The sequence below is a fragment of the Microplitis demolitor genome, chromosome 10 (assembly GCF_026212275.2).
Source record: "Microplitis demolitor isolate Queensland-Clemson2020A chromosome 10, iyMicDemo2.1a, whole genome shotgun sequence".
Lineage (NCBI taxonomy): Eukaryota > Metazoa > Arthropoda > Insecta > Hymenoptera > Braconidae > Microplitis > Microplitis demolitor.
Window position 1 is genome coordinate 3,463,554 of NC_068554.1, and position 121,337 is coordinate 3,584,890.

The 121,337-nt window shown below is 30.9% G+C and overlaps 22 protein-coding genes, 2 long non-coding RNA genes and 1 other non-coding gene across 36 annotated transcripts; 11 read left to right on the forward strand and 14 right to left on the reverse strand.

Annotated features, from left to right (window-relative positions):
* The first annotated feature begins 3,726 nt into the window (after positions 1 to 3,726).
* LOC103569925 (uncharacterized) lies at positions 3,727 to 6,825 on the forward strand. 2 transcript variants are annotated; one of them, XR_548949.2, is made up of 2 exons: positions 3,727 to 3,815; positions 4,758 to 4,843. XR_548949.2 is itself a non-coding variant. In XM_008547478.2 (2 exons), exons 1-2 carry the CDS (start codon positions 3,911 to 3,913, stop codon positions 6,676 to 6,678), a joined length of 2,283 nt encoding a protein of 760 aa, XP_008545700.1. In that variant the 5' UTR covers positions 3,760 to 3,910; the 3' UTR covers positions 6,679 to 6,825. The 2 variants fall into 2 exon arrangements, 1 of the variants encoding a protein (XP_008545700.1); XM_008547478.2 differs by having other exon boundaries at positions 3,760 to 4,272; positions 4,758 to 6,825.
* A 269-nt stretch (positions 6,826 to 7,094) lies between these two features.
* On the reverse strand, positions 7,095 to 8,436 carry LOC103569924 (zinc finger matrin-type protein 2). Its single transcript, XM_008547477.3, has 5 exons — positions 8,149 to 8,436; positions 7,774 to 7,997; positions 7,636 to 7,709; positions 7,407 to 7,552; positions 7,095 to 7,337 (listed from the first exon to the last, which is right to left on the reverse strand). The coding sequence occupies exons 1-5, from the start codon at positions 8,152 to 8,154 to the stop codon at positions 7,188 to 7,190; spliced, it is 600 nt and encodes a 199-aa protein (XP_008545699.1). The 5' UTR covers positions 8,155 to 8,436; the 3' UTR covers positions 7,095 to 7,187.
* Positions 8,437 to 8,967: 531 nt separating this feature from the next.
* Positions 8,968 to 18,390, forward strand: LOC103569923 (phosphatidylinositol 4-phosphate 3-kinase C2 domain-containing subunit beta). 2 transcript variants are annotated; one of them, XM_008547476.3, is made up of 11 exons: positions 8,968 to 9,122; positions 9,227 to 9,396; positions 9,751 to 10,001; positions 10,083 to 10,524; positions 10,844 to 13,396; positions 13,468 to 14,300; positions 15,062 to 15,218; positions 15,669 to 15,904; positions 15,984 to 16,184; positions 17,056 to 17,252; positions 17,450 to 18,390. In XM_008547476.3, the coding sequence occupies exons 3-11, from the start codon at positions 9,751 to 9,753 to the stop codon at positions 17,869 to 17,871; spliced, it is 5,292 nt and encodes a 1,763-aa protein (XP_008545698.1). In that variant the 5' UTR covers positions 8,968 to 9,122; positions 9,227 to 9,396; the 3' UTR covers positions 17,872 to 18,390. The 2 variants fall into 2 exon arrangements, with proteins under 2 accessions (XP_008545698.1, XP_053598159.1); XM_053742184.1 differs by having other exon boundaries at positions 8,968 to 9,396.
* Positions 18,391 to 18,913: 523 nt separating this feature from the next.
* Positions 18,914 to 21,058, forward strand: LOC103569922 (homocysteine S-methyltransferase). The gene is made up of 2 exons (XM_008547474.3): positions 18,914 to 20,317; positions 20,992 to 21,058. The coding sequence occupies exon 1, from the start codon at positions 19,307 to 19,309 to the stop codon at positions 20,279 to 20,281; it is 975 nt and encodes a 324-aa protein (XP_008545696.1). The 5' UTR covers positions 18,914 to 19,306; the 3' UTR covers positions 20,282 to 20,317; positions 20,992 to 21,058.
* On the forward strand, positions 21,057 to 22,293 carry LOC103569921 (homocysteine S-methyltransferase-like). The gene has a single exon (XM_008547473.3). It carries the CDS (start codon positions 21,204 to 21,206, stop codon positions 22,185 to 22,187), a length of 984 nt encoding a protein of 327 aa, XP_008545695.1. The 5' UTR covers positions 21,057 to 21,203; the 3' UTR covers positions 22,188 to 22,293.
* An 87-nt stretch (positions 22,294 to 22,380) lies between these two features.
* On the reverse strand, positions 22,381 to 27,797 carry LOC103569920 (leucine--tRNA ligase, cytoplasmic). The gene is made up of 4 exons (XM_008547472.3): positions 27,645 to 27,797; positions 27,249 to 27,458; positions 23,036 to 26,147; positions 22,381 to 22,624 (listed from the first exon to the last, which is right to left on the reverse strand). The coding sequence occupies exons 1-4, from the start codon at positions 27,645 to 27,647 to the stop codon at positions 22,419 to 22,421; spliced, it is 3,531 nt and encodes a 1,176-aa protein (XP_008545694.1). The 5' UTR covers positions 27,648 to 27,797; the 3' UTR covers positions 22,381 to 22,418.
* Positions 27,798 to 30,015: 2,218 nt separating this feature from the next.
* Positions 30,016 to 31,421, forward strand: LOC103569919 (uncharacterized). The gene is made up of 3 exons (XM_008547470.2): positions 30,016 to 30,398; positions 30,632 to 30,919; positions 30,998 to 31,421. Exons 1-3 carry the CDS (start codon positions 30,099 to 30,101, stop codon positions 31,337 to 31,339), a joined length of 930 nt encoding a protein of 309 aa, XP_008545692.1. The 5' UTR covers positions 30,016 to 30,098; the 3' UTR covers positions 31,340 to 31,421.
* A 415-nt stretch (positions 31,422 to 31,836) lies between these two features.
* Positions 31,837 to 42,882, reverse strand: LOC103569917 (tyrosine-protein phosphatase 69D). 6 transcript variants are annotated; one of them, XM_053742276.1, is made up of 9 exons: positions 42,623 to 42,882; positions 42,145 to 42,472; positions 41,538 to 41,843; positions 38,907 to 40,883; positions 38,075 to 38,321; positions 36,963 to 37,974; positions 36,583 to 36,891; positions 35,883 to 36,311; positions 31,837 to 35,535 (listed from the first exon to the last, which is right to left on the reverse strand). In XM_053742276.1, exons 2-9 carry the CDS (start codon positions 42,239 to 42,241, stop codon positions 35,455 to 35,457), a joined length of 4,458 nt encoding a protein of 1,485 aa, XP_053598251.1. In that variant the 5' UTR covers positions 42,242 to 42,472; positions 42,623 to 42,882; the 3' UTR covers positions 31,837 to 35,454. The 6 variants fall into 6 exon arrangements, with proteins under 6 accessions (XP_053598251.1, XP_053598250.1, XP_053598248.1 ...); XM_053742275.1 differs by having other exon boundaries at positions 42,145 to 42,467; positions 42,612 to 42,882; XM_053742273.1 differs by having other exon boundaries at positions 42,612 to 42,882.
* A 2,280-nt stretch (positions 42,883 to 45,162) lies between these two features.
* Positions 45,163 to 50,771, reverse strand: LOC103569916 (uncharacterized). The gene is made up of 10 exons (XM_053742456.1): positions 50,527 to 50,771; positions 49,387 to 49,582; positions 48,868 to 49,312; positions 48,492 to 48,803; positions 48,047 to 48,427; positions 47,801 to 47,825; positions 46,898 to 47,093; positions 46,242 to 46,710; positions 45,855 to 46,166; positions 45,163 to 45,786 (listed from the first exon to the last, which is right to left on the reverse strand). Exons 1-10 carry the CDS (start codon positions 50,576 to 50,578, stop codon positions 45,394 to 45,396), a joined length of 2,781 nt encoding a protein of 926 aa, XP_053598431.1. The 5' UTR covers positions 50,579 to 50,771; the 3' UTR covers positions 45,163 to 45,393.
* Positions 46,653 to 48,029, reverse strand: LOC103570051 (uncharacterized). Its single transcript, XM_014441976.2, has 2 exons — positions 47,287 to 48,029; positions 46,653 to 47,093 (listed from the first exon to the last, which is right to left on the reverse strand). The coding sequence occupies exons 1-2, from the start codon at positions 47,408 to 47,410 to the stop codon at positions 46,894 to 46,896; spliced, it is 324 nt and encodes a 107-aa protein (XP_014297462.1). The 5' UTR covers positions 47,411 to 48,029; the 3' UTR covers positions 46,653 to 46,893.
* Positions 50,772 to 50,849: 78 nt separating the features above from the next.
* Positions 50,850 to 59,459, reverse strand: LOC103569915 (uncharacterized). Its single transcript, XM_014441975.2, has 10 exons — positions 58,571 to 59,459; positions 57,677 to 57,872; positions 57,108 to 57,552; positions 56,724 to 57,035; positions 56,271 to 56,653; positions 53,971 to 54,071; positions 53,348 to 53,543; positions 52,001 to 52,445; positions 51,620 to 51,931; positions 50,850 to 51,558 (listed from the first exon to the last, which is right to left on the reverse strand). The coding sequence occupies exons 1-10, from the start codon at positions 58,827 to 58,829 to the stop codon at positions 51,166 to 51,168; spliced, it is 3,042 nt and encodes a 1,013-aa protein (XP_014297461.2). The 5' UTR covers positions 58,830 to 59,459; the 3' UTR covers positions 50,850 to 51,165.
* A 487-nt stretch (positions 59,460 to 59,946) lies between these two features.
* On the reverse strand, positions 59,947 to 62,400 carry LOC103570050 (facilitated trehalose transporter Tret1). The gene is made up of 5 exons (XM_008547651.2): positions 62,316 to 62,400; positions 61,724 to 62,253; positions 61,346 to 61,651; positions 61,080 to 61,282; positions 59,947 to 60,238 (listed from the first exon to the last, which is right to left on the reverse strand). The coding sequence occupies exons 1-5, from the start codon at positions 62,398 to 62,400 to the stop codon at positions 59,947 to 59,949; spliced, it is 1,416 nt and encodes a 471-aa protein (XP_008545873.2).
* Positions 62,401 to 63,271: 871 nt separating this feature from the next.
* On the reverse strand, positions 63,272 to 67,487 carry LOC103569914 (protein Star). 2 transcript variants are annotated; one of them, XM_053742441.1, is made up of 6 exons: positions 67,166 to 67,487; positions 66,430 to 66,609; positions 66,157 to 66,348; positions 65,612 to 65,990; positions 63,973 to 64,164; positions 63,272 to 63,904 (listed from the first exon to the last, which is right to left on the reverse strand). In XM_053742441.1, the coding sequence occupies exons 3-6, from the start codon at positions 66,345 to 66,347 to the stop codon at positions 63,722 to 63,724; spliced, it is 945 nt and encodes a 314-aa protein (XP_053598416.1). In that variant the 5' UTR covers position 66,348; positions 66,430 to 66,609; positions 67,166 to 67,487; the 3' UTR covers positions 63,272 to 63,721. The 2 variants fall into 2 exon arrangements, with proteins under 2 accessions (XP_053598416.1, XP_053598417.1); XM_053742442.1 differs by lacking the exon at positions 67,166 to 67,487 and adding an exon at positions 66,746 to 66,993.
* Positions 64,236 to 64,308, reverse strand: Trnav-uac (transfer RNA valine (anticodon UAC)). The gene has a single exon. It is a non-coding gene; the product is annotated as a tRNA-Val (tRNA).
* A 1,836-nt stretch (positions 67,488 to 69,323) lies between the features above and the next one.
* Positions 69,324 to 72,628, forward strand: LOC103569913 (serine/threonine-protein kinase 32A). Its single transcript, XM_008547457.2, has 9 exons — positions 69,324 to 69,384; positions 69,468 to 69,713; positions 69,803 to 70,083; positions 70,652 to 70,876; positions 70,946 to 71,143; positions 71,237 to 71,326; positions 71,423 to 71,595; positions 71,675 to 72,192; positions 72,300 to 72,628. The coding sequence occupies exons 3-9, from the start codon at positions 70,038 to 70,040 to the stop codon at positions 72,493 to 72,495; spliced, it is 1,446 nt and encodes a 481-aa protein (XP_008545679.1). The 5' UTR covers positions 69,324 to 69,384; positions 69,468 to 69,713; positions 69,803 to 70,037; the 3' UTR covers positions 72,496 to 72,628.
* A 465-nt stretch (positions 72,629 to 73,093) lies between these two features.
* LOC103569912 (methenyltetrahydrofolate synthase domain-containing protein) lies at positions 73,094 to 76,461 on the reverse strand. The gene is made up of 4 exons (XM_014441974.2): positions 76,314 to 76,461; positions 75,466 to 76,213; positions 74,172 to 74,460; positions 73,094 to 73,922 (listed from the first exon to the last, which is right to left on the reverse strand). The coding sequence occupies exons 1-4, from the start codon at positions 76,327 to 76,329 to the stop codon at positions 73,503 to 73,505; spliced, it is 1,473 nt and encodes a 490-aa protein (XP_014297460.1). The 5' UTR covers positions 76,330 to 76,461; the 3' UTR covers positions 73,094 to 73,502.
* A 171-nt stretch (positions 76,462 to 76,632) lies between these two features.
* On the forward strand, positions 76,633 to 79,997 carry LOC103569911 (isocitrate dehydrogenase [NAD] subunit beta, mitochondrial). Its single transcript, XM_008547455.3, has 6 exons — positions 76,633 to 76,783; positions 76,965 to 77,024; positions 77,903 to 78,112; positions 78,187 to 78,578; positions 78,653 to 78,842; positions 79,379 to 79,997. Exons 1-6 carry the CDS (start codon positions 76,742 to 76,744, stop codon positions 79,607 to 79,609), a joined length of 1,125 nt encoding a protein of 374 aa, XP_008545677.1. The 5' UTR covers positions 76,633 to 76,741; the 3' UTR covers positions 79,610 to 79,997.
* A 92-nt stretch (positions 79,998 to 80,089) lies between these two features.
* Positions 80,090 to 84,891, forward strand: LOC103569909 (vesicle transport protein SEC20). Of its 2 annotated transcripts, XM_008547453.2 has the most exons (4): positions 80,090 to 80,364; positions 81,115 to 81,529; positions 81,624 to 81,807; positions 84,413 to 84,891. In XM_008547453.2, the coding sequence occupies exons 1-4, from the start codon at positions 80,284 to 80,286 to the stop codon at positions 84,414 to 84,416; spliced, it is 684 nt and encodes a 227-aa protein (XP_008545675.1). In that variant the 5' UTR covers positions 80,090 to 80,283; the 3' UTR covers positions 84,417 to 84,891. The 2 variants fall into 2 exon arrangements, with proteins under 2 accessions (XP_008545675.1, XP_053598295.1); XM_053742320.1 differs by lacking the exon at positions 84,413 to 84,891 and having other exon boundaries at positions 81,624 to 81,811.
* A 342-nt stretch (positions 84,892 to 85,233) lies between these two features.
* On the reverse strand, positions 85,234 to 91,080 carry LOC103569908 (phosphoinositide 3-kinase regulatory subunit 4). 2 transcript variants are annotated; one of them, XM_008547450.3, is made up of 5 exons: positions 90,831 to 91,080; positions 90,563 to 90,743; positions 90,335 to 90,478; positions 89,290 to 89,444; positions 85,234 to 89,218 (listed from the first exon to the last, which is right to left on the reverse strand). In XM_008547450.3, exons 1-5 carry the CDS (start codon positions 90,920 to 90,922, stop codon positions 85,477 to 85,479), a joined length of 4,314 nt encoding a protein of 1,437 aa, XP_008545672.1. In that variant the 5' UTR covers positions 90,923 to 91,080; the 3' UTR covers positions 85,234 to 85,476. The 2 variants fall into 2 exon arrangements, with proteins under 2 accessions (XP_008545672.1, XP_008545673.1); XM_008547451.3 differs by lacking the exon at positions 90,831 to 91,080 and having other exon boundaries at positions 90,559 to 90,649.
* A 2,129-nt stretch (positions 91,081 to 93,209) lies between these two features.
* On the reverse strand, positions 93,210 to 95,671 carry LOC103569906 (chondroadherin). Its single transcript, XM_008547449.3, has 3 exons — positions 95,592 to 95,671; positions 95,383 to 95,511; positions 93,210 to 95,308 (listed from the first exon to the last, which is right to left on the reverse strand). The coding sequence occupies exons 1-3, from the start codon at positions 95,607 to 95,609 to the stop codon at positions 94,259 to 94,261; spliced, it is 1,197 nt and encodes a 398-aa protein (XP_008545671.1). The 5' UTR covers positions 95,610 to 95,671; the 3' UTR covers positions 93,210 to 94,258.
* On the forward strand, positions 95,188 to 95,713 carry LOC103569907 (uncharacterized). The gene is made up of 3 exons (XR_548948.2): positions 95,188 to 95,266; positions 95,372 to 95,564; positions 95,628 to 95,713. It is a non-coding gene; the product is annotated as an uncharacterized LOC103569907 (long non-coding RNA).
* Positions 95,714 to 98,118: 2,405 nt separating this feature from the next.
* On the reverse strand, positions 98,119 to 102,836 carry LOC103573939 (sex determination protein fruitless). Of its 2 annotated transcripts, none has more exons than XM_014442033.2 (4): positions 102,584 to 102,836; positions 101,936 to 102,006; positions 100,352 to 101,472; positions 98,119 to 100,261 (listed from the first exon to the last, which is right to left on the reverse strand). In XM_014442033.2, the coding sequence occupies exons 3-4, from the start codon at positions 101,439 to 101,441 to the stop codon at positions 99,675 to 99,677; spliced, it is 1,677 nt and encodes a 558-aa protein (XP_014297519.1). In that variant the 5' UTR covers positions 101,442 to 101,472; positions 101,936 to 102,006; positions 102,584 to 102,836; the 3' UTR covers positions 98,119 to 99,674. The 2 variants fall into 2 exon arrangements, with proteins under 2 accessions (XP_014297519.1, XP_014297520.1); XM_014442034.2 differs by having other exon boundaries at positions 100,352 to 100,534; positions 100,604 to 101,472; positions 101,936 to 102,835.
* An 8,205-nt stretch (positions 102,837 to 111,041) lies between these two features.
* On the reverse strand, positions 111,042 to 114,176 carry LOC103569905 (uncharacterized). The gene is made up of 2 exons (XM_008547448.2): positions 114,073 to 114,176; positions 111,042 to 113,332 (listed from the first exon to the last, which is right to left on the reverse strand). The coding sequence occupies exon 2, from the start codon at positions 113,328 to 113,330 to the stop codon at positions 111,114 to 111,116; it is 2,217 nt and encodes a 738-aa protein (XP_008545670.1). The 5' UTR covers positions 113,331 to 113,332; positions 114,073 to 114,176; the 3' UTR covers positions 111,042 to 111,113.
* A 127-nt stretch (positions 114,177 to 114,303) lies between these two features.
* On the forward strand, positions 114,304 to 118,550 carry LOC103569904 (vacuolar protein sorting-associated protein 51 homolog). Its single transcript, XM_008547447.2, has 7 exons — positions 114,304 to 114,522; positions 114,584 to 114,718; positions 114,981 to 115,202; positions 115,604 to 116,976; positions 117,781 to 117,958; positions 118,181 to 118,293; positions 118,376 to 118,550. The coding sequence occupies exons 1-7, from the start codon at positions 114,442 to 114,444 to the stop codon at positions 118,482 to 118,484; spliced, it is 2,211 nt and encodes a 736-aa protein (XP_008545669.1). The 5' UTR covers positions 114,304 to 114,441; the 3' UTR covers positions 118,485 to 118,550.
* Positions 118,551 to 119,916: 1,366 nt separating this feature from the next.
* Positions 119,917 to 121,065, forward strand: LOC103569903 (uncharacterized). Its single transcript, XR_548947.2, has 2 exons — positions 119,917 to 120,703; positions 120,850 to 121,065. It is a non-coding gene; the product is annotated as an uncharacterized LOC103569903 (long non-coding RNA).
* Positions 121,066 to 121,337: the final 272 nt, after the last annotated feature.

Sequence of the window (121,337 nt, forward strand, 5' to 3'; positions counted from 1 at the left end):
CAACAGCTGGATTGCGAGAGGACCTGAAAGTTCTCATGATCACTCAAGCTGGGGTATAATTTACCTTTACATGTTTATCTTTACAAGTAATAATCACAAATAATGATATTTATATTATGCTATTAGTGATGATGAGTTGATGACTGCGATGAGCTCTCAGTAATAATTATCTGATATCGATGGACACCATATTTATATATATACATATTTATCTATCATGATATGCACTTTATATGTAATTATTATTATTTTTATAAAAATTTCAAGCGTAATTAATAATTATAAAATTTTTATATCAACAGCAGGCAGAAATTAATGAAAATAATTTTTACAAATTGCAGAAGAAGCAGAGTCTGTCAGAGTGCGATATGCGACTTGACTAATTTACAAGAAAGTCGATTGGAAATCAAATATAACCGGTCGTTATATTAATTTACTGCACATATATACAAGTAGTGTGAAATATATAATTAATAGAAAAAGAAGAAGATTATGATTAACGCTGGATTCATTTTATAATTTTGAAATTTGCGATGCAATGAAAAGTTATATGTTGTAACAAAAAAAAATATTGAGATTTCCTGCGATAAATAAATTTTTTTGCATACTAAATTACAGTTTGATGGTAAGATATGAGAAGAATCATTAAAATGAATTTTAATTGAAAGTAAAAAAAGTAAATTATTGATTTAGAATTAATAAGTTTTGCAAAGTAGGCTAGTAAATTATATATATTACAATGAATTAATATTCTGAAATGGAAACACAGCATTTAAATTATTATAGACACGCCTCGAAAGATTTTATGATGAAAAATAATTTGAATTAATTTTTACAGCGAACTAGAAATTACAAATTAATTATAAATTATTCAAATGTCATCAAGTTACCGGAGAATTTGATGGATTAAAAAGTAATTATAGATCGAGATCGTGCAATTATATTCGAGTGCAGTTCGCACGTGTTTAAATAAACGTTATTGCTGGAATATTCTCGTGTCTATGAAGATGATTCGCAATAATCTTAGACTATTGAGAAAGTCTTGTGTATTAACGGAACATGGCATCGTTTTCACTGGCCAGTTGGACCAATCATTACGTCCATTATTTTATTTATTCAGACTTTGATACGTGTGTGCGTATGACAAAGAATCAGTAACCGATCGGTGGTGAAATTTCTAATTTAATTTGCATAGTAAATAAGTAGAAATAAAAATATAAAAGATGGTAATATTTTTCTTATCTTTATGTAAGTTTCAATGTCGACTTTGATGGATTAACGGTAAAATAAACTCTTAGGTTTAAATACGGAAATTGTTGGCCCTCAGTTTCTATTAATTACTTAAGATTCATTATTTTTATTTATATGTAAATTTTTATAACTTTCTTCAATAGTTTCCATTATTGTAAATAAATGAATTTCATATTTTACTTTCAAACAAATTATATTTATTATTATTATTATTATTATTATTTTTTTTTGTTGATAATAAAAATCAAAGATGTTGAAAGTATTAAGAAAAATTATTTAGTTTATAGGGCAATTGTTTTTTATTGTCTTTTATTTAAAATGATTGAGGAATCGATAAGATTCGCACGAGTTCACATGATAGAAGAGAGTTAAAGTATTTATAAATAATAGTAATAATAATTTAAAATAAGATAGTGATAAATAAAAACAATAAACTTCCGTGAAAACAAAAAGAGAAAGTAAACAGTAAATAATATGTATACTAAGATAATAATTAGTGCAAGATATCAAAACCCGGAGGTAATTAGTATTTAATTTTGTAATGAGATAATAGATTGCATATATAAAAAAAAGTAAAATTTTACATTAAACATCAAAATTTTTAATTTTTTGATTAATTGTTTTTTTTTTTTTATTTTTTTTAGGAAGTGAAAGAATGTGAAGAAATGATTAAATGGGTATTAATGTTAATTATCTAAGAGAGTAGTAAAATTTTTTAAACTCACTCGACTTTGCCGAGTTGGACTCCTCGATTGGCTGGAGAGATCTTGAAGTCCGCGGCATTCTTAAATTTTTTTTTAAAAAAACTTATTCACTGAAGTATGTTTAAAGGGTGTAATAAAAAATGGAAACTGGTATGTCAACCTGCTTCCCGTTCACTGGCTCTTTTTAATACCTCGCACGTGTCTCATCTCTCGTGTTCTTTTTATTTTATTTATTTTAACAATATTTTTTATCCTTATTATTTTAATAACAGCTTTAACTAAAAAAAAATATACCAAGCTACAGATTAATTTTTTACTCAAGTCTCTTTCTATCAAAATCCAAGTCATGATTTTCAATAGCTTTATTTTTTACCACTCGACACTCTTTTTGAATCACCGACACACTAATTGAGATATGACACTCACATTATAATAATATTTAAATTTTAAAATTCATTTTAATTTATGATAATTATTTAATTTATAAACTTTATTGATAACTAATCATCTTTACTAAAATTACAATTTTTTGAAATTTAAAACGTTCATCAAATTACTTTCGTACAATCACTTTCACTTTGTTTATACTTTGATAACAAATCAATAAATATCTGTGATAAAATAATTTAAGTCGGCTTTGATTTAAATAATTTAAAAAATTCATAGATAATTTAAATAAATAATAAAAAATTTAAAAAAATTTAGGATTTAGAACTAACGTGTCGACACGCAGATCTGGGAGTAATGAAATAACTCCTGGATCTCCAACTACCAGCTTCTTTTCTCAAACTTAGAAGGGAAAAAGTATGAAAGGTGGGGATCTATATAATGATCTTGACTGGGGGTTCTACATCCTCTTTAAATTTTTTACCTCTATATAAAATACCACAGGGTAGATAAATTTATTTAAATAAACTTTTAGAATCATCTTTAAATTTATTTTACCCTTTTATTCGCAGAAAGCAGATGGAACGATAAATAGAATGAAGAAATAAATAAAATAAAATTTCACGGATTTATAATCATTTAATATCTTCTTCAGAACTCTTGATTCCTTATAACTTTACACTCATTACATGATCTTTGTGTAAGATAGTCACGCTAACTGGCTTAGATTTATCTATCTAAGGATCTTTTATTACAAATACAAGTAAATAAGTTCTTAGAATTATAAATTTATTTATTTGAAAGTTTAAATATTTTATTTCAAAAATGACAATTAAAAATCTTTATGTTTTACTTTTATCTAAATAATTTACTGTACTTTTTTCAAATTTATTACATTTTCTTATTTTAGTTTATTGCAGTTTAGTTTTTTTATATGATCCTGAAGTTAGCCGACAGTTTAGAGTTTTTTTATTTTTACCAACAATTCAATTTAAAAACGAAGAAACTAAATATATGCACATGTTGAAAATTAAAAAAACTACAAGTGTAATTTTTTAAAATATTTTTTTTTTTTTTAATAATTCATCCTTTTTCAAAAATTTAAAAATTATTAAACGTGATCTAATTTATGTGTGAAGATAGTTGACAATTTAAAATTTAAAAAATTTAAAAATGAGTGAATTAAATGTAAATAGAATAAAATTCAAAAATGCACATTTATAAAATTTGAAAATCGGTGGATTTTTTTAATTTTCATATTTTTTATTGTTTTCTTCGTTTACTTGTAATTTAAAATTTGTCTCACATCTGCTATATTCACACTCATGCTATTTTTTTATTGTAATATTTAAAAATATTTTTCCCGCTAACCGTAAGATGGCCACGAGAATTCAAAACACTCAACTGTTTTTTCGTCAATGCGTATTTTGTTACAAGACAAAGGACTAGTGAACTATAAAATTAATCTACGACGTAAGTAAAAGATTTTTAGAGACAATCGTTGGATTATTTGTAACAATATTAATCTGCATGATTTATTATAATTAATAAACTAATATTAATAAATAATGAATGGTGATTATTTAAATTGTGATAACAAAATGATGGCTGTTAAAGTTGAGCACGATGCATGCTGTTCTAATGACAATAATAATGATATCAATGTTATTAATAATAATGAAGTTGATGAGATAAAATCAAAATTTAAATTTGAAAATAATGTTAAGTGTAAAAATAAGTGTTTCAATCTTGTTGACAAGTGGATTAATAAAGCTATTGTTCGAGTTCCAACTGGTGATAATTGGCACAATATCATACAAAGGGAAATTGCGCTGCTGAAAGTGAGATACCCGTTTTTGACAAAAAAACAGCTCAAAGGAAAAGCTCTTGTTAAATTTGGAATCCCATGTTTTATGGGAAATATTGTTAGGTATTTAAATATATTATATTTTCTATTTTGATACGGAAAGTAGCACAGATTGAAAATTGCAAATGAAAAATTCAAAAAATTCTGTTTATTTTTAAAAATTTTTCTGATGTCAGTATTACATATTTATTATATTTGTCAATCATATATTCTATATCAATTGGGATAAATTATTGTGTCCAAACCCCGTAAAATCTAGCCTTCATATAAATTATGTTTTATACATTTATGTGATGCAAAAACTGTTAAAAATTCTGTCTCGTCTTCTCATTTTCCTTTTTTAGCTGTACGATAAATTTCAAAAATATTTTTACGCAAAATATATAAGGAAGCTACAAGTAAGTAAAGGGCGGGAACTCGGGTATTTTATCCCTTGTCACTGATTTCCTGTCTTGTTATTTAGTAGAATATAAAGTTGACAGTAGGGACAGTAGATTGATATACTGAGAGTAATTAAATTTATTTTTATTTTTATTTTTATGTAATAGGACAGGCGACAAGAAAGTCACAGGTGCACTTGCCAAGGAATTATTAAGAACTCAAGTAAAAAAATCAAGAGTTCCAGCGGCATTTAAAGTTTCTCATAAAATTTTACCTTCTGTTAAAAAACTTGATGTCTCTCACAATCAAGTATCAACTATAGAAAATTATCTCGAGTCAAACTCACATGTTATAAAAGATTTGAAAACTGAAAACAAAATGTTTCAACAACTGAAGAGTGTTGATGATAATTTCAAATTACGAAATCCATATCATTCAAATGAGAAAGAAAATGATTGTCCAAATACACCGAGGAAGAAAAGAATTCACGGTTCTATCCACGTTTCATTGAAGACTTGCTATGATTGCGATGACCCGCAAACACCGACTAAGAAATTGAAATTAGAACCGACAAAACGAGAAGACAGAAGATTACTAAAATTTGTTACACAAGCTGCAGATAAAGTAATGGTCGAATCAGATACTGAGTCTGATAAAAGTTTAATGAAACCGGATTGTTCACCCTCGCCATTAACCAAAGATTTGATGCAGAGAATCAAAAATAATCCTTTGGTTTATATATGGGACAGAGATGCAGATAAATGTGATTTGGATGACGTTCCTTTGTCACAAGCAGATAAAAATTATGTCGAGTCTAATTCTCATGGTAAAAAAAATTTGAAAATTGACAACAAAATGTTTCAGCAACTGAAGAGTGTCGATGATAATTTAAAATTACAAAACCCATATCATTCAAATCAGAAAGAAAATGATTGTCCAGATACACCGAGAAAGAAAAGAATTCACGGTTCTATCCACGTTCCATTGAGGACTTGCTATGATTGCAATGACCCACAAACACCGACTAAGAAATTTAAATTAGAACCGACAAAACGAGAAGACAGAAGATTACTAAAATTTGTTACTCAAGCTGCAGATGAAGTAATGGTCGAATCAGATATTGAGTCTGATAAAAGTTTAATGAAACCGGATTGTTCACCTTCGCCATTGACAAAAGATTTGATGCAGAGAATAAAACATAATCCTTTGGTTTATATATGGGATAGAGATGCAGATAAATGTGATTTGGATGACGCTCCCTTGTCACAAGCAGATGAAAATTTGAAAGCTAAGAAGAATGACAGAAATGAAGAAATATTGACAGTTGATTTAGAGTCTTCTTCATTAACGGAATCACTCAACTCGTCAGAATATCATTGGCCAGCTGGCCAACGTTTGCGCGAGTCTCTGTCCCTTGAAAAATTAGACTCAACTCACAAGTCATTTGAAAAACTCAGTCTCGAAGATGACTCTGATTTGATAACAATCTCACCCATTCGTAAAAATACTCAAGATTTTTTGAGAACGAATTTAAATAATAATATTGTGAGTCCTCTTACTCAAGATACTTTGTCAATAAAATTATCCGCAAGTCTTGATCACGACTACGCTAAAGATGATGCCACTCAATTTGTGTCTTCTAGTTCTTTAAATTCATTATTTCCTTTTGACTCTCGAATTTTTTCTATTAGATCTGATGACGTTAGCAGTGACAATGAAAGACAATTACCGTTGGACTTGAGTGGAAGTTTAAAAAACATGGATAATATCTTCACACCACCTTCGCTTCCGATCCAAGATATTAATTCAATACCGTCACAACTACTGCAAGATTCATTTATGAGAAACAATTTCAATGAGAATGAGTTTAGTGAAAATGAATTCAGTGAATATCCAGCTGATTCTTCAAATCAATTTACGTTATCTGATTTATGTGATGAATTCAACGAAGGCTGGAAAAAAGTTCCCTACAATCGATCAGTTCCTCCAAGTACTGACATCTGTGAAGAAATGAATAGGATATCGATCGAAGAGATCAAACAGAACGTCATCCATATTATTGATTATCTTTATTACGATAACGATTAAAATAATTTATTTTTTTTTTTATTATTTTATTTTTTGAGTTTAAAATTTCTATATTGTTGTTTTTATTTATGAACTTGCTTATGCGTATAAATAATACGCAGTCGGTATTTATCTTAATTTTAACTTTTGAAAAGCAAGACAAAAAATTGCTTTGATTTACGATAAAAAAATAGTAATTGATGTTTGTTATGCATTTAGAATGGTCTTTATTTATTTACTTTAAAATATTTTTAAAAATATCAAATACTTTTTTTTATAAAACAAATCCGATACTTGGTAGTAGACTTGGAGTTTAGTAAATCATTTTTTTTTTTTTTTTGTATAATTTTCATTTCAAAATAAATCCTACATAATTATTTAAATTAATAGTCAATAAGAGTAAATTTTAAGTGCGTTACATTAAACCCACAATAAATTTTGTGATATTGACGTTTAAAAAAATGTAAAACATTATTAATAGAATAATAAATTTGTCATAATATTTAAAACATTATAATTAAACTAATAAATTATTTTTTTTTCTTTGATCCAAATCCTGAGAATCCCATAATTGCTGCCATTTCATCACCACCACTACCAGTTTCTTCTTCATTAGCTTCTTCTATCTTACGTTTTTTGTCTTTTCTTTTTTCTTTTCTGTACTCTTTTATTTTTTCTTCCTGAAAATATTCAATAAATAATTACAATAAATAAATTTACAAGTAATTGATTCATACAATAATTAATACCTCTTCTTTTAATTCTTTAACTCGTTGCTCAAGATCATAATCTTTCTTCTTTTCTTCCAATTTCTTTTTATTTACATTAAAACGTGCCTTCACTTGTTCCAATGTCGATCTTTCGACTTTCATAGACATTCCCAAATTTCTTTGATCTATTTCAAAATTAAAATTTAAATACATTAATTAATAAGTATATAATTAATATTAATAGAGTAATTGACATAAAAGAACTTACGTTTGGTTCCATTAATATGATCCAAGAAATTAATGGAATCTTTGACGACACAATCGCAGACATTACAGTAATATCTGTAATTAATTTACAAATAAAATTTGAATATTTAATTTTTCAAATTTAAAATTAAATACTTACCCGCCAGTTTGAGACGAAGGTGTATTTTTATTAATGACAACACTTTTGCCAAGCTTAGATTCCAAATCAACTTTATAATCTCTCTGCTTAAGTAATTCTCGTTTTACAGCTGGTTGTTTAGGAATACCCAGTTCTTCTTCGGCAATCTCCTCTTGTAGACGTTGGAGAGCCATCCTCTCGTACTCCTCCCGATTCCATTTTCTCCGATGATCGTCTGGTCTTTGCTATTTAAAAAAAAATTAATTTTTAATTCATTCAAATACTTTAAATAAATAATCGATTTTTTGTTTTCAAAAATTTTAAATTCTTGACAACAAAAGTTTTGAAGATAACCTGAAAAATAAGTATGTTACAACAAATAAAAAATTTAATTACCGTCATTTTGTTGTTTCTTTCAATGCTTTATTGAATGTCAATTTTAATAATAATTTATTGTCACAATAAAATATATAAGTAATTTGACAAGTAAGCAAATTATTTTATCAGATGTCAGATATCTATTTTTTTTTTATTTTTCAAGTATAATTAGTGATATTTTTTTTTTAAAATAAATTTATTTTGTCCGATCGAAATTTAATTTAAACTCCGATTTTATTTTTAAAATTTCTAATAGTCAACGCAAAACAACAAAACAATTTTATACCACACATATGTAAATAGAATATTAATGTGACATATTTACAATTTATGAAGTATCGATACTCGAACGAGCGCGAATATTTAAAATATCATTTTTTTTTTGTTTTTTTTTTTTTTTTTTTTTTTTTTTCAAATTTGAAACTTAGAAAATTAATTTACATAAATAATTAAAATTAATATTTATATATTATATTATATTTATATTGATAATAATGAATGATCGATAAAAAAAAAGTAGTCCAACATATATGTAAATACTCTCCTATGGTCAGTCTCCATAAATGGAAGCTGAGCGCTTAACATCAGACAAATTTAAAATTATTAATAAATAAAGTAAATAATTAATAAAATAAAATTAAAAAAAACCGCGTATTCGAAAAATTTTGAAAAGTGTATTTTTTAAATTATTTACTTTGTTAAAAAAATTTTAAATTCGTCTGATGCTGCTGGACTCACGTTAATTTTTTAATTTTTTTAAACGATAAATTAAAAAAAAAAAATATTTGAAAAAATTGCGCCTGTATTTTTTAAAATTTTCTACAGATGCATATTTTTCTTTTTAATTGTTTTGTAATTGATTTGTTGGAAAAGTTGTCGATTGTTTGCTGACTTCGGATCATGTGTTGGTACACATGTAGTTCAAGAAGAAACTGCTGCCATCTAGAGCACAAGTATTTGCAGACAACTTCAGGCTGTTTTAAATTAAATTGGTTAGTTTATAATACTCTCAGTAGAATATTCCATACTTACATGTGTTCAATACATTTATATTTATATATATGTTCACATGTATTTTAATTTTTTAACTCCAAAGTTTCAGTACACATATAAAACGCATATCCATTGAGGATGTCACCGTGATGACACGGTCGCTAGTTCAGAAGCCTCGGAAATAACGGAGTTGATCCATTAATTTTATGTCCATATTATAATATAATGCAATGTTAGTCAACACTGAATTAATACGGTAGCAATAATGCCAGGGTGAGTGATTTTTAATTTATACTAATAAATAATTTAAAAAAAAAAAATCGTTGCTCCAAAAATGGGCAGTCGTGTGTTTACTCCATTAACATTTAAATAAGTTTGTAACTTAAATATATTACTTAAGATCTTTAAATACTTAATCTATTTAAATGGATAATAATAATGTGCTTAATAAAAATTTAAAATTGTATTCGTGGCGTCATCGTTCAGTTTACTCTACTAAATAGTTTGTAACAATGAAAAGTATCTACAAGTGCATTGTTATCTGGTTTAAATTTTTAAAACTTTTTTTCTTGAGTGGTTGATATTTTTTATAAGATATTTATTATTGTTATTATTGTTTTTATATAGATGTCAAACCACGCTAAGAACGACAGTGTCCAACGGGGGAATGCGATTGATTATGATAAGCAATTTCAGGAAGACTTGGAAAGAGCACAAGCTCTCAGTTTGGAGAGTTTGGCTCTGGAGAAATTTAAAATGCAAAGACAGTTAGAATGCTCTAATAATTTTTTACAAAATAAATTTACTACGCAACAATGTAGTTTTACGAATAGCGGTAATAATATTTCTGAAGTAGACAGCTCAGGTTCATCGGATAAGTAAATATTATTATTATTTTAAATATATTATAGATATATTAGATATGATAATTGATAAATGATAATAATTTAAATCAATAGATTACAATTAAGAAGTCGACCAAGGCCGGGTGGAACGCAATCAAAAAATTCTCCGATAATAGCACCGCCACCAGTACCCTGTCGTCGCAATTCAACGACAACAGTTGGCCCGACATCATCCAATACAACTGACCTTATTAATTTTACCAGTCCCGTTAAATCAGAGTCTAGTTTAGACGAATATTGTAGTGGGACATCGACTGTCCCGTCAGTATCGCAGCCGTCAATTGAACCCAAGTGGGATACTCATCCTTCGCTTCTTAAAAGAACGACAAGAGTGTCGAGGAGCAACAGTTCTGCAGCAGCATATCAAACTCATGACTTTCGTTATCACTCACCTTCCCCAGGACCCCGGGCTTCTACGGCGCCTTGCACGCCTGGTACTCCGGGAATAAGTCCAGTTATAACTCAGACAGAGAGTGTCGGTGATGGTATACCTCAGGTAAATTTATGTTTATACTATTTATGATTACTAATTATTATTATTTTATTATACTAATATTATATTCCAGCTGGCTTGGAATTTTTTTAATTTTAAAAATTATTTCTTCGCTCAGGTATCTCTGATCTAAAGCTTTTAATTATCACTCACGAGCCTCCAATTTATTTTTATCTTTTTACACTCACTTATCACTGATTCTCATCGTAGAATATAATTATTTAGGTTTAGTTTTATAAAACACACCCACATCTAGTTTAAAATTTTCAAAAGTCATTGTATTTATTTAAAATATTTTTTAATATCTATTTTTTTTTTATAGATCCCACCATTGCCTATGAATTATCGCCCACCAGTAGGTGGTCCAGCGTGCGCGTCAACAAAACCAATATTCCCAATAGATGACGGACAGCTAAAAGTATTAAAAGTAATTGAAAAAAAACCAAATAATAATTTGATAGATCTGAGCGTATTCGAGAGTATAGAAGACAAGACAAATGTACGAGTGAGTGTACTTGAAGCATTTGATCCTCTACTTATAAAGACTGAAGAACCCAACAAAGAACTAAAACCATCAAAAGATGAATCCGTCAGTAAAGTTGATGGATCTCTTTACGACCCGTTCGATCCCTTTGACTACATGTACAGCACAAATGAAAGTGTTAATTCCGATCCGGTTTATGCTGCGGTAGAAAAAACGGCAATGTCACCAACTGTGTCACCAGCGGCACCCCCACTGCCTCCAAGAAATTCATCTGCCTGGAATACGATAGAAAAACGACGGACTTCACTAGACCGACGACGAAAACGTCAGACTCGTTTGTATGAAAATATATCAGTTGTAAAAGCGCGCGGTTCGTTACAGGATTGTGATCTGAAAGCATTTCATCGTATGATTAAAGCCGTGAGGAGTGAATTTCCTTTTAACGATCCGGGTACAAATATTGGTCATGTCATCAGTCCTATGATGGAGAATCTTTATCCAGACGGAACCAGTATAAAGTTAGTCGTCCATCCGCAATTGTCAGACAATTCAGTTGATTCAGTACCGTCCATAACTTTTACTTGCAACGTTAGTTGTAGCGTCGAACACGTTATTCTTAATGTCGCTTGTTCATTAGAAGATAATAATATCGTTAGTGTTGAAAAATATTGTCTGAGAGTGTGGGGTCTAGCTGAATATTTAGCTCCCAACACGACATTAGCGCAGTATGAATACATTCATCAGTGTATTAAACTTGAAAAGGACATTGAATTGGCAATTATAACACGGGCGCAGATAAAAAGATCAATAGCACGATCACTACAAGATGACAATAGAGATCAAGATTTAAAACTTGAAGATATTCTTCCCAATGAGCCTTTGGAGCCTATTTCTTATGACACTTTAATTATTTTATTGGAGACTGTTGAAAAAGAAATGGAACGTGTAGAAACAGCGGCAATTCAACTTGCGTCACCTAATCACAGCTCTAGTCTTTTACCGCAATTGCAGCCCAGAGGTGTTGTACAGGCTGTCAAAGCTGTGTGTGCGCTGATGGGTAACATCGAGACCTATGAAATAACGGAAGCTGTTGATAATTTCGTCAACGCATGCTGTCAATTTTTACCCCAAATGCATACGACCAACATTGAATGCAAGAAACCTGAAATTCTTCACGAAGACGGCGATTACTCGGTCGTAACACTCAGGACAAAGTTTCCCGAAGTTCTGGGTTCTCATTGTCACAAAATACGCGACGCTATTCAAGACCTCGTTGAGACGTACTGTCATGCATTCCGTGTTGACTTTCAATTGAAATTACGTGGCGAGTATCTGACCAGCACTTTGGTATCATCGGAAGTACTGGACACTGTGCTAGTGCGCGTTGGATCTTTGCATCGACTACCAAACTCTTGGAAACACGACGATTATATTGTAGCTGCTCAAATATTCCATGGAACTCGACCTGTTGGTAATCCCGTGCTCTCTGAGCCTATGACTCTTAATGTTAATTTTTACTCAAGAATACTCTTCAATACCTGGTTAGAATTCCGTGGTATCAGCGTTTGTCAAGTACCTCGTGAAGCGAGACTAGTACTGGTTATTTACGGTCGCACTTTACAGCCAACTGAGCACGAAGCTAATTCGTCGACTGAAGGATCGATGCAAAAAGAAGAGTTAGGATGGGGCGCGATACAGTTTTTTGACTACGATGGAGTTATGAGTCAGGGTAATTTTTTCTTGTCACTGTGGCCAGCTGCTGCTGACAAACGACTTGGTCCTGCACCAGCACCTGGTATTCATCCTTACGGTGAAACTAATCCTATTATTGGATTAGAACTTCCTGATTACGGAGGACGAGTATTATTTCCTACCGAATTACGTGATCATGATGTTGAATCACTGGACATTAATTTACTGGATCAAAATACTAAAGAGTTGCTGCTGGATATTTGTCAGCAAGACACTTTTTCTCGACCGCCAGTCGATGAACGAGAAATTCTATGGGAAAAACGTCACTATTTGCATGATATACCCGAAGCATTGCCGAAAGTTTTGCTGGCTGCTCATAGCTGGGACTGGGCATGTCTTCCAGATCTTCATGCTTCACTCAGAGTTTGGAGCCCACTGCCGCCTGTTCAAGCTCTCCAGTTACTTCTGCCTTGCTTTCCAGATATCAAAGTACGAGAAATGGCAGTCGGTTGGATTCGCGAGCTCAGTAATGACGAACTTGTTGATTATCTTCCTCAATTACTTCAAGCATTAAAACATGAAACATACGAGGCATCTCCTCTTGCTAGATTTTTACTAGAACGAGCCTTATTGTCACCACGTGTCGCCCATCATATTTACTGGCTTTTGACTCAGTCACTTCCAGGACAAAGTCCTCAGGTACCAGTGGAATATTTTATTAATAATTATCTTTTTTGTTTTTATAAAATTAATAAATTTATTTTTGACAGAACTCTGGTGAGACATCGCAAGAAGATGATAAATGTATTAGTTTTACTCGGTACCAAAGAAGACTACAATTGATGCTTCGCGCACTGCTGGCAGTAATCGGGGAAGCTTTGAGAAATAGTTTTCTAACTCAACAATTATTAGTTAAAAATTTAAATGAAATCGCTGAGAATATCAAGACAACTAAAGAGTCATTGCGAATGGAAGCATTAAAATTGGGGTTGCAAAATATTCATTGTCAGTTAGCTGAAGATGAGGGCACTTGCTTACCATTGTCGCCAAGTAGACAAGTCTTTGGTATAAATATTCAAACTTGTTCATATTTTCCATCGTTTACATTACCGTTAAAAATAAGTTTCATCAGTTGTGACAACGTCATTAGTCCGGCTATTTTTAAAGTCGGAGATGACTTGCAACAAGATATGCTTACTCTCCAGATGGTAAGAATAATGGATAAATTATGGCTCAAAGAAGGTTTGGATTTAAAAATGGTCACCTTTGCTTGCGTGCCAACTGGTAATAAACGCGGTATGATTGAAATGGTAACGAATGCCGAAACACTGAGAAAAATTCAAGTTGAATTTGGTCTCACGGGTTCATTTAAAGACAGACCTATTGCTGAATGGCTCGCAAAACATAATCCGTCTGAATTAGAGTACGAGAGAGCTGTTGAAAATTTTACAGCTTCATGTGCGGGTTATAGTGTTGCTACTTACATTCTAGGAATTTGCGATCGTCACAATGATAACATTATGCTTAAAACATCTGGCCACTTGTTTCATATTGACTTTGGAAAGTTTTTAGGCGACGCTCAGATGTTTGGTAATTTTAAAAGGTAATTTTTTTATTTTTTAAACCAAATTACGCACCGGGGTATGTTCAGAAAAACTTAAAACTAGAGGAACGAAAGAATATCTGGTACTGCTGGTTTGCTTTCGCAGTTAATGAACGCATTATAGTGGTCAAATTATTCCTCTAGGTCACCCAGATAATATTCGTGGACGTAGAAGTTGTATCTTGCTCTTCCAGAGTTAATTTCTGGACATGCCCTGGTTTTGCGACATCCTAAGTAACACAGAAACTAAAGTGATTAGAAATTTTTCACCGAAAAAGTACTTGGCACAAATGATGACAAAAAGGAAATTACAAATAAGTCTTTTAAGCAGATATTTTATCGCTGACATAAATTTCTAATTGATTTGTCAACATTTTGATGCTTAATAGATCAAAAAATAGCTTCAAAACTCCTGTCTAATAGATGTCACAAAGCCCTGTGCTACTTGGGATCTATAATTATCAATAAGACACAAAAATGTTGACAAAATAACGAGAAATTTGTGATAAAAAAAATCTGATCAAAAGTCTTGACACAAATGGCGGCAAAAATTTAATTGTAAATAAATATCAAGTGTCATCTGGACGACGTCAATTGCATGACTTTTTTAAGGCGGGAAAAAAAATAGAAATTTTCTATCTCCTAAGTTAAAAATAAAATTTGTCTTGTCTTTTGACATCTTAAAGTTGTCTCTGTGCTACTTGGGAATTTGAATTAAAAAAAGAAAAAAAAATGATTTCTTGTTTATTTTTATTTTATAGGGATCGAACTCCATTCGTATTGACTTCAGATATGGCGTACGTGATCAACGGAGGCGATAAACCGTCGGCGAAATTTCATAACTTCGTCGATTTGTGCTGTCAAGCTTTCAATATTGTACGGAAACATGGGAATCTTATTCTTCATTTATTTGGTTTGGTAAATAATTAACTTATATTATTTTATTTAATAAGTAATTGGCTTTTAAAAAATATTATTGATAACTTTGTGTTAGTTGAGTATTTATTAACTACTAAAGTACTATGAAAACATATAAAAACACCAGAACGGAAGAGCTCATCCTGTTTTGTTATCAGAAGGTGTTTTATTATCGCGTCAGTAACTTTAGTATATTATGTTAATTAGTCTCTCGTCCGGAACTCGACCATAATATCTCAGTTATTATTACGCCAGTTGTTCAGTTGTAACCAAAACAACTTTTTAAATAATAGTATAAAAATTTTTAAATTTTTAAAAATGGAAAATTTATTACAAGAAAAATTACAAGAGATATCGCGAAATAAAAAAATAATTGACCGAAAATTAAGTGATATTGAGATAAAAGAGACGTTAAATAAATTTAAAATGAATGAATACACTAATCCACAGATGACGTCCTCTGGTATTCCTGGAGTTACAATGGATGCTGTGAGTTATGTACAAAAAGCTCTTCTACCAGGACAAACAAATCCTGAGGCTGCTGCAACGTTCGCACGAATGATTGAAAGCTCTCTGAAAAATTGGTTCACTCAATTTAATTTTTTCCTCCACAATTTGGCGCAATTGAGGTTCACTGGTGATCACAACGACGGTGAACTTTTATCATTTATTCCCCGTACCTACACGTAAGTCATCATAAAAAATTAATATTTTTTTATCACTATCACTATCACTAAATTTATTATATTTTTATTTTTTCCACAGGATGCAGCAAGAAGGACAACTAACAAGTGTCCAAGTTCATGGCTACCAAAAACGCTACGATCCAGAAAAATATTACATGTACATTTTAAGAATACAAAGAAAGGGTCAACCAGATCCAACTTATTTATTCCGCTCGTACAAAGAATTTTGCGAATTCTATCAAAAATTATGCATTCACTTTCCTCTTGCCAAAGTTGCCAGGTAAATTATATCTTCTATATTTCAGTTTCGCTTTCTTTATAATCTTTCTGAACTTTAACTTGTAATTTTACATCATTTTTATTTTCACTTGATACTGCTTGTGGTATCGGAGCTCGATCCTTTATCTTCTTACTTTTTAATTTATTTATTTTATTTCCCGTTTCTCGGGAATTATTTACGTCCGCTGTATTTTGCAAATAATGGATTCTATTGTAGTCATCAAAGTCTTTGTCTTGTTGCTCTGTACCATTTTGCATATTCTTACCATCACTATTTTTCGTCAATGATGCCATGGGATTTTGTGGTGGCAATAAATTCGGTACAACTGGAGGAGAGACAGGAATTATTTTTTGTTTTTTAAAACTTATTGATTCTGATGGACTCGGTTTGTTATCAGATTCACAATCAAACTGAGAAAACTGTCGATAGAATCCAACACTTTCCGTTTCATTAACATTTTTTTTATCCATTTTTATTCTTGCTCTGAACCACTTCAACCCCATTTTTATTTTTATTTTTAACTTGTAAATATATTTAACTGATTAATTATTTTCTCAGAGCAATTTTATTGAGTTTGATACGTTCTAGTTACCGTCTATCTATTCTTATCTCAAATATACGTTAATTATAGGTGATTCATCGTAAATTATCAGTTTATACCGCACTATCTAATTCACTTTAACGTTCTTTGAGATTATTTTTATATAAAAAAAAATTTAGCACACGTGGAATCATAAAGATCTAAACTATATTATTTTATTGATGCATAAAATAATAATCTTTTAATGTCATATAGTTTAAGTATCCACTGACATAATATTAGAAAAAAAAATATTTGTTTTACTTAAGCTTTGATTATTTATTTTTTTAGCTTACCGAGTGGTATGAGCGTGGGCCGATCAAACATAAAGCAAGTGGCAGACAAACGTCGAGCAGATATCGAGAAATTTTTACTTAGTCTATTTAAAATGGCACCTGAAATATCACAAAGTGACCTTGTTTATACATTTTTTCATCCATTATTACGAGATCAACAGAATGCTGATATTCATCTTCGTAAAGTAAAAGGTAAAAATATATTATTTTTTTGCCGCGCTATCAGTCAGAAATAAGTCTGTTTTGGCTGGCTCCAGGCATCAAAATTCGATAAAAACACTTCAGACCGAGTGATGTCAATCCTCGGAGTCAATACCCTCATCTGAAATCTTGTTTAATTCCACTCTGCGCAATGCACTATTAATTATGAACTTTATTTTATTTTTCAGTCGGTAATTGGTGGGCTGAAAAAAGAGTCAGAGATAATATCCAATGTGGACAAATAAAATTATCATTGCATTACAGCCGTGGTACATTATCAGTCATGATTCATCATGCTCGAGGTTTGCCAAAGGTTGCAAATGCCCAAGAGCCAAATACTTATGTAAAAGTATATTTGAAACCAGACCCTACAAAAGCCACCAAACGTAAAACAAAAGTTGTCAAAAAAAATTGTCATCCATCATTTATGGAAATGTTAGAATATAGAATGCCGCTAGAAGTTATTAAAGAACGTACACTAGAAGCGACTATTTGGAATCATGATACTCTACAAGAAAATGAATTTCTCGGTGGTATTCGTTTACCACTTGGTCATTTTGATTTAAATAATGAAACTATTGAATGGTTTCCTCTCGGTAGTATTCGATAGTTATTTTAATATTTTTTTTTTTTTTTTTTTTTTTTTTTTTTGACGCACAACATTTTAAAATTATCAAAATTGATTCACTAAAAAATTACGGTTGGTCCAGTGATTTCTTATCAATGATTCTAAGAATTTTTATTACGAGTTTTATATCAACTTTTGATAAATAATTCTATTGCCAGGGAATATATTTATGAACCAAAGGAGGACCTAAACTAAACTCTTTTTACACTTTAAATACTATTTAATATATTTTTACATTAACGTTTTTTTTTTTTAACTTAATTTAAATATTAATATTAATAATAATTAATAAAATATCGTGCACTTCTAATCACTAAGCGAATAATAAATAATCATATTGATAAAGATTTATAAAAATTTCCGATAGAATTGGCTTCGTCGAATGAATTTGTGATAAAATTATTTATATTTAAATGATATCTTTATACATATATATCAACTTTATTATTGATAACTAATTGTACATATTATATAATCAATTTTAATATTTTTTTTGTCCGTCTAATTATTAAATATGTAAATTTGACTTACTAAAAAAAACAATATTGATAAATTTTTATTAGTATTTTATAAATAATAATTTTTAAAAATTTCTTTTACAAAAATGTACGAAAAAAATTATACATATAAATATATAATAAATTGCTAATACAATCGTAATACAAAATATGTACTTTATATTTATGGAAAAATTTTTAAAAAATAATTGGAGACTTTTTTTTCGAAAACTACATTTGAAAACAATTTTCAGAAAAAAAACGTCTTGATAAGTCAATTTTTGGAAAAAGTTAGAGCTTATTAAAAAAAAGAAGCTTTTTTTCAATACTTTTTGCGTGATGGGCTAAAAAAAAACTTATCATTTTATAATTATAGATTAAAAATAAATTAAAAAATTTATAATTACAATATTTACAAACAAATTAAAAAAAATAAAAAAAAAAAAGAAAGTTTATCAAATAATTTAAACTGAAAGATTAATGACTGAGATAAAAATTCGTAAATATAAATAATAACACAATAAATCTGGTTTTATTAAAAATTTTCTTATCATTATCAATTTAAATAAAAAGTCTGGTCAAATGTAATAACAAATTATTATAAATTTAATAATTAATCACTGTTTTGACGTTTTAACCTGCGATTAAATATTATTGTTTAATAAAAATATTATCAGCATAATGAAAAAATGTCTCGTACAGATAAGCGCTCTGTTATAAATTAAAAATATTCTGATAAACTTTAGTTTTTATTAACATCAGTAAAGTGAGCCTAGTGGTATAAATTTTGAACTTTGGAATCACGTCATTTTATTTATTATTATTTAAGGTCAGCCATCAAGTTGGTTAATAAAATACCAGGGTAATCATTTAATTTGTAGTGAAACACCGACACCCGAGGTGATTGGAGTTACAACAAAATGTCATCAGTAGTTATTTTAGACGGTGGGTTTTCTACTCAACTTTCTGTTCACGTGGGTGAGGAAGTTGACGGGCATCCACTTTGGACAGCAAGATTTCTCGCGACAAATCCAACCGCGGTTTTTCAAACTCATCTTGATTTTTTACGCGCTGGTGCTGACGTTATTATCACCAATACTTATCAAGCTTCAATTGACGGATTTGTTCAACATCTTGGACTGACTAAAGTCGAAAGTTTTGATTTAATTACCAAAGCTGTTGATTTGGCGAAGCAAGCGCTGGAAGTTTATTTGGAAGAAATAAAAGACAAAGAAGTTTCAAATAAAAAACCATTGATTGCTGGCTCTTGTGGACCTTACGGAGCTTCTCTTCATGACGGATCTGAATACACGGGTGAATATGCCTCAAATATATCAAAAGAATTTTTAAAAAAATGGCACCGTCCTCGTATCCAAACTCTTATTAACTCGGGTGTTGACTTACTGGCACTGGAGACTATTCCCTGTCGAATAGAAGCTGAAGCATTAGTCGAACTGGTAAAAGAATTTCCTGATATGAAGGCATGGCTGTCATTTTCCTGTAAGACAGACGGAAAATCAATCGTCGACGGTAGTGATTTCCGCAGTGTCGCTAGTTCTTGTTACAATAATTCTCTTTCCAAGCAATTAGTTGCCGTTGGTATTAATTGTCTTGCTCCTACAGCTGTCACTCCGTTAATAAAAGGTATTCAAAATAATAATAAATTTATTCCACTGGTTGTTTATCCCAATAGCGGGGAAATTTATACTGTGTCTGATGGATGGAAAAAGATTGGAACAGAGCCGCCGCTGGAAACTTTTATTGATGAATGGTTGGATCTTGGAGTAAGATATGTTGGTGGTTGCTGTAGAACTTACGCTCTTGATATTTCAAAAATAATTATTCAAGTTAAGAAATGGCAGAAAAAAAAGGCACAGTCTTGTTGCTCTAAATGACAGTGAAAAAAAATACTCAATATTTAAAAATCTTAAGTAATTATTTTAAATATTTTTTATTTGCTAATAATAAAATAAATGATAATGAAGTTGCCAGACAATTAACAATTTTTTTATTTTTATCGACAATTAAATTTGAAAAAAGAAAACTAGACATGCGCATGTAGAAAATTTAAATTTAAGGGCTAGTTTTTCAAACCGGATTCAAACTAATATTGCCGGTATATATTATTTATTTTTAAATTTTCTAAATGCGTATTTTTTAAAAATTTAATTTCATTGATTATTTAATCTATTAATTAATAATTTTAAATTTGTCTGCTACATTCACACTCATTTAAATTTTTATGATCCTGAAGTTAACAGACAATTAATTTTCGGATCTTTTTCAAACAAATCAATTAAAAAAAAAAATGAGCATGTAGAAAACTAAAAAAACTACAGGCGCAATTTTTAAAAATATTTTTTTTTTTATAATTTATCTTTATTAAAAAAATTCAAAAATTTAGACGTCGGCTAACTTCAGGATTATAAATTCCACATGCGCATGTTTACTTTTTTTTATAAGTTATCATTTTAAAAAAATTCAAAAATTATCATACGTCAGCAAATTTCAGTATCATTAAAATAATTAAAATTTGTTTACTTACAAATTAATTATTTTAATTTATAAATTTTATTTTATTTAAATAATTTAAAATATCTTCCAGTAGGTAGCGTTGGAACTGCAGTTTGTTTCTCATTTTTTTTTTTTTATTAATGATAGTAAAATAAAATAATACGTATATAGTTGCGTCCATTGTCTAACTTGCTTTAGTACAACTGCATAACATCTAATAATTACAAACTAACAATTAACTACAATAATTAAAAAATTACTATCAATAATTTGAAATAATTAGTTGAATGAAAAATTCAAAAAATGACAAAAGTCACAGTATTGGATGGTAGTTTTTCATCTCAAATATCAAAACACGTGAACAAAAGTCCTGATGGAGATCCTCTGTGGACAGCACGTTTTCTGGTGACGAATCCCGATGCCGTTCGTAATGCGCACCTGGATTTTCTGCGAGCAGGAAGTGACATTATAGAGACCAATACCTACCAGGCATCAATTGATGGATTTTGTAAATACCTTGGGGTAACAGAAGCTGATAGTCTTGATATTATTGTGAAAGCCGTCGACCTGGCGAAGCAAGCTGTAAAAATATACAAAGAAGAAATAGTAAACAATGAAGATGCTGTCAATGTCAACCCGATGATCGCTGGGTCTTGTGGACCCTATGGAGCCGTGCTTCATGACGCTTCAGAATATACTGGTTCGTATGGCAAAAGAGTGTCACGTGAATTTCTGAAAGATTGGCACAGACCTAAAATGGAGACTCTGATAAAAGCTGGAGTTGACTTGCTGGCAATCGAGACGATTCCTTGTGCTGAAGAAGCTGAAGCTCTTGTTGAATTACTAAAAGAATTTCCTGATACCAAAGCTTGGCTGTCATTTTCCTGCTCGACTGACGGGTCTACGATTGTTGATGGAAGTGATTATCAAGAAATAGCATTGCGTTGCTACAATAATTCCCTCAAAGATCAGCTAGTTGCTGTTGGTGTAAATTGTCTGTCTCCTCATAATGTCACGTCATATTTGTCGAAGATAAATAAAAATAATGGAGGAAATAAATCAGTGCCTTTAATTGCTTATCCTAACAGTGGTGAAGTTTTTGTTCCTGGTCAAGGCTGGAAAAAAGAAGATGGCAAAACTTGTGATGTCAAGAAGTATACTCATGAGTGGCTGGAATTGGGGGTTCAGTACATCGGCGGCTGCTGCAGAATGACTGCTGTTGATATCGCGAAAATCCGCGCTGAAGTTGACTCATGGAAGTCGCAGGAGAGAGAGACAACTGTTTAGTTTTATAAACTTTTTTACAAGAGTTACTTTATCGTTTATTGAAAAAAGTTTATGGCCATTAAAATACAACTTTAACCTCTGTTATCGCTGAATATAAAATTTATTATGATTGTAATTTTTTACTGCATAAGTTATAAATTTTCCATCGTTTAATAATTTTATAGTAAAAATAAATAATAAAAGTATAACTATGTCAAGTTTTTTTATTAAATATTTAATTTAATAATTTATCTATTTGATAAAGTACAAAATTTCATCTCCTATAAGATGACTGTCTTTTCCTACTTGGACTTTAATTACTTTAGTTTCAAGATCGACTTTAAATACTCCGTCAGAAGGTATCAGTACTTTTCCATTTAAAATGTTTTCCACAGTTGGGACTGTTCTGGGTCCAAGCACTGGGTCTTCATACCGATAAAGAAGCACCAATGATGGATCTAAAAATATTTAAAATTATAAATAATAATTAAGTTTATAATTGCAAGAGGATTCTCAGTCTACAATTTTTTAAATTTTTCGCGACAACTCAAGTGTCAAAATTTTATCAATTAAAAAAAAATCAATTCGGAATAAAATTTGGTAAATAAGTTCTAGTAAAATTTTCATGTCAATTTCATTATTCAAATTTTGGCGGCTAAAATTTATGCGAATTCGTTTGACTCCTAATTGATGTCAATTGTATATTATTTTTTAAAAATTAAAATCTCAGTGACATTGACCTTCTTTTAATCAATGCTTTAATTTCTTTTAATTAAATGATAAAATTTTGATAAACTTCTGACAGTTGTCATTGAAAATTAAAAAAAAATGAGAGGCTGAGAATGGCCTTAATTAATATTGAGATTAACCTTTTATGCGTTTATTTTCCTTAGCAATTTTTGATGCAACATCAGCACCAGTACAACCATCAGTAATTTTAATTGTCGTAGAAAAAAGGCCGCTGCACTTTTGTGGGTTCAAAACCTTGACAATGACTCCTGGTGTTGCGAAAAAATTCATGTATGGATAACCAGGGCAACATTCTTCCTTAGTTTTCTCAGGTGCATCATCAGTATAACGAATCTCAATGTCCTCTAGGTCAAGAGTACTCATCAAATAATCCTTACTACCATTAAGAACACTAGTTTCATCAAACTCCAGTGTCAAATTAAGTGCAGCGATACCAACAACTTGCATTTTCTCTTTAGTTACTTGAACAAATGGCATCACACGTTTCATATATTTTTTTAATTCATTTTTCTTGTTCAGTTCTACAGAAATGACTTTATTGTCTGGTAGAGATTTGTTATTTTTGTTATAAAGTTCTTTCATTGTCGTTAGAACGATGCTCTGCCAAGGCGGGAATGTCTTAGCGACCCATATTATACCACGATCAGGTTTTTCTACAGGAGTTGAATCATTTTTACCTTTACCACCTTTTTTAACAGTGCAATAATTTTTCAGTAGGATTCTAAATGAGTGAGCAGCATCCATGAGATACTGAGATGATTTGATAAGGATTTTATCAATGGGTCCAACCTCCGGCCAACGAACTTTCAAAATACTTTCTTTGCCAAGAATACTTCTGACATGTTCAGCAACATGAGGACAAATTGGTGACAGTAAAATAGTCTGTAGGTCAATGTACTGCATTATCAAGTTCCAATTGACCCCGTCCAGGGCACTCAGCTGAAGATATTTGTCTCTGGCTGTTTGCAACTCAAAGAAACCAGTTCTCAGAGCTTCTTTGTACAGCATTTTAGAATAATTTTCATTAGTTTCCTTTATTTTCAAATTCATTTCACTTTGGAATACTCTATCGTTAAAAGTTGTCGGGTTTCCTTTTCTGAAAGTATTTTCAGTCGCCAGAACTTCGCGCACCCATTCAATGAATGTGTAAAGCCGTAAAATACCAGCGTCTGCCATTGATTCAACAAAGTTGGCATCTTCGATAGAATCACCAGCGTCAGCGAGACACAAACGCATCCCGTCAGCTGAAAATTTACTCACTGCCTCTGTAAGAGTAAGGAAGTTACCATCGGACTTGGACATCTTGGCTGAGTTTAACATCAAATGACCGTTGGCACGGATACCGCGCGGCCAATTTTCCGGTTGGTCTGACCAGATCGCAACGTGATTGTAAATATAAAACGTAAGGTGATTTTGAATCAAATCTTTTCCAGAAACTCTCAGATCCACTGGGTACCAATACTGGAACTCACGGCGCATTGTCTCAAGTGCGTCTTTTTTAATCGAGGTCTTCGGGAACTTTGCATTCTTAAAAAATATATAATCCCATACTTCCGGTGTCATTTGCTCTGGTTTTATTCCAAATACATTGGGCTTGTCACCTTTGAAAGTTCCTCCCTGAATTAAATGAGCGACTGTGTAATACGCGCTGTAAATTGTAGAGTCGGATAATGATTCAATCAGCCAACTTTCATCCCAGGGTAATTTAGTACCAAGACCGTAGGTTCTCGAACAAGCGTGCTCGTGTAGCCAATCAAGACATGCCAAGAAATTCTTCCTCACTTCATCGTGGAAAGTTTCCATGTTGTCTAATGCCTTCAAGGCCTCTTTCTTCCAAGATTCTTCACCGTAATCCAGGTACCACTGATTGCAGTGAGCAACAACACACTCGTCATTAGACCTGGAGATTATAGTCTTCTCAGGCTCGTAATAAATAACAGCAGATTTATCATCGATCATTTGTTTCTGAATGAGTTTCTTAACATCTTGAATCTTTTTCCCTTTGTAATCACCTACCAGTAACACGCCCTCGTAAAATCCTTTCAAATAAACCATCTCTTTGGCCTGTTGAAGCTTGTCTTTATCATTCTGCGACTGGATCTTCAGTTGGTCATAAAGAGTCACTGCAGCGAGACTACCAAACTCTGGGATTTCCAGAATTGAAATTGGGTCGTAAGGCAGCACCATCTCGTCTTTGATTGAATATTTTTCTCTGAACGCTGGTTTCTTCTTCAAGTCTACCAGAGCCGCGTAATCATCAGGAGAGTCACTGGGAACTGATGTGACGACACCAGTACCTTTGTCTTCCTTAATTGTCAGCATAGGAAGAGTATAAATAACTTTGTGGCTCGTTAATGGAGCACTCAGTCCTAGTCCCATGAGATCTTGACCAACGAATTCAGCGACAATTTGAATTTTACCCTCGGCTTTCATGAATCCTTGATAGGACATATTCCTAGCAGATCTTTCTGTTGAAATAAAGACTTCGCCATTGGCTAGAGTGTAAGCAATGTAACGGATGTCGGGATGAATCCAACAATTTGTTTGCCCGTACATTGTCTCGGGTCTTAGAGTCGCAGCTACCAAGAAAACCGGTTTGTTTTTAACTGACTTAAGTTTTTCTGGGTAAGGTTCAAGTAATTTCATTTTTACTAAAGTGTATTCTTGAGGACCGACACCTTCTCCTGATGAACGATCATGATCCATGCAAGGTTGATTGTCTCTAGGAGAAAAAATAGTATACCTTTTTCCATATTTGATTTTATTTCTTGCTTTTAAATGATGAAATTGCCACCTGATAAATGAATCAAAGAAAGGATTTGCGTCGGTAGTGATAAAAGCACGACGCCAATCAACATGTAAACCAATTGCTTTTAAATCTTTGACAGCAAGTGGTGGAAAATAGTCCAGCCAATATGATGCGTCGGCAAATTTCTTAATTTCTTCGTCTTCAATACCAAGACTCTGCATTATTTGCCATTGATATTTAGCATCACTCGCTTTAGCAACGGCTTTACTTTTTTTCCCTTTACTTTTGTCCTTGACAATGGCATCAGTGGCATCTTCAATCACTGACTCTTCTTGTTGCTGAGGAAATTTAGGTGGGTATCCAAACGATTCGATTTCTCTCATCAATTTATCAGCGCAAGCTTTAATTGGCATACCAGTGCAATGAAAACCAAAAGGAAAAAGTACTTTTTTTCCTAGCAGTCGGTTGTATCTCACAGCAAACTTGACAACAAAAATTATTTAGCAGATAAATTTTAATTATTTAAAAAAAAATCATGAGTGTAGATGTAGCGGACATGAGACAATTTTTGAATTTTTAATAAATTGATTAATTAAAATAAAGAAATTTTTAAAAACACGCGCGCTAATTTTTGAAATATTTAAATATACCCAAGTAACACTTGACTTCGACATCTATAAGATGGCAATTTTGAGACTGTTTTTCGATCTATCGAGGAATCAAAATGGTGATAAAATAATCAGAAACTTGTCATCGAATATCTGTTTAAAAGACTTGACACAAACGGCGGCAAAAAGTAAATTTCAAATAGAGATTTTTTTGGGACAAAAACAAGAAGACAAATTTCCCATCTCTTAGAACCAACTGTACGTCTTGATTATATAAAAAAAAACTTGGCTTTGACAAAATAAAATTTGTCTTGTCATTTTAAAGGATATCTTTTTGACATCTTAAAGTTGTTCGGTGCTACTTGCCAGGAAACCAGAGTTTCCGCTCAGAAATTAAAATGAATTATTGACATCTCGTTGACGTACAGTAAATATTGAAATCTCAGTTCAACTTATTCACTCCCTCATACGTAAAATAGCGTATAAATTTGACATCGAGATGTCAAATGTTTCATTTCCATTTTTTTTGTTAAAATGATCGTCTACAAAGTTCTCAAGGATGTCAATTTTTGCTACCTTAATTTTCAAGGCTGCCTTTTGATCTATCAAGGCATCAAAATGATGACAACAAAACTTGTCTGAAAAATTTTTCTGATTAAAAAAAAAACGACAAAAGTGGCGGGAAAATGTAAATTACAAATAAACATCCAATAGAGATGACTTTTTTGGGACAGAAAAAAAAGACAAATGTCCTATGACTCCTAGACCACAATCTGTGCATCTTATTTAAATAAAACTAAAAAAACTTGGCCTTGAGAAAAAATTTATCTTGTCTTTTTAAAAGACATTTTTATGACAGCTTAAAGTTGTCTCTGTTTGGGTGGATTTTATGTATACATTAAAAAAATTTTTTAAATTGCCAATTGTCAGCTACAAACTCTCAAGAAATAAAAGTTTAATTTATGGGACAATTACCTCACATTTCGATAGAGAAAACGTGTGACCCAAATGCAGTCGTCCGTTCATGTATGGAAATGGAAAAGTAGCAAGGAATTTTTCATCTTTAGATTTTTGTTTTTTTGGAGCATCTTCTTCGTGGGCTTTGGAAGCTTCCCATTTAGCTTGGACATCTTTTTCTATTTTCTGAAGGTACTCTACTTTGAAAGTACCCTTCCGTTCATTCGCCTAAAATTTATTTAAATAATAAAGTTATTTAAATATTTATATATAATAAATAACGGAGTTTATAACAGCTGCTAAATATTTAAGTAGGTTAGGAACATTTATTTAAATTATATATATTTAACTTTGATATTTTGTATAAAATAAATAAATTATCAGCACTTGTTACTGATTTTTACCAATACATACCATCGCTCTTATTTGTATTATCAATTATATTTCAAAATTTATATTTTAATAAATATACACGTGAACGTGAGCATCCGGCTTATTTTATATATAAATACATACACGATTCAAGCTGATGATTTATGAAATACCCCGCTGACAGTGTAGAAAACGATCACCATTTTTATGCGCGACATTTTGAAAAATGTAGAGGTAGGCTAGATGACTGAGTTACTGATAAAATTTCATCATTTTGGGTAACATAAAGTATTTACTGGCGACAATTTAATAACTTTATATAAATATCAATAAATATTCATTGAAAAGTCTAGTTTTTTGAATAATTATATCATAATATTTAAAATAAACTTTCATTTCTACGAAATGAATTCATTATTTATGATACTGAACTCAATTGACGTCTATTTAATTTTTGGAATTCATTCGAAATGATAAATTATGAGAAAAAAATATTCAAAAAAATTGCACATGTAGTTTTTTAAATTTTCTACATGTGCATATTTTTAGTTGATTTATTAATTGCATTAAATAAATAATTACTGACGACAAATGTTACTTTTACCCTGCATATTTTGAAATTTGTTAATTCATTATTATTTTATTTTGAAATTTTTATATTACGGGAAAAATATTGGTCTTTTAAAAAAAGTTTTCAAACAAAAGCTATAGGAAATTTAATTTTCTAAAAAAAATGTCTCTTATAATTTTTCCTCAATAATAATAAGTAAGTCGTCATTTCAAAATAAAGATTTGAATAATTAACAAAAATTTGAATCTTTCATTATGAGTTTTAATTTTTAAATTACGGTGAAAATATTGGTCTTATTAAAAAAGTTTTCCAACAAAAGTTGTAGGGAATTTAATTTTCTAAAGAAAATATCTCTTATAATTTTTTCTTATTACTAATAAGAAAGTCGTAATTTCAAAATTAAGATTTGAATAATTAACAAAAATTTGAATCTTTCATTATGAATTTTAATTTTTAAATTACGGCGAAAATATTGATCGTACACGAAAATCATAAAAGACATTTTTTTTCGGAAATTAAATTTCCTACAACTTTTGTTCGAAAATTTTTTTAATAAGATCAATATTTTCGCCGTAAAATCAAAAATTTGAACCATTCATTTCAAAAATAAGGCAAAAATCATTCCTAGTAATTACCATATTTTTATATTAATGACTTTGAATATTCACATATAAATCAAGTCATACTCCAATCCTAAATATTTTGTCATGGATATTTAGTCTCACTAAAATTACTACGATACAAACTAGAGTTGAATTTATCAACCAAAAAATTGATCAATTATTTAAATTTAATAAATTACAAATAATACATATCATTCCGCAATAACAAAATAGTTTACAAAAATAAAAAGACGATGATAAAAAAAATATATTATGCCATTAGTGCATAAATAATTAGTAGCCAATAGATGACAGATCTATCATTTAAATGTTCTAACGGATCATCTTTGCGGTCAACTTATACCAGTAAACTATCCACCGAACCGCGAATCTTCAACCAATCATTTATACTCAATCACTAAATTACAAATGACAACAATCTATATTACGGTGTTTTCCCGATAAGATGTACAAATAAAAAATATGACCTTATTTTTAAACGTACTGATGATTGACATATCAAGAACTGCAATTATATTTTTTAAATCGCCGTTTATTTTAAATTTTTTAAAAATTACCGCGTATTTTTAAGTAGGATATATATATTTTACACGCAAATGTTTCAAATTTGAATATTTTATTGCATCAATTTGAGTCTTTGGTATTACCGTTAAAAATTTTCCATAAAAAAAGTCAAATAATTTTAAATTTAACTTCATTCCACTTTATCAATACGGTCCAGGTAAAACGTGATTGAACTTGATACACATTTAAATTATTATTATTATTACTATCGTAGTTACTTATATGTAAGTACATAAGACCCTTCACTTTAAAGTCAATTACATTCTCAGCACATCTGCTAAATGAATTTATGGATGGGGAAATAATGATAATAAAAGTAATATAAACTTTTGTGACCTCAAAGACCGGTATGCTGTTGCTTCTTTTTCTTTTTATTATACTTCATTAACATTTTTTTATTTTATTTCTATAATAAGGAACGATGTGTGTAACATACGTCGATTCAGGGATGAGTTTTTTCTTTTTTATCCTCCAGGTAGTGGGAACTGGATTGAGTGAAGCAAAGCAACCAGTTTACCGCGCGCAGTCCTTTCATCTACCTCGTATGTGCGATTCCTTATATCGCAAGTGAATTTAATTTGAATTCAAATTAAAATCAGATCGTCCCAGCCATTGGATAAGTGAAAAAAAAAATAAATTACAATTAAATAAATAAACTTATAAATTTTTATGATGCTGGATAAAAAAAAATATAATTTCAAATATTTAAATTTTATTATTTAATTAAAATTGTACGCGATGACGGTCAGGTGGATGGGAGTGATGCAATTAGTTCTAGTATCATCAGTTTGTGCGATAGAAGTACTGAGCACTGAATCTAGTGAAGAATATCTGCGTAAAGCGATGAGTGAACTTCAAGGATTAAAAACACCGATTGCTGGCTATCATAATTTTAATCCACATTTTTTCGCGGGCAAAAGATACTCGAGGACTAATGCCAATATTTTGACAGTTCATCAGGATGATTCCAGGCACAATGGATACCCTCCGAAAAAAAGTGAACAAATTATTGTTGAAGCTAATCAATATTATCCACAAGTAATTCAAAAATATATATTTATTTAGATAAATATGAGACTGAAGTTAGCCGACTGATTTTTTGAATTTATTCAAAATGATGAATTATAAAAAATATTTGAAAAAATTGCACTTGTGAATTTTTAAATTTTCTACATGTGCATAATTTTAGTTTTTTTTGCAGTCGATTTGTTAAAACTTCAGAATTGTAAATAAATTTTAAAAAAATAAAAATTTTGTTAACTTATGTTTAGATGCCACGGCCAGTAGTAGTTCCAGATCAGGCTAAAATTCAAAATCCACCTCTGGGTTTTACTAAAAGTGAATTAGCGATGATGTATAACCAGGCGTTGCAATCAGGTAATGCAATATCTTTACCTGGATTAAAAAATTCATTAGAATCTGGACAAATACCTTCAGTTGTTGGTAATTATTTACATCTTCCCAATGCTGATAATCAGCAGCAAACATTTGCGTACTATTTTTATCCATTGAAATCATTCATGGACAATCTTCAAAATAATAATGGATATAAAACGATAGTATGATTTTTTTTGTCTAAAAGTACTTGAGTAATTTAATGAGATTCAGTAAGTAATATTTAAAAAATTTTTTTGTAGAATGACTTGACGCCAATGCAGACGGGACATCAAGAATCCCAGAAACAGATAATAATAAACCCGCTTTTTATGGCAATCAGCAGCTTTGTCGGCATGGCATTGGTATTTATGTTCGGTGTTATCGTTCTGCCGCGGATTTTAGGTGAATTTAGATCTCGGATAGTGCATGATGAGCTTCTGAATCTTACGACGACTGTCAACGAGGCGATTGACAAGTTCAACTACACAACAACGAGGCCGAAGACACCATTCAGTGAAGCTATGGTGGGAATTAAAACTAGACCGGTGCAACGCGTCAAGCGAAAAAAAATTCATCGCAATAGGAATGTAAAGACTGTATAAAAAAAATATATATACGTACATGTATGTGTTACTTGCTTGATGCAAGTTCCGTATTTATAATACTTAATATTCAAAGTTATACACTGAAAAAAAATCTCTTCGAATTGTATATATTAAATAATTTTTAATCTGACATATTTTTGGCGAAAAATTTTGAGATTTTATTCAAAATAATTTTCTTAATCGAAACTTATCTTTACTTCAAGATATTTTGATACTTTTTTTTTGCAGTAGTGTAAATAAATTTCGATTTTCTTCAGTCAAGAAAATTATTCTTCGCACTAGATACTTTGGCGGATTCAAATTACGGTATTTTACGACAGTAGTATGGTATCTTTACCGTAAATTCGCAGCAAGGGGACGGAAATTTACCATAAAATTGCTACAAAATTGAAAAAATATTATTTTCATAAGTTATTTTTTTTCTCAGTGTAAAACTCAATCTTAATTTATTACAGAAAAATAATTAAAGTAATAAACGACTGATTTTTTTTGTCTTATAATTAATATTTATTTATTTTTTAAATTGTTTTAAAAACGTTACTTTACAAAACTCTCCAGCGTTCACGCACACGTGACAACAATATGTGAAATAATTATTTTAGTTAATTAACTTTTTTTTCATAAGTCCACTGTATTGATTAATCACGTAAACAAACAAAAAAAAAATACAAGCAATGAAAATTGCTCAGTCTATTTTTTATTCTTTTGTCCTTTCGTTATTTTTTCTCTTTACATTTACAATTATTATTTCAATCGGTGTTACTATCATTTGTATATTTTATTTATTTATTTATTCATAGCAAATAATGCCACTTAATTCTTCATTTGTTAAGTACAAGAAAATATATTCTGAATATAAAAAGAAAAGAGAAAATTTATAAAAAATTATTGAGTTACTTTCGAGTTGATCGAAAAATCTGATTACTGATCGCTAAGATGAGGTAGAGATTCACCATTTTATTTAAATTTATTATTTATAAATAATTGTACGCACAAATGAAGAATCTCGCAATAGTTAATGCGTGAACTAGTTGCATTTTTAGTTTCATTATTTCATTTCTGCCATTTCTTGATCATATTAATACTGCTAAATAAAATTTTAATGACTTTTTATTATAAAAAGACGATCTAGTCTCCGTAATAACCATTTTTTTTTTCAATTGGTAATTTATTTAATATTCCTTGGGGCTCATAAATTTGCGGTTAACAAAATATTCACAAGCATAAATACTGATTATTGTACATTCGTTTTAGAGCCTTTAGATTTTTTTCTACTCTTTTAGAATCAGACAGGAATATTACATTCCAAATAACTTATTAATTTTACAGTAAAAAAACATTCCATTTACAATAATTTATGAATATATCAGACTGTGCCATATAAAATTGATATTTTTTTCTGTCATACGAAAATTACGTTGTCTATATAAAGAAAATTTTCTACCAAGTTTGGCCCTCCTCAATTTTAAAACGCGCGTTTATAAGATTTCCCATTTTAAAAACAGGAAACATTTTTTTTCAACTTTCAAATTTTATAACTCATTAATGGATCAATAAATTGAAATGACCATAAGATATTTTTGCAGAAAATTGAACGCGTTACAAAAAAGATCTCTTATAATTTTTTGATAAATCTAACCATTCAAAAGTTATTTCAACTTAAATTCAAATTTATCATTTTTTTAAATTTTCCCGCCAAATTATCAGTCTTATCGCAGTGTCACAAGAGCTGTCTTATAGATAATTTTTTTTGCAATCAGGATATAGTAGTAAATCATTATTTCACATTTCAAAAATTACAGATTTTACAATTTAATTATTCAAGTAAAAAACGGAAATTTTTGTAAAAAAGTAAATTTTGAATGATTAGATTTTTTAAAAAATGATAAGAGATCTTTGTCGTACAGCCTTCGATTTTGTAAAAAATTTTATAGTCGTGTCAATAAAATTTCTAAGTTAAAAAAAATTTTTCCCATATTCTTTAAATGGGAAATTTTATTTAAACGAGCGCGCGTTTTTTAATTGGATTGAATGACTCCAACTTGGTACGCAATTTTTTTCATTGCACTCAACAAAATTTTCATATGGGACTGAAAAAAAAAATGTCGATTATTTGGCAGTCTAATATCCATGTTTATATATAAATATATATATAAATTAATTACCAGCAGTTGAATGATAGCACATATGGCAACACATAAAGCAGATCTATAGTTTTTTGTATTTATTTTTATAAAAAGGCTGTATGTATATTAACGAGGTAATTTATTCAGGCATGCATTAAAATTAAACATAAATGTTAATATAATTATTTTATACAATTAATCACCTTCGTCGGTGACTTAAAAAAAATCAAACAAAATAAAGTAAAACAAAACCTAGTGAATTAAACAATAAATTAGCAACTTTCTGGTGTAAAAAGCATAACAGTATGAAAATACAACTGTTTACCTCAAATATTATATATATCATTTACATATATATGTTTTGTGTAATTGAGATAACATTATAAATATGAGCTAATTATATTAGGTATTGATACATACAAAGTGTTAAAAAAAAATGATCGCGTTTATTTGCCGCGCAACAGACGAAATAAATGGAATGAAAAGCATAAAATAATAATATTAAATGATATAATTTATAAGCGAGAAAAATATTATCGATGCTCGGTAGTGAAAATGATATTACGATTGTCTCTCATTTAAAAAAGACCAATTACTATATATATATATAAATATTTTTAGCAGCGCGCGTGCTGGAGTTATTTAATTGACTAGAAAACAATGAACAAATAAAAAACAAAAACATTTATAGCAAATATACAATTGTGATAATTAACAATAGACGCAAAAAAGTGATAGTAATAATAATAATAATAATAATAATAATAATAATAATGACAAAATGTCTAATTAATATTATATTCGAAATACATGTCGTTGTTTTTAAATTTCATATAATTTTAGCCATATAAAAATGTGACCATTTTTTTTTTATTGTATATAATTTAAAAAAAAAAATAAAGCTCTCATTTGTGCTTCGTAATTGAGCTCTTGTAAAAAGGGGCTCGATGGGAGACTCCGTAAAAAATGGCTGTGTAATTAACATTCGAAAATTATTCGAATTTTAAATTACACTATCAGTCTTTCCCTATTATTTCTATTTTTTTCTTATTAAAAAAACATTTAAAAAAAAATATATACTAATACATGAATAATCCGTCGCACGCACGCACACTCAATATTTTCATGTAATCAGACACATTATATTTATATATATATTTATATAATATTAATGTATAAATCTGACAATCACGAAATTTATATTGTATATTTTTTAATATGTATAATTATTTACAATTTACGATGAATGTTTTATTTTATGGCAATAATAAAAATTACGATTTTTTAATGACAGTCATTTAACAACATATTGTTATTGTTATTGTTATTGTTACTTAAACTTTACTCCCAGTGTCAGTATGAAAATTTTAGCTAACAAAATAATGCCGAAGCTTTTTAATTACATTTTCCATCACGAAAACGCACAATTGCACTCATTAAAAAAATTATGTATACAAAAACATACATTCACATTTATCTTTCATACATTTATTATAATTATTATTATTAGTAATTATTATATTAATTTATTTGTAACAGCACAGCTGAAATAATAAATTTTCTGATGATATTTTTGTCAAATATTTTTACCTTTTATAATTTTTCATTACCCGTTTGGTCATTCGATGTACGCATGCTCATGAATACGTACTCTGGGTAAGTGTAACTTGGGTAAAAAATATGAGTGGGTCGTAAAAGACTGACGTAATTAATAATAAATATAAAAAGACTGATTAAATTATGTATCATTGATACAATGGAACACAAAAATTAATCACATGTAATTTTTAGGCACGAAAAAATTTCAGATGCTCGATATTTGGTTGTTCCATTAATGATACATTTAATAATGACTTTTAGTTTCTTTATAATTACTATAATAATGATTAAAAATTCCGTTTATTGTAAATCGAATAATGACTTACGTAAACAAGAAAATGATGAGATCAGTCTTTTGGAATATCAATAAATGTCACCGTTACATTATTATGAATTAGATAAATCTTCAGTTAAATTATGTAGATCCGCGTAATTCATAATTGCTCTATGAAGAAAATCATACTGCGCCTGTAATTTTAAAATCAATTTTAATAAGTCTAATTTCTAGTTTTAATAAAAAAAAAAATTTCTTGAGCCAAGAAATTTTTTTTCTGTATGGAAAACCCAAAAGTTCACACCTCAATCGCTCATAATAATTATTAATATTTTTTTTTACATTATTATCAATTATTAATTAACTTTTAAATCAATGGAATAATTAATCGACTTAACATGGGATCAAAATTATTTCTTAATAATGTAATTTTGTACTAGAATACAACTAAACCCTTTTTATTATAATAAAAAAAGTGTAGAAATGTATTGGCGCTTGGGGTGTGAAAAAAATTATAAATAAATATATATAAATAACATACATAGCTGCTAATCATGCCATGTCTTTGTGACCTGAGTTTTTTCGTTGTCGTAAAAACATCAACACGTTTCTCTGTTTTTAATTGTTGTACTAATATACTAAGGGCAACAAACATAGAACTTCTATCCGACCCAAAACTACAATGGACGACAATTGGTACTGTGGTTTCAATATCTGTTGAAGTTGTTTGATCAACAAGTTCAATAAGCCCACGAGTTACTTCCGGTACTTCACCTTCAACCGTCGGCCAACCGTGGTACTGATATTGCGTTACTACTGTTGTCTCATCAGTTTTAGTATTTGCTACACAAAGCTCACGCCGAGTGTAGTATGGACAACTTTCACTCTGAATGTAAGACACTCTTATATGTTCATACACTGCCTCGTCTTCTGGCCAATATCTCGGACATTTTCTTGCTCCTTCATTTAACTGAAAAAAATTTCAGTATTTATAAAGTAAAGTAAATTAAATTTATTATTTTTTTAACTTTCCGCTATGAAAATTTCAAAAAAAAAAAAAAGGAAAAGAAATCAACCGATTTGAAAAGACTCACTAAGACTTAAAACTGATTAGATTTTGGTCAAAGAGTTTACAAGTTATACGAAAAATAAAAATTAAAAAAAGTTTCTGTAGCAAATCGGTTGACTTGTTCCGAAGATCGGACAAAAGTATCAAGATTTGCGAGCTCAAAAATACTTACGTCAGACAACATTACAATTGTTGAAATACATTGTTCCGAAATCATGCGCCAAAAGTCGGCAATTGTTGACTCTAGAGGATCTTGGGTTATAATAAACGATTCAAAATTATCATATCCTTCAATAAATGATGCGTTAATATATGTTGAGTGTTCACGACCTGGTATAGGAGTTAATATTACGCGATTACGGTCATAAGGTATAACTAATTCACTTCTATTTTTAATTCTATTTTCGTCACCACTGCCAACTGAAAATGATTTACGTTCTTCTAAAACAGAACTTATTTTTTGCGTTTGTGTAACAAGATCCTGAAAATAAATATTTGTCATAAATAATTAATCATTTCTATACATTATAATATGTTAATAATAAAACTTACATCATATTCCTCCTCCATTCGAGATTTATCTTTTCCATTTTCTTTCTGTCTTAATTTTTCCACAGTCGCTTTTAATTGTCCGAGTGGAATTTCCGTATCACCATAAGTAGCCATTTCCATTAAAGAACGATAAATAAATATATATTGCTTCAAAGATTGTACCAAAAAATTACGTTGATGCCGAAGATCACAAACAGTATTGAAAATAGAAACTTGACCTTCATCAGCAAGCTGTTGAAGTAAAGAATCTAGAGCAACAAGTGTACCAGTTCTACCTACACCAGCACTACAGTGAACAAGTATAGGCCCTTTTTCCAGTGAATAGGCTTCATTAATACGTTTTATAAATTTAAGAATAGCATGGGGGTGTTCAGGTGCCATAAAATCTTTCCAAACTAAAAAGTGATACTGGACAATTGTTCTAGAATCGCGTTCGCCGACTTTAGTCATTTTTAACTCACGTACAACATAATCTGAAAATGGTCTTTGTCTAACATGCTCAACGGTAATATCACCAAAGTTTTTAGTTTCATCCTTATCTGGCCAATATTTAGCACATTTTGTTTTAGAATATTCTTCTAGATTTGTCAACATTAATATCAACTCAAGATGCTGCTCCCATATCATTCTCCAATAATCACAAACTGTATTATCCATAGGCCCTTGTGCGCAAATAAATTTCTTTCTCTCTTTATAACCAAGAACGAAGTTTGCATTTATGTAATCCGAGCCAATTATTCCATCAATTAACGATAGTCGCACCCGAGTTTGATCATAAGATTTGATATCCGGGTAGCGATTTTTGTAAAGATTTTCACGGGCCTCGGAACCTCGAGTAGTACGATCGGTAAATCTGTCGGGTAATAATTCAAACTCATGTTGAAATCCATAGTCAGAGTCACGATGACGTTCAACGTAAGCTTGGAGCAATTCATTTTTAGGTATAGGCGGCATATCCGGTGGACTGGCTGCTACAAGCTGATGTCTTCCTCTCAAGCTCCTGCAGAGATGCCTGCCAAAAAAGGGCATCCATTAGAAAACCTGTTGTTCGATTTTTTTTCTTCTTTTATGTATTTTACAAAACATAAATATCGAGATTCACGATTACTCACCTGATGCTGTTCCTCAAATTTATGTTTTCCTCACCGTTTTGTTCTGCACGTTTGGTATACCTGTGAAGGGCACACAGCGCGACTAGGAGAATTATGACAATAAGTATCAGTGCAACGGATACTTGAAGTATTACTCCAAGTGGTCCTCCTTGCTCAGTTACCATGGCACGAGGTTCTAAGCCTCCGAATAATGTATTTAAATATCCGCTATACGCTGGTATCACTTGCCCGTCTTGGCCACCATAAACTGAAATATATGAATGTATTTTAAAATAAATGCGCAAAAAAAACTAAGCCAAGTTTTAAAGGAGGAAAAGGGTGAGATACAAAAAAAAAGAACCGATTTTTGTGATTTTTTTTTTCAGAGTATGTTCGTTATTAAAATTTTAAAAATTTGTGACATTATCAAGCATCAGTTCAAGAATATTCTGCTAAATTTTCATAAAAAAATATTGAAAAATAAGCCAGTGGTAGTGGGGAGAGACAAGTCACCTCAAAAGAAAATTCTCTATGCCGTAGGCAGGATAACTCATGACTGTCTCATCTGAAATCAAAAAACGAAGCAGACATCAGTTATCCTGCTTACAACATGGAAACTTTTTTTTAAAGTGACTCGTCTCTCCCCACTAACACTGACTTATTTTTCAATATTTTTTTATGAAAATTTAGCACAATATTATTGATATGATGCTTAATAATGTCACTAATTTTCCGAATTTTAATAACGAACGTACTCTGAAAAAAAAAAAACTCACAAAAATATCCTTTTTTTTTTCTTTTTGTATCTCACCCCTTTCCCCCTCAAAAATCTATTTACGAAATGATAACCCACCAGTAACTTCAATAAATGCCGTATAATTAGATTGTTCATCAAGAAAACCATCAATCGGAAAAGATTGTCCCGAATCTTGAGTATTTTCAATCAGCATATTATCACCAACAGAATTATCACGCTTACGTCTAGTAGCAACTGTCGTCAAACTTTCCAATTGATTAGTAATTGTATTTAAATTTAAATCACTATTTGTTGATAGAGTTGTCTGAGTTAACATAGTCGTCGTCTCAGCTTTAGCAGTCGTCGTAGTGGTGATCTTAGTTGTTGTCGTTGTCGTTGCTGGTGTTGTAGAAGTCGACGTAGAAGTAGTCATCGTCGTTGTGGTGGTAGTGGTTGCAGGCAAACTGGTTATATTTATAAGTATTGGCACTTCAGGAATAAGTCGTAATGATGGCGAAGGTTTGGGACGTAATCCAATACAATTATTGCAAGCAGAGCTTCCATTATAATTAGTATGACCGTCACCAAGAAAAATTTCCGATATCAAATGATCAGTGTCAAACATCTCGGCAACATACGCACCCCCCGCCGGCGACATGTGAGCATAATGATATGAGTTTATTTCCAGTTCTTCTGGCGGCGGAAGATCTGCCCAAGTTTTATAAGGCGCGAGTTTAACTAAAAATATACGGTAACAACAAATCGGACCGTTTCTTTCAGATATACGAGGAAGATTTATTTTAAATAAATGTCTCCCTTCATTCTCAATTTTACGCCAACTACGTGCATTCAAATCATCACGGTCTGGTATCGTTCCTGGCATCGTACAGTTACCAACAGCTTCTTTACCCGGTGTTTTAACTCTAGTCACTCCGGAAATACGTGCAGTATAATTTGTATTAGATGGTACACTTCGAAATTCCCAGCTGTGATCATTCTCTCGGGTGTTGTGACTAAATGGACCCCAACGATCTACTTGAAATCTCGAACGATCATCACGATAGTGTGAAACTCCCGATAAATCTAATTGATAACGAGTGATAACTCCATTTAAAATAGCCGGTGGAGCCCAAGTTAGTGAGACAAAACTTGTGCGGGTTAATTTGTCATAGTGACAGGATACTGTAAAATTTTGCGGCGCACTACAAACACCATCCATAGTAGTCCCATTTATTTCGGCGCTCCAATTACCACATTGCTGAGTGTAATAACTGCAAGCTGCTATTTTAAATTGATATGTCGTTGCCGGTCTGAGATCTGTGAACGCATGTTCTTTAAATCCCGACTGCGTGTGATGTACAGCTTCTTTTTTTTCATTCTCGTGGATGATCATGAGATTGTAATAATGGACGTGTTCTTTCAGCGCCGGTGGTGGCGGAGTCCAACCCAGGGTTATTGAGCCTTCAGTGATACCTTTGACAATACCAGTGGGCACAAACACTGGATCCTCTGTCAAGGTCGTTATCAATCGTTGATCAGTATAGACTTGAGACACACCTACTTCATTAGTAGCTTCAATACTTATTTGATAAGTCGTTGCTTTATCAAAACCTTTAAGTACATAACTCTTATTAATACCGTCAATTCTTTCACGATAATAAACAATATCATTTGTTACATTATTTCTAAACTTAACATTGTAGTGTAGTATCGGCTTATTGCCATCATTAACTGTCCAATTAAGATATATTTTATCAGCACCAACAGCTTTTATAAAGTCAATGTTTACTTGAGGCACGTCAACGACAAAAAGATTTCTCAGACCTACTACTAAACTATTAAAATCGTAAGCCAGACACGAGTACGTTCCGTTGTCATTTCTGTACACGCGGGTAAAATTCAACATCGAAACATAGTAAGTTTCATTGACTTTCGTCACGTGTGTCTGCTCCTTCAGGTCTTCGATACTCTCGGAATTGTTTCCTTTTATCCAAGTGAAGTTACGCAGAGGAAAACCGTAAATATGACAGGTTAAAATTACTGGGGCAGTTGCATTTACCCAAATATCCTGAGTTGCTTCAGTTCTACCAGGTTCTAAAAATTTTAAAAATAATAATTATTACTGTCATATATTATTTATCATAATTTAATTATGAAATACTAGTTTCATGATATCAGTATTGAAACTTGAAGTTTCAGTGTCTCTTCAACCAGTCAAAAGAAGCGAATTTCAGTCCAATTTCGTAATTTAAACTCTAATACTTGTCATTTGTTTAGTAGTAATTCCAAATCATTAAGGGCGTGTTCAGAAATATACTCTGGAGGTTAAAAATTACCTATCCAGGTGTGATTAGTACCTTTGTAATATTAAATCTCATCTCTGGTTCGACCAGAGGATACTTCTGAACGCAGGAGTTGAATATTTCTCTTCCAGAGTGTGTTTCTGAACATGTCCTAATTCTATTTCCTTAAATGACAGTTCTGACTGTCAGTTTTATAAAAATTAATATGAATAATAAATAGCATTTAGTTTGTGCTTAATTATAAATTGTAAATGACAATTTAATAATTGATGACACCATTGGTCTTAAACTAACTTGTTTCTGACTGACTGCTGACACTGAAACTTCCAATGCAGGTAGTCATAAAAATATTGAGTGTAAATGGATGAAACAGGAGTTCACTGACACCCTGGTCTGAAATCGTTGTTTCATCCCTCACCCAATTTACTACTTATGCTCAACTTACCTACAACTCTAATAGAAATTGTTTTTTCTAAAAATTCTCCACCATAAGTCTTAGCTTTACAAGTATAATTACCCGAGTCTTTTCTACTTGCAATTTTCAAATCAAACCTCGCTCTGTAGTCAGACTCATTAATTGTCGTAACATTTTTATCACTAAACGTCCACCAAATATGACTAGGTTCACTAAGCTTACAAATAAAAGAAGGTGTACTACCAGCTTCAATACCGTCCAATTGTTGTGATGCTTCTATTTCTATGCTAGCAAATGGTACATTTTGCGTTTCAACAACTTCCGTTATCTTAGTGGCTGTAAATAAAAATAAATATATATTTATAATAAAGATTTATCGTAATAAAAAAACACGACGTGACCTTGTTGTCATGATGTGCTAAATTTATTAATACATCTTAATACAACTTAACCAAGATATTGTTTATTATTAACGTGCAATAACAAATAACATTTAGTTTAAAAAATAATAAATAAATCACCACTCATAGTTTTACAATTAATCACACAGTCGCCGGTATGAGTAATCGTCATATCAGAGAGCGATGATTATAAATAAAAGTGATTAAAAAAAATAAATAACCAGTTAAATACTTACTGGTTTCATTGAGCTCATTTGTGGAAACAATTCTGATGACATAACAGAAGAATAAAAACACAGAAACACTCGCCATCGACACGCGAATCCGTAACATGGCGTCTACGTTAGGACACCGCGTTTATGACAGCCGGGCGTGTACAGTTTGCCCTTCGGCCCTTGTATCCTTACTCCTTTTTTATTTATTTATTTTAAAAATACAATTCCACTGTTAGTTAGGTTTAGCCCTCGACAAACCATCACCTGGAGTATTCTAGCTCCTGCTCCGTAGCATGTCCCACCTTCTTAGACGCCTTCCTCAAGCGTCTCTCGTTAAACCCTGACTGTACTAAAAAAAATTAATCATTTACTTTAAATAAATTCACAAACTCGTACACTGGGATTACGAACCTCATTAATTTAAAATAATAATAAACATTATTTAAATATTATAAAATATAAATTAACTAGTATATTAATAAACGTACACTTGTATTACTTGTAAACTAAAAGTTGCACTACTTAAGTTGCCAAGTGCCTACGAAGCAATCAACTGTTATATCCTCAGTTCAGGATGCTGTACACTGTGTACTGTGTGTATGCACAATCAAACAATCTGCTGCCGGTGTGTGTCCCAGTGTGTTGGTTCGCGAATTATCTTGCTCTCTCTCTTCGACTTAATTGTGTCTCTATCTCGGTCCTTATTTATCCCCGTTTGTCGTCGGTCATATCAGCGCCAGAGCCCAGAGCCCAGCGAAAAGCAAACCAACCAAAGCGACACCAAGAAAACATTTTTGGAACACCGAAGTTAGCCATGAGTGTGAATGTACCAAACGTCAGACAATTTATTAATTTTTAAAAATGCGCGCGCTGATTTTTAAATTATTTAAATAGGTTTTTTTATTTTATATGCTACTCACATTTTATTTATTTATTCAAATATTTAAAAAATTCATAATTGTCACTTATATTAACACTCACAAGTTAACTGACGTCTAATAGTTTTTGATTTTTTTTTAAAACGATAAATTATAAAAAAAAATACACCTGCATTTCTTAAAAGTATCTAAGCTAAATTTTTCAAAAAAGAGACAATTCACATCACGTCGAACAAAAACTCAACCGTCGGTAAAGTAAATCTTGATAGGTAACTGACTAACTAGGAAATCAAGTCTTAAGCTATAATGGAATTTAAAAAATTTTTTTATATTTTTAAATTATTATAAAATGCTTAAATGTTATAAAGTAATTAATAATAAATTAGTCTAAAGAAAACCATGTAAAAAATTTTGCAAATATATAAATTTTTTACTTTTACTCTTTATATAAAAATATAATTACATAATTAGTTATAAGATAATTTAAATGATTGTATGGTTTCTGAAATAAAAAAAAAATTAATAAAAAATGTAATTAAAAAATTTATGTATTTGCAAAATTTTTTGCATGGTTTTCTTTAGACTAATTTATTATTTATTACTTTATAACATTTAAGCATTTTATACTCCCTGATAGCCAAGTTGGCGAGAAACTGACGAGAAACTTGCAGCCGCAACTCGACACTAAGTTGACCACCAACAATTGGTACTTCCAATAGTTGATAGACATTTTCTGAGAAAGTTGGTGGCAAAAGTTGCTTGCAATAGTTGGTGATCATAAGTTGACGGTAAGTTTACTTTCAATTTCCTCAAAAACTTGCATTCCAGTTGCAGCTCCATACTGGCGCCATCTTTCTGAGAAAGTTGGCGGTAACTTGTAGCCAAAAGTTGCAAAATCTAAAGTTGTTGACAAATTGTCGTCAAGTTGGTCGGAAACTAATGAATGACCAACTTTTTCACAATCAACTCGTGCTATCAGGGGCTAATTTAAAAATATAAAAAAATTTTTTAAATTCCCCCTGATAGCCAAGTTGGCGAGAAACTGACGAGAAACTTGCAGCCGCAACTGGAACCAAGTTGATCGCCAACAGTTGGTACCTCCAATAGTTGATGGACATTTTCTGAGAAAGTTGGTGGCAAAAGTTGTAAATCCAAAAAGTTGACGATCACTTTCTGAGAAAGTTGGTGGCAAAAGTTGCTTGCAAAAGTTGGTGATCATAAGTTGACGGTAAGTTTACTTTCAATTTCCTCAGAAACTTGCATTCCAGTTGCGGCTCCATACTGCCGCCAACTTTCTGAGAAAGTTGGCGGTAACTTGTAGCCAAAAGTTGCAAAAGCTGAAGTTGTCGATAACTTGTCGTCAAGTTGGTCGGAAACTAATGAATGACCAACTTTTTCTCGATCAACTCGTGTTATCAGGGCCATTATAGCTTAAGACTTGATTACCTACTTAGTCAGTTACCTATCGAGATTTACTTTACCGACGGTTGAGTTTGTGTTCGACGTGATGTGAATTGTCTCTTTTTTGAAAAATTTAGCTTAGATATACTTTTACAGAGTTTGTTATTCATACTATTTGTTTTTTTCATGTTGGTAACTGGATTTTTGTTCAATTATCACATTTTACGATTAAAGTATAAGTGTCATATCAATTTAGAGTTTTTCTTTGATTTGTACTTCATTTAGTGTAATATATAAGCTGTGGAATGTATATATTTTGATATTGACCAATTTTGCTTTTAAATTTTCTTGCGTTTGTTGCGTTGGCTACATTTTCGTTCGGATCTCTCTTGGGCACCCCGCCCTGCACGCGCCCACAAAATAGTACAGACCTGATGTTTACATCTGTCAAAATAAAAAGTTACTAAACGGCAAATATAATGCTGAATTTTATTAAAGAAACTACGCTCAACTGGGTATTTATAATTACTGTAAGTAATTTTTTTAATATTCTATGTGTCTTTAAAATTACTTGTACGTTGGCCTTTTTTAGATAAATATTAAAATTATTTTTTAATTACTCATATAAAATAAATATGATATTGACAGTTCAAGGTCAATGAAAATATTATTTTCCAATCTCAGGTTTTAAATTTTTCTTAAACTAACTAATGATTTTAAAAAATAATTTTAATTTAATTATAAACTTTTTCAGCTCAAGTACTTTTTAGTGCGGCTGCCAGCTACCAGGTAGCGCCACATTTTTTGGAAAAAACTTGGGGGCACCCTTGGAGAATGGCCTTAAATAAAACAAAAGTTTATCAAGTCTAATTTATCGCAACTAATAATAAAAGTTACCATGCACATGATACTGATTAATGACGACAGTTGAAGGTCAAAAAAAGAAAACAATGACATTTAAATTTTAGTTTATAACTTTTAAAATAATTATTTATTTACGAGATTTCCCGCCAAGTTCGTCTTGAATTTCTTGCAGTGATTTTCCTTTTGTTTCGGGCATCACAAATACAGTAAACAAGACACTTAGAATGCAACAAAAACTGAAGAACATAAAGGCAGGGTATTGGCCAAACGACGTTGCAATATTTATAAAATATTTACTAATAACAAATGCTAAAAAACAACTAAGGAATACAGTTATTGCTGTTGACCTGGACTTTACTTCCGGTGCGAAAATTTCCCCCATAATTGTCCAAGGAAGAGGACCTAATCCAACGCTATAGGTCGCCATATACATAATCAGCGAAGATATTGGCAGCCAACCAACACCGCTGACATCACATCTAATTGCATCCTTGAGGTAAAAGAAGATTCCAAGTGCTCCCTAAAAAAAAACGTTTCATTTCTTCAAAGTGTAATGACGGAATTGAATAAATTGAACTGTTGACTTACGAGACTTAAGCTTGTGCCTATGCCGGAAATGATCAGCAGTATATTACGCCCAAGTCGGTCAACAACCAGTGGATTAGCACAGGTACTGATCAGCTTGACCAGTCCTACAATAATGGTTTCAAGTGCTGAGCTGATGCCGCTGTCTCCTGCACTTGCAAGTATAAGTTCTGAGTAAAGAAGAACGACAATGATGCCACTCATCTGTTGAAAAGACACCAGTAAGCATGTTATAACCAGAGCTTTAAAGTTTGCCTTGACCTTAAACAAGTCCATGATCGTCGCTTTCTGATAATAAGATTTTTGAACATATGCCTAGTGGAATATACAATAAATATATATGATACTAATCATTGCTATTGAAACTGATAATATGAATTGATTTAAAACCTCGATTTCACTCGCTTCGCATCTAACAGCATCTTCACTCTTTCCGCGCAGCCTTGCCAGCACTTTGACGACTTCCTCTGTCTGACCTTTTGCTGCCAGGTAGTAAGGGGACTCTGGCATGGGTAAGAAGAGAACGAAGAAGACAATCGGCAAAACAGCACAAGCGATGCAGTAATTTGTGTAAGAAACGTACGGACCGATACAGTATGCCCATAATTGACCTAGGGTAACAGATACTTGAAAAAATGAACCAAGCATCCCGCGAATTGATGTCTCTGCAATTTCACCCGAGTACATAGGAATCACAGCGAATCCAATAGCAACGGCTACTCCTGAAATGAACCTTGCAATGTACAGGACTGGTATACTTTTTCCGATGCCTATCAGCATCCAAGTTAAGATTGACGGTATCACGCTAGCCAATAAAATTGTACGTCTTCCAAATCTGTAATTGACGATATCGATATTTAGTAAGACCCATTAATAAGGGGCCAATTTTAAAATACGTTCGCACTTAGGGGGGAGAATATATCATTTGTGATGCGATATTGATAGGGGGGCCGCAGAAAATGTGACAGCGTGACAAAGAGGGGAGAGGTCTAAAAAGGTAAAATTTATCGTGACGAATTTTATGAACGGGCTCTTAATTTTATTACCTTTCAGCAAAATATCCTGGAAAAAGACTTCCGATCATTGAACCCATCACATTCAATGATCCAATCCAAGATTCTTCTTCTGCGCTGATAGACCGACCCAGAGGATTTTCTTTATTCACAGGATCTTCTCCAAGCATCAGAAGAATTGGATTTGACCAGACAACCATCGCGCCACCAGCCATCACACATATGTTCGCTGAAATCCAAACCAAAGTATGACATGGTCGTATGATTTAATAAAATAACAACTTATCATCTCGCTGATAAATATCGTACTCTATCATGAAGTAATCGAGCTATTGAACTTAATTTTTTTTTGTTACGACGTAATAATTTTCTTTTTAAAAAAAATGGTGCTCAATTTAAATTATAAATAAAAAAATAATTACCAGCAATAGCTGCAATAAATTGTGGTGCCTTGGAGCCCTTTTCGACGTTAATTATCTTGACTTTATTGCTGTTTGCGAGAGAATTTTTTTTATCCCAAAAGCCTTGTTTGACAAAGTTACTCATTGTAGAATTATTGTTGTTCAAAGTAAAGAAGAAATCACGAATTAATACTCAAAAACTTTATGGATGCCATGGAATTAATTAGCGACGCGATACCACGGACGAAAAATAATTTAAATAAAACCTCTGACACACATTCAGTTACGATATGAATATCATTAATAAGTAATATCTGATAAATTACCTTTCGATTGCTCTGCCGAATTTTTACATTATCATTACACTTGATGACGCGGTTGTTTTGCTTTTAATCAGAATCGATCTATTGATTATCATCTTCAACAATTCAATAAAATATTAATTTATTAAAATTATTTAATAAGAAATTTTTTTTTTCTGTGTACATTTTGTACGACCTCTTGTCTTTAAGAAGCTTCTCAAAATTGAAAAAACCTAAAGGGCGCAGGACTTTAATGCCCTTTAAAAAATTAAAAAAAAATTTGAGCTTTATATTAAGCCTCCAAAACGATTTGTAAAAAAAAAAATTATTAACAATTGTAACTAATAAAAAAAGTTATCAAAATCGGGTTTTAATGACAGATTTGTTGTTTACAAATAAAATTGTAATGTAATTTTTTGATATTTAAATTTAAAGCTTTATTAAAAAATAATTGATAAAACAATAAATTATTAATGAGCTTTTCCTGCAAGTTCGTTTTGAATTTCTTGAAGTGATTTTCCTTTTGTTTCTGGTAAAATGAAAACAGTGAAAAAAACACTCAACATACTAAAACTTCCAAAAAACCAAAATGCGGTGTAATGACCATATGCTGTCGCAATACCAATAAAATATTTATTCATCATAACTGCGAAAAATAGACAAGTGAAGACGGTTATTGTTGACGCTTTAATCTTAATTTCTGGGGAAAAAATTTCCCCTATAATTGTCCAAGGAAGGGGACCCAATCCAACACTGTAGGTAATGATGTATAAAATCAACGAAGATAATGGCAGCCAACCAATGCCACTGACATCACTTTCTGCTGCATCCTTGAGATAAAAGAAGAGTCCGAGCGCTCCCTGAAAAAAAAAAACCAATCATCTTCATTGCTATGGAATTCAATTAATTGAGTGATCGACTTACAAGACTTAGAGCGGATCCTGTACCAGAGATGATCAAAAGTATCCTGCGTCCCAATCGTTCGACAAGTAGTGGATTGATACACGAACTCAATAACTGAACTACTCCCACGATGATGGCTTCCAGCGCTGAACTCATACCAGTTTTTCCAGCACTTGCAAATATGACTTCTAAGTAACCAACAACCACCGCGATGCCACTGATCTGTTGAAAAGATACTAAAGCACATGAAATAAATAGCGCTTTCAAGTTTGCCTTGACCTTAAACAAGTCCATGATTGTAGCTTTTTGATGACAATTTACCCGTACCGTTATCTAATGAAACATAAAATTTATTCATAAGATTATTAACATTGGAATTGAATGTATAAATTAGAACCTCGATTTCATCAGCTTCAATTTGAACGTCATCTTCACTCTTTCCTCGCAGATTTGCCAGCACTCTGACAACATCCTCATTGCGATTTTTTGCCGCCAAATAATATGGAGATTCAGGCATTATGTAGAAGGAAATAAAAAATGCGATCGGCAGTGCAGCACAAGCGATACATAAACTTATATACGAAACGTACGGACCAATACAAAATGCCCATAGTTCACCAAGAGTAATAGATACTTGAAATAGTGCGCCGAGTATCCCTCGGATTGATGGGTCAGCAATTTCGCCACAGTAGATCGAAATTACAGCGAATGCGACTGAAATTGCAAGACCTAAAATAAATCTCCCTGCATACAGAACTTCTATACTTCTTGCTGCACCAACCAATGACCAGCCTATAAGATATGGTACAACGCTGGATAACAGAGTTGCGCGTCTCCCCCATCTGCAATAAACGTTATGTTACTTATCATCTCCGGATATGACGATAGAGTTAATGCGTCGATGATTCATATTTACTTTCCAGCCAGATATCCTGGCAATAAACAACCAGCCAATACACCCATTGACGCCAGTGATTCAACCCAAGATGCTTCTTCTGCGCTGATAGGTCGTCCTAGGGGATTTTCTTCATTTACTGGATCTTCTCTGAGTATCAACAGAGTTGGACTAGACCAAACCAAGACTGCGCCACCTGACATTGTGCAAATATTTGCTGGAATCATAAAAATTTATTATCAATGTATACATTAAATATTCAACGGGCACCATTGGTGTGACCGTCTGAAAAAAGTGATTTTTGGGAATTTTTTTAAAGAAAACTACTGTATTGAATATTTTAATGTTTTAAAGACATATTTGTGGGTATATAATAAATACATGATTAAATTTTTGGACAAAAAATTGAAAATTCAGCGAAATTCGCAATCTCCCGCTTCAAAAAAAAGTCCCCACTGCTGCAGTGACAGAGACCTTTGCAGTGGATGAAAAAAAAAACCAAAAGTTTTTTAAACTAGAAGGAATTGTCCGTAATATAAACGCCGATCGAAAAAAACTTTAAATTTAACAAAATGACGGAGTTTTTAAAAAAGTTTTAAATTTCGCGCGAAAATTTGATGATTTTTGGTTTGGCAAAATTACATTTTCTATTCGATCGGAAAACTCCAGGTTCGTGGTATGGAGAAACATTTAAAAGAAGCTGCAAAAAGAATCAAATCGAGCGGATGATTTGTCTTCGAGTTATAACTGCAGCAATTTTTAAAAATTAGTTTTGAGAACCAATTAGCGACTGCTTTTCAGATGGCTGTAACTCAAAAACTATCTAAGATAGGCATCTAAAATTGTAGTATGTTATATTTTAAGGTATAAAATTTCAAACGCGGTGCCTCTTAATATTTTTACAGTTCCTGAGTAGCAAATTTTGTATTTGTTAATTGACTACAGAATTTGATGAAAGTGAAACTACAAATAAATCTTACCGTAGGATTATTATTCTTTAATATGTTTATTATGTAACGCAATTTTTACTATCGTATATTTTTATGCGTGTTATATAAAGTATCATTTTTTTTTTTCACAATAAAAATTTAAAAAAAGATTATGTTATACAACAATTTAATTATAAAAATCTATCAAGGGTTGATAGTAACAGTAAATTACCTGCAATGGCCGCAGCAAATTGTAGTCGTTTTGAACCTCCACTGTTTTTCATTATGCTGACGTTAACTAGCACTAATTAATGTTTTACCGTAACAATAAGCTGGAACTGAGCATCAAAGTATTTAAAGAAAAAAATGATTATTATTTGACTTACTTTTAAAAAGCGTAAAACTCTAATATTTGAAACAAAAATGCGACTATTATAGCGATTTTAACTTGATAATTTTACAGTAATAAATTTTTTAATCTTAATTAATAGATAAGATATTTTTAGCAACGAGGTATAATATAAAAAAAATAAGACACTTAACAAATACGTCGGGTACATTTTTCTACTGGTTTTTATTATTAACAATACATCAACGGACACACTACTTTTGTTATTGCTTATGATCAAAATCGATTTAATAATTACTTAGTATTAGATGCTTTATTTTATATGGATTTATTAGCAAACGGAATCATAAACACCTGGGACAAAAAAAATATCTTAAATTTGATTTTTTAACTTCCCGCTAAGAAAATTGCAAATTTTCAAAAACTCTAGAACATGATGTAGTGAATTAAAAATAAAAATATGATAATCTATTTCAGAAGTTTAAAATTTTTTTTTTTTAAATAATTAACTGTGACAATTTATTATTTTCTAGCTTTTCCGGCAAGTTCCTTTTGAATTTCTTGGAGCGATTTTCCTTTTGTTTCTGGTAAAATGAAAACCGTAAAGAGAACACTTAGAATACAAAAAACTCCAAAAAACCAAAAGGCAGTGAATTGACCAAATGATACTGCAATACTTATAAAATATTTACTGACAACAAATGCCAAAAAACAAAAAATAAATACAGTTATTCCTGAGGCTTTGGTTTTTATTTCTGGGGAAAACATTTCCCCCATAATTGTCCAGGGAAGAGGACCCAATCCAACACTATACGTTGACATATAGATAATCATTGAAGTTAATGGTAACCAACCAATACCACTGACATCACTTTTTGTTGCATCTTTCAGATAAAAGAAGAGTCCAAGCGCTCCCTAAAGAATACAGTCACATCTTCATTGTTATGGAATTTAATTAATTGAGTGATTAACTTACAAGACTTAGAGCGGAGCCTGTACCAGAGATGATCAAAAGTATCCTGCGTCCCAATCGGTCGACAACCAGCGGATTGACACACGAACCAAATAACTGAACTAGTCCTACAATAATAGTTTCAACCGATGAGCTGATACCAACGTTCCCAGCACTTGCAAATATAAGTTCTGAGTAAAGAAGAACGACAATGATGCCACTCATCTGTTGAAAAGTTACTAATGCACATGTAATAAATAACGCTTTTACATTAGCCTTTACTTTAAACAAGTCCATGATTGTCGCTGTTCTATTTAAATTTTCTCGAACGGCTGCCTGATGAAACATACAATGGATTCGTAAGATTATCAACATTTAAATTGATAGTATAAATTTGTTTGAAACCTCTATTTCATTTGCTTCGTATCTAACAGCATCTTCACTCTTCCCACGCAGCCTTGCCAGCACTTTGATGACTTCCTCTGTCCGACCTTTTGCTGCCAGGTAGTGCGGAGACTCTGGCATGGGTAAGAAGAGAACGAAGAACGCTATCGGCAAAACAGCACAAGCGATCCAGTAATGGGTATAAGAAACGTACGGACCAATACAGTACGCCCATAATTGACCAAGAGTGGTAAATATTTGAAACAACGAACCAAGTATCCCTCGAATTGATGTCTCAGCAATTTCGCCGCAGTACATTGGCAATATTGCGAATGCAACAGCAATACCTAGACCTGACATAAATCTTGCTACATACAAGGCTTCGATACTTTTACCTGTGGCAAGGATTATCCAACCGAGAAGATATGGTACGACGCTAGATAACAGAGCTGCTCGTCTTCCCCACCTGAAATCACCGCTATGTATATTTATCATCTCCAAATAAGTCAGAAGTACCATTTTTAGCAACCGCTTCATTGTCGGGCATTTAAAACTTTATTTTAGTTAATGAAAGTATAAAATAAAATTTATATCGACGTTCTAATTAGCAAATTGTTTAACTAATTATTTTTCGTTGGTGATTCTGTGCAATTTTCAGATACTAATACTCAGAGAAAATATCATTTGAGTAATCTTGACAAAAATACTATACACATAATAGATATGGAATCGATTTTTAGATGAAAATAAATTTTTAACTTCTTTTTGTTCGCATAAATGGAGGATTTTTTGGAATTGAGTTGGACACTTTGCTAATTAGAATGTCGACATTGTAAAAATGTCGCGAATTCAGTAAGACGTCTTTAAAAAGAGTTCTCAAAGCGTTCATTTTTCTGACTTCGAAAATAAGACTTGAATATGAATTTACCATGACATCTTTGAGGAACTCCTCATTTTGACTTCATAAAGAAGTTCAAAGAAGAATAGATTTAGATGTTACAAAACTGACGTCTTATTTATAGAATCTGCAAGAACTCTTAATTAAGAGTTCTTAAAAATGACATCTTTAAGAAGTCATAATAAGACTTCTTGAGGACGTCTTCAAAAAGACGTCGTAAAGCAGCCATTCCGACTTGAATACTGTCTGGAAACACGACCAGTAAATGAACATCATTTAATTTTTTCTGACATCATTTCGACTTTAATCACAATTGCAACAAAAAATACTTCATTGCCGTTCAACTGACGAAATCTATTTGACTTATAATTTTTTTGGATCCTTCTATATTAGAATATTCAAAAACCCGAGCGTTCATTCACTGGTTAAGCTATCATTCACTGATTAATATTTTGATATATCGTACTTACTTTTCAGCCAAATATCCTGGAAATAAACAAATAATTAATATACCCACTGTCACCATTGATCCGATCCAAGAGGATTCTTCCTCACTAATAGGCCGACCCAGTGGGTTTTCTTCATTTACCGGATCTTCTTTGAGCATCAACAGAATCGGGTTCGACCAAGCCATTGCTGCGCTTCCCGCCATTATACAAATATTTGCTGAAACCATGTACATTTTTATCATCAATCGATATAGTATTCAATGCTCAATAATTTTAAGCTCATGACAAGTAAAATTTATTTCTAATAATGCTAATAATTAATTGTACAATTAAATGGAAGTTTAACTGCAATAATTTCTGCGTCCTACTGTCATTTTAATTTAAAAAAAAAATTCAATTTTCATAGCGGGAAGTTGAAAAATAATTTGCTAAATTAATAACCAGATCCCCACTACTCTCAAATGTCTTCATTATGCAATATAATTATTTATCTTTGTTTTTTTCATCGCATTCGTGTCAAAGTTTCAGTATTTTTTTTTCTTCTACAATAAAAATAAAAAATAAGTGTTTAAAGCAGGAAAACATTAAACGCAACAATATAATTATAAATATATACAAGATGTTTTATAATAACGATAAATTACCAGCAATACCAGCAGCAAATTGTAGTAATTTTGAGCCTTTATTGCCCTTCATTGTATTGACGTTGGATCTCGTTCTTTCGTTAAATATTTCACCGTTATATTAAACTATACACTACGTTAATAAACGAAAAACAATAAATTAAAGTAAGTAATTAATGTAAAAATAACTAGAATCTACTAGAACAATTAATATTCTAAGTTGTCAACCTTTAATTGCTAGCAGATGAAGGCTACTGCAATTTAATAATTTTACAATCATCATTTGCCTTCTTGACGAATAGATAATAATCTTTTACAACGAGTTATTACATATGAAGAAAAAAGTCCAATTGAAACGTCGGAAACATTTGTCATTAAAATAAGTTCTGTCTGATAAACTTTTAACACTCTACTGGTTTTTATTATTATTCATCTGAGCATACATATGATAATATTTATATTTTATAATACTCATAATTGAAATCGATTAATTGGTTATCCTTTTTGATAATCTAGTGAAATAAAAAAATGCAGGGATAATTTAATTATTTTATATAATTATTTGTTTAACATTAAATATTAAATTATACTTATTTTTAATACTTTATCGTGTAAATCGTTCAAATAGATAAAATATAGAATTTATTATTTCAAATGAGGCACAAGGTTAGAAATCACAGTTATTTTTTAAAAACGGCAAATACTTTCGAATCATTGTATATTTTTACCAAAAAAATTATGCTATTCAAGATTTCATTCAAATAATTTTCTCAATAGAAGAAATCCAAATTTATTAAGGTTGATTTATTAAGTTGTCGGGTGACGGACATAGTGTCAGAAGGTTATAAAATTTTTTTATACTTATTAAGGGTATTAAAATACAATTACCATTAAAATTTGAAATCGAATGACCATCTCTAATTCGAGATATTTATAATCAAAGTTTGAATAATTAACATTGCGAGCAATGAGGAGTATACGTTTTGAGTCGCGTTCTTGATTCTAATAAAAAGTCTAACAGTCAGAAATTTTTGAAAAACTAACATAAAATTAATGAATTTATCCTGAATTGAAAAAAAGAAAAAAAGGATTCACCATCTCATTGTGGAGATATAGTAATTCCAAGTTTAACAATAAATAAAAAATATACTTATGGATGCAATCGACAGAAAGAATCTGACAACGTTGCACGCGAGTATGCATTGGCTATTTGAGCGGTAAATTTAAACAGATACTCAGTAGACTATACAGCAACTGGTGAAGCATATGCGATGTTGTCGAATTATAATTTAAGAAAATGTTCAACAGTATTTGTGTATAAGTATATATGAGTAGTGTTAGGTAATGTCTCATTTTAATTACAACCTAATCTACTCTTACCACGCATATGGCTCATAACTTTTTGACAATATTGTAGCAGGACAACTACCTTAAAAGATATTTTGATTTTATTTTTTTTTTTTTTTTGCAGTACTGTAAATAAATTCTGTTTTTCTTTTCTCAAAAAAATGATTCTTCGCGATAAATATAAAATTAATAACGCAATAATTTATATCTATTTATTACTCGAAAAAATATTGTTTTCGAAAGAGTTTTTTTTCTCAGTACAGAAAGAAGTAAACTTTAAAAATTAGTTTGATATAACCCAGAACCTGGGTGTCAGTATAGGGAATTTTAACATTCCCAGCTCTAAATTTTATAAAACGTGTCAAAAAATTTTTTAAATTAAAATATTAATTTTTCTGGCATCGACAATAAATTTTAATACTTATGTTTCGCTGTAAAAAAAAATCGGGGTAAGTTAAAGTGGTGTAGGTTTTAAAATTTTCGGTGTTAAATTTCAACACCGAAAGCGGTATTAAAATAACACTGCATCGGTGTATATATTCTTTACCGGTTTAAAAATATTTTACTCGATCACTACTATTAATTAATTAAACTATTGGTGATTGAAATGGTGGCCGTAAAATTGTGTAATTTTTAAATAAATTACGTATAACAAATAATTATTTAAATAAGTACATAACAAAATTTAAATTTCCTCTTGATGATATTCATCAAACTCATAATTTTTTATGCATAATACATTTTTTTTCTAATTTCTATACGTAGAATTTTTTTTCAAACCGATATTTTAACACCGCCTACACCAGTATTATTTAACTTTAACAATGCGCAGTGCTAAATTGAGTCCATTTTTAACAACGCTTTTTTTGCAGTGTATAATTATTCATGTTTCAACTTTAAGTGAGTTTCTCATTATAGATAGTTCTTTTTTTTCGTGTCCAATTATTTATTTAAATAAAATTAATTATTTATGCCTACATCCACTGAGTTCATTTTGAATTTCTTGAAGTGATTTTCCTTTTGTTTCTGGTAAAATAAAAACAGTAAAGAGAACACTTAGTATACAAAAAACTCCAAATAACCAGAAGGCTGTGTATTGACCAAATGCCAACGCGATGTTACTGAAATATTTAGTTATCAAAAAGGCCAAAAACCAACAAGCGAAAACTACTATTCCAGATGCTTTTGATTTAACTTCCGTGCTAAACATCTCTCCCATAACTGCCCAAGGAAGCGGACCCCAGCCAATACTGTAAGTCGCTATGAAAATTATCAATGAAGCTATCGGTAACCAGCCGATATTACTAACATCACTTTTCGCAGAATCTTTGAGGAAAAAGAAGAGTCCAAGAACTCCCTAAAAATTTTAAATTTCATCAAAACCATATTAATTTAATCAAATAAAAATTAATTTAAATTAAACCTACAAGACTTAGAGCGGTGCCTATACCAGAGATTATCAAAAGTATCCTCCGTCCCAGTCGGTCGACAACCAGAGGCGTGACACAGGAAGCAATCAGCTGTACTATTCCGACAATAATTGTTTCGATGGATGAGCTGATACCAGAATTTCCAGCGCTCGCAAAAATATTCTCCGAGTAAAAAAGAACTACATTAATCCCAGTCATTTGTTGAAAAATAACAAGCAAACACGTGAAAATAAGTGCTTTGAAATTGGCTTTGACCGTGAACAAGTCCGTTATTGCCGCTTCTTTATTATAAGCTTCCTGGACGGTCGCCTAATTAAAATTCAAACAATTTACTGTAGTATACAAAGTAATTAAAAAAAAATTATCATTTATTTTACTTACCTCTATTTCATCAGCCTCAATTCGTACTGCATCTTTACTTTTTCCCCGTAATCTTGCCAGCACACTGATAACTTCCTCCTTCCGACCTTTCGCAGCCAGATAATAAGGGGACTCTGGCATAGTGAAGAAGAAAACAAAGAAAGCAATCGGCAATGCACCACAAGTGATCCAAAATGTAGTATACGAGACATAAGGACCGATACTGTACGCCCATAGTAGACCTATGGTGATAAATAATTGCAAAAAAGACCCAAGTATCCCTCGAATCGAAGTCTCTGCGATCTCGCCGCAGTACATCGGTAAAACAGTAAAAGAAATAGACAACGAAACTCCAAAAATAAACCTCGCGACGTAAAAAATTTCAACAGTTTCTCCCGTGGCGATGAGAATCCAGCCTAGGATCGAAGGAATTATGCTAGACAATAACGTCGTCCGTCTTCCCCATCTGTAATTATCAGTAAATTTAAACAATTTTCTTCATATAGGAGTGATTTTTTTCAAAAAATCCGAGACTCCGAATAACAGAGTGAATTTGGATTTAAATTATTAATAAGAAATAAATTCTTTACATTTCAGCTAAATAACCAGCAAAAAAACATCCGATCAATGCACCCACTGGAGTAAGTGATCCAATCCATGAAGCCTCTTCTTCACTGATGGCTCGACCCAAAGGATTTTCTTCATTCGGCGGGTTTTCTTTCAGCATCAACAGAATCGGACTTGTCCATCCCAGCATTGCGCCTCCAGCCACCACGGCGATGTTTGCTATCGGGATTACATACATACATATACATCATATATATTAAAATATAATAAAATCGCGGTGTTAAATAATTTTCAAATTCAAAATAAACAAATCTGCTGTTCAATAATCGAGCTTTGAATCCACGTTTTGTTTATTTTATCGCTTCACTACGCGGTAAAAAAAACATCAAGTGACTCCGCTATCAACACTGTAATTACTCGCAGTACAATTGTTAATTATTTATCGCTTTACTTTATGTTTTTTACTTGTCTACTTTACTAGTTTCAGTAACTTTTTTTCGTAGTCGTTTGGTTTAAAGACGAGTGATAAAAAGTAATCACAAGTGGGTGGGTATAAATGATCAGTATTTGATTAACAAAATGATAAACTTTGAAACAGTTGCACAAACAATATTGTAATGCAAACGTCACAGTTAATGATATTAAATTCGATTACTTATCAATTTGAAAATTATTTTCGTAGCATATAAACACTAGACACTTGAAACAAGTAATGATTTATTTCCGTTGTACGTTTCAATAGAATTATTATCATAATTGAATAAACTTCCTCGTTAGTTTTTATTACCCGTATCGTTTTATCGTCACTCATATTTGTAATTGAAAATACTTTTGCGGAATTACTTTTTTAAATTAAAAAATAAAAGAAAATTAATGAAAGTGATGAAAAAAATTACTGTTAATGTTTTAGTAATTACCAGCAGTGGCAGCAATAAATTGAAGTAATTTAGAGCCTTTTTCGTGGCTCATGGTGTTTAATTTTTTGTGACTGTTGATTGACTCTTTATCAGTTTTAAGTTTATCGTAAAAATCAGTGGTTGCAGAATAATTGTTTGGATTAGTATCGAGGGTAGTATGAAAGTCTAAACGTGACACAGGAAAACTCGTAGCCACTGCTTCGTATTGATACTCTTTATATCGCCCCTCTATCATTAACGAATCCTCCGTAGTGGTCATAGTGGGGGTCGGTGATCTACAACTTTTACGTTCTTGTAATCTCTGATTGATATTTTTATACTTTTTCTATTGAATAATAAATACTATTATTTAATTTAATAAACTATCACTCAATTACACTAAAAAAAAATCGGGAGTGATTATCACTCCAATTCGGAGTTTTAATATTAAAATAAACTCCCTGTAGAAGGGAATCGTCCACTTTGGATTTAATCCACGTTCACTCCGAAAATTTTTTCAGTGCACTATTTAATTTTAAATTAATAACGTAAATTAATTACGATGAGTTTCAGATGAAGAAGAATTTATAATTAACCACCGGGAACATCTGCGTTGGAATAAATTTTACAGACAAACCTATCACCTGGTTAGTGTAATTACAGTTCCGTCAGTTTTTAATTGTTATTAAAAAATAATAATATTTTAAATAACAATTATAAGGAGTTTAGTTTTGAAAAGCTGTGACGTAATGCCAGAAACGACAACTGGATTGAATATGAATCTTCAATGGGCTATTCTGATGCCATTTGATAATAATTAACAATTATGCTATTTCGCTTGATAACACTCCGTTTTTATCTCTTTTAATCGACATCAATTTACAAGCTATTATCTTATACATTTCGAATATTCTGAGAGTAGTCTACTTTTTAAATATTTTTTATTCAATATTCTTATTTATTGTACATAGAATATATATATATTTTTTATAAAATTATATTGTCAATAATTAATAGTAAAAATGTATTGATAATAAATCAATCAAGAAGCAATTACATTTTTTTTTTTTTTATATAAATTCTAGTAGCTTATATATGTACTTATAGATGATCGTGATTTTATTTGATTTTAATTTTTAAAATAAAATTATCAATTGATAAAGAATTTATTGATAATTAATCTCAAGTTCGTAAATTTTTTTTAGTCTTAGTACGAAAATTTCCTAGATTTAATCGGTAAAAAATGCATTGAAGTAGTCGCTTATTCCTTATCAAATATAATATCTATTGCTATCATTATTGTGATTGATGATACTCACGTAAAATTAATAAATGATAATGTGTGATATGAATAAAATGTATAAATATAAAAATAATGGACTAGAATAAAAAAAAGTTTAAGAACGTCTTTGTCTCTCGGTATTTCCATTCAATTCATTTTGAATTTCTTGTAATGTTTTTCCTTTGGTTTCAAGAACAAATAAATATTCAAAGACCGTAGCACCCGCCATTATGCCGGCGAAAACCCAAAAAGTTGCAGCAGCGCCTATTCCTTCTTTCATCGATGGAAATGTTTTAGTGACTAAAAATACTAAGAACCAATTCAACATTACAGCCAATCCTGAAGCCATAGCTTTTGTTTCTGTTGTAAATAATTCTCCCATAATCATCCAAGGAATCGGTCCCAGTCTGTCAAAAAATTTTAATTAATTGATGTTAATTAAATTTAAATTTAAATTGTTTAAGTAAAGATGAGTGAGAACATAGATGACAATTTTTTTAATTTTTAAATTAATAAATAAAATGTATATAGAAAACAAATTTTTAAATTTGTATCCTTTAAAATGAATAGTAATCGTAAAAAAAAACTCGAAAAAAATAGTCCCTGAAAAGTAGACCCTGAAAAAATAGATTCGGAAAATCTATTTTTCAAAAAATAGAACTTCATCAAATTCGAAAATTTAAAAAATTGGTTGTATAGGAAAAGGTGACAATTTAAATTTGCAAATTATTTTATTTTTGGCGGTTTTTTGGGCTCGAAATTCATTAAAAAAGTTAATTTTTAAGTCAATTTTACCTAAAAACTTCAAAAATAAGAAATAATGAGAAATCTATTTCCATTTCGGCTACCAAATGGCCTTTTTTTAAATTTAATTTAATAATTTATTTATTTAAAATTTATAAATTGTCTTTTATCTGCTGCACTGTAAAAAAAAGGGAGTTAATTCGGGAGTGATTATGGATTTTATTTAAATCCGAATTAACTCCAGCACTCGGAGTTTTACAAAAAAATCACTCGGCATGCGGAGTAAATGGGGAGTTTGTTTTTACCGCGAAGTGAACTGGATTTTATTTAAAATCCGCATTCACTCCAATTTGGAGTTTTGATATAAAAAAAACTCCGGAGTAAATTCTACTCCAAAGATTTAAAAAATACAGTCATTACTCCGAATTTGATCCACGTTCACTCTGAAAATTTTTACAGTGTACGCTCACACTCATGTAGTAAAAGTTAATAACTTATAATTACCCGACAGAAAATGCAATCATGAAGAGAGTCAAAGACACCAAAGGTAACCAGCCAAGATTAGAAACATCTTTGCCGCTATCTTTCAGATTAAAATACAATCCAAGAGCAACAAGACTAATGGACATGAAAGACGAAGAAAATATTAAAAGAGGTTTTCTTCCCGCTCGATCAACAATGAGAGCTGCGACGCCAGCCATCACCGCCTAATTAATATACAAATAAATTTAAATAAATAATTTAAATAAAAAAGTTTTTAAATAAATTACTTGGACTAGAGCGACAATGATAGCAGCGACATCAGAGTTCAAACTGCTGCCGGCAGCTTTGAAAATTGTGACTGTATAAAAAATGACAGCATTTACTCCAGATAGCTGTTGAAATGCCATAGTGCCAAAGGAAGCTAAGACAGCTTTTCTAGCACCGGAAGTCTTAATTAAATCAAACACGGAACTTTTTCTGGCGGCGTTTTCTTCAACTTCTTTCTGCATATCAGTTATTTCTTGACTGGTATCATAGCCGTCGCCTCTGAATACTCCGAGGGCTATTGAAGCTTCAGGTTTTCTTCCTTGTCCCTTAGACAATTATATTTATTATAAAATAAATATATCATTTTAGTATCTAATTAATTAGTTTTACAAAATTACCACAAGCCACATCGGCGATTCCGGCATCCAGAAGAAGGTCGCGATGAAAACAACTTCAACAAGCCCGCAAATAATTCCCAGGACAGTGTAAGAAACTGTCGAACCCAGTACAAAAGTTAAAACAATTCCAAAAGCAAGAAATAATTGAAACATTGCTCCAAGAGTACCGCGAGCTGATGGAGACGCTATTTCGGCGATGTAAGTTGGCACCAGGACACAAGACGCTCCGACAGAAATACCGCCGGTAAATCGAGCGGTATAGAGAATCCAAACATTTCTTGCAAAAGTTATCATCACCCAGGAAAGAAGAAACGGTCCCGCGAGAAGTAGGAGTGCTTTTTTACGACCAAGTTTGTCAGCTAGAGGTCCAGCAGGAAGTGCTCCAGCTATTGCACCAATAGCTAACAGAGAACTTACCCAAGAACCTTCATCCTCACTAACCGGAAACCACGAATCTTTTGCAGCGAGTTTAGGTAACACTGGCGAAGTCCATGCCAGCGAACTGCCAACGCCGATCGCTAAAATGCTAGCTGACAAAAAAGAAGCAAATAAAATTATTTATTTGATTTAAATAATTAAAGTATTTAATTACCTGAGCATGCTGCCAAATATTGCCATAATTTTTTGCTTTCTTGATTAGTAGGCGGAGATTCGATCATCATACCTGTCGTCTCCATTTCTCAGAGTCTGAGCAACTCTTTTACAAAAGTATATAAATAAAATTCAAATCTCCAGTTTCTCCAGACTTGTTTTTTTAATTTATATGATTGTTTATGTTATCATATATCGATTGATTGATTGGGTGATCAAAGAAGCAACAGAATTACCCGTATATCACGGACTTCAAATAAAGACTATCGATCTGCTATCATCGATCAAAGTTATCAGAACTGATGGCAGGAATTTTTAAAAAATTCTATACCAAGTCAACGTAATGCACACTCTTGCATCTGTGATAACTGTCAAGTGCTCTGGGTTTGTCATTCTAAAGCTAATTTGTACGGCCCTCAATCTCTTGAAAAATAGTAAATTGTAAAAATTATTAATGATATTGAGCAACGAGCCATTAGTTGGGCGTTTTATCTTCCTTATTTACAAAGTAAATCTGATAAAAAAATTTTAAGTTAATAACGTAGTGTACTTTGTAAAGTTTACTGAGTGCTCTAAAATCATGTTGACTCGATTCTTCCTTGAAGCTATTGGCTCATATATTTCCTATTAATCACTGATAATTATTGGTATTTATATACTAGGGTTTTGACAAAAATTTCTGTTTTTTTAACGTATTTATTTTTTTATTATAAAAATTGTAAACAAAAATTGCCATAAGTGTAAATATTTTATTTAAATTTCGTTTTTTTTAACGTACTCGTAATCACATTTTACTTTTTTTTTATTCTCTTCTATTGATATTGAATTTTTATTTACGGTAATTTTTTTTAGTACTTTTAATATTTTATTTATCAAAATATTAACTTATATACTAATAAGGCCCTTAAGTATTCCTTGGATTTACTTTCATTAATTAATTTTTTTTTTTTTTTTCTATTTATAATTAAACAGCTCGATGGTAACTCACAATTTTAATTTTAAAAAAAACTGTGAAAATTTTACTAAGCTCTACATTATACATATATAAATATATATATATATATATGTAAAAAATATATGAAATACTATATTACTGATTATTTAAGTAGATTTAAAAATAAAAATCATCGAAAAAAATTGACTTTTAAAGTTAAATAAAATTTACGATTATTACAGCCTGGATTTGAGAAAAAATTTTTTTTTTCAATCACCATTTTGTAATCACTAAAAAAACAATAATCTAACTTAAGACATTACTTATAAAAAGAAAAAAATTATACATTAATTGATAATTGATTGAAATTTTCTCGTACTATCGAATTACGAGGGTATGATTCTGTAATTGTATTTACTTATATTCTACCACTGGCATTTATCACTCCATAGTATTTGATAAATAAAAATCAATTAGATTTTAACCCTTGAATACATAAATATTAATTTTCCTGTGTCTGTTGGCTGAAGAAACCTGTACTTTCTAGCTTTTAATTTTTCACTAAGAGCTTCAAATTCAGCGTCAGTGTGATGCTCGCTCCAACGTATCGATAAGAAATTTATTTGAACTTTGTCCCATGGAAGTGTATCAAGTACCTGGTGTAAAAATTGTTTATTAATTAAATAAAATAATGAATAAATAAATAAATGGGTTAAATAATTACCTGAATATCGGATATGTCAGTGCTATCAAGATTTAAATAATCGATAGTCGTATGATTGTATGCAAGAAGAACACTATACAGTGGGAAGCACTTAAGTCTCATTGTAGGTAGACCTTCATCAGTGAAAATAATACTGTTTGGCCCCTCGCCTAATTTGGTAACCCGTACTTCTGATTCTTGATGATAAGTTATCTAATAAATAGAAAAAAAAAATTTCATTGGTAAGTTTCTATACATAATTTTTTTTTTGATAAAAAAAAATGTGATTCCGGCCAGGATCGAACTGGCGACCTTCTGCGTGTAAAGCAGACGTGATAACCACTACACTACGGAACCTTAGTCGAGAGGGGATCAAAGTAAGAGGTTTATGTACAGAATGATGTGAAAAGAGTTCTATTTATAAAATTGGAGAGTTAAAAATTAAACGTAAGGTAAGAGACCCAGTATACGATCGAGGAACTAGTACCCGATTATTCATGTATTTATATATCTATATTTACTAGATTTTACTATATATAGATATATAAATACATGAATAATCGGGTACTAGTTCCCTGAGTAGGTACTAGGTCAATTATCTTAACGGAAGTTGGTTATATTTTAAAAGTATCGAAATATGAACAAATTGTAATAATTTAAATTGATTGCTAACTCTATAATTTAAGCGGGAATTTTTCCTTTGTTATAATTTACAAAATATTATATTTAAAAATTTAAATTAAAAGCCAATATTTTCGGAAGATTTCTCTCTAATTAAACAAAACGATTAACTTAAGTATGGTTATCAGATAGTTTTGTCCAAGCTTTTCTCTGAAATAAAAGCTCTAAACGCAAAATAGAGAAACAGACTCGATTCTTTACTCTATGAACTAGCGAAGTGCACTTCAATTTTTTGATGACTTCCATTTGTTTACGAGAAAAGCTCCCATTTGGACAAAGTTCCCATTTACTGTACAAGTGTATCAAAGATAGTACCGTTTATCCAGTTGAGTAAGAATAGAGAAACAAATGAAAACACGTCTTGATGATAAATGTATATTTATATAGCAGTAAAATTTAATCTTTTTGAATTTTTTTGAATCGTTTCTTTTAATCAGGGCTCTGTGTTAAAGCCTTGTCTTGTCGAGATGATATCCAGCAAGGTTATCTGATGTTACCGGACAAAAAACGACAAATCGTTTTTAATTAATGCAATTATAATATAAAATGAGTTACCTAGTGCTTGTACACAGCAGCCTACATCTATTTAATTCAAAAAATCATGCTGTGATTATTTCACAAATCGAATTGTTGATTCAAATGATTGATGGAATGATTTTACTGATAGTATTATTTTTGAATTTATTATTTAAATACTACAGAATAGAGGTACCGTTTTTGGCCACTTTAGGGCCGGTTTACACCAGAAAAATTTTTTAAATATGCAATAACAATTAATTTTAAAAAATTATTTAAAGACACTTTTGTCACACTTTTACAATGCAAGTTCTTTTATATTTTTTCATTAATAATAAATTATAAAATGTCCAAAAACGGTACCTCTATGCCATACTATTATTAATATTGTGTATTTTGAATGGCCGCAAGGAGGCTCTATGGCCAAATAAATAATTAAATAATATTAAAAATAAACAATTACCTCCTTGGTGTCTTTGTCGGTACTCAAACAAGCATGAAGAATACGGGTTGCTTGATTTCTATTACTTTTGCATGTTTCAAAAAATGATCTAAAATCAGTAAGTACAAGGACACCACGCCACCCATATTTGGCTTCGAGCCAGGAGGTTGTAAACACAGCACCCGGCCGGTTTATGTACTCGAGGTAAATACCGTTACGTTTACCCTGAAGAAGAGTAACTAATGATTTCTCTTCTACTGTTTCTGTTACGTTAAAATTATACTGACGAGTCGCTTTCTTTAATTGTACTTCACGTATATAGGCAACTAACTGAGGATTGTCCATCGAAACACTTCTCAGTACGTAATCTTTTGTCATATTTGCATCGAATGCTTGTCTTCTGCAAAATATATTTTAAAATAAATGAATATTAGCACTAACTTAAATAAATAATAATTGTAATTAAAAATTTAAAATAAAAACATCGCTTTGACAAGACACCTGACAAATATTATTTTTAGAATAAACCTTTGACTAAAAACGTAATTTATTCGTAAAAATTTTACCTGAGAGCGGCAGCTTCGCTCCAAATCAATAGCAAAGCCATCGCAGATGAAAATGCCGCGAGAAATGCTAAGCAAGGAGCAACTCTACGTAGCAAACTTTTTTTATGTGTACTACCAAGAGATATTGATGTTATTGGTAATGGTGCCGTTGTTCCTGCAACCGATGGTATTGCGGCTCCTAGTCCAGCCATTCTAAAAAAATTATTATTATTATTATTATTAATTATATTAATAATCACAACTATCAGCAAGTAAAAAACAAAATATGCTCACTTGTTTTTTTAAATTATGTATAATTTAAAAGTAATTAATTACAATCGTTTAACACTCAGTTAATTTATCAACTCTTAATGATATAAAATTCACTGATATTTTTTTCTTTCCATAGAATAACTCACGACCTCTAGTTCTCTGAAGAAGCTTCTATTTCTGCAAGTACATCAGCTTTATATTCTGCAACACGTGTTACACATTCAATAAAAAAAAATTTTAAGCAAAATTTATATATACATATATATAAAATACACACACATATTTATATATATCTACATATATATAAACAAGCGTAATAAAAGTAGCGTCGTGTTACATTTATCCAAGACGCCAAAATACCGCATCGCATGTTATATTAATATTCCATCCCACACCATTTACTACATATTTATACATATATATATATGTTTATCATATATATATTAAACATAAAAAACTATTATCTTACATATTATCAAAATTTTTATATTATCACTACCCACATGTGTTAAATGTCATTACAAACTTATACATCATTTTTTTACCACTCAATTATAAATATATATATATATTTATACATATATATGTATATAATAATAACTTAATATTCGATAACAAATGAAAACAAACAATTAAACTCTGTTACAAAATATAAATTGACTCAATTGTAAATAAAATACTAGCATACAAAAAAAATTTAATATACTTATATATATAGATATATATAAGTATATTAATATATAAAATAAAACAATACCATTGTAAGCGGTCACCGAACAATTAAATCACCAGCTGTTCCGATGAATAAAATGCAGCTTCAAATTCGGTAAACATTTGATATATTTATCGTCGACTTATCAAATACTTAAATATACAATTGATATATAAATATTTAAATAGTGCAAGTAAAGCCAGACAGTGTTTGTAATTTTGATCTTGCACTTGGTCTTGATTTTTTTTTTAAAATTAAGATGAGGATGAACACTTGCGGTAAAAAAAAAAGAAATAAAAATATGATGGACTGGATGTTAAAATACGAGTTGCAAGACTCAACTGATTACCAGCACTGGCCACCAGCACCTGGAACATGGAACGCATGCGGCATGACGACGGCTGTAGAGTACAATGCCTCCAATATGTATTTCTGTCTTTGTCTTTACTTGTGGAGGTTTAAAACATAATACTGAATATAATACAACACAACAACAGTATGGTTCGTATCCCCTCTTGCTCTTACATATTATATTAAATTGCTTTTGAGTCCCAGTCGAAACTCACATCATCACCACCACCACCATCAGTTTTACCAGCACCATAGCACCCATGACTCACATACTTCCCTCTTATCCCTACTCCCTTTCAAATTTTTACTCTAACTTTAAATTCAAATGCTTCCAAGATCAGCTCTATTATGTCATGTCCTATTCTCCTTTTATTCTTCAAGTCCTGTCCCGTAAGCGTCCCGTCTTCTTAAACTCAAATGCTGGAAAAAAAACCTCCATTAGTTTTGTAAGAAATCTCGAAAACGGCAGGGCTGCTTTCTTTTTAAAAATCTCATTTCTTAAAAACTAAAACAGGTTTTTGTTAATTCTCTTTTAAAATACCCCATAGCTAAGGAAAATTTTTATGGTTGTAACTCCAATGCACGTGGGTTCGCATATTTTAAATTTTATTTATTGGCAATTTAAATATTCTTTGAAAAATATTTGCTCCTTTATTTGTAATAAAAACTACCTAGATATTTTTATTTTTTTTAGGATCTAAAAAAGTATGAAAATCTATTATACTGTAGCAGGATGACGGAGCAAAGAGGATAAAAAAATATATAATGTGTTGTAGACAGGATATACTTTAGTTGAATTAGATGCTTGTATTGGAGATTGACAATTTGTGGACTAGAGAGATGAGGTAAAGAGAAAGGAAAAATAATATACAGGGAAAAATAATCTATACAGAGGTTCTCAAAAGATTAAATGCCTGTGGGTTGGATTTTTAGTATGAAATGTTTAGTATAAAGTCTAGAAAAATTAAATCTATCCTTACAGGATTCAAAATTGGGCACTAATCTAATGCATATTCATTTGGTATCTAAATAAGCATCGGAAATATGTAAATGGAAAGATTTAAATTCAAAATTTTCTCATTGAATTTAAACAGAAAAAAGTATTTCTTGGCTCGAGATAATCTTTTCTTGCCCTAAGAAAATTTGAATTTTTAATTTATAGTGCAAAAAATTTCTTAGGGAAAGTGAAAATTTTATGATCGAAGTTACCAGCCAGTCTACAATTTTTGGATTTTTTTTTTCGACAACTTAATTTAAAATAAAAAACTAAAAATATGCGCATGTAGAAAATTAAAAAAACTTCAAGTGCAATTTTTTTAATAATTTATCGTTTTTCAAAAATTCAAAAATTATTAGATGTCGGCTAACTTCAGTATTATGAAAATTTTGACACAAGTAAGCCGAGTCATAACTTTTGGATTTTTTTCAAAACGATAAATTATAAAAAAATGCACTAATAGTTTTTTTAATTTTCTACAAGTGCATATTTTTTTTTGTTTTTTGTTGAATAAAAAAAATCCAAAAGATGTTAATTGTCGGTTAACCACAATGAATTTAACAATTAACGATTTTCGGTTTTTTTTTTTCAACAAATAAATTAAAAAAAAAAACAAAAACTAAAAATATGCACATGTAGAAAATTTAAAAAACTCAAGTGCAATTTTTTTTGTAATTTATTATTTTGATAAAAATCCCAAACTATTGGATGGTTAATTTCAGTTTCTAAAAGTTCTTGAGACGAGTGGAAATTTTTCGAATATTTAAAAAAGAAAATATATACTTGGCATTTAGTTGTAATTGATATTTGTACCGTAATGTAGTAGTGTATTATATGAAATAAATCGAGGTCGCAAATAGGCAAGCAGTCGATGCGGCCTTAAATAAATAAAAATAAAAAAAAACATATATAAAAGGTATTGTATTAGATTGAAAAGAAGAATAAAATGAGAGCTTTTATCCAGCTTAAACGTTGAAATAACATATATGATGTTATTAGGTCATGAGTTGGGTGTATTGCCATCGAACGAATAGGAGTATGTGGGAGGATGCGCGGTTTTTCATGCGTGGGTGCTGGGTGTTGGGGTTGTTGTTGGTATAGTACAAGCAGTAAGCACTGGTGTTCATCATAACACGTAAAATATACTTCGCCGCTTGCTTGGTTGGGAGCTTTGCTGATGATTTAACTCAAGTTAATTTAAACTTCTTTGCCTTGGTATATAGGTCAATTACTTCATTAAACAAGGTATGATTGTAACATGTAATTTGTTGGAAAATTTAATTTACTTTTATTAACAAATTTATTTTTTTTTACTTCATCCCACTTTTTTCTAGACTGCACTCCATATATCTATGCCTTTTAATAATTTAACACGTGAACTAGACTCAATCTAATGCGCAATATATAAAAAAAAACACACAAATTTATATGGATTATGATTTGGGACCAGATAAATTACTTAGTGTCTTATTGTACTGAATGTAATTGTTGTAAGATAAATTTACGGTGTAATGTCGGGTAATTATAAATTTTATAATATTTACGATTTTTGTATTATTGATACTAAGAATGGGTGGTCATCACTCAAGAAGTCTACCTACGCCTGGCGAGGAAGGTAAATAAACATTAAGATATTTTTGGAAAATTATTTATATATATTGTGTAATATGTATTTTTATAATTTTAAAATAACATAATTTTGAGTATTTTCTATCGAGTATTGATTTATTTTAACAATTGTTTTTGTTTACTGACAAAAAAAAATGATGTAAAAACAATATTTTCTTCAGTAGTTGATCAATAAAAATTATTAGATGTTAATTTGATATTAAAGTTGAAGAATAATTTTTTTGGAAAGAAAGAAATTTATTTACTTTCAAAAAAAGTTAAGCGCGTTGAGCTAAGCCCGAATTTTTTCGATTAAGAAAATGATTTTTAATGAAATTTTTTTCATTAAAAATATATCAGATTTCAAATTTCGTAGGCCAAGTAAAAATTTTTTGTAAAAAATCATTTTTTTCTGTACAATTTCCTGTCAGAAATAAAATATTTTCAAAAGTTTTTTTTATCTCAGTGTATATTTAATTTAAATTAAACGGACACTAATGTGTTCATTTGATTTATTTATTTTTTTTTTTTTTAAATAAATTATCTGATATTAAAAAAAAATAATTGCCCATTAGTAAACTTCAATCACTTCCAAGTGCTTCGCGCAATTGGAAAAGGAAGTTTCGGCAAAGTGTGTATTGTAGAAAAAGGCGAACGTAGCGGAAAAATGTATGCTATGAAATACGTGCATAAAATTGAATGTGCGAGTAGAGGGGCTTTAAAAAACGTAACAAGAGAAGTTGAAATAATGTCGAAATTAGAGCATCCATTTTTAGTCAATCTTTGGTTTAGTTTTCAAGGTAATTATCGTCTTACTAACATTAATTATTTATCTACATCGAAATTTTCTCAACAATTATCTATTTTAGACGAAGAAGATTTGTTCATGGTAACGGATCTTTTACTCGGTGGTGATTTGCGGTATCACATTCAACAGCAAGTTCAGTTTTCCGAAGAAAGTGTCATTCTGTTCATAGCGGAGATAGCTCTGGCACTGGACTATTTGAAGAGCAAGCGAATCATCCACAGGGACATTAAGCCTGATAATATCCTGTTGGATGAGGAAGGTAATTGGACTGCTAATTACCTGTGATCATTTTATTAGTTGGGATAATTAAGAGTTTAATTAATAAATTATAAAATTTTATTTAAATTTTCAGGACACGCGCACGTGACAGACTTCAACGTGGCGACGATGCTCGAGGACGATCAGTTGGCGACATCGATATCAGGAACAAAGCCCTACATAGGTGATTACGTACATAGGTGAATTATTCGTAAGCAAGTAGGAGATTATATGAGCAGTAATTATGTGGTGGCACTAAATAAAACTCCTCCTTGATCAGCTCCAGAAATCTACATGTGCTCGTGTGAAGTTCACGGAGTCTTCCAACCAGGTTACGGGTATTCAGTCGACTGGTGGAGCCTTGGGATTCTAGCTTGGGAGACACTTGAAGGCGTTCGTCCATTTCCTATTCACGCGGGCACCAGCTACAAAGAAGCGCATCGGATACTGCAGGCGAGTGTCATTTAAAACTATTGATTACAAATAAATTAAATAGGTTATAGCATATATATGTTTATCTTATTCTTCTCAGGATTGCAAACCAGTTCAACCTACAGAATGGAGCCAACCAATGTCACAATTACTTGATAGTTTACTTACACTCGATCCAAATCAACGTCTCACCACTCTTTGCCAATTGAAACAACTTGAAATAATGAACAATTTAGATTTTGATCAGATATACCTCAAAAAAGTAAAACCTAAATTCACACCGTCCAAAAATCACTTGAATTGCGACCCCACATTTGAGTTGGAAGAAATGATCATTGAAGCACGACCACTTCATAAAAAAAAAAAACGTCTTGCTAAACAGAGATCGTTACGTAGTCAGGAATTAGCGGAGCAGATTGAATCACCAGCTATGATGGCTAATGGACCAACCTCGAGTATTTTCACTCAGGATCCTACGGGTCTTGTTTTTATCCCGGATTTTCCGGTATACAATAGAGAACGTGAATTAGAACAGAGACTAAGAGAAGAGAAAGAAAAACAGTGGGAGGAGGAACTACGCATTGCCATGGCTGAGAGTGAAAAGAAACTTCACCTCAGGTAAAATTTACAAGTCACGTAGTCGATCTGTCCCCTCGGTGGATTTCTATACAAATTTTTTTTAAAATATTTTTTTATTTATTATTATTATTTTTTCTTTTTATCAGCAGAATTCCTAGCGATCGTGATAAACAGCGATCGCACAATCAACACTTAAGAAATAGCAGTCGTTTAAGTATCTCCTCATCCAACATTCACTCACGTTCTGAACGTGCCTCGTTACGCTCGAATAAAAGATCCGGCATCGCAACTTCTTTAGATATTGATTTTATCGATTCAGGTCCTGAAACGTCTACCTCTTAACATTCAAACCCAAAAAAAAATTGTCAAATTTTTTAAATTATTCAGTCTGATTTTACAGATATTCATATATATAAATATATATATATACACCCATTTGATGGAGGATTATTCAATTTTAATAACCACAATTAAGAAATAATAAATGCTTTATTGAATTGTTAAAAAAAAAAATGTACGTACACGCTCCGATTTCGTTGAGGCTTTTTTTTTTTTAATTACAATATAGTAGAACCACTCGGTTATTATCAATCCATTTGATATTTTGATAAAAAAAATATAAAATAACGCGGATCCAGTTATTATTTTTTTTACTTTCAATAGTCGCAAGTTTATTTATAAAAAAAAAAGTTAGACATTTTTAAAATTGATAATATCACAAAAAATCGCTGGCAGTATATTAATGTAGCCGATATATTTAATATATTTTTTTCATTGATGATAATTAAAGATCACAATTTAATCACAAATAATATTATTAATTATTATATATATATATATAAATATATAAGTTTAATCTCACAAACTGAGTTAAAGAGCAATGTAAAAATATATATATATTATATAAAAAAATATTTAAAAAATATATATATGTATATATATTTTTTTTCCAGATGAAATATTAAAAATTTTTTTACTACCGATTGATATAAATTTGTTAATAAAAGTCTGACGATCATTAGTGTCTTTGAGCGTGAATTTCACCCACCACAATTGTTTGTAAGAAAATATTACTCTAATATAATAATAATAATAGTTAGATTATGATAATTAACTACAGTTACTTATCACAAACACCGACAAACAATTTATTTCTTCTTGAAAAGATTAAATTCATTTCATCGTCATATATATATAAAAATTAAAGCGGAAGAAAGAAACGCGTAATTAATATATGAAGTATCACACGTAGGCAGAGTACGTAAAAATTGAGTATTTATATATATATGTATACGTATATAAAATAGACTCTCGTACAAAATAATATAAATAACGAACCAAATAGTCAATTAAACGGCAGTAACGTCAGTTGTTTCAATCCTAGTAATAGGTTTTGCCGGTTCAACGATTATAAATTTATCGTTGGTAATATTTGAATCACCTCCACTACCATTACCGTTACTATTAGCATCACCGACATATAATTGTTGTAAGTTAGAGACTATTGAGTCAACTTGAACCGGTTGATTCGGCTGGGAGTTTTTATTTCGGAGTTTACCAAAGTGAAGATAACAAAATCCGCGTTGCCCGCGCCATGTTATCGACGTCGGATTAACTCCCCGTTGTGATAATGCGTTTTTCAAATCTCTGACACGTACATCGGAACCAATATTTGATAATTTTAATGAAAAATCAATATGAGGCTTTGACTTTAGTTTCATAGCTTTACGACGTACGTCTGGATCTTTTGGCTTGACTATTTTTTCTGTCTGTAAAAAAATAATAATCAAAAATTATTAATAAACCTAATATGTAATATTGTATTTTTATTATTTATTATTGATGTACAATGAAAACTAACGAGCGATAATTAAATTTATAAAAAATAATTAAATTCAATTGACCAAATATTAGATATTAATTAAAACTATTTAAATACCACAATTATAAAACTTGTAAATTTTTACGAAGAAAAATAAATTTTAATTATAATTATAAATAATTGATATTTTTTTTACCTCATTTGGAGCATCAGTTTCTATTTTTTTATTTTTTGGAGGCTGACGTCGTCTTGGATTTTTCGGTTTCTCTTTCTTCTCTTCCTTCACTTCACTGTCGCCATTTTCTTTAGGACTATTATTATCATTCCCATTATTATCACTTTTTAACTTTAATTCTGATGCTGACTCCTCTTTAACTTTGGAATTTTTTTTTCCTTTCGTGCGTTTCCAATTTTTTTCAAATCGTTTTGGTTTTACGTTATCATTATTAGGATCTTCTTTTTTTAGAATTACTTGTTTTCCCTCTCTAAAAATGAACAGTAAAACATATGAATATTTTATCACGTGTTACGTGGTATATTTATTATAATTACCAGCACCGAAAGTTAGAGTTTCGACTGATTAATCAGAACGTAATAGTATATTGTGTGACAAGGGATAAAACAAAACGACTTCAGACCAAGGTGAAGGCTGACATACCCGCAGTCTGAAATCGTGTTTCATTCTGAGTGACACACAATATTTTTCATGATTACCTGCATTGGAACTTGAAGTTTCGGTGTCAGCAGCCAGTCAGAAACAAGTTAATTTAAGACCAATGGTGTCATCAACTATCAGCGTAAGCGTAAATTGTGATTTGTAATTTATAATAAAGCAGAAACTATAAATACTATTTATTATTCACACTAATTTTTATCAAACTTAATTACAAAGTCAGAACTGTCATTTACGTAAATAAAATTACTATTAAACTAATGACAAGTATCAGAGTTTAAATTGCGAATGTCTTCAGTCAGCGGGCAGAGACATTATTTGATTCTTTCCAAGGGACGGAACACTAGTATATTACACACCTAGGGAGGAAAATAGGAAATTCCAACCCGCGTGTATAATCGCCCGGTGGCAAACACTCGAATTGGGACGTCCGACCTTCCTCCGTGGTGTGTAAACTATTTTTCACCAGATCTGTACTTGAAAGTTTAAATTTTTGGCTCTGTTCGTGGAAAGAATGGCGCATGCGCTAATTTTTATCATTTGTTCTCTCATAAAAGAAAAGAACGACTTTCTTCCCTCTAAACAGGACAGGAATTTAAACTTTCAATGCAGGTGTGATGAAAAAATGTTTCTGTCGCTGACTGGGCATTCGCAATTCACGCATACGCTAATATTAATTCGCGACATTGGACTGAAATCTTCTTCTTTCGACTGGCTGCAGACACTGAAACTTTCGATGCTATTATTATGAAGTTAAAACTCATAATTTCAATGCAAGTAATAAAAAAAACTGTAATAAATTAAAAAAAAAACATACTTTTCATCAATTTTTTTCAACAACTGTAATATCTGCATCGCCTTTACCCGCCTCGGAGTCAATATATCCCAAAAAATACCCACAGGTTTCTTCAATTTTTCATTAACAAAAATAGTTTGCGTGGGAGTGATAATAATATCAACAGGCACATCGTGCTTTTCAAATAACCCATCTTCAAATTTATCAATCAGCTGGCAATCATGAACAGTCGTAACGACAACCGTCTCGTCACTAACCGCGTTCATTCTCATCATCATAGCGAACTCTAAGTCAGCAAAACCTTCACCTTTTCCAATCCTATACCCATCGCGACTCACGCAGACAGAGCCCAGGACAACCAAATCAACTTTAATATCAGAATCGACACTTATGGGTTTTCCATGTTCCTGAATACCATGACGAGTTGCCATGACTTTTAAATCATCGCGGCTCGCTATTGTGCCCGCAGGTGTCGTAGGGACAACATGAAGAAATAGACCCGTTTTCAATCTGGGTATCGGTACCAATATTTCCTTACCAGCTTCTAACGCCGACAACCTCACGGGTTCTTGTGGTTTGTCCGGATTTACTTTCATAACTCGCGCATTTTTAAATTCATCTAACTCAGACAAACGTCTTGCAGCTTCATCCGCACCCTTGAAATTTGGTATGCGATGATAAACAATTGAAGGAAAATTAACTAAATCATTATCCATCATGTAGTTCCATATTTTATCACGATAATTATGTTTGCTCATACTACCAGCAGCTTTAAAATTAAAATAAAGTAAACATGAATTAAGATAAATACTTTAAATAAAATTAACGATAGATATTTCAAAAAAAAATATTTAATCTCCAATACTCACTTTGTTCTTTAGACATTTTATCTAAATCTTTATAAAATATATATAAAAATATATAATATGTCTACTGTTAACAGTTATAAAAAATAAAATAAATCATTTAATGTTATAATTTCCTTAGCTGTAAATGAAATGTATTTTTTTTTAATTTATTCGCATATTTTATCTCCGTCTTATTCAAGATCTCCAACAAAATTTTTAAAAATTCCCTAGTAATTTTTAAAGTTTGTAATTTTTGACAGAAAATTTCTAGTCTAGTAAAATCACCTGGTGGATAATTAAATAACTAAAACACTTTTATCCTCACCGCAGTCGCAGACGTCTTGCTGGTACTGATTTGGCTGAACATTTTTTTTACAATAAAAAAAAAAAAAAAATTCAGGCGTACTCTTTTTTTCCTCGAGTTAATCGAGATAAATTTATTTTAAAAAATGGCTTTATTAATGAGAAATGCCTGCAAAGTTCTTTCGAAGGTAACATTTTATTTTAACATGATATTTATTTAATTAAATATATTAAATATAATTAAATTAATGTGCAATAATTCATCAGTATTATTTATGTGATAAAGTCAAATATAAATTGTTTATGCAACCTGCATGTACTAATTAGATGTTATTTATTTGTTTTTTAACTAAATTTTTTTATTTACAGTCGACACCAAATGCTGCGGTACGGAGTTTTAGCAGCAGTAAAGTACATCGTCAGGAAGCAGTATGTTTTATTATTTTATTAGATTAGATATTATATTTTTTTACTATTAGATTATGTCACTGATTAAAGTCTTGATTGTTAAAGTGAGTGTGAATGTACGACAATTGTCAATTTTTTAAATTTTGGAGTAAGTAAATAAAATTTAAGCTGAAGGTAAATTTATAAATGCGTATTTAGATAATTGAAAAATCAGTACGCGCATTTTTTTAAATTTTATTTATTTATTTAAAATTTATAAATTGTCTTGCACCTGCTACGTTATCACTCATTTATTTAAAGGGTTCGTAAGATTAACAAGGAGCACAAAGATAATTTTAAGATGTCATTTAAAAGGACATTTATTTTTACTCAAAGTCGTTTTTTTTAAATAAATAAGGCATGTTGGTCCTGGGAGTCAGAAAATTTTTGTTTTTTAAATTTAAAAAAAACATTTAAATTTAAAAATCGCTTAGATGACTTAATTGACAATTATTTGTAATTTACTTTTTGACATCACTGTGTCTAGTCTTTTAAGGAGATATTTTTCAGTGAAATAAATTTCTGATTATTTTGTTAACACTTTGGTGTCCTATTGATCAGTTAACAAGCTGTCATCTTATAGACGTCAAAAAGATAAGTGTGTTACTTGGGAACTCCTAATTAATAACAACCCAAGTAGCACAGAGACAATTTTTTGATGTCATAAAGATGTCATTTAAAAGGACAAGCAGATATTTTTACGGTGACATTAATTTATAATTATTTTGTCAACATTTTGGTGCCTGATAAGTCAAAAAACTGTCATCTTATAACTGTGATAAAGCTGTGTGTTATTTGGGTTTTTATTAAACCCAATTTAAAATATAAATTAATAATTACTTATTTTGTTTTTTCTTTAGGCAGTCGAGCGATCAGCTAAAACGAAGTGTACGCTGATACCTGGTGATGGTGTTGGTCCTGAATTAGTATTATCTGTCCAACAAGTATTTGAAGCTGCCAATGTACCAGTGGAATTTGAGCCATACTTTTTATCAGAAGTTAATCCTACACTAAGTGCTCCACTTGAACAAGTCTCCAATAGTATTGCAAGAAATAAAGTCTGTTTGAAGGTAATTAATTAATTTATTAAATTATATTAATTTATTGCGATAATTATATTATTTTATGTCATTTTATTTTGTAGGGAATTCTCGCAACACCTGATTTTTCTCATACTGGTGAATTGCAAACGTTAAATATGAAACTAAGAAAAAATTTAGATCTATATTCAAATGTCGTTCATGTGAAATCACTGCCGGGAGTTAAATCACGTCACCAGAATGTCGACTGTGTTATTATACGAGAACAAACTGAGGGAGAGTATTCAGCTTTGGAACACGAATCAGTAACAGGAGTTGTCGAATGCTTGAAAATCGTAACAGCTGCTAAGTCACAACGTATTGCTAAATTTGCATTTGATTATGCTGTGAAAAATAACCGCAAAAAGGTGACCTGTGTTCACAAAGCGAATATTATGAAACTTGGTGATGGATTATTTTTAAAATCCTGTTCGGAAATCGCTAAATTATACCCTAGGTAATTACATCAATCAATTTATCAATCAGTTGATAATTTAAAAAAAAAAAAACTATTTTAATGTTGTTTTACAGAATTGAATTTGAAACAATGATTGTTGATAATTGTACAATGCAAATGGTATCAAATCCTCATCAATTTGATGTCATGGTAACACCTAATTTATATGGTAATATTGTTGACAATATTGCATCTGGATTAGTTGGCGGTGCTGGAGTTGTTGCTGGTGCAAGTTATAGTGCTGAATGCGTCGTTTTTGAACCAGTAAATAATAATTATTATTATAAATTATTTTATTAAAGACATTCTCAGGGACTGCCCCCTCCTTCACCTTTTAAAAATATTCAATGACAAATGTCAACCGTATTAATTACTCACAGTTGTCATCAATTAGAAGTTAAACGAAACTTTTTAAATAAATTTTAGCTTATAAAATTAGAAAATTAAAATTATAAAATTGACATTAAAATTTGACTGAAATTTATTTTCCCAATTGATGTCAACTGTAACTAATTTTTTTGAAATTCTATATCTCGGTGAAATTGCAACTGTTGTCTTTTTATGATCCAAGTTAGTAGACAATTAACAATTTTCGGATTTTTTTCAACAAATCAATTAGAAAAAATTAAAATATTAGTAGAAAATTTTTGTTTTTTAATTAAATGATAAAATATTGTTGCGTTTCTGAGTTAAGTGATTGAATTTTTAAAAAGTGTGGGGGGAGGGTCATTGTCTGAGAATGTCATTAATTATAATTAACTATTTAAAATATATATAATAAATATATTTTTTCAATTTAGGGTGCGAGACATACATACTCTGAAGCAGTTGGTAAAAATGTCGCCAATCCAACAGCTTTAATTTTATGTAGTGTTAAATTGTTAAATCACATTAACTTGAAACGTTATGCTGTACAAATACGCGAAGCACTAAATCGCGTATTGAATGACGGCAAAGTGCGTACAAAAGATCTAGGTGGACAAAGTTCAACAACAGATTTCACTCATGCTGTGATCAATGCTCTCCGTTAATTCAAATAAATTATTTATTTAAAAAAAAATATTTATTAAATCGGATAAACTGCTCGTTAAAAAAAAAAGTAAATAAAAGACGACGAACGAGCGTAGGAGATTATAGACACTTTCCTAACAGCATAATTAAAAATAAATAAAAATAATAAATTAGATATTTAAAATTAATCGTGAGTTTGTTAGTTAATTGTTAAAATCCATAAATTAAAAATCTCATTTAGTGTGACAGTTAATTTAAATATTTATTTAAATTGCCATTTTGTGTGATAAGTTGTTACTGATAAATGTATGATAATAATAATAAATTTATTTGCTGTACTATAATTCAAATTGTGTCAGTTTAATTGTATAAATATTATTGTTTAATAAATATGTTAAAGTAAATTAAGTGGGTTTAAAAATAATTTTTAAAATAATATTTATTGTTTGGAAGTTTGTTATTTTGGCAGCAGATGTCAGTATGGTGACACATAAATTTTATATACAGTCGGTGTCATAAATTTTCCAGTTGTCATTGACAAAAAAATATATTGACAGGTTTTATATATGTATTTTAATTGTTAATTATTTAGAAATAATTAAATTTAAGCAACTGTCAAAAAAAGCTCCTGTGATTATTTGAAATTTTAAATGAGAAAAATATTTTTATTGTTACGAGTTATTATTTATAAATAATGAACACTGACGATCATTCATTGGTTCTGATACGTCAAGAAATAGTTAAAAATCATCTTCAAGTAACAGCAATTATCCAGGTATTTATATATATTTTAATAATAATATTATAAAAACAAGTTGTAGGTTAATGCAAGAATTGACGTCAAGTTAGCCGACATCTGATAATTTTCCTAATTGAAAATTCCGATTAGAAAATTTTAATCGGAAAATTCAGAATGAATGAGATTGAAAATTTATCAGAAATCGAAAAGTTAATCGGAAAAAAATGATTATTTTCCGATTTAATCTGATTGGAAAATTTCAAAGATACTGAAATTAGTTGACGTCTAGTAATTTTTGAATTTTTTAAAAAACAAATTGAAAAAAAAAATATTTAAAAAAATTGCTCTTATAGTTTTTTAAATTTTCTACATGTGCATATTTTTAGTTTTTTTTTTAATAAAATTGTAAAAAAAAAAAAAATTCAAAAGTTGTCGATTGTCTGCTAACTCCAGGATCATAAAATTTAATCGGAAAATAATAAATATATTTTTCTAATTCAATTCAATTGAAATTTTCGTTTCCGATTAAATCTGATAGAAATCCGATTAAGTCAGATTCAACTTTTTTTAATCAAAATTTTAAATCAGAGCTTTGGATTTTTTTATAAACGATAAATATAAAAAAAAAAATTGCAGCTGTAGCTTTTTTAATTTTCTACACATGCATATTTTTTTTCTTTTTTTTTTTTGTAATTGATGCATTAGAAAAAAAAATGTTAAAATTGTTAATTGTCTTCTAACATCAGGATCATGATTGACTTGTTTTTTTTTTTTTTTTAAATTTAGGATATTCAACAATGCACTGGACCATTAGAATTATTGAACGAATTGAATGCCGAAGGAAGAACAAGAATATCCGAGCTACGTAACAGCATTGAAAAATTAGTACAATTAGCAGAGACTGAAATAAATATTAAAAAAAAAGCAGAGCTGATGTCAGAAGTAGAAAACCGTAAAAGTCAGTTAGTGTTCGCTTTGGCGGCTTTCAAAAAAGCAAATATCGTTGGCGCTTGTGTTATTGATAAAATGTCAAAAGACGAATTGATGAACACGTCAGAGGAACAGCAAAGAATGTTACGAAAAAGACGAGATAAAAGAGGTCTTGCTGATACCGCAAGTCTTGCTACTGATAGACTGATGAGTATTTCAAGAACGTTGGCTGAAACGAGCCAAAGAAGTGCTGATACTTTGGACACTCTGTGTAATTTAATATTTATTTATATACATAATTCATGTATTGATCTTGATCCATTTATTGGCTCGTTTATTTATTAATTTTTTAAAAAATGTTGCAGTAATTTCATCAGAAAAAGTTAATGGGACGAAAAGCGAATTAGAGCAACAGCAACAAGCCATACTATTATCAGGAAAACTTTTAGGAAAATACGGAAGAAGAGAAATAACAGATAAAGCATTACTAGCATTGGCCTTTCTATTTTTTATCGCCTGCGTATTTTATATTTTACAAAAAAGACTTTGGTAAGAATAAATTTATATACTGATAATTAAAATTAATAGCTTGTAACTTATAATAATAATATACGAGAGAAACCTGCAGTCACTACATGACGAATATCATCACCAAATTTATTAAATTTAATTGTTAATTAGGTCCTTGCCGATAAATTCTCATATATTTTATTTAGTTAATTATCAATGAAGTTTAATAAGTCAAATCTTGTCATTAATTCGCAAACACTGAATTTGATAATTTTATAATTATGGGATTTTTGAAAGAGTGATCGGGTACTAGGAGATCCAGTACCCGATTACTCACGTATTTGTACATCTATGTTTACTAAATTTTACTATATATAGATATACAAATATATGGAGTAATCGGGTACTAGTTCCCTGATTAAGTACTGAGTTTCTTACCTCAGACTGTAAAAAATTTGGGTGAACGTGGACTAAATCCGGAGTGAATACGAGGAGGATGACTTTATTTATGTGAAATTTACTCCGAAGGAAAATTTATTTTAATATTAAAACTCCGAATCGGAGTAAATGCGGATTTAAATAAAATCTAGACTCCAATTCACTTTGCTAGAAAAACGAATTCCCTTTTACTCTTTATGCGAAATGATTTTTTGAAAAAACTCCGAGCTACGAAGCGAATTCGAATTGAAATAGAATTCGTAACCATTCCGATGAAAAGACAAACTCCATATTTAGTCCGTATGCGGAGTGATTTTTTGTAAAAACTCCAAAATTTCGAACGATAGAATAAATTTGGATTGAAATAAAATCCGTCATCACTTCCGATTTTTTACAGTGTACGATAAAACAAAAAAACTGATTAAATTTTGAGAGTTTACCAAAGCTGCTGTCTGTCATTGACAAAAAAAAATTAAAATATTAATTCATTTAAAGAAAATAAGTCCGATCATCTTTTCCCGCGTATTTTAAATATATTTCAAATTATCGATAAATTTATTTGTCCGGATACTTGTCAATGAAAAAGTAGTTAAAATTTTTAAAAGGCACAAATTCAGGTCAAGACCTTTACGATGATACCAAATCTAATAACATTAACTAATAATTTCTATAATTGACATGTGATTGGAACAAAAGTTTCCTTGTTCTCTTAATAATATAGATTACAAGCCCTTGATTGATTATCTTTAGCTACGTCGTAAGTGACCCTGACCGAAATTAAATCTATAATTTTATAATTACAGTTCAGTTATACTGCAATGCTCAAAGTTTTGAGTAAACAGTTATTGAACTTGTGATTTATATGAATAAATTTGAATTTGAAATTTAAAAATTTTGAAGGGCGGGAAAGGTAAATTATGAAATTAATATCTCGTTGACCTTGACAATCACAAGCGTGTTTATAATTAATTTACAACTCTACGGAAGTGATAATTGACAAGTTTATGGGCGTATGTGTAAATCGGTACGTAAAAAAACAAATTCAAAACCTATGACGTAGGTATGTTAATTGAAAGGATAGAAAGGATTCTGATAAACATAAACACGTCACTAATTTCGTGATGTGGTTACAGAAAACGTCCTGATAAATATTTTCCGGCTAAGTCGCAATTATAATTTTAAAAAATTCATGAATTATTTGTAGATTTTATTATTTAAAGTTACTAAGATCACATTCAAATATTCCATTAGTACTCCAAGGACACTAGGGGATTCACGCGACTCTTTCGTGTAGTTTATTTATTTATATAGATATATGTATGTATTTTATTTTACTTTATCTGCGGGATTGTTCAATTCGACTCTTGTGAATTTAACGGGTGGTAGGGCTGAAACTTTAAGTATAAAACGAGTATCCATAACAAATCGTGTCATTATTAGACACCAGACCCTCCTACGACAGACAATTTCAGTAAGAGTTTAATTACTATTTAATTTAATATATTTATAATTAATAATGGTAACAAACGTTTGATTAATTAACGGCATTCACTGACAGTGCCCCCACTTTTTTTAAATTTTTAATGACGTCATAAGTTTATTAAAATTTTATTAATTAATTTAAAAAAATTGAAAGAGGACAATTTCCCTGGGTATGGAATTTTAAAAAAATTGCAGTTGATATTAATTGGAAATTAAAAAAAATTTTTTGAATAAATTTTAGTTTAGAAAATTTTTAAATTTCAATTGAAAAATTGACATCAAGATTTGAAATTTATTTTCCCAATTGACATCAATTAAGTTATTTTTTTTAAATTTATATCTTAGTGAAATTTTTCTTTTTTTAAAAATTGATTGATTTAATTTTTATACTGTCATTGAAAATTTTTAAAAAGTCGAGGACAGTGCGGCTGCCCAATTTCAAAACACAGTAAGGGATAAATTTTTTCAAAGTCGATTTTTTAGTATTTTTAGTTCCAGTAGTCTTATTTTAATTGAAAAATTGACATGAAAATTTTACTGAAATTTATTTTTCAAATTTCGTTTAGCTTCTAATTGACATCAATTCTAAGTCATTTTTAAAAAAATGTAAATCTCTTATTGATTAAATTTTGATTCGCTGACAGTTGTGTCAAAATTTTAAAAAAGTGTGGCACTGTCAAGAATACCCTTAATATATTAAATTAAATTTCTGTTTGTACTTTAGGTAAATAGATCATCGATAGTTAGAAAAATGAAGTTGATCCTGGTACTGATGTTTCTGCTAGCATGTGGATCAGCAGTCCCGCTGTTCGATCGTTTGTTCGCTGGTTATCGTTCTTCACTCCCAAATAATTATGAAACCAAACGAAAGAGCAAAGGCGGCGGTAAGGAACGATGGAAGGAAGTCTGCAGAACAATAAATCCAACTGGGTTTGCATTTCCTGGACAAGTGCCTTATGCCGCTTGTCCCTGGTGAAAGTTCATACCGGGCTCATCATTATTTAAATAAAATAACCAATTAGATAATAATAATAAAAATAATAATATAAATAACAATCATTAATATATATATTGTGATAAATAACTTGTTCAAAATATTATTATTTTTATTATACAAACAAATTTTAATTAAAATAAAAGAATTTCTTTTTTTGTAAATGTAATGACTCGAACGAAACCACGATGTGAATGTTATTGTTTCTTTTTTTAAATGTATATAAAGTTGACTCGTACATTCGCATTGTTCTTTTGTAAACGTACATATAATATTTATATATATGTTAGTTCTATTGCGCTAATAAAGACAATTGTTTTATAATTTTAATATTTTATTTATATATTTATATATAAGATCACTCATATTTGTTTTAATTTTATGATACTGGTTAGCCGACGTCTAATAATTTTTAAATTTATTTTTAAACGATAAATTTATAAAAGAAAAAATATTTTTAAAAATTGCACCTATAGTTTTTTTAATTTTTTTATGTGCATTTTTTTAAAATCTTTTTTTTTTTTTATAATTTATCATTTTTAAAAAAATTTAAAAATTATTAAACGTCAGCTAATTTCAGTATCATAAATTTTATTATTGTTTAGTTCACGCATTCTCAAACTCGCTCTTACGTATGTACAAAAATAATTTATTTAAATCTTACCGGGGTATCTAGGTCACAGGAGATTTACAGTCAGTTTTTTAATGATTTATATATATATAAAAAAAAATAAAAATAAAATAAACGATAATTATTTAATGACATTGATGATAAGGATGAAAACAATATCGAGTCACTTCCAGACTTGTATCAATCCGTCAGTACTGCCAGTGAGTATGCACGTGTTGGACATCGCCACCGCGGAAATGGTGTCATGATGACCGGGATTTGGTGCTTCGAGTGGTGGCGCAACCCCTTCGTCAGAGGATCTCACACGTGCACCCGCGGACGATATGGGTCCTGTAGCCGCGAGCACTTCCTGTACGACGTTCGTACCGTCAATTAATCGCTGCTCGTAAGCCAAAGAGTTTGGCGTTATGGTATCGCTGGCAGCTGGTAAAGCCACGTAGGATTCATTCGGTGTATTTAAGTCCCAATATCTCAATCTCATGTCCGTTCCACCTGCCAATAGGAAGCCCGATCTGTCAGTAGAACCCGCGTACATTCCACAGATACTATGACCTTCTTGGGAATGACTCAAAGGCGGCGCGCTCGAGGCCCAGAGTACCATCTGACGGAATCCAGTCTCTAAATTCCACATTGAAATTTCATTATTACCTTGGACAGCGGAAATAATCCACGACTGTTCGGTCGGATGGGTAATAACCTTTCTAACACGTGCGCCAGTCGGATGTTTTATGTTACTGATTGGTAACTGAAACCTGAGATCCCAGCAGATGTGAGCACCGGAACTCGTGCCGAGTGCCAGCCACTGCTGATAATTATTTACGCAGAAAGAAGTTATCACACCGTGTTTTAGATCGTTCTCAAGTCTCCAAGCTGTTCCGGGACACCGTAAATCCCAGCCTATTAACGAACCGTAGAGTGTTGCGTAAACGAGTACTGACTGAGAACCAGAATCTAGATACTGAAGATCAACAGCGCATCCTTCATTTGTCACGTCCAGTTGTTTAGAAGACAGTACGGTCATTTTACTGGTACCCGCGTCAAGCCTCAAGACAAATACTGATCCCGATTGACTAGCAGAACTCGCGAGCGATTGCCCCTGGTCACAAACTGCCAATCCCACCAGCGGACCACCGCGATGTACGTAAGTTTGTCGTGATCTATTGGCAAGATTTTTACCCTCCATCTTGCTGGCATCCCAAACTCTGATGCATCCATCAGCTGCACTACTGGCAAACAAACCAGAGTCGGGAATCGAGACTAATCTATTCACTGCAGCTCGATGCTCGTGCAGATAAGCCACCGGTACACCTCTTGGTCGCCAATTACTTGATAATAATCTAGTGCCAGCATGCCAGGCCATGTTGTCTGCCCAATGCTGTGCTCTCAATGCCGCCGCATGCTGCTCTTGTTTACGACACGTCAGCTGTCGTAATTCTAATCGACATGGAGCACAACGATACTGTATATACGAACGTTCATGTAACGAATGATCATTCATACTATTTATGTCAGTCAAACTGTGCTGCGGTGATAGATGAATATCACCGCTGTGGATCGTCGGTGATGGACTACTACCGCTATTAGTCAAATCAGTTATCTTACCAACAGAATTATTGGTCTCTTGAGCTGCAAACATCGTCCTCCATTCTTGATTCATTGTCGTGTAATTCGTAGTACTGTCAGAAGTTCGCCGATCGAATTTCTTGTAACTCGTAACTCCAATATCATTTTTGGTATCGGGATAAAGTACGACAACATGATGACGTATCGTGTCTTTTATTGCGTTTAATTCTAATTTACCTTCAGTGGCAGATTTCATTGCATTCTGTTTACTATCAGCGGAAATACGATACTTATTTATTTTAATTAAGTGGGATTTCATTGCAAGTAATTGATCCTCAACAGTCTCAGTCATTGATTCAGAACTGAGTCGCCGGAATAAATTACGCAATGATACTGAGGTTTCACTATACTGCGGTACGCTGCCAGTTATCGCTTTAGAACGAGCAGACTTTCGTTCTTCAAACGCGCGAAATAATTCTTCGACATCCTGGTACTTTATGACAGAGTCATAGACGACTCTTGGTATGCTTGGTATCAGAGCTTCAAGAACGAGCACTTCCTTTTCGATCTGTATAAGAGAATGTTTGAGATAAGGTTGAATCATAGTTTGTACTTTGCATTGCACGTCGACTAAATTCAATGTCCGCGCAGCGGCTGAGATTAATCCGACGGTCGCGTGTCTTATCCACAAGTTCGGATGAACAAGAAAGACGACAGTTTCTGCTAGCAATTGATACAAAGCGGACTTGTGGAGTAGGCCGAGTTCGGTGAGTGTCGCCATTGCATTTATCGCCTTTCTAGTTACGAATTCCTCAGGATCTGTGAGTCCTTGTTGGAGAAGGGGCATCAGTATTGGACTACTATGCCAGCCAACGTAAGCCGCCACGCCGACAATGCACTCGAAAAAAGATCCACGTAATTGTTTGTCTTCCTTATCATTGAGGAAAGTTATCACATGACTTAGCAACACGTCATTGGCTTTTTGTTTGCCAAAAAACACGCACAGTTTATTGATACCACTCTCCATCAACGTCTGCTTTACCAGATTCGACGAGTCAGTCAGCAACATTGACACTGATTGCTGCACCATTTCATGCAATGTCTGTAGCTCACTGTCATAACTTGGCTTAGGCCCTTCTTTATTACCCAGGTTTATTAAATGAGCATTTTCTAGATAACGCAGCGCAATGTGCGCCAAGTGAGCGATATTTTCAGCGTATGCTGCTCTTACAATCACCGCTTCGTCTTGAGTCACATGGGCTAATCCTGGAAGAATGTACTCCGGAAAGATGTTGACGTCTGTCGGAGGTATTGATTTAACTAGATACAGACACTTTGTAAGAGTATGAATTGCCGAGACCCGCACACGCGGCGCTGGATCATGGACGAGATGAAAAATGTACGGTAGTATACGGTCTAGAATCGTTTCATCTGATGTATTTTCCGCCAACTCTAGAAGTATTTCCAGGCTCTGTAATTTTGATTGCGAGTGATGCAGTCCGCGGATACAAGACGTCACGAGCTGAGTTATAATAATCAGTCCTTCGAGTCTGTCCGATTTTAATTTAAATTCTTCAGCATCAGTCACAGTCTCGTCTTTCTCCGACTGTCCGACTGATTCTTCCACGTGATCCTGCTCGACTTTTTTATTATCAATGTCATTAGCTTTTGACAATTTGATGTCATTATTTATTTCGCTTTTGTCGAAACTTTGGTCACTGTCACCTTCAATGATCGTGTTTTCTTCGCTTGGTTCCGCGGAATCTTCGCGACTCAACTCTATATTACTTCCGTTAATACTTTTTTTCATACAATCATTTTTATCAGTGTCATTATTGCTGTTTTTACGACTCGACACGATCTCTTCTTCACTTTTAAATATATTTATTATGTTACCGATGTCTTTTTTCAAGCGATTTATTTTTTCATCGGGTGACATTATTGGTGCTGCTGAAAATATCAGCATGTAAGATTGTAAAAATGAATAAAAATACTCGGGGAATATTTTTCCGCGAGCTTGTGATAAATAAATCTCGGCGCTCTTTCTATTTGATGGATTTTTCTCCAACATCGAGGCTAACAATTCACGTATGCCTGAATCATCTATTTTGTCGAGATGTTTGCTTGCGGAGTATTCGCTGTTTCTGTAGGCTAACAACTGAGAAAAATCAAATGGCGGGTGTCCTTCATTGTAGAGTTCTGTCAAAGCACAGCCTGCGGAAAATATGTCCATCGTTGGATGCAAGTCACCTGTTTTTAATTCCTGCTCTGGTAGCAATAGTGTGCTGGTTAATTCTGATGATAAAGTTTTGACAAAACGCTCGGGAGCGATGTAACATGTTCTGTAAGTAAGTAAAATTGGGAAATTTAATTTGAATAAGCAATTAATTGTGCTGCTTACAATTATAATTACCTTCTTCTTGATGTGTCGAAGAAATAAGAAAAATCTGCTGGGTTGTCTTCTGGTAGATATGTAGGCTTAAAACTTGCAAAATCTGTTAATAAAACCCAGTTCCAACTTGTTATCATTATATTTTCTAGTTTAATATCACCATGACATACTCCAAACTGTAATTACAATTTGATGAAATTTTATCAAGTGCGAAAATAAATCAATGGTATATTGTGTGACAAGGGATAAAACAAAACGATTTCAGACCAGGGTGAAGGCTGACACACCCACAGTCTGAAATCGTGTTTCATTTTGAGTTACACACAATATTTTTCATGATTACCTGCATTGGAATTTAAAGTTTCAGTGTCAGCAGTCAGTCAGAAACAAGTTAATTTAAGACCAATGGTGTCATCAACTATCAGCGTAAGCGTAAATTGTCATTTGTAATTTATAATTAAGCAGAAACTACAAATACTATTTATTATTCACACTAATTTTTATAAAACTTAATTACAAAGTCAGAACTGTCATTTACGTAAATAAAATTACTATTAAACTAATGACAAGTATTAGAGTTTAAACTGCGAATGTCTTCAGTCAGCGGGCAGAGACATTATTTGTTTCTTTCCAAGGGACGGAACACTAGTATATTAAACACCTAGGGAGGAAAATAAGAAATTCCAACCCGCGTGTATAATTGCCCGGTGGCAAACACTCGAATTGGAACGTCCGATCTTCCTCTGTGGTGTGTAAACTATTTTTCACCAGATCTGTACTTGAAAGTTTAAATTTTTGGCTCTGTTCGTGGAAAGAATGGCGCATGCGCTAATTTTTATCATTTGTTCTCTCATAAAATAAAAGAACGACTTTCTTCCCTCTAAACAGGGCAGGAATTTAAACTTTCAATGCAGGTGTGGTGAAAAAATGTTTCTGTCGCTGACTGGGCATTCGCAATTCACGCATACGCTAATATTAATTCGCGACATTGGACTGAAATCTTCTTTCGACTGGCTGCAGACACTGAAACTTTCGATGCCAGTATCATGAAAATAATGTCTTTTACCTTGTGAGCTTGATGAAGTGCATAGAGAACTTGAAATGTAATCCATTTTTTTTCAATATTCGACAAAAAAGGTCTCGTGCTAATTCTATCATACAGCGAATACTTGACGTACTCTCTCATAATAAATCCAGCTTTCTCTGTCAGCTGAATTATTTAAAAAAAAGTAAAAATAGACTAATTAATAAACATAAATACATAACAATATAATTTTAATTTAATAGTACCAACTATAGTTCTTTGAAAGGGCAAACAATTGACAGCAGACGCCAGCTTCGATCTTATTTCTTCTAATTTATCATTGTAAGTTGACAGAGGAAGTGTCGGGTCATGAATAACAAATACTTTGACAACAATCAAACCTTCTTGACTTCTTGCTCGCGCAACTTTGAAAAATCTCGTGCTGCCTAAGCTATTTAAATAATTGAATTAATTGATTAATTAATCATTGAAATAAAAAATATTTTAAGAGATAAGTAGACATTTAATAAGTACTTACTTAATGTCAAACAATAGGTCACTGTGATCTGTCAAATAATGTTCAACAGGAAATATTTGACTTGGTGCAATACCCACTAATTGATTACCCATTTTAATTATATTAATATAATAATAATAATTGGGTATATATCAAGTTAAATATTGAATACTTTAATTAAAAATAATAAACATTATTGTGTAGATAAAATAATTATTAAAATATGGAAAGTGAGGTTCTAGTGTCAGCTGTTATTACTGACGTCTAGAGAGAAAAAGAGAAAGTAACAATAAAAAAAAGAGAGAAAGCTTTCAGTACAAGTCATCTGTGTAGATGTCACTGTTGCGCGGGAATAAATTACAAATAAATATGTCATGCATATATGTCATGTATATTTATTATTTATTTGTTAATAAATAAACCAGCAAGTACAGACTGCAGAAGATGTGCGCCTGCGCAAGTATCCAATTTTATTTTTAAATTGTAATGATTTAAATTATTTGAATATAATTGAATTCAAAAAGAAAAATGATCGATAAAAAAATAGTATTTTACGATCGAATGTGATTTAAATATTTCAGATTTAAATATCAGATTTGAATATAATCGAAGCTATTAATAGACAGCAAAATGTTGACAGAACAATCAGAAATTAATGTCACCGAAAAAATGTCTGCTGAGAAGATTTGATACAAATGGTAAAAAATTAATTATTAATAATTATCAAATGTCATGTGAACTTGACAATTGAGTATGAATGTTGCTGACAATTGTCAATTTTGAAAATTTTTGAATTAATAAATAAAATACAAGTAAAATAAAAATTTTTTAATTCGTATTTGAGTTTTTTAACAAATCAATACGCGCGTTTTCTTAAATTTAATTATTGTAATTAGTTTATATATTTATTTAAGAGTTTTATCATCCGTCTCACGTCTGCTATATTACGCTCATAATTTTTTATGACTCTTAGAGCCAATATTCGGGTCGTATTTTGGATAGAAGTAGGATTTGTGGATACTGTTGCATTTTTGGACATTTAATACTGCATTTAAATTTATGAAAAAGTATAAAATAATACTTGCATTGGAACGGTGTGATAAAGTATCTTCTTACGCGGAAAAAAAGATATATCCGGAAATATATGCCGGTAAAATAGTATACGTACGACATTACTAAAGATATTAACCGGATATAAATTATGTCATTGCGTATTTTACAAATTATTTTAGATAAATTTTTAAAGGATTCAAAACAGGTCGTAAAATGGCTAAAAACGGTACTCGACTTTTTTTAGATACAACAATTCGTCAGAATAGCTTTCAAGGACCTCAAAAAGTCAACATCTGATGAAAACTTGATTTTCAAAAAATCGAACCGAAACCAATAATTTACATTTTTTTTTAATTTTAAATTTTCATAGCGGATTAAAAAGATTAACTTTAAGACAGCATAGAATTTAATTGCATTAACTTTAATTTAACAATCTCTGTGCTGCTTGGGTATTGAATAAAAATATACAAATTTAAATCAAGACCTTTCCAATGATCCGAAATTTAATTATTTCTATAAAAAAAAAAAAAAATATGGATTGCAGAAAATTTTTACATTTAATTAAAACAAAATAGATTACAACAAATGTTATTAATTTTAATCGTTTTATTGATTTATTTATATAACTACATGTAACAAAATTGTCGCATGAGCGTCAATCTACACAGTAAAAAAAATTTTGTATAAATTTAAAGTGTTAACAGTTGTTAGTACAGTAACACTGAGTAAATAGTAACGCAGACTCTTTTCTTTACACAAATACGAAAAATTTTTTACTGTGTAGCATCTCTTAAGAGAAAACGAGCATTTTTAATACTTTATATATATTTTATTTATTTATTTAGATTTTTTTTCATTTATTTTTGTTTTTTGTAAAAAGAGTTGTGGTCCTCGATTTAACTATTATGAAAATGTTCTTTAGATACAAATGCAAAGCTAAGCATATTGATGTGTACCTCTAGACCATCCTCATGATTATAATACAATTTTTTATATTATTCTTTCTTACGCAAAAAAGCACGAGCCTCTACTTTATATTTATATTATTACATTAAATTAAAGCCATTGTATATTTAAATTACATTAAAAAAAGTTATCTTTGTAGCTCTAAATTTAATTATTATAATTATTGAATTAGCAATACTTGGAAGAAATAATTTTTTTAAATTTCTTTACAGTTAACATTTATTAAAATGAGTTACTTTACAATTTAAATAACTTTTTTTACACATTGACTAGACTTCAAATATATATATATCCATTTTTAACAATAAATTTAAATATAAATAATCTAAAAATTTCTAATGTCAAAAATTATTAACATGATTAATTTTAAAGCCACTCATTTTAATTAACAAAATTATTATTAATAGTATCGCTAAATCAATAAAAAATTTATGATCATACACTGTCAAAAATTTTTGTGTAAAAATAGCTTCGGAGAACTTTACACGGTCATCTAGTTTGAAATAATGGTGTAATTTTAATGGTGTAATCTACTTTTTTACACCATTCTGTATTACTATAATTTTAATTAATGAGCAATAAATACACTGTAAGAATTATTGAAAAATAAGCGAGTGGTAGTGGGGAGAGCCGAGTCACAAAAAAAAGTCTCTATGCTGCAGGCAGGATAACTCATGACTGCCTCATGTGAAATCAAAAAACCAAAAAGACTTCTTTAGTACATAAGTTTGATGGATTTGAACGAAGAAATTAACAAAATGTTCATTTTTGAATTTTTGGTAAAGCTGCAATCAAAAAATTCTTTCTTTTGTTTAATTAAAAAATAAGTAACTATTGAAAAAAAAACCCTTTGTTCAAATCCAAGATAAACTTATGTACTAAAGAAATCTTTTTGGTTTTGTGATTTCAGAAGAAGCAGTCATGAGTTATCCTGCCTGCGGCATGGAAACTTTTTTAAGGTGGCTTGTCTCTCCTCACTACCACTGGCTTGTTTTTCAATATTTTTTCATGAAAATTTAGCAGGACATTCTTGAAATGATGCTTAATAATGTCACAAATTTTGAGAATTTTAATAACGAAGGTACTCTGAAAAAAAAAATCACAAAAATATGCTCTTTTTTTGTATCTCAGACCCGCTTCCCCCCTTAACGCAAAGTTATCATAAATTCTACACTTACACACTTGACGGTGTAAAAATTTTCAACTCACACCGCGTAAATTTAACCCAATATTTGGTGTTATTTTCACAGAAAAATTTCTACACCGAGTAATTTACACTACACCGAGTCGAAAAATTTTTTACAGTGTACGAACAAATGATATTCAAAATTATTAGATAAATAGACTATAAATGTATCCAAATATATATTATATATAATGACAACGATGATGATTGATGATAAATTGTAGGTGTTATCAAGCAAAGCGATTTATTGGATGGCGTAGAAGATGGAAAGTACGATAATTATAAAATGTCGCATAAAAGATGGAGCACTTGAGCCAAGATTATCTTGCAGTACTTTATCATGACACCTGGCTATTAAATCAAAATCAATTTCGCTCATCGGACTGCCATTGTACTCCATCGGTGATATGCAGTAATTATTTTTACGAAACTCATGGACGGAGCCGTTTGTAAAATCACTGTCGAATAATTCATGAATAAGACAGTCGCAAGAAAAGTAATTGCTCTGAGCTGAAATTGAATGTACATTCAGCCAAGTGTCTTTAGCTCTCGGCGCACGCAACACGTGATTGCCTTGAAACCTCAATACCCCAATGGCATTATCACTCGTCAGTTTAAGCTCTTCAATAAAGTCTATTTTATTATTAAGTATATATAAATTATCAATATGATCTGAGTCAGTAAATACGTCCGGTTTAATAGTACCAAGATCACTTTCCTGTATGTTTAGTAATTGAACGTGACTTAGACCACGAAATGTGAACGGTAATAGACTAGTCAAATCCATGAAAGTCAACTTCAGCAGACCAACATTCGACAGTCCGTTGAATGCATCGGGTTCGATTGTCCTTATTCCTGACGGAAATATCAGACGTTCGACGTTATTCAGACCCGAGAACGCTTTACTCTGTATTGTAACTATCGGATTATTTGTTAACAATATCAACTTAATGTTACTAGTTCCGGCAAATGAGAATTCTTCAATGTACTTTATTCTGTTGTGCGCAAGCAGAATAAGGGTGACGTTGTGTAAAGTCGCAAAGGAATATTGTCCAATGTAACTCAGAGGTGTGTATTGAATTGACAGATCAGTCAACGTCGTCAATCCACGAAAGGCAAACGGTTTAATTACCGTTATATTATTACTGTCCAAACTCAGCTTACGCAAGTAACGCAAGCCCTTGAATGCGTCTGATTCAATTACTGAAAAATCATTTTTTGACAATGACAAGTCTTCAATTCCTTGATTAAGGTACGTGGGAATTTCCTTTAATCCACCGGTGTTGCAAAGTACCTGATTTAAATAAATAATCAATCAATTAATAGAATCATATATTTATTTAACATAAATTGCAAGCTCAATCTCACCTGTTTGGAGGAGAGACATATGCATCCCGACGGGCACAAAAAACTTTCCGTGGTCGAACTTATTACGTCTGCTGTTATATTTTGACAGAAAATAGCCACCGTCAACCATAGCAACTCTAAACTTGGAACCTACACACGTAATTTATTTTTTAAAAATATGTATACATATGTAATAAAATACTGTGAGTATATTATAATAAAATTAGTACCTGCGCTCCGTAATACATCAATCTCGTTATTTTTAGAGCGCATGCCTTAGCATCAGGATGATAGGCGGTGTCGGGTGCAGGAGCACACGTCTGTTATATGTCCCAGGATAATCCGGTTTGTCACCAGTAAAAATATATCATACTTGGCGGGTTGAAAATTCACTTCAAGTATAGCAAGCACATATATCTTTATATATATTTTTTTTACGACAATACTTTATATTCTATTGACTCGTGTGATTTTATATGCCAATAACTTTTGACATTTGGTTCTCTTGAGATTTGTGGTGGTAAATATAATATATATATTTATGTATATGTATGTATGTATATATATTTATAGTATGACTCACTGACTTGTCAAGTACAAAGTGCACAAGCAATTGCACAATTGTATGAAATTTTAACAAGTACGTAGGATTCAAACTGAGCTTTCATTCGGAGCTTCACAACTGGGCTCAGCTTCTATTACCCCCGTTAAATGTTGGTTGTGCGCAAGCTCATAATTATTCTCCCTATTCGCGTGCCGATGTCAGTGTGGTGTTGAGAGTTTAAAGCACAGAGTACAGAGAGGGATGATACTAGTCAGTATGTAGTGTAGTTATAGGATGCTCCGACAAAACTGATGGGGTTGAGGTAGAAGATAAAAAGTAGAGTAAAAGAGTCTGATCACCAGTTCGCTGTATCGAATCTTTAAATGCCGACGGGCAATTCTCCAATGCCTCGTTATCCTGTGCTTGCTGATGTTATACTTTTTGCCCGACAATTTTATAAGATTACAATGTAATTTAAAAGATATAACTGTTATTAAAAGTTTTACAATACAATACTTAGTAATTAAAATTTGAAAAAAAAAAAAAAAAAAAAAAGCAATAACAATAATAATAAACTAGATAAAATTTTATTACAGAATATTTTTAAATTTATTGAGTAACAAATATATAGATTTAATTAAATGCACGTGATTTTTATTTTTGAACAAATGTCACATTGATGGTTTTTTTTTTGTTTTATTCTTAAAAATAATAAATTTATGTGCTCGTACATGAGTACGGGTGCATTAACGTCGTACAATTATAAAGGAACAAATTCGACTTATATAAATTGGTTGTTATTAATACACTTGCAACATTAGTAAAATGAAAAATCAGTCTTAGTAATTAATACAACGTTAGTTGTTAAGGCATCTGACGTTATTATATATAATAATATTATATCATTCATTTGAAGTAAATACAATAACGATTATATACTGCAGTACTAAAATTTGATTTTTTTTTGTGATATTAATTATTTATATTTTACAACAACAATAATAATTATTATTTATAATTATAACTGCACAGTAATCGCATTGTATTTTATACACGGAGAGAAATTTATGGTAACAATTACAGTGTATTGTGGGATTAATTCCCATATCGTATGGTAACAGTTTTTTTTAAATATTAGTTATAAGAATGGCATCTATAAAAATTATAGTAACCATTACCATCTATATAGTTTTTATTTCTATGGGAATAATTCTTATAAAATGATGGTAATCGTTACCATAATATTATCGTAACCGTTACCATATACTATGGTAATAATTACTGTAATATTATAGTAATCATTACTGTCTATTATGATAATTATTACCATACTATTACAGTAATAATTATCCCATATATGGTAATAATTACTGTAATATTACAATAACGATGACCATGCTGTTAATCATTACTGTTACATTACGGTAATTATTACCGTGTATTGCCATATATTATAGTAATGATTACAATATATTATTATTTTAACCCATTTGAGTAGATTATACGGTAATTTTTTTATATGGGTAATGACTGAAATTACAACCATGATATATTGTACGGTAATAATTACCATACATTATAGGAACTATTACCATAATAATAGAAATTGTTCTCATAGTTATGGAAACTTTTTCCAGAAATTATGGACATAGACTATTCCTAATAATTATTACCGTAACCTTATGGATCGATATATCATAAACGTACTAGAAGTTGCCATAATTTTCTCTCCGTCCAGTAATGCAAAGAAAACATCTCTGCTTGAGGTAACTGTTGTACAATACAATAACTAAATAAAAACTTTTTGAGGTAGTTGACGGTAACTGCGATAATGCAACAAGGCACTCTTTGTACTATAATACATACATATGTATATGTATATAGAATACACATTTGTAACTTAATTATACATTATATTCTAATATTAACAATTATTTATGAGGTATATCGTACTAATATTAAGTGATAATTTTTTTTTAAAATTATTATAAAATACTAAGTGCGAAAATGATACAATTTTTTTTTTTAATAATAATTAATTGTAATAATTTTTCTCAAATTATTACGAAATATTACACTCGATTTTTTTGCAACTTATTTAAAACATAATAATGCGTGTCGTTAAAAATATTTCTACTTAGTACATATAAGTGCAACATATATATATATATATATATATATATATATATATATATATAAATTTAATTCTTCATCAATGTAACTACATTTATTTTTACGTTAATCTATTCTCTCTTTAAATTTTTAAAACTTTATATATATATTTATTTATACTCATATACTTTTATTTATATATTTATATAGCACATGTGTGTCATATATAATAAAATAATAATTAAAGAAAATTTTTTAATAATCCTTAAGGTAATAAGATATTTTTCGAAGATATCATTTTAGGACTGAAATAAATTTGAGTTTGTAATATAATAGAAGAGCAATTATAAACTGTTTTTTTAATTAATGTATATATGTAAGGCGGATTTATATATCAGTCTTATATGTAGGAAATGAACTTATGTTCGTTGTACAATTATTTGAGGTAGATTGGTCCCATATTGATATCCTATACGGTGGATATGCTTTGAGCGAATTATATTATAGTCATTATTGCAACCTATCCCAGCCAAAACTGTGATTTAGTCATTTACTTATTTTTTATTTTATATTTTTTTTTTATTATCAATTTCTATTTACTATCTACACAAAAAAATTAATTTCTTGGCACAAGAATTTCTTTCTCGTCCTAAGAAAATTTTTTATTTTAATTTACAATGAAAAAATTTTCTACAGGCGAATAAAAATTTTTTGCGCCAAAAAATATTTTTTTTTTCTGTAGATTTTTTAAATTCACGAAAACGATTAATTATTCTAAATTTATATTTCTTTAATAACAAAAAAAAAAAAATTAACACTTATACTCAGTCATTAACGATAGTATTTTTTTTCTTTATATTTTTACGTAAGTGTTGATAAAAAAATTTTTTATAGCTACAATTTTGCTCAATAATCTTTTTCTCATTTTAGTATAATTGTCTTTTAATTATTTAGCATTTTATGCTGTACTAATAATTATCTGAATTATTATCATTTTTTTTTTTTTATACTTTCCATTACTGAAATATTCCACAGTTAATTGTACTCGAATATCAAGTCGTTAATTAAAGAAAAAAAAATAGCCTATAACAAAATACAATTCTTTCTTCTAATAAAATCTTCATTCACGCGATTAATTTTTATACTCTTTGTCATATATTCAAATCCTCATTTAATATATACTTTTTAATAAAGTCATCTGCTCTAGAGTACGTTTAATAATTAATCACAATAACATGATCTAGTACACTAATAATGTGTAAACATTATTTATAAATATAATCTTTCTTCTTTAATTATTTTTTTTAACGTCAACAATGCGTTAAATAGTTAAAGCTCAGTCGTAAGAAAAAACATATAAGATATTAATTAGATCTGAGATATTATTTATGAGCTTTTTTTTCTTTAAGAAAAAAATTTGTTTTTAATAATAATAATAATAATAAAAATAATAATTAAAAAAAAAAAAATAAAGAAATAGGATACGGTGATAGATATTTCTCAGTCTCTAAAATTACAAGTATGCACGCGGTCTCAGTCTTATCACGGAATTAACGATGATAAAATTATTCAGTGAAAGCCGAAGCTTTTTTTCTTTAATAATAAACCCGCGTCAGATAGTCTATTCTTCATTAAAAAAAAAAAAAATTAATTACAATCATTTGTGATGAACATTATCTGGGTCAGGTTTTTCTTCTTTGATAACAGGCGATACTATTACACGTACATCAGACTTTCTACTACTCATCGACAAGTCTTCAACTTGATCTTCCATATCAACTTCTTGCTGATTATGACCAGCGCTTTGAATCGATCGATTCGGACTAGGACTTGGAGTTGGTGTAACTCGAGATATTTCCATTGCCGAATCACGATCGTTTGAATTTTCTCTACTCTTGGCATAAGCTTGTTCAATAATAGCACTCGGGCTCTCGAAAACACCGGTCTTATTATCATAGTCATTGTCAGACATCGATGCATAAATACTACCGTTAACATTACCACCAATACCATATGGAAAACTGGCTCCGCTATGATTACTACTACGGCGCATTGATCGTGTGTTAGCGATACCTAATTTTTTAACTTTATCGTAAAGCGTACGCGATGGTACGTGAAATTGACGCGAAGCTTGGAGTGCACTCATACCATTTCTCACAGCTTCAATAGCTGAGGCTATATCTTCTTTAGTATACTGCTTATAACGTTTCCATTCACGATTTGGTTCAGCGGTCGAACGCATGCCTATTTACCAACAGACAATAAATCATTAAATAAAAAAAAAAAAATAATTAATTAAAATTTATATAGATTGTTAAATAAAAAAATATTTACGTGGTGACAATTTTTTTTCGCTATCATTGACGACAGTGTCATAGGGACTCCGTCCTTGCGAAAGACTCATGCTGTTGCGTCTGCTGTCCGTGTTATCATTGGCCGAGTGATTGCTGGGACTACGGTACTCTTGATTGTCAGCGTGAATAAGTGGTACGGCTCCTTGGGAACTATCAGCGTTACCTTGTCCAAGAACAGTTCTTAGTATAGGTGTATCACGACCCATCATATAATTTGGTAATTTGTTCTTACGGGTATTTAGATCGTTCTCGTAGTGAGCAGCAAGCAAAGACGCATGGTGGGCAGACATCGATGACCCTTGATGGAGAGACGACGCAAAGTGTGATCCAACGAACGGTAAATTCCACCCAGGCGCTGTCGGAAAACGTGATTCGCTGTGAGCACGAGCTGGTGATTTACGATAATTGTTGTAGTATGGTGAACTGGTTGAATGTGGCGGTGACGTATGATCACCAATTCTATTATTACCATTTCCATTGCCAATACTATCAGAATTAGCAGCCAAGTAGTTCATACAACTGGTGGTTATTGCTGGTGACGGTGATGACGGACTGACTTGGTCACGACGTGAACGACGTTGCTGATGGCTGTTTTGATGTTGCGGTTGTTGTTGTTGCTGCTGTTGTTGCGAATGGGACTGAGATTGCGTTTGCGACTGCCGTGTTTGCGCACACGGCGAAGATGACCGTGAAGATGAGTCAGGAAACTCTGGCACATCAGTCAGCCCTTTTATTTTCAAATAATTCGCAATTTCAAGCAGTGCCGGGAGTTCTTCAGTAGTGACACTGACTTCGCCATGGTACATATACTCAAGTATCGCTTTCATCTGATAGTATTTAACATTAACGAGTATCAATGCACGTGGTCGGTTCAAATTTTGTAATATTTTACGAAAATACGACGAACAGGCAGCGAGTACCAGCTTGTGACATTCAACCAGTAAACCATCCGAAAGTCCAATGGTTACATCAGTCAGTGCTCCATTTTGATATAATTCTTGGAATACCGTTATCATGTTTGCATGATGATTGTTCCATCTTAGACAGTAATGCTGCTCCGAGGTGCCCATTGTCAATTTTTGCTACCGCAAGGCGGGAGCTCTAGATTGAACAAAAAAAAAAAAAAAAAAATAAAAAAATTGTAAAAAATCATTAAGCTGAAAGCACTAATTAGTTAATTAGCTGAATGGACTTTGGATAGATAGGAGCGTCATGATGCATCGAAAAATAATTAATTATTGATCATTAAATTTTATTTTCAAGTACATTGATGAGTCATCAAGGCCATTATTTGGCGATACGCTTAATGACATTAACAATTAACATCAAATAAAAAGTTATTAACGCCGAGTACTATTAAGAATATTAGCATTAATCATAAAGATAAGCTTTTAAAATTATTATCTTAACAATGATTAAGTTAAGTTAAAAAAAAAAAGAAAAAAAAAAGTAAAATTAATAATTAGATTACATAAACTATTGATTAAATATTGGGTATTAATAAGTTTAATATGCCGCAAAATTGGTAGTTTTTATTGTGCGCAGAAGCGTATTTTATACTCACGTGATAATTCAATGCCAACCGCAAGTCCCCGATGCGTAATTCCACGAGCCAAAAATTTCAAGGTCCAAACACTGAAGATGACGTCAGTTGCGATTAAAAACAAGCAAACAAGTGCGCGAACAAACCAGGAAGTGGATAATAATAATAATAAGTTATTTTACAATTATTACATAAAATAAAAATAAAACAATAAAAAGTTATAAAAAACGTAAACAATGTTATAAGCACCGCTAATTAACACACACAAATATATAAATTAGCTAAACAATATAATTTAAAATAATTAATAAAATAATAAGAACACATTTAATTATTAGTAAATATCTATCACCGGTGCACCGTATTTTTAATAAATATATACATATATATATTTTTTATCAAGCTAACTCGCGTTAGACATGTGTGTTACAACTTACAACACAAAATACCAAGAGAAATAGACTACTAACGCGAATAACGTCTAAAACTTAAATGCCACATTGAGGAAATGTTAAAAGAGAGAGGGCTGGGACATTGCGCGTGAGTTATTTTTTGGGGATGGCAATCTACAAAATACGAGCGAGATAGCCAGTACTACTTTTAAAAGTGCATTAGAAAAAGACCAAAAAGATATATATGTATACATGTGTGTATCACTAATAGTAGTACCTATAGTAAGAATTTTCAGTAAGGGGGGAGGGAAATAGACACAACACACGCGTTTTTTTTTTCACGCACGCACCCAGTATACCCACACAGACTCAGTACATGAGCGACGTCGTCTATGTCTATCGTTCGTACAAAACACCCGCACGAATTCTGAAAGAAGGTCGAACGGAAAGTCTATCCCCACTTAGTATTTAGGGCTCTAGGTTCTATCTATCTACATTAGTAAAATGTATTGTATAGTGTAGAGGGTTTGGTTTTTCGGCAGCATGGGTTTTCCACCAAATATCGGTACCAGCAAATGTATAGTCTGGTATAGTGCACCAGCGGTGAACATTTAAAAGAACGAACGAACGAGCGAACCCATGATCGTCTCGAGTGCGACGAACTGGCGCTTTTCCGTAGGGGTGGCCAAAATAATCTCACTCTCTCCCGCCCATACCGCGTATATTTTTCCTTTTCATAAAAATCTAAAGTTGCTTACCACCACCATAATGACCGCCGCCGCAACTCGGATCCTCTCCTTCTCACCGACCGCGTATCATTTCATTGGTTTTCTTCTCACTCTTGAGGCCAGCAAACGCTAATAGCTTCTTCATCATTTACCATCTCCAAAACAACAAATGCTTAACAGAGCTGACGAATGACACGTTTCGATCGGCCAATCCACGCAGTCCTCAGCCCAATAATCCGTCCCTATTTGCCCTTCAACAACCGGACTCGCTTCTTCCTCTGCTGATCCAATCTTAGACTTCGCTCCAATGCTATATGGTGTTTTTTATACAGTTTTTCATAGTGTTAGATCATCATCATGGCTATGGTCTATGATGCACGCTGAAACACTCTGTTTTCTAGCAAACCTACGTCATTAGTCTCTCCCCTTTCCTCCCCCGTTACCCCACACTTTTTTGCTCCGTTTCCCTCATCATATTTAACTGCTATCTATTCTCTTCCCATTCATTTTAAATTCCCTTCTATTCCGTCTGACTTTCTGCTGGTTGTTTTGTCGCTAAACAGCAAACTGATGTCTCTCCTCGCCATAATGGAAAATTCACATGCCTAAAAATTTTAAAAATCTTATCCCAGTCTTTGTAATCATAATCAAACCCAACTCCCTTGGACCCTACACCTACGACCTTTTTTTTTTTTATTTTTTCTATGGTTTCTTATCCTGCCTTTCTCTGTATTCCGTAACTTCTTATTATATTCTTTAGCTTGCTTTTTGCTTTTTCATTCGTACGCTATGATGTTGATCTACGCAAGTGTGTGTGTGTGTGTGTGTATGTGTGTGCGGTGATATGATGCGACTTTGGGAAACTGTTTTGTGGAGGGAGTCGAATAGAAATAGGCTGGTAAAAACCCGTCAGGCGACTACACTACGAAAAGAAAGAAATGGGAAAAAAATAAAAATATATATACATGTTATGGAGATGGAAAAGAAGGGACAGTTTTATTTTATATTTTTAGGAATTCGCTTGTATTAATATGAATACGCAAAAGATATAAATATATAATACTTACGAAGAATTTAAAAAGTCTGCTGGTGAATGTTATTTTGAAAGCCTGGCTACCCACACGTCGATATTCTCTACGTGGTTTTAATAATCGCTGTTTCATATATATATATATAAATATATTTTATTTTTTTATTTTGCCCAAGTTTCAAGTTCACGCTAATCGCTCTATGTTTTATTGCGTAATCATCTCACAGAGATAGAGCTATAATTTATAAGATAAATATAATAGAGAATGCAAACATTGTGTGTGTAATTTAATTTTTATGTATACATATTTTTAAATTCGTATATATTTATAGGCCTTATTGTACAAATGTATAACGTTATTGTACAATAAATGTATGTATGGTTAATAATAATGTATGAAAAAAAATAAAAAAAAAATATTAATGATTTTATTTTGCTTTTTGGTTCGCTTACTCAGTTGGAGTTTCTAAAATAACTACAATTTAAAAAAGTTTAATAAAATAATAAAAGTTACTACATTAGACTTTTCCTTATCGCACGGGATAATCGCTACGTTGAATGTAAAGAACGAGCATTCTTTTCGCTTGATGCGTGTTAGATTTTTTTAAAACCATATAACGACTACGAAAATGCATGGCCAGCAGTAGCGGAACCGCTTTATAGTCGGCCCCGCGCAAAAAATATAAAAAAAATTCGCGCGTCTGGCGAATTATTTTTGCTAACTACTTAATTCGCTGTTGTGATTTTCTTTATGTCAAATAAATTGTTTTAAAAAAATTTTTTTTGTCTTTCGTAAGAGAATGTGATAGGATATATATTTATAGATATAATAACAACAGTATGGATTTTTAATTGTTCAATAAAATGGTATTTTAATTTTAATTTGAAATTTTTAATTATTTTGGCTTTCCTGTTGACTCAAAGAAAAAAATATTTTTATTACGACAAAGTCAATGATTTTGTTGAATGTTATTGACCTATTTAGTGTACAATACTGCAGGTAGTTGGATTTAAAAATAATATTTTAAGTCATTAATTTTTAGGAGAATAAATCGATCCTCGTTTATTATTTATATTTTTGTTTCACGATTAATTTTAATGAACTTTGATGTTATTAAATTTTATTGTCATTGTAATTAAAAAATTTAATACTTTTGTTTTTCTAAAAGTATTATTTGTCGTAAGTTAAATTACTTAAGATAAAAAATATTTTTTTTTTATCAATTTTGTGCATTTGTCACTAAAAAACTTTCTTTTTTTTTTTAGAGTTAATATAGAATTATATTATTTTTGTACAAATAAAAATGAGGTTTTCATATTTGTGCGTTGATAATAAATATCTTAAGATTGTACAGTCACTTATAAAAATAATAAAAAAAAAAAAAAAAAAAAAAAAAGTTAAATGCATTAATTTATTATGATATTGAAATTAGCCGTCTAATTATTTTTGAATCTTTTTTAATACGATAAATAATGAAAAAAAAAAATATTTAAAAAAATTGCGCATGTAGTTTTTTTAATTGTTTACATGTGCATTTTTTTACTTTTCATTTTTTTGTAGTTAAACAGTTGAAAAGAAAATTCAGTTATCGTTAATTGTCAGTCATTTAATTTATTCTGAAACTTAAATTAACCAACGTCTAATAATTTTTGTAAAAACAATACATTTTAAAAAAAAAAAATTTCGAAAAATTGCACCTTTAGTTTTTTTAATTTTCTACATGTGCATTTTTTTATTTTTTTTTTCTGTAATTAAATAGTCATAAAAAAAAATAAAAATCATTAGTTCTCCGCTAACTTCAGTCATTGACTTTATTTTGATACTGAAATTAATTGACATCTAATAATTTTCTGATTTTTTAAAAAACGATACATTTAAAAAAATTGCACATGAAGTTTTTTAAATTTTCTACATGTGCATTTTTTTGCTTTATTTTTTTTTTGTAATTGATTTGTTGAAAAAAAAAAAATCTTTTAATAATAATAAATACAAATTAAATTTTTACTACAAAAAAAAAATTAAAATCAATAAAATAAATGCAGTTAAAAAAAACATGAAATTTATAATTAAACATTGATTAATTTCTAATATCACGTTTTATTTATTTATTTAGGTTTAATGTTCTTATTATTTTTTAATTCGTTGAATATAGTAATAAAAATTTTTTATACTAATATATATTTCGACAATAGCCGTTAAAATGTCGAAATCTATAGATTACAGTAATTTTGATAATTTTTTTTATCATCTTTTGCGTACCGTCTCTAATTACCTTTAAATGACGTCAATAAATGGTAATGTTAAAATTTAATCTACAACTAGAAGGAAAAAAAATTTCACTTGATAAAAATTCACGAGCTCAAAAAAAAAAATATAATAAATGTTAATATAAAAAATCTACATTCAATAAATCATTCAATTGAATTGATAAATATGAAGAAGAAACGAATAAAATGAAGGCAGGTGGGATGAAAAAAAAAAATATGCCCATGATGTGAATTTTTTTTCTCACCCTCGCAACTACGGGAACCACCTGAGTCCCGAGTCTTTATATATATATATAATAACGGCCTGAACTATAATCTTAAATTTTCTTTTTTTCCTCTATCTTATTCTCTATCTCGTGAAATGCCTATGACTTATAGCCAAGAAAAATTGCCTTCTGCGATACAAAAGAATAAAAAAATTCACTGGCAAGAAACGTAAAATAAAAAAAGAACCTTTTACAAAATAAAAAATATTTTTCTTTTAAATACAAAGAAAACATTCTGCACTATCTTAAAAAAACTTTGGATAACATATTTTTGATATTCATGTGATTTTCATATCTATTTGTTTTTCATGGATATGAACGATAGTGGCGCAAAGTTCAACGACTGCACACGTGTATCATTTTGTGTTACAAAATTTTTTACCTGCGTATCATTAAAATAAAACGCATAGATATATCATATATGTACATATATTATAAATAAAATAATAACAATAATAATAAAAAATATGAAAAAAAAGAGAAAAGAAAATTAAGAGCCGTATGTCATTTATAATCCGATGAACGGAGCATTTCGGGGGGAGGATGGGCCTCTTTATGATAAAAAGGGAACAGGTTCTTCTCAATATTCCTTAAGTCAAAAAATCTTTATATCCTACTACAGGGAGGCTGAGACCAAGTGTTTCTTCTCTAGGTTAAATAAAATCCTCTTCAAGTTGACTGCATTCGAAGGCCAATGACCAACCGACAGGTTCTCGCGATCAATGTTCTACCTGTCTTCAATAATAAGAATAGGGTGGCCTAAGGCTTTTCTATTATTTAGTTTTTTTTTTCCTTTTTTTGTCCATTACATTTTCTAATAGACTATCACCCGACGTATTACTGCAATATCGATAAATTGACCTAAAAATAACGGGTTCTATTTATGAGGATCAAAGTACAATGTGACTATTTTTAGACACCCATTTATTTTATCATATTTTTTTAATTACGACTGACAATTATAAATATATAAATTAAATTACGTAGGAGTTTCCTGTTTAAATAAAGCAAAAATAAACCGTGGCCAGTAACCTCGACTTCCATCTATTGTTGTTGCGCCACATACACACAACACATTTAACCGGTTGCAATAAAAAAATAAAAGGGATATAGAAAACTCTGGCCCGGATGGACTTAACATTAGACGTTACGAAGTGAGAGGTTTAAAAAAAAAAAATAATAAAAAACAGAAATAAAAAGCAAGAAGAAGCCAAAGACGTTGAGGATGAAGAAGCATCGGCGACGGCGACGGGAGGAAAGGGCGTGGGCTTATCTGCGTTAGAAGAGCATTAGTTCGGCTAGGCAAACCGGTCTCTATCCAATAATATATCCCTCTTACTTGTCGGTCCTAGTCGAGTCGCATGGATAGGAATGTGTACGACTATACCGCGATGTTGCCACACGCATGCACAACATATGTTACGCTTGAAAACTGCATTGGCTTTATGGCTCTATGCTATATACGGTTTAGTTTTCCACGTGGCAAACTCTCACGACCGCGCCCAAAACTCAAAATTATAATCCAGAGTCAAAGACCCTGACATGACTCTAAACTCCAGGGAAAATATAAATTTTTTTTTTACATTTCCTGATAAATTTTATGGATATCACAAAAAAATTTGACATTTAAATAATAGGATTTATAATGTGCACAAAATTGATGATACATTTTTTTAAATGTTCCGGAAAAAAAGAATTTCTTGGCGCGAAAAAAATTTTGCACTGAAAATTTAAGACATAAATTTTATTAGTATTAGAAAAAATTTGGCGTTTGACGTTTTCGCTCAAAAAAAATTTTTTTTTTCAATTTGTAATGCGAAAAGTTTCTTGGGAAAAATAAAAATTTTTCGCGCAAAAAAATCCTTTAATTTTGTGTGTATTTTAACAAATTTTTGGAATGGATGCGAAGTAAATTCGGAGCAGATTATTTTTCATTTACTTAAGTTCCTCTGGAGTGAAATTAACTTCATAAAGAAGTTTATTTTACACACAAAATTTCCCTGGGGAGAGAAAACATTTCTGTTCCTAAAAAACTTTTTTTTTTTTTCATTTCATAATACAAAATTTTTGCGGCCCCAAAACTCCGTAGAGTAGATGGGAATTAAATTTGACCGTAGAGAATTCGAACGGAAAAAAAATCCGTATTCACTCCGAAATTTTACAGTGCAGTGTACCGTTATGCGAATTTGATCCTTAATTATTTGTTTGCTCAATTGTTTAGTATTTTTGTAAAGGGATCGCAATTTGAAAAGGGTAACTACGCAATTGGTGAAAGTTTTGCATTGATCAAAAGAAAGAATACCGATTATACTTAATAATGTAATGTAATGTAATAGCTATCAAGGTAACAGGTGCTAGATTTTTCGGATTAGTTTTTTATTTTTTGTGGAACCTTTTGTAGTTTGAAAACGAAAAGTTGTATTGTTAATGGTAAGGCCATGGTCGGTAGAAAAAATCCCGATGCACAACGCAGCATATAATAAGAGCTACAACACATATTAAAAAAAAGGGAACCACTAAAAAAGTAGTTGAGTGAGGAAGTGAGAGGCGAGAGGAAGATTAACCTTGGGTTGGGGTGTACTATCACTATATACTAGTCACGGAGAAGAAATAAAATAAAGTATAAAAAAGGGGGGAAACGGGAAAGCGCAGTGCGTCGTAAAAATTGTAGGCAATCTTTGCTTCTTGGGCTGATGATTTTTTTTTTGTGTTTTTTTTATAGCAAAGTACCGGCTATTTTAAAGTAAAGGCATGAAGGCGGTCGAGCGCGCCGTTGGCCAACAAGGACAGAACTATGGGAAAAAAAAGGACAGGTCACCCTCTGTTTCCAGCATACCAAGCGACTTGCAGCTGAGAGGACTCTTCTTCTTCTACTTCTTACCCACGTTTTTTTATATTTTTTTTTTACATCCATTCCTTCCTTTACTCTCAAAATCCTTCTGTCTCGCTCGGGTTCATTCAAATCCAAATGACTTTGGCTTCACCCATCGCTTATATACTTTCAGACATCCACTTGTGCTTCACGATATCCGATCTCTGCGTGATCCCACTGCAACGGCAATCCTCTATGCTACTCAGGATTACTTTTTCGAACAAAGAAATTGCTTTTTGACTTTTAAGTCATTGCGCAAGAATTATGTATTCAAATATATTTTACTTTTCCTTGTCTTCTTTGTTTACTGATAGTTTTTCTGGTTTATTTATTTATTTATTTTTTTTTTTTTGTAATTTACAAAGTGAGCCTGCGGTAAAAACAAAAATAATAATAATAAAAAATGTATTATAAGGAAAGTAGAAAGTAGGTCTGTTTTTTCACGATAAAAATCATGCGTGGGCAGGTCGACAATTATTTATAATATTAATAAGTTGAATAGCAGTAACGCATACCTGCAGCACGAAATATCGGATAAAAGCCAAAAAAGCATATGGGTGTATTATACATGTGCTAGTCAAGTCCTTGAAGCCTGAGGGCGCGCCTCACCCTTATACATAAATTTATATTTATATATATACGTATATATGGCTGTATTATATATAGCTTGCGAAGAAAGGATAGAAGATAGAATCAGATGCAAGGGGAATTTCGGTGTTCCCACACTCGGCGCCGGCGAAAAATGCTCACCGTTGTTGTTACTCCCTCGTATACCTGCGTAACGGGTCACTGTCCATTTTTTTTATATTCCATCCCCTGTTACCTCAATACTATTGCTCTGTATACATAGAGGGATGTCGTAAAAAAGCGTAAAAAAAAAAAGAAACAAAAAGGATTACAGCTATTCCCGATACCGACAGACAGTTGGTTTGCAAAAAGTTTTAGGAAATTTTTTTTTAATCCATGAGATGGTTTATTGACGCAGCAGGCGGAGGTTAGCAAAAGTATTTCCCAGCTTTTGTGAATTTAGGTTTCGTATTTTATTGTGTAGTTTTTAGATTCTGGACTTGGGATTGTGAAAAATTGCCTGGGTCTAAATATATTTTTCCCTCTATTCTACTTGTATGGTTTTCTTTATTTCTCTTTGCCAAACCGGATACGGCATCGACCAGATGGCTTTTCCATGCACGCATGTGTATATATATGTATGCTGATGGAGGGTGCACACGAAAAGCCAATTCGCCTCGACGTTCGCGAGACCCAAAGTTCAGTTTTATATTTGGGTTCAAGTTTTTCCTCTACTCTGCGTATGCTCTTTTCCACGAGTCGTAGTTTAGCTTTGGCCAACCCCCTCGTTACCTAATTCCAAAAAGAGCGATGGCATCACGATTGGGGCTAGCGTAATGTAAGAGGGTTCTAATAGCGGAAACGCAAAGGGGAGAAATCGTTAACGGCCACGAAAATATCATACAAGTGACGGAAGTTACTGCGCCATTTCTTGATTAATATTTTTTTTTTACTGTTATTACTATTGCCGAAATCGATTTTTAAAATAAACATGCCTAGAATAATACCGTTATTATTACTAATGCTTTATTATTATTTAAATAAAAAAAAAAATTACATATACATTTTTAAAGTTTCTAAACCTTAGGAATTTTTCTGTTGCGATTACGATTTTTGGCGTTGGAAACCTCGTAGAAATTACTGCCAATTTTCTTGCGTTTATTTTGACGTTCAAGTCCACGTCGCTGTTTGCTTGTTAAATTTGAATTCTTGGTTTCGCCTTTAAGCGGAGAAACTTTGAAGGCTCCACTGCTAGTTAAATACTTGGTTGTTTTAGTTGGTGGATTTTCGCTGTCACTCGAGTCGTATTCATCTGGGAGTACGTCAAAAACACTCTGCATCAAATTGTCTTTGGCCTCAAGATGCTCCGCCTCTTCGTTTAGCTGATGTACCTCATGGTTTCCCTCATCAATCTTAGGAATTTTATCTTCGTCTCTATCTTTAATGTCAACTGCTTCATCTCTACTAGAATCTAACTTTTCTTCTTCATCCTCATGTTCAATTTCGTCTTCAGACCCGCCTGGAGTTTCCGTCCTACTTAAATTATCTGAATTTATTTCACTAACTGAATCATCTGTAATTAGTGTACTTGCTTCAAGCTTTTTAACATCATCGCCAACATAACTTAACGTCACGCGAATTTTTCTGAAATCTTGTAAAACATTTGGCTGCAATTTATCTTTTTCTGCTGACGTTGACGTTGAATTTTTCGTAGAATTATCCGATTTGTTTTCGGTATCGGCATTAATCTGACCCTCTGTCATACTTTTTTCGGTCATTGGCTCGCATGACGCCTCACTGGATGTTTGCTGCGGCTGGTCCTTCTCCAATTCCTTCTCCTGCTGTTGCTGTGAAGCGGGTTCTCCTTCCTTTATGACCGTGGGAGCAACGAAGAACGGCAACTTGCCACGCTGCCAATCGTTCAACACCATGCGGGCAACTGCATTAACATCGGGCTCTCCTTTCCTAAGTAATTTACCAGTTCGTCGTGCCAGCTTTTCCAAAAAATCATTACAGTCTGTCCACTCGTCAATCTTGTATGTGCGCTTCATGTACTCAGGTTTCACCCGTTCCAAAACCGCCTCGACATAATCTTCTGGATTTTTTACCAACTCAACTCTCACCACTCCCTTCAGAACCTTCTCCGTGTCCGTTTCAGCAGACGGATAAACTACACCCGGACAATCTATGAGATAAATACTTTTCATAAGAGTGATGTACTGCCAAACTTTCGTTTCACCAGCAATCGGCGCTACTTTGCAGACATTTTTCGACCTTAGTGTATTAATAATCGAACTCTTCCCGGTGTTTGGGTACCCGATGAAACCAACGCTTATTTGTTGCTTGTCGATATGCAGTTTTGAAAATTGTCGAAGTAAATTGATAAGTGAACCTTTGCCAAAGGGATGAGTCAATGATGCATGGAACGCAACAGTTGGATACTCTTTGCTGAGTATTTTAACCCACTTCTGTGTAACCCAAGTTGGCACCAAGTCTACTTTGTTGAGAATAAAAATCAAATGTTTATGCGGCTTATCCGTTTTGAGAAATTTTTCTACAGGTGGCGACCGCGTACCTTGAGGATCACGTGCATCCAATACTTGTAAGATGACATCAGATGAGTCTATAACTTTATATAATTCATTCCAAATTCTTTTACTTTGACCTGCAGCCATAACCCAGTCGCGCTGTGCATTTCGAACCCCGTCATCTGGTTTTATGAGGTCAAAGTCCTTCTCATCTTTTTCTTTGTCATATTTTTCTTCCCTCTCCTCGACTAACTTCTGCATCTCATCATACGATGAAACAGGTAAATTTGGGCGTTTCCTCTGCTTTTTGGGACCAAATACCGTATCAAAACTTTCTGTATCAAGTATATGACAGCGCTCTCGAGCGGCTTTTTGTTCCAACAGCGTAATCGGCAACTGTGTCGGCTTCATGACAACCTGATAAGGATTTTTCATAACGGCTCCTAATTCAGTTTGAAATTTTTGCAAGGCGTTTTGTGATATCACACGAGAATTACCGAACCAACGCGGCGATGGCTCGACTCGCGACATGGTACCTGATGGCTGCCAGCCTTGGAACGGAGCTGGTGTTAATATTTTACCAACGCTATTTCTTTTCGCCTTTTGACATCGATACATCTGCAAACGTTTTATTGTACCCTTTGAACGCGGTTTAGCCACACCTTTTAAACCCTCAGTCGATCGCTCGGGATTCATGCTGTGACCTGATCGATTGAATCCCTGCTTACGAGGTGCCTTCGACGCCATTGCTGATGACTTTGCCATCTCTATAATAATATTATTTACGGTTTATTAATCCATTTATACATATTTTATTATTATTATTAATTTATGATACTGAAGTTCGCGGAAGTCAGAAAATTTCGTAATTTTTATAAATGATCCTGGTTAGCAGACAATTTAAAATTTTAGGATAATTTTTTTCAAGAAATTAGTTACAAAAAAAAAAAAAACAGCAAAAATATGCACATGTAGAAAATTTTAAAAACTACATGTGCAATTTTTTAAAATATCTTTTTTTTATAATTTATTATTTTAAAAAAGAATCAAAAAATTATCAGACGGCTAACTTTAGTTCCATGTATTTTATTTATTTAAAAAAAAAAAAAACAAATTTAATGTCTACTACTCAGTATCAAAAATTTTTAGTTAAAAAAAAAAATAAACAGATGTTAAAATATTTTAATTTATCACTAAAATCATCTATCATTTTTTTTAAATCCAATTTTTCGATCCTGGTTAGAAAACAATTAACAATCGGATTTTTTTTTAACAAATCAAATAAAAAATTAAAAATATGCACATGTAGAAAATTAAAAAAACTACAGGTGCAATTTTTTCAAATATTCTTTTTTTCAAATTTATCTTTTTTAAAAAAATCAAAAACTTATTAGACGTTAGCTAACTTGAGTATCACTCCAATGTTTTATTAATTTTGCTATAATTAATTACTGATATATTTATTATTAACTAAACGAATACATAATAATTATAAATAAATGATTACCTGATTTGTTATATATCAAAATATATATTTGAAAAATTAGGCAGCATGTGCCTACTGATTTTGTTTATCAAAGGTTATGTTGCTCACGTGTTTTGAAAGTATATTTTTCGAGTAGATAAACTAGAACACTGATAATATTAACTGTCAGTAACAAAAGACTTATCATTTTTTTTTTTTCACCAGGTAGAGACACTGCACAGTCATATTATCATTATCAACATTAATAAACACGTTATTATTCTTGATGACTTGTCACCTGTCACATTTTAGTGTTTTATTTTTAAATTATTAAAAATATTTAAAATTAAGTTTAAAAGTTAGTTAAATAGGAGTAATAATAATTAATTAAGAAATAAGTAACAATAAAAAATGGCTGAAAATACGAATAATCCTTACGACATAAATGGAGCTAATTTTGAACCAGATTTGTACATAGCAAAATTAACAAAGGTATTTATTTATGAATTTATGAATTTAATTAGCAATTGGTTAAGTTTTAAATTATTTATAGGACTATCGGTTGAAACAAATAATGGACCATGAAGAAGAAATAAGAAGAAATACCCAAGTATTACATTCTGAAATGCAAACTTTAGTTTATGAAAATTATAATAAATTTATTGCTGCTACTGATACAATTCGAAAGGTATTTATATGATCCTGGAGCAGTGATCCTGAAGTTAGCAATCATTTAACAATTTTTTGATTTTTTTTCTAACAATTTAATTTAAAAAAAAAAAAAAAAAAAAAAAATATGCACTGGTAGAAAATTGATAAAACTGGAGGTGCAATTTTCTGAATTATCGTTTTTTAAAAAATCCAAAAATTATTGGAGCTCGATTAACTTCAGTATCATAAAATTATCAGTAATAATAATGATAATTTTAAATAATTATTTAATTATTTAGATGAAAACAGATTTTAAAGAAATGGAAGAGAGCATGGATTCATTGACAACAAATATGGACCGCATTACATCATTTTCAGATCAAATATCATCAACGCTCCAGGATACGAGGCAACAAATATCGAGATTATCATCAGTTCATGCTCTATTAAAACGTTTACAATTTTTATTCAAGTTACCAAGTAATTTAAAAGATCGAATGAACGAAGGAAATTATGCCCAAGTATGTCGTCTTTGAATAAATTTTTTTTAATTATTTAGAGCAAGTAAATTTCAAACAAATAAAATTTAGTGGATTTAAAATCACGATCCTGAAGTTAATAGATAATTTTCAAATTTTTTTCTTTCAAAAATTTAATTTAAAAAACTAAAAATATGCACATGTAGAAAATTTAAAAAACTATAGGTGCAATTTTTTCAAAAAATTCAAAAATTAGATGTTGGCTGATTTCGATTTAATTTAAAATCGTCAATTTTGTCCTAGAGGATAAAATGTCTCTCCTGTCAATTAAATCAAAATTTAACTTGATTTTAATTCCGTGAAAATCGCATTCGTTTGCAATTGGCTTCAAAAATAAAAACTCAATTATTTTGTTCAATTTATTATCATAATTTTTTTTCCAGGCCGTCCAAGATTACATACGCGCGCAAAGAGTATTAAATAAATACGGTCATATGCCATCTTTTCACGGCATCCAGAAAGATTGTGAAGAAATAGTAGAAGAATTAAAATCACAATTGCGGATGCAGTTTCATCGGCGAGACGCGACAACAAAATTATTAACAGAGAGCGTTGATTTGTTGTTAAGATTAAAAGAGCCAGCAGATTCACTGTGTGAAGATTTTTTGAATCACGCCGACAATCGTTTGGCCGAAAAATTAGATAATTTGAAGGACATGTGTGAGAATGATATAATTGAATTCGTTGACGCTGGTAGTTCGGGTTATTTAAGTGACTTATGTCTAATTGTTGCCTCTTACAATGACATGTTTGTCAATAGACCACGTGCTGGTGACGATGACATTGAAATTTATGACTTGGACAGCAATGTTATGATACGTCTTGATAATTTTATAATGAGTAACATGAACAAGTATTTTGATCTGATGAAGAAAAGAGTCGAGGGTGTGTCGGATACTGCGATACTCGTACGCGCACTGGACAGATTTTACCGCAGGTTGCAAGCCATGAATATACTCTGCAGTGGTGCTGACTTTGCTAACACGGGAATAGAAATAGTAATAAACGCTGGGAGAAAACAGTGTCGCAGTCATTTGAATAATTTGAAGCAGCATTTAAATGAAACGTTGGCCAAAGTAAGACAGACATTGGCGGCTAAAATAACTTCCGACAATGATGGCGGGTTAACGGAACTCCAGGCGATACTTTTGATACCGACGATTGAAAAAATAAAAGGAATTCTTCAAGATTTATCAGCTTTTTTACAATCAGAATTATCGTTCAGCTTGAAGCCGCAATTCTCGGAGACTTTTTGCGTCGAAGAAGTCCGAGAAGGTTTGATCGTCGGATTCCTGCATCACTTGACAGCTGTCGCTGGTGGATTCTGTACGCGCTCTGACGTACCCAAGTATCCGGCGACTTTGCTACTGCTGTTGAGCAAAATGTGCATTGAATTTAAAGACACTAGTATTCGCTATTTGATTTCAACGACGGATGACATGTTCAATGTTGAAGCTTACGCTACTTCTGTCGGCGCACTTACGTCAGAACAAGATATCTGTAGTGAATTTTCACGAGCTGGACAAGATCTTTTAAATCACTATGTACGTTTGCAAGGTCTTGCTGTGTCGCAGATGCTGAGGAAATCTGTTGAGACGAGAGATTGGCTGCATACTATTGAACCAAGAACAGTCCGCGCTGTTATGAAACGTGTTGTTGAAGATATCACGGCTATTGATTCTCAAGTTTCGGTTCTCTATGATGATAATGATGGTCAGGTTGACAGAAGTAGTGATAGCAGTCGGAAAACTCACAGGTTACTTTATTTTTCTGTATTATAAAAATAGAATTACAGAATTATTTAAGGGCATTCTCAGACAGGGCTCCGACTTTTTAAAAATTTTCAGTGACAACTGTCATAACGAGATAGAATTTTATCAATTAATTTAAAAACAATTAAAGCATTAATTTTAAAAAAGACAGCGTAGTCGTAATTTTGCCGAGGTATAGATTTTTAAAAAAATTATTTAAAGATTTTATCATTTAGGAGTTTAACGAAATTTGGAAAAAAAAATTTCAACCAAGAAAATTTGAAAATTCTAATGATAATATTTTCCGTTTTTCAATTACCTTAAATTTTCTTTAAATTAATTTATTAAATTTTGATACGCTTATGAAAGCTATTGAAAATTTTAAAAAGTGGGGGGCACCGTTTGAGAACGGCCTCAAAAAAAAAAAATTACAATTTCAATTGAAAAAAATACAACGTCGTTAGATTTCACTGAAATATGAAATAAAAGAAAAATGAATTAAAATTGTTATTAATCAGGAGTTGAAAAAAATTTTTAGAATAAATTTTAGCCTTCAAAATTTGAAAATTCAAATTACGAAATTTACTGAAATTTATTTTCCAAATTTCATTTAACTCCTAATTGATAACTGTAAGTAATTTTATTTTTAAATCTATAAAATTTTTAAAAAGTGATAGGCACTGAGAATGGCCTTAATCTAATCTATACATTTTAAGAAAAGTATTAATATTTTAAAATGAATCAATATTTCAAAGAATATTTACAACTATTATTTTTTTTTAATGTTAAATATTATTATTTTATTCTAGTATCAGCGTTTCAAGGCATCAATATCGCTCAAATTGGTCATCATACACTCCAAGTCAACTTGATTCATCACTCGTCAGTAATATTCACAAACTTTTCTCAGAAAGAATTGAAATATTCGCTCCAGTTTTGTTTAACAAAGCATCTATTTTAACTGGGATTATTAAAATAAGTTTAAAAGTAAATATTAAAATGCATTTTTCATATAAAACTTACATTTAAAATAAAAATTTTAAAGTATTAAATAATGTCATAATAGATGCAGGTGCACTTTATAACACAATGACATAATAACATCATTATTCACTTTGTCGCTCGCAATAGTCATAAATTTACTGATTATCTTTAATATCACTATTTATTTTATTGCCAAGTACTGTAATAATGTATGTTATTTATTAGACTTTTCTCGAGTGCGTAAGATTGCGGACTTTTAGTAAATACGGTCTCCAGCAGATCCAAGTTGACACTCATTATCTTCAGCTCTACTTGTGGCGATTTGTTGCTGATGAAAAGTGAGACTGATTTAGTTAATTATTTTTATTTTTATTTAATTGTTAATTATTTAGTAATTTAATTTATTTTTTTTTCTTACAGTCTTGTACATTTTTTACTGGATGAAATTTTGGGTAGCGCGGTCCATAGGTGCCTTGAACCAGTTCTCATGGAGCCCAGTGTTGTTGACATTATTTGTGAAAGAGGATGAATATATAACTAATTATTTATAATAAATTTGAATTGTAAATTAATAAATATAATTATAGAAAATGTGTATTATTAAAAAAAATCTCAATTAAATTTTTTTTCTTTTTATGTAAACAATTTTCAAGTTTTTATAATTTCATACATAGAAAAAAAATTTCTTTGGCGCGAGAAAAAATTTCTAGGAGTTTCTTCTAAAAATTTTTTTTTCTCTCAAAAAAATTATATTTTGGCGCGAAAAATATTTTTAATTATAAGTAGGAAAAAAATTTTTTTTTAAACTAGAAAAAATTTATGATTCTGAAATTAGCATACAATAACTTTCGTATTTTGGTTTCTACAAATCAATTATAAAAAAAAAAAAAAAAAAAAAAACTAAAAATACGCACATGTAGAAAAATTATTAGACATCGGCTAACTTCCGTTTCGTAAAAATTTTTAGAAGAAATTCCTTCGAAAAATTTTTTTTTGCACCAAGAAATCCTTATTTTCTGCGTAAGGTTACATATCATCAATACTCTGTCCTCGTGTTATTTGTTCCTATTTAAAAATGTTCCATATAATAAGCTAAGTTCATAAGTATATGCATATATATATATATACTGTTAAATTTATCGTAATAATTCCTTGTCCAGTCATTGGATAGTAGTATTTTAAGTAGCATGTACCACGAGTCGTGACCCTTCGTCGCGTGGTATAAATCGTTAGGTCAAACAATTTAAACGGCTCTCAACTCCCTACATAACATGCCGATCTCCAAGTGCTCGGGTCATGTCATTCGTCATTGACGATATCCAAATGTAATTAAAAATATATAAAATAATTATAATTACAATTATTCACTGACCAATGATAGAACATTAATAATAATTTATTATTCATGAAATTTTAGAGCAATAAATACAATTTTATAATACGATGATAATCGCTTAGTCTTTTGGCACCAGAGAGAAGTAAAGCGTACAAGCATAAAGTTAATTCAAACTTCCTCCCACTGGATGAGATTCATTCTCCGTGTATCCGGCCATATAGACCTACGCATCGCATTCTATTCAATTTAATAAACTCTCTAGAACAAGTCCCCTTAGTTTTATTACAGAACGTGGTTCGCGGTCTCAGCGACCCCGGTTCATTTACGCACCAAAGATTTTTACTCCAATATCTCCATAGCTCTTATAAAATATTACAGAAAAAAAAAAGATTTCTTCTAATCAAAAAAATGAAATTTTTTTTAGAACGATAAAAAATTTATTGGCTCAAAAGATTTTTTCTTAATTTAAGAAAATTTATTCTCGCACCAAGAAATTTTTTATTTTTAATTAAAACTATGAGAAATTTATTGAGACAAGTAAAAATTTTTTTAAAAAAAGTAAAGATTTTTTACGCCAAGAAATTTTTTTTTTCTTTAAAAAAAATTTTTTATCGCCCTAAGAAAAGTTTAGTTTTCAAATTGTAATTAAAAAATTTTCTTGATCGAAGAAAAAAATTTTCTTGCTCCAATAAATTTCTTCTACACAAAAAAAAGGATTTTTTGGCAGGAAAATTTTTACTCGCCCCAAGAAAATGTTTTTCTTGATCAAGAAAATTTTTTATCGCCCTAAGAAAAGTTTCGCTTTAAATTCTTATACAAAAATTTTCTTGGGGCGCGTAAAAATTTTGTGCCAAGAAATCCTTTTTTTCTGTAGACTCAACACTAATAATAATTACGATAGTGATAATAATGATGATGATGATGATGATGGTGATGGCTAATAAGTATTTAATCAGAATTAAAAATGAAAAATAATAATCATGAGTATAATGACAATAATTTATGTTTAAATAGAGCTAGAGCTAGAGCTGCGTCAATGTCACTTAAAAAATTACTCAATAAAAATTAAATATGATATACACCGTGTACGTGTTATGTCTTAAGATAGGCCTCTGATAGCACACGTGATCATCTAAAAAAACACCTGTACATATGTAACTTTATTTTTTATTGTACAAGAAGAGAACTAAACTTTTAAAAGTTGTGACGCGTCGTCATACATTTCATTTCACAAGTTGCCACATGCTCATATACATTTATATATATGTAATATTCAATAAATAATATATAATTTTTGCGTATATGTAAACATATTAATAAATAATTACAACAAAAAAAAATTTATATTTTTAAATTTGAATGCTGTATTGTGCAAAGTGAAGTTTTACCGCAATATTTAAAATTTTTACGGAGTGAGTTATTTTTATGGTAATTTAAAAATATAATCTTGAATTTTTTTTTTTTTTTTTATAATTGATGACGTAGATAATGTTATCATATATTTAAAAATAAGTATTGAGTATTATCAATAAATAAATAAAATATGAATATCTTACAGATGACAATTGAGTGGAACTAATTCAATAAATATATGATATATTTGAAAAAAGGACCGAGGGCGCATGAATAACCGGCTAAGAATGGACCCGCATAAGGGCTCGGAATAATAAATTGATAAATTTTTACTACATATACCACTATCGTACAGTAAATATATATTCTTAGATAAAAACTGGCAATGTTTGCAAGAAATAATAATTTAGTAACAAATGAGTATACTGACCACCGAATATATCATTATTCAAAAAATAATATCTCTTTTAGTATCTTTACTTAGCTCATGAATCCATTACGCTGCATTTATCATTAAGTTATCATTATTTAAGTGTTTTTTTTATTACTAATAGATAAAAAAAATATTGGAGTTGTTTCGGTTTGTGACCGTAACAATGGGCGATTGTAGTTAACGCTCACTGATACGTTCACAAGTTGAACCTGCACCTCGCCAACATAAAGATCATCTTCGTGATTCATTGGTTTGTTATT

Excerpts from the sequence above, each read along its gene's own strand:
- LOC103569925 (XM_008547478.2), top strand. The coding sequence starts at position 3,911 with ATGAATGGTGATTATTTAAATTGTGATAACAAAATGATGGCTGTTAAA. Across the intron at positions 4,273-4,757 it reads TTTATGGGAAATATTGTTAG|GACAGGCGACAAGAAAGTCA; the intron begins GTATTTAAATAT and ends TTTATGTAATAG.
- LOC103569924 (XM_008547477.3), bottom strand. Across the intron at positions 7,710-7,773 it reads CCTTCGTCTCAAACTGGCGG|ATATTACTGTAATGTCTGCG; the intron begins GTAAGTATTTAA and ends AATTAATTACAG. Across the intron at positions 7,553-7,635 it reads TCATATTAATGGAACCAAAC|ATCAAAGAAATTTGGGAATG; the intron begins GTAAGTTCTTTT and ends ATTTTGAAATAG.
- LOC103569923 (XM_053742184.1), top strand. The coding sequence starts at position 9,751 with ATGTCAAACCACGCTAAGAACGACAGTGTCCAACGGGGGAATGCGATT. Across the intron at positions 14,301-15,061 it reads ATGTTTGGTAATTTTAAAAG|GGATCGAACTCCATTCGTAT; the intron begins GTAATTTTTTTA and ends TTTATTTTATAG. Across the intron at positions 16,185-17,055 it reads CCTCTTGCCAAAGTTGCCAG|CTTACCGAGTGGTATGAGCG; the intron begins GTAAATTATATC and ends TTATTTTTTTAG.
- LOC103569922 (XM_008547474.3), top strand. The coding sequence starts at position 19,307 with ATGTCATCAGTAGTTATTTTAGACGGTGGGTTTTCTACTCAACTTTCT.
- LOC103569921 (XM_008547473.3), top strand. The coding sequence starts at position 21,204 with ATGACAAAAGTCACAGTATTGGATGGTAGTTTTTCATCTCAAATATCA.
- LOC103569920 (XM_008547472.3), bottom strand. Across the intron at positions 26,148-27,248 it reads TTTCTCTATCGAAATGTGAG|TTTGCTGTGAGATACAACCG; the intron begins GTAATTGTCCCA and ends TTTGTTGTCAAG. Across the intron at positions 22,625-23,035 it reads GGAAAATAAACGCATAAAAG|ATCCATCATTGGTGCTTCTT; the intron begins GTTAATCTCAAT and ends AAATATTTTTAG.
- LOC103569919 (XM_008547470.2), top strand. The coding sequence starts at position 30,099 with ATGACGGTCAGGTGGATGGGAGTGATGCAATTAGTTCTAGTATCATCA. Across the intron at positions 30,399-30,631 it reads CTAATCAATATTATCCACAA|ATGCCACGGCCAGTAGTAGT; the intron begins GTAATTCAAAAA and ends ACTTATGTTTAG. Across the intron at positions 30,920-30,997 it reads ATAATGGATATAAAACGATA|AATGACTTGACGCCAATGCA; the intron begins GTATGATTTTTT and ends ATTTTTTTGTAG.
- LOC103569917 (XM_053742276.1), bottom strand. The coding sequence starts at position 42,241 with ATGTTACGGATTCGCGTGTCGATGGCGAGTGTTTCTGTGTTTTTATTC. Across the intron at positions 36,892-36,962 it reads GAATGGAGGAGGAATATGAT|GATCTTGTTACACAAACGCA; the intron begins GTAAGTTTTATT and ends ATTTATTTTCAG. Across the intron at positions 36,312-36,582 it reads CAATTGTAATGTTGTCTGAC|TTAAATGAAGGAGCAAGAAA; the intron begins GTAAGTATTTTT and ends AATTTTTTTCAG.
- LOC103570051 (XM_014441976.2), bottom strand. The coding sequence starts at position 47,410 with ATGAGTAACTTTGTCAAACAAGGCTTTTGGGATAAAAAAAATTCTCTC. Across the intron at positions 47,094-47,286 it reads ATTTATTGCAGCTATTGCTG|CGAACATATGTGTGATGGCT; the intron begins GTAATTATTTTT and ends TTTGGATTTCAG.
- LOC103569916 (XM_053742456.1), bottom strand. The coding sequence starts at position 50,578 with ATGAAAAACAGTGGAGGTTCAAAACGACTACAATTTGCTGCGGCCATT. Across the intron at positions 47,826-48,046 it reads AAAACGAACTTGCAGGAAAA|GGCATTAAAGTCCTGCGCCC; the intron begins GCTCATTAATAA and ends AATTTTTTAAAG. Across the intron at positions 46,167-46,241 it reads GCGAAGCGAGTGAAATCGAG|GCATATGTTCAAAAATCTTA; the intron begins GTTTTAAATCAA and ends ATATTCCACTAG.
- LOC103569915 (XM_014441975.2), bottom strand. The coding sequence starts at position 58,829 with ATGACCACTACGGAGGATTCGTTAATGATAGAGGGGCGATATAAAGAG. Across the intron at positions 56,654-56,723 it reads TAGGCACCGCTCTAAGTCTT|GGAGTTCTTGGACTCTTCTT; the intron begins GTAGGTTTAATT and ends TAAAATTTTTAG. Across the intron at positions 51,559-51,619 it reads CAGGCTCCGCTCTAAGTCTT|GGAGCGCTTGGACTCTTCTT; the intron begins GTAAGTTAATCA and ends TGTATTCTTTAG.
- LOC103570050 (XM_008547651.2), bottom strand. The coding sequence starts at position 62,400 with ATGGAGACGACAGGTATGATGATCGAATCTCCGCCTACTAATCAAGAA. Across the intron at positions 61,652-61,723 it reads AATCGCCGATGTGGCTTGTG|GGACAAGGAAGAAAACCTGA; the intron begins GTAATTTTGTAA and ends TAATTGTCTAAG. Across the intron at positions 60,239-61,079 it reads ATGATTGCATTTTCTGTCGG|ACTGGGACCGATTCCTTGGA; the intron begins GTAATTATAAGT and ends ATTTTTTGACAG.
- LOC103569914 (XM_053742441.1), bottom strand. The coding sequence starts at position 66,347 with ATGGCTGGACTAGGAGCCGCAATACCATCGGTTGCAGGAACAACGGCA. Across the intron at positions 65,991-66,156 it reads AGCGAAGCTGCCGCTCTCAG|AAGACAAGCATTCGATGCAA; the intron begins GTAAAATTTTTA and ends TATATTTTGCAG. Across the intron at positions 63,905-63,972 it reads CTGACATATCCGATATTCAG|GTACTTGATACACTTCCATG; the intron begins GTAATTATTTAA and ends TTTTTACACCAG.
- LOC103569913 (XM_008547457.2), top strand. The coding sequence starts at position 70,038 with ATGGGTGGTCATCACTCAAGAAGTCTACCTACGCCTGGCGAGGAAG. Across the intron at positions 70,084-70,651 it reads ACCTACGCCTGGCGAGGAAG|TAAACTTCAATCACTTCCAA; the intron begins GTAAATAAACAT and ends ATTGCCCATTAG. Across the intron at positions 70,877-70,945 it reads TCTTTGGTTTAGTTTTCAAG|ACGAAGAAGATTTGTTCATG; the intron begins GTAATTATCGTC and ends TATCTATTTTAG.
- LOC103569912 (XM_014441974.2), bottom strand. Across the intron at positions 74,461-75,465 it reads TTGAAAAAAATTGATGAAAA|AGAGGGAAAACAAGTAATTC; the intron begins GTATGTTTTTTT and ends GTTCATTTTTAG. Across the intron at positions 73,923-74,171 it reads AAACTGATGCTCCAAATGAG|ACAGAAAAAATAGTCAAGCC; the intron begins GTAAAAAAAATA and ends ATTTTTTTACAG.
- LOC103569911 (XM_008547455.3), top strand. The coding sequence starts at position 76,742 with ATGGCTTTATTAATGAGAAATGCCTGCAAAGTTCTTTCGAAG. Across the intron at positions 76,784-76,964 it reads CCTGCAAAGTTCTTTCGAAG|TCGACACCAAATGCTGCGGT; the intron begins GTAACATTTTAT and ends TTTTATTTACAG. Across the intron at positions 78,579-78,652 it reads ATCGCTAAATTATACCCTAG|AATTGAATTTGAAACAATGA; the intron begins GTAATTACATCA and ends GTTGTTTTACAG.
- LOC103569909 (XM_008547453.2), top strand. The coding sequence starts at position 80,284 with ATGAACACTGACGATCATTCATTGGTTCTGATACGTCAAGAAATAGTT. Across the intron at positions 80,365-81,114 it reads AAGTAACAGCAATTATCCAG|GATATTCAACAATGCACTGG; the intron begins GTATTTATATAT and ends TTTTAAATTTAG. Across the intron at positions 81,530-81,623 it reads TGATACTTTGGACACTCTGT|TAATTTCATCAGAAAAAGTT; the intron begins GTAATTTAATAT and ends AAAATGTTGCAG.
- LOC103569908 (XM_008547450.3), bottom strand. The coding sequence starts at position 90,922 with ATGGGTAATCAATTAGTGGGTATTGCACCAAGTCAAATATTTCCTGTT. Across the intron at positions 89,445-90,334 it reads CACTTCATCAAGCTCACAAG|TTTGGAGTATGTCATGGTGA; the intron begins GTAAAAGACATT and ends TTGTAATTACAG. Across the intron at positions 89,219-89,289 it reads TTCGACACATCAAGAAGAAG|AACATGTTACATCGCTCCCG; the intron begins GTAATTATAATT and ends ACTTACTTACAG.
- LOC103569906 (XM_008547449.3), bottom strand. Across the intron at positions 95,309-95,382 it reads TATGTCTCTCCTCCAAACAG|GTACTTTGCAACACCGGTGG; the intron begins GTGAGATTGAGC and ends TATTTAAATCAG.
- LOC103573939 (XM_014442033.2), bottom strand. The coding sequence starts at position 101,441 with ATGGGCACCTCGGAGCAGCATTACTGTCTAAGATGGAACAATCATCAT. Across the intron at positions 100,262-100,351 it reads CGAAAAAAAATTGTCACCAC|GCATGCGTTCGACCGCTGAA; the intron begins GTAAATATTTTT and ends GTTGGTAAATAG.
- LOC103569905 (XM_008547448.2), bottom strand. The coding sequence starts at position 113,330 with ATGGCAAAGTCATCAGCAATGGCGTCGAAGGCACCTCGTAAGCAGGGA.
- LOC103569904 (XM_008547447.2), top strand. The coding sequence starts at position 114,442 with ATGGCTGAAAATACGAATAATCCTTACGACATAAATGGAGCTAATTTT. Across the intron at positions 117,959-118,180 it reads TTATTAAAATAAGTTTAAAA|ACTTTTCTCGAGTGCGTAAG; the intron begins GTAAATATTAAA and ends GTTATTTATTAG. Across the intron at positions 118,294-118,375 it reads CGATTTGTTGCTGATGAAAA|TCTTGTACATTTTTTACTGG; the intron begins GTGAGACTGATT and ends TTTTTCTTACAG.